Source organism: Episyrphus balteatus, chromosome 1, assembly GCF_945859705.1.
Source record: "Episyrphus balteatus chromosome 1, idEpiBalt1.1, whole genome shotgun sequence".
Taxonomy (NCBI): domain Eukaryota; kingdom Metazoa; phylum Arthropoda; class Insecta; order Diptera; family Syrphidae; genus Episyrphus; species Episyrphus balteatus.
In genome coordinates this window covers 129777212-129918537 of record NC_079134.1, presented here as the reverse complement: position 1 = coordinate 129918537, position 141326 = coordinate 129777212, and the positions used below count along the sequence as shown (strand labels likewise).

The window sequence follows — 141326 nt, the reverse complement described above, 5'->3', positions numbered from 1 at the left end:
GTCAATTTTCTAAAAAAATACTTAAAATTAAAAAAAATTATTAAAAAACAACGGCAACACTTACAGTTTTGATTGATACTTTTTTCAAAAGCTAGAATTATAAACTTAATATTAATTTTAAAATTAAAATAATCAATTCTTTTTGAAATACCCGATTTCAAAGTCAAAACTTGTAAAAAAAATGTTTAAAAAGCACATTGAGTACAATTTTCACAAAGACTGTGGACTTCAATACGACAAAGTAAACTGCCTTAATTGATTTCTTATCAAATCATGAAAATCATAATGTTCCGATGCCTTCTACTTTTTGAGAAAAATTGAAAAATAGACTAAATACTTTCTTTATCGGAATCACTCAGTTATTTCAAAAAGAATTGATTAAAATAACTTAATTTTAAAATTAATATTAAGATTATAATTCTAGCTTTTGAAAAAAGTATCAATCAAAACTGTAAGTGTTGCCGTTGTTTTTTAATAATTTTTTTTAATTTTAAGTATTTTTTTTAGAAAATTGCCCCTCCCTCCAAAACGGGGGGACATTGACCCTCCCTCCTATAGTAAACAATAATTGTATTTAACCCCTCTACAAAGTCTCATTATCAGTTCTTGGTGCTTAAGTAATCGTACTTTCCCCTCAAATGTTTCTGTTTTACTTAAGTAAAACTAAAAATGCGAAAAAAGATATATTAAAATGGCCATACTTCGTCAATTTCAATGAAAAAATTTAGTGAGTACAGCATTTTGAAGGAAATTTAATCTTCTTTTTTTCTTTGGAGCAATGTTTATGTCTATCTCAACCCAAAAAAAATGTACAACTAAAAAAGCAAAAAAACTCAAAAAATCGATTTTTTTGATATTTTTTTTATGATTGTTTCGACTATTTTTGTATGGAAATTTTTTTTTTCAATTTTTAAAAAACATTATTCCAATTTGAAATTTAATTCTCTACTAAAAGTTGTACAGACAATATATCAAAATTTTGCTTGGTTTACGAGGTATATTGAAAAAAACAAAAAGGGGGCTTTTGCACCCCTATCTTCAGTTTCCACCCTCTCATTTAATAGCACTCCGCGGTTTTATCTTCTTTTATAACCCATTGAACGATTCCTGCAATAAAAACCCGTGAACGTCTTAGTTCCTTATTACCCTCTTTTTTTCAACATAATCAATAGCCTAGTGGCCGAGTACCTAATATTGATAAAATTAAGAAACAAAACGAAAACATCAATTTTGGATTTCAAAAGGGGTTTTATTTTTTTGCAAACTCAATTTTTACTTGCGATATAGGTATTAAACATTCATATAATAAGAAGTTATGAAGAGAATGAAAAATAAAATGCACGACTGGGTCGCACGTACTTGCTTTTAGAATTCAAATTACTAAAATTTTTAAGACTTAGCCCTGATTTTTCAATCGTCAGTTAGACTATCAGAAGAATAAATATCAATATAAAAAAAAACTTTTATTCCTAGGAATGAGCTCTATCTGAGGTTTATCTGACTATTGAAAAATTGGCCCTTATAGAAATTTGGAAAAAAAACATAAATTTCATTCTAAAAATAAAATATTAAATCAAATTGAGCTCCAAAACAAGTATGCAGTTTAAAAAAATTTTCAAAATCAATAGAGACGCTTTTAAAAAAAACTAATTTTTTATAAATAAAGCCAGAATATGAAATGTTAATTCCGAAACGCGTTGCCATTTAATTTTAAATAAAGTTGTGTAGTAAATAAATGAAAAACGCAATTTCTAAATATTTGCCACAAATCTACTAGGTATGCTACAAATCTATACATTATTTCACTTATTCACTTTCTTTCAAAAAATGTCCACAAATTAAAAGTTGAATTGGGCTTTTTTTAAAAAGCTGTTAAGAAGCCCTTTAAGTTGTTAACATTCTTTACATTGTTCTTATTATTTTCAGGCAGTTAAGCTTTTGGAGAAAACTGTTGAAAAATGTGGAGCATCAAATTCAAAATTAGAGCACTAAAGAAGCATCAAGGTATAGCATAATGCATAAAGCTTCTGCACGCCTTTTGAAAATTTCGTTGTTTGGGTGCTACCTTGACGGACCTCGTTTTGAAAAGATCAATGCTTCAAACCCTATCATTCGTTCCTGCTACGAATATATCCCAAATTTTAAGACGTATGCCGTATGCACATTAAAACTGTAGGAATATTTGTTTGACTACCTGTACCACTTTTTTGTGTTGGAACAGTTTTCAATTGTTATTTTTTTTTATTGTCTTTACAAATGCATTTAATATTTAAATTATAATAATTATAATTTTATTAATATCAATGAATATTAATATTGCTCGAATATTAAAGCATATCTCAATTAATGGATACCAATTTTCTATTAGCACTCTGTTTAGAAAATTGTGTGGGTAGCAATGAGAGGTGCAGTATCTACTTAATTCGATGAATACTCGTAATATTAAGGAAGAGCGAGTAACGTTTTTTATGTGGCCAATGTCAGTCATGCGCTTGGATATCTTCGAAATAAAAAGAAGAGTGAAACATCCTCTTAATTTAGAATATTTCAAGAGTAGTATGGTAAGGTAGTGTTGTTTTCAGTTATAGAAAAGCATTACCTAAAGTGATTCTTTTTGTACATATTTAAGCCTGGTACGCTGCTCGCGCTAAATTTTAGCTCCCATACAAATTATCGAAAATTTTTAGCAGAGATAAAATGGATCCCATACAAGTTATCGATAACTTGTATGGGAATTTTAATTCAGCTAAAATTTAGCGCGAGCAGCGTACCAGGCTTTAGAAATTAAAGCCTGGTACGCTATTCGCTCTAAATTTTAGCCAAGATGAAATTCCCATACAAGTTATCGATAATTTGTGTGGCATCCATTTTAGCTCAGATAAAATTTTTCGATAATTTGTATGGGAGCTAAAATTTATCTCGAACAGCGTAGCAGGCTTAAAGCATGGTACGCTGTTCGCGCTAAATTTTAGCCGAGATAAAATTCCCATACAAGTTATCGATAATTTGTATGGGATCCATTTTAGCTCGGCCAAAAAATTTCGATAATTTGTATGGGAGCTAAAATTTAGCGCGAGCAGCGTACCAGGCTTCAAGCCTGGTACGCTGCTCGCGCTAAATTTTAGCTGAGATAAAATTCCCATACATCCATTTTAGCTCAGATAAAATTTTTCGATAATTTGTATGGGAGCTAAACTTTAGCGCGAGCTGCGTACCAGGCTTCAGCTAAAATTTTTCGATTATTTGTATGGGAGCTAAAATTTAGCGCGAGCAGCGTACCAGGCTTTAGGAACGACTAATGTTACATTTTGTTGATCTAGCCTAGTACGTTGTTCGCGCTAAATTTTAGCCGAGATAAAATTCCAATACAAGTTATCGATAATTTTTATGGAATAGATTTTAGATCGGCTATATTTTTTCGATAATTTATATGGGAGATAAAATTAAGAGCGAGCTGCGTACCAGGCTTGTGTCAAAACAAATTTTATGAATAAATAAACAAGAAATAATTAATTTGGCACTGAAATAATTCTTTCAAATTGAATTCTTAAGCCTGGTACGCTGTTCGCGCTAAATTTTAGCTCCCATACAAATAATCGAAAAATTTTATCTGAGCTAAAATGGATCCCATACAAATTATCGATAACTTGTATGGGAATTTTATCTCGGCTAAAATTTAGCGCGAGCAGCGTACCAGGCTTTAAGCTATACAAATTATCGAAAAATTTTAGCCGAGCTAAAATGAGTCCCATACAAATTATCGATAACTTGTATTTGAATTGTATCTTGGCTAAAATTTAGCGCGAGCTGCGTACCAGGCTTTAGCGAATTGAAAGAAAAATATGCATTAAATAATTTCAAATATGAAAACAAACAAAAAATTCTCTTCTCACATCATCCCCTCTCTTCTCCATTTATTTGTGTTTGAAGCCTGGTACGCTGTTCGCGCTAAATTTTAGCCGAGATAAAATTCCCATACAAGTTATCGATAATTTGTATGGAATCCATTTTAGTCAGATAAAATTTTTCGATAATTTCTATGGGCGCTAAAATTTAGCGCGGGCAGCGTACCAGGCTTTAACTATTGTTAACAATAGTTAACATCGGCGAATAAAAGAACGCACCACTTTTTAAAAATAAAAATTTACTTCAACATTAAAAACCTGAACGATCAAATCCCGCACATCACTATCAATATCGATATAGACCCGCCCCAAGTGACAGTTCTTCACCATATTTGCACATCTCTACTTCTTTCTTGTCAAAATCACCTGGACAGGCACACTCTGGCATTGGACAACTAAACTTGATGATGTTCGGAAAAAAGGTCACCCACGTAAAATTCGTGCATTTCTTTAAATATATACCATAAAAAATCAATTTTAAAAACAAATAAAATAAAATGTTATTTCAATCACAAAAATAACAAATTTCCCAAAAATAAAACAGTGCATTAACAACAAGTTCACAATGGTAAAGTAAATAGCAAAAGAAAACAATTGCATTTGAGTGCGAAAAAAAGTTACAAAAAAAAAAAGAAAAATGGAAAAACAAATAATACACCTACCTTTTTCTAGTTTCTTCAATATTCACTGTACATATACATAAATAAGTTGTTGTTAATAATGCAAGCAATAAACAAAATCAAATAAGAAAAAAAGAAAATAAATAAATACAAAAAATTATTAAAATAAAACAAAGAAGAAATAACAAACTAATAAAAAGCAGAAAACTGGCATCAAATGTCTGCTGCCAGTATAAAAACTAAAAATAAACCGAAATATTCGGTGTTGGCGAAACTACGGCCAATAACCAACAAATATAAATTTTCATCAACAACTGCAACAAACAATAAAGTAAGTAGAATTGTTATTTATTTACTTTTTTTACATCTTTTCATTAAAAACCTTTTTCCCATATGGTAGATATTAATATTTCATGCTTCAACACCTTTCTGTTATTTCTTTAATTCTAACTCCATAGGTGCATTTTATTTTTGTGCCGCAGACTAATAATTTAAGTAGTCCAATTTGACTGTCTGGTTTGTGGCATTGCTGTATCATTGCAAATTACTCTCGCGAATTAATGTCGAAACTTGTTTAGAAATGACCACCACACTATCAGCAGGGTGGTTGTAACGAAATCAGAGTGCACTGAGAAAGCTCACATAACTCGTTCAAATTGGTGTGTGAACATTTTATGGCATCCAAATTGTCGACAGGTGTAGATTGATGGGAGGGCTCATAAAGTATAATTTTCTGACGTAAGTTGTCTTTAAAAAAGGGTACTTTTGTTCTAATATAGATTTTAAAAATAAAATTTTAATTCTATAAACTTTCTTAAATGAGTTTTGTTTACATAGAATTTAGGTGAGATAAATAAACTTAACGCAAGCAGCTCAATACAACTGAATATCATCGTATTCGATGTAATATTTTATCTACTTACAGCTATGGACAGAGAAATAGCACACTATTGAGAAAAATCATGCGAATCGAATTTTAGATATTAGGAATGCTTTTTATAATTTTTTTTTCTTTTTTTTATATTGTCAAAATAAAGTGATGTAGACAAAAATATCTTAAAAGTACCGTTATTTTCTATATTTATTTGCAGTTGCAATATAATGATTTTTCTGTCTCTTTCGCTAGTGGACATAGAAATAGCACACATTTGTTTAACCGTAAAATTTTTATTCCGCGTTCAAAAGTTGTAGACGAAAATGCATTTATTTTATTGCTACTATTTAATTAACATGTATTTTTGAAAAAAATAGGCAAACAAAATTATTAAACTGCGAAAAAAGGGAGAATTACTTTCGATCTTCATAGTCAAGGGAAAAACCCTTCTCAATTAGCTTAAACTCTAAATATTTCGAATAAATGATGGATAAAGCCATTTATTTAGAAAGAGCAAATAGAAATTTAATCTCTGAAATTAAATTGTGTTAACTTCTTCCCCGCAAAACTCGAATACGAGTGGATAGAGCGATCACAAAGAAACGCAAATGTGGGCCTTTTAAGTCATCTCGCACGAAAAAAGTGTCAAGCTGACTTTTAAGAAGGATACTTAATGATGCTGAGTTGTATAGACAGGAAAGCAAGAAAAATTCAATGATTTAAAAAGACAAATGAAAGATCACCTAACATTAGCTAAAAAACATCTGAATAAAAACATGCAGTTTTGAATGAGAGCCTTTTGGAGTGTGAAATAAAGTTTTACCGCATTGGAACCGATGACAAAACATTTGTCCATCGCCCTTAATGTTAAAAGGACAGGCCAAAGTATTATCTCAAGCCGATGAAACTAGGAGGATAGGATTTGATGGTCTGGGGCGCATTTTCCTGGCATGGTAAGGACCCATTGGTTAGGTGGATGGCAGAATTGATAAATTCTTTTGTATTGATATTACATTAGAATACCAAAGAACCATATTTCTCGCCAGTTAATTAGATATTCATATATGACAATGGCCCAAACATGAATCAAAAATAGTACAAGATAGGTTTTCGGACGAAAAAATCGATGTTTGCACCTAGCCATCTCAAATTCACGATCTTAACCCCATACAAAATTTATAAATTGATGTCAAGGTTAAGCTTGGGGAAAGAAAATTCGAAAATTCAAACGAATCAAAGAAGCGTGGTACCGTACTCCACAAAGTGGATACCAGACGTTAGTTGAAAGTTTACCAAAGAGGTGCGAAAGAACTTTGAAAAACTGTGGTCTACTAACAAGTTACTAACTTAGTAGTTTTAAATTTATTGGAAATTGTAAGAAGTTTTGCTTAGAAATGATTATTTTTATGATTTTCGGAATGTGTGCTATTTCTTTGTCCACAAGAAAAAAGGGTGTTCTCTACAAAATTATAATTTTTAAAAATTGAATTGAAATGAAATAATTTATAATTACTAATTTTATGAATCCCCATAAGCTAATGCGTGCCCTGATATAGAAATTATAATATATAAGTAAAAGGTCCCAAACAAATCCAATTTTTGTAAGAAAAATCAAAAGTGTGCTATTTCTTTGTCCATAGCTGTAAGTACTTGGGCTTATGGTTGTCGTCATAATATTTTATTAGTAAATCCATTGATTTAGCTAGGGGTATTTATTTATAATCCCATATGGTAGTGCATTGCATACTATAGCGCATTGTTTTTAATAGTTCCTAAGGGGGTCGCAGCCGCAAGCAAAATATTGATACAAAAAAATAAATAATGCTAAATAAAAACAAAAGACAAATACATTTCTCAGTGCGTCAAATGTGTTTGCATTTGTTTTTTTAATAAATATGGAAATATTGGATTGATCTTGATACTTTATCGATTAAATCGTTTTCCAAGTTAAGTCTGTTTCTATTCATAGTTTTGATGTCCAAAATTGAAGAGAATTTGGCTTCACACAGATAAAAAGGCGTGAAGTGGCGAAGGGCACTAACATCAGCAAAGCTTCTTTTGCCAGCTCAAAATACTATCAATTCTTAGCATGCCACCTACAGCTAAATCTATAAGATTTATTTTCAGTTTTACAGATTTGAATTCCATCTTAGTTCTAATTTCACTTTCATAGTCCATTTCTTGAAAGTAACTCAATAGTTTCATCTCCAAATTTAATAAACTCTGTACTAAGATCAGATTTTGAATGTTTAAAAAAAACACCAATAATTTAGCTCGTAATTCCAAAACGTGTGTCAATATTTTACCCTTTGACAGCCAATTGCGTGGTAAAAAAGATTATTGTAGAGTGAACCAATTTCATCGCATACTATCCAAAACAGTGGACTTTGCAAGGCCTTGTCTTTTATAAGCTACAATTTTGTAGAACATAATTTTTGTCTAAAACATACCGTTTTTAGAATAAAAAATTCTGTGACCGTTGACTTATAATGGGACTAGCGGACAGAGGAAACTTCAGGACTTTTAACAAATTGTAAACCACCCTAACACCAAGCTGTATATCAAAAATCAGCCTGTTACAAATTTTTTCCTTGAAAAAAATCTATTTTTCCTGGGCTATATTGACTCATTTAAAAGTTAATTTTAGTTTTCTAATTTTTTTAATAATAAAATCGTTTCACTGAAAGTATCCGAATCTCTTTCTAGTCTCATCTTATGTTTTATCTGGAATTACATTCAACCACTTGCAAAAAAGTAACCATCTCTTTTGTAAATGTATGTGAAAGTCTGAGGTTTAGGCAATGCGACAGGTAGAACTGAAGATATGCGATTTTTTAACCAACTCTATCAGCTCTTTTTTTTAGAGAGTTTCGAATTCAAAACATATCCGCTTAACCAGTTTATATCTTGAGTATATAAAAACACATGTTCCTTAATCTCCTGAAATCCGTAAAACTTTTCAGAAATATTTTTATAAAATTTTATAGATTTTGGTTCAGTTAGCTCAAAAATCATATTGGTTTTTGTTTTAGCAGCTCTGGTTTTTGAAATATTTAATTTTTCATATTTGGGGAATGTTCGTACTAATTATTAAGTTTTCCTTATTTTGAGCGTTTATTAGAATTTTCCAGAAAAATTTATATAAAACTTAATGTATTTGGGGTCAATAAGCCTAAAAATCACATCTATTGTTTCTAGGAGCTCTATCTTTTTAAATATTTTAGTTTTTAAAAAATTTATATTTTTAAGGCCCAATTTATTCACTCTCCATTATTTTTAAAGGCTCCATTAAAAATTATAAAGCTGTCAAATCACATACAAATTTTAAAATTTCCCTTTTTTAATGGCGACTTTAAATTTAATGGAGTGTGAATAAATTGGACCTAAAAGTCACATCAATTTTGTTTTTGTTATTTTGTACCTTTGTTTACTTTTTATACTTTTTTTGCTTTTGTGTTTAGATGTAGTTCTAGCTTTATGATTATTTTAACTGTTTGGTTACATTTTCAAAAAAAAAAAAAACAACCTAACGCATTTGGGTTTACCAAGCGTTTTTAAAGTTTTGCTAAAAAATTCATTCCGAATCTAATGTATTTCCGTTCAGTAAGTAAAATAAAAATACAAACAAAATTTTTAAGAATAAAAAAATGTACGAACAAAAATTGTATGAATTTTGCATACAAGTTCCTAATGTTGTCTGGAAAATGTTTTGAGTGTTGGCCAGTATAATCACTTGTCCGTACACAAGTTGAAGACAGTCACTTGTTTGCCATGTATCGCCCTCTCATGTCAAAAGCATGAATGTGGAAATTTGAAAATGTGAGAATGATCTCAACAAATGGCCAAATTATTCCTCGGCCTTTAAGAGTTCGGGATGTTATCATGTAATTGATCAAAGTAATATTTGTTCAGTTATTATGGGATTATATAATATGTACTCTACACTGTACAGGTACACTCGATAACTGGTTCCCTAAAGAATGATGAACCTACTGTACAAGTATTATGACTGTCTTTTAAAAAGATAAGTAATTTACCTCACTGGCATATTTGTTCGGGTTTTTCCCGGCTAAAAATTCCAACAGGTATACTATGCACCACGAAAAAGGATTGTAAAAGAATGCAAACGGAAACAAAGAAATGCTAGTTTATCTACCTAGTAAAGAATACATACCTGCTGCTTATCACTTCGTCATGCAGTGATATCTTTCATCATGTCTACTCGATTTTTTTGGGTTGATTTATGTAAACAATAAGAGCCAAACTAAGCAAAGATTTTGTTCATAAACAAGATTTGTCCATCAACTGATAAAAGATATGAAAAAGTAAGCAACAACAAAATATAAGTACTTACAAATTTGAGAGTCTCTTATCTTGAATGTTTTGTTTGTTCAACAAATAAATAAAAATACTTTCACGTATGTAGTACCTTCAATCAAGATCACTTATGCGAATCAATTAAGGCTATCAATCAGCAAACAACAAGGGTCATAGTACTATAAGGGGCAGTCATATTAATTAGATTAATTTTATAAATAATGTTTCTTCTGAAATTCTTGTCAGATTTTGAATCATTCGTTACGCCGATAATTTTGTGAAAGAAAAAAGAAAGCACAGCAAAAATGTCAACAATATTAGATTAGTTTGAGTGAAATGTTAATTTTAATTACACAATATGTACTGTAGATAGTGTGATTGCAATTAGAATTAAGAAATGGAATGAGGAGATAGAATTTTCTACTGTTTCATATGCTCTATTTCTATAAGCTTTAACAGTTTTTTCATCTTTTCGAAATTTCATATTTTATGAAAATGTTTAGTTTGATAGAAGAGTGTGAGCGATTGAAATGCATCAGAAGCAAAATAAGGTCCCTAGCAGGATTTCGATTTCCAGAACTTCTTAGGAGCTATTTTTAGATGCCTCTAAATTGATACATATTTTTGTCTCTTTTATATACATATTACAATTTTTTAAATTGATTTGAGCTACAAAACGAGTACGCCAATTTATTTCTCCTAGGCTTCATTTTTAGGAAAAAAATGTCTGACATGTTATAAACTAAATTTAAAAAAAAATTATGTATGCATACAAAATAGTAAATACCTACTAGCAGTATGAAATTAATAAGCATAAACTTGGTTTGATATGCACAAAATGTGGATAAAAAAGTTCATACTTAACAATTTTTCAATTAAAGCATTTGCTATTTTTTATGCATATGACACAATGTCTCCACCAGCGTCATTTTTGAGTGCTACAGCCCTAAAAACAAAATTTAAATTTTAAAATAAGTATACTAGCCCGCTTTCGAAAATCTGATGTCCAATTCAAATAAAACTAATTTTTTTAATCACATTTTTTAACAAAAGCTTTTTCATACAAAAATTGAAATCAGTCTTTTAGTGAGAGTAAGAAATTAAAAAATAAATAGAACATTTTTCACAATTTTTCATGTATTAGCGAAATGAAATGGCTTACTAAAATAAAAGGGAAGGGTATAGCCCTGAGTCGGGCTCTGCTTCTACTAAATAAAATTCACGAATGGGTTGCACGTACTTGCTCTTGTTTAAAAGTAGCCTAGATTGTTGAAGTTTGTTGAAATGCATAATATAGTAGTTTTATTTTAATTAAAAAACCTCTTAATTTCTTGTATAACAAATTATTTTTAGAAGCCGTCCGAAAAAAATAGTTTTTCATAAATACAAATTTTCATCGACCCATTTTCAAAAAATTGATTGTTGTAAAAATACGATTTAAAAAAAATTGTTTTTCTTAATATCGTAGACCTTAAATTTGAATTTAATTTTTCAGAAAACGGCATTTAATTTTTTTTGTGCAAATTTTGGAGTTGCAGTTCAAATTTTTTTTAAAAAGTAGACTTTTTCTCTGAAAAAAAACTAATTTCACGTTTTATACATGCACTGTGGCAATAAAGGTCCTAGTTTTTAAATAAACTTACAATTGTGTTCCTAATGTTTGACGTTCTCGTAAGCGACGTAACCGATTAACATTTTAGTAGCTTTAATATCAATATCAAGAAAAATTTAAAAAAAAATATTTTTGTATATTTTTAAAAATTTCCAAATTTTGTTTTGAAAAATCAATTTTTACTTGCTCTATAGGGCAAGTATTGGTTTCGTGTAGAAAAAAAAAATCGAGGTTTTAATCAAAACCAACATTACGATAATGGAGAAGATCAAAAAAGTGGTTTTCGTCATGCCGTCCGTCGGTCTGTGCGTGTGTGCGTCTGTGCGTCTGTGCGTCTGTGCGTCTGTGCGTCTGTGCGTCCATCTGTACATCGAGCTAGGGCCTAAACGGGTGGATGGATTTGCTTGAAACTTGGTACAGATGATTTTTACGTAATTCCCTAGGTCCGTTTTTTTTATTTTTTTAATATCTCCATTTTAACGCATATCTCCCATATAACGTTTTCGAGGTATTGCAAATTTCTCGAAAACGGCTCTAACGATTTCGATCAAATTTGGTGTGCGGAATACTCTTATTGATTCTAACAAAACTGCGTTTTTAGTTTTTCTCAAAAAATGCAAAGAGCAGAAATATGGCGTTGCCGTTTTTCAAAAATTGACATATTTTTCAAGTTCATATATTTCATCAAAGCATAGGTCAATTTTATTCAAAATTTACAGACATCAATTGTAAAATGTAAAAACAAAAATAAAAAAAAAAAAATTTTTTAATTCGGATAACGGAAATATAGAGTTGCCCTTTTTTTGCGAAAAATTTACATATTTTTTGGTTTTCCCCGTAAACAACTCAATAATTTTTTTTTCAAAATTATAGAGACAGATATTGAATACTATTTTAAACTGTATCTATAGAACACTCAATTAAAAAAAGAAATACTTTCCTTCATAAAAAAAAAAAAAAAAACAGAAAAAAGATTTTTTTTTTACAAAAAAAAAATTAAACCAAAAGCCAACATTTTGAATGCTTAGCAAATATCTATGAAAATTAGGGTAGTCCTTATCCAGAACATGATGTTGGATAGCCGCGGATGGCAATATTGAGAAAAAATTTTTATTTAAAAATTAAAATAAAATAAAAATTAAAATAAAAATTTAGAGGATTTTTTTTTCACCATTTAAAATTAATTGATGTCCATCCACCTTGGAACTTCGTAAAAACACAATATAAGGACCACCTAAATGTAGCTACATATGATTAAAACTACAAAAAACTTTCTTTATTATATTATATATAATTTATTACATTAGAATACATTACATAGGTATATTTACTTAAGTTTCAATATTAAACATAACCTTTTAGGACTTCCTTCACAATTTCTGATTAAATACAAATACCTATACAAAACTAAATATCAAGTCTTTCCACGTTACCCAGGAGGTAGACCTTTCACGCGTTTTTTTTAATGAGGTTTCCCCAGTAGGCCTAGTCCTCTATTGCAATTAATTTAAGGAAAAACTGTAGGGAAGAACAAAACAAATTAATGCAATAACATTCCGGAAGTTGAATCAATAAAAAAGAAACATGTTTATGAACATGCTTACATATGAAAAACCTTAAACCTAAAATAAGAAGATACCTACAATTCAGCCACCACACATTATAAATTTAGTCTTATGGATATATGAAGTAAATTGGCTTATGATCTGAGAAGAAGCTTTCGTACACTCCACACGCTAGTGGATGTATGTTTGAAAATATGACATCAATTTGGGTATTGTTATCAGTAGTTGATGCATCGCTAGGTAGTGAGGATTTTAGATTCCATTCCCTTAAAAGTTCATGGAGAAAACTATTTGGCTTATTCCTTAAATTGATGTTAAAATCTCCCAACAAAACTATTTTTCCATCTAATTTGTGTCTTATATCGTTCATAAATTCTTGGAATTGTTCTTTTAAGTCTTCAAAAGAAGCTGAAGGAGATTTATAACCCGCAATAACTAAAACGTCACCTAATTCAAAAGAAAGCAAATCAATGTGAGTTTTTTTGGAGTCCAAAATGATTTGTATTGTAGCCGATTTGATGCTTTTTACGTCGATTGATAAGGTTTCTTTTGCGAAACACATTATTCCTCTGGGCTTACGCTTCTTATAATCTTGATCTGACCTATAAATCAGTTCAAATCCCGGTATATTTAAAGAATCTGAATAAAGTGTTTCAGTTTCCGAAAATATCAAAACATCACAATTCGAGTACCAGTGATCAGCTATTTATACACAATTTATATTCTTTTTTAAAGAACGTGCGTTTTGGTAAGCAACAACTATACCTGTTTTTTTATCAAAATTATTAAACGACAAATTCATCTTACAATCTGTTCTAAGCCGTTTTAATTCATCCAAAATTAAGTTTTCTTCGGCTGTAGCATTTGGTGGTGTGAAATTACCAATTATGAAAAGCCCTGCCAATGATGTTACTCGACTTAATGCAACGTACATCATAGACCTTCTGATTTTTTTCGATTTTCGCAGATCTATGCAAACTTTGTCGTATGTTTGGCCTTGGCTTTTGTGAATTGTGATTGCTTCTGCCGGAACTATCGGAAATTGCTTTCGTATAATCTGGTAAGTGTTGACGGTATTCACATTAATTGAATGAACTTTCCTTTCAATAGGAACTAAACTGCGGTCTATGTTGTTTGAAACTATGAATTTATTTAGGGACTGCCGGGCTTTCAATCCAACTTGAGGATTTGGTGGAAATAAAATCCAAATTCTATCTACTTCATTCGTATTGGGTTTCATTGAAATGTACTTAAGTTCACCACATGCTCCGTTAACCAAACCGTCTTCAACATCTATGTTTGTTGTAATCATATATTTGATGTTTTTCTTAAGACGTACTACATTTGAGAGACCTCCTAAATCGGATAACTTTTTTTTTTTAAGTGCTTCTAATGCTCGATTTTTGATTGCTTCTCCCACCTTTCCAAGCACAGAATCAATCGATGTTACACTTATTTCCTCACCGGGTGCTTGTGAGAGTTTTAAGCTGTTGTATTCATCAACGTCCTTGTTCGTTGAATACAATCGAATCACGTCTTCAGGTATAGAGGTGCAATCAACTTCGCGGCTCTTAACTAGCTGAATATCTTCACTAGTCATTGTACCCGTAGCAAGATGGTTCAGTGCGTTTATAAATTGGGTTTCATTTTGTTGACGCATGATTTTAGTTAGCTCAAAAATCTTGAAAAGTACCCATAAAGTGTTAGTTTCGGCAAATATATTTAAATCATTGGTTTGTGGTGCCTTAAATACAAAAGAATCAAAGACAGGAGGCAACTGATTTAAGTCTCCAACTAAGATAATGGAAATCCCTCCAAATGGTTCGTTTCTACCCATAACCTGTCGGAGTCTGGTATCTACCCTACTTAGAAGACGACTTCCAACCATTGAGATTTCATCAATAATAAGCAATTTAAGATTGATTAACTTTTGCCGTATCGTGTTCGCAATATCACTAGAAAGATTGGGCATGGTCCCTCCGTACTGAGAAACGGGGAGAGCGAAAGCTGTATGAAGTGTCACTCCATTAATCAAAAAAGCAGCTTTTCCTGAGGGAGCAGTTAGCAATACCTTTATGGAATCTCCAATTGCTCCTGGTCTACTATCAAAATATTTAGTAATTAGTTGGAATATGGAGTTGATAACCGTAGATTTACCGACTCCAGCAGAACCACTTAAGAATATATTAAGAGGCAAACAGTTTTTCGTTTTAAAACAATTATATACATGCATAACAAATTCTCGTTGGTCTTTGTTTAATTTGTTCAGCAGTAAAATCATACATTCTTGGGAAATTTTGGGTGGACTCACGAAACGATTAACTAAATTTTCCTTTTTATTTTCTACTCCGCCCTGCTCTAAAATATCTATCTGCTCTGGTTCAGGAAGAAAATCTGATGGAGTGCTTTCATGCCTTTCGTTGCCTTGCCTTATTTCTTCAAGTGCTTCGTCTAAAATATCGTCTTCTATTATGGAATATTTTAATCTATTCGCTTCAACTAGTGTCCTATTCCTAAAATAAGCTTCCTTAGAATCAATGTTTTCTATTTCCTCGGCCTCATTTCTCCAAGGCATAAATAAAAGTATCTGTTCGCGATAATAGTTGAGTGGATCCTGTGCCAATTTGTACCTTCTATACCGAATAATTTTAGAATTATGTCTTATATGGTAGTTATTTTCGTTTTCATTTTCTTCATCATTTTGCCTATGCGAATGTGACAAATTGGCAACAAAATCTGCTAGACATACTTCTTCGTATTTAACAGGCCTTTTAGAATACTTTTGAAAATCATTTTCAAGAAAGATGTCAGTGGAATCAGAGTTAAGGTTCTGAAGAAGCTTATTTGACTTAAGCATCATTATTCTATTTTCAATAGGACTTGTATTTATGAAAACATGTCCTCTACTACTTTTTGAAAGCGGCAAAGATAGCACGTGATATGCAGCTTCTTGTGCAGACATTAAGTTGCTGTTAAGAAACACATTCGCAATATTTCTCAATTTGTCCTTAATATTTTTATGGCCCTGATTAATTTCTGAAGCAGCATCTCTTAGAAGCTTGGATAAACCAGCATCCACTTTGCTAATATAATTTACAATGTAATTTGCTATCCCGTATTCTTCCAAGACAAACTGAACATCGATGTTTGACTCAAACAAATTTAGAACGTCTTTATTATAAGAATTTATTGCAACTTCTAAACTGTTGCGTTTTAAAAATACTTGGGAATTTTTTAACGAACTCCTGATGGCATTGATATATTGGGATTCTGTAATTTTTAGTGAGTTCAATATCTCTTCAAAAGGAACAAAAGATGGTTTGTCAAAGAAATGTTGCATTCGGGTCCTAATGTTTCCTAATGTAGCTGAAAGTTCTTCCTTTTCTTTGCCTACTGGAATTTCGGGAAGAGGCTCAAGAATTTGGGTCTTTGGCATAACTGGTATAGGAAAGTTAAACCTGCATTTGGTTTTATTTAACTTTCCCTTATTACAAGTATGCGAATGCTTATGGCGAAGGTAGGGTATATAGGGACTACTATGTTTATCTTCGCACGTGATAAACCTATCAATAAACGAGGTGCATCGCGACTTGGTTTCCTCATCGTTTAATTTATAAACGGGAGCATTTTTGAGCCATAAAAACATGTGCTCATGAGGTGAACCACGCATTTGGAATTCTACTCTCTGATAACTGTCAAGCACTTCAAATTCCTTGAATGGTCCATTTTTGCTTTTGATGTAATTCATAAATTTTGCAACTTTATGATCAAAATATCTAGCGCAGGTAACAGGGTCATTTCTAATTAGTTCAGTTTTCTCGCAGCTTTCCAGCGACATGGCTTCTTCAATACTCAATTTGTGGTTATTTAAAAGCTTGGAAAGTAGTTGAACTAATTCGGGCCAGTTTGATTCGGCAGCAGACAAAGTTAAAAATAGGGTAGGCTTCCCAAGTTGACGAATCATTGCCATCAACTGCATTTTTTTCAACTCCCAGTACGACGGAGATGATGGAATACGGTTGAGAACGCGATATCCAGCGTCGTGTTGAATGAGTGCATCCAAAAAATTTTTCTTTAAAACATTGTCTGCGGTGACTTGGTTGGAACGTTTGCTTTTCCTGAGGCAAATGTTAATATTTGACAAACAGGATTGCTCTAATTTCTTTTTTGCCATGTATAAAACTTTTGTCGGAACACACCCCCGCCTGTCATATCGCCTAGCGATCGATTTTGCCCTCTCTGAGTATGAAATTTTATTAGTTGTTTCTAAGGGATATCCACAATAAATTTTAGGAAAACATAGTTCCTCAAGGTTTGGGTATAAATGCCATGGTACTGGAGTCTTTCCTTGACCTGGTGCTATTACCTGTATGGAATCAGCTGCTTCTTTGTTACGATCTATAACTAGGACTTCATCTTGAATATCTTGCTGCAAAAGATGTTCTTCAAGATTACTATGCTTATTGTGTGGTTTAGTTTTTTCTTTAGGTAAGTCTTTGAATTCATCTAAATTTATCTCTTCTAGCATGCTATTATCCTGCGAAAATCTATCAACAGTGCTCTTTGGGTTTTGTGCATCATTGCAGTCTACAATGAATTCAACCAATTCATCATATTCTTCGTCATACTGCTTAAGATAATTTGTATCGATTTGGATTTTGTTTTTTTGATAAAGAGGTGTTGTGGTCAAGTATTTTAAAGCATCACACACGATTGCGGGCCGAATTGTCTCAAACATATAGTTTGAAGAATGGTCAAGGTGTCGTTTGAGTTTCAATTGAATAGTTTTCATATTGTCAAATCGTCGTGGGAGTACTTGCAGCATATCGTTCACTTCAACTGAAATGTTGACAACGCTACCTTTCATTCCAAGCTGTGGATTCAGGGCAAAGGGTTTTAAATCACGAATTTGCATGAAATTAATGAAGGGTGCAACCATTCTCTCTTCAAGAGGAGATAATATTTGGATTGACTTTGGAATGGGAACAAATTTAAGGCCATTTGCGGTTGCTAATTTAGGAACAAGACCTTTTTGGGTGTATCTGTAACAGGTTTTACAGACCCATGGTGAGGAATAACTTCTGATTTTATTTATACTTTGCACAAAAACTTTTCCAAAATATTTGTTCAAATACTTTGTTTGATATTTAACCACTGAATGTTCAAAAAATATCCCTTCGCAAAAACAACAAATATGTTCAGGGCACTTGCTTCTTTCTTTTATAAATAAAAGTTTAGCCTTAGAATCTGGATTGTTTTGCTTCTGCAAGTTGTTGTAGTATTGTTCCCGAAATTTGTACAGAGCGTTATCACGTTTTTCTTTTCTTTGTTTAGAATTAATTGCCTGTTCTTTTTGTTTTAACGCTGGAACACTACGTTTTAATTGTTTTTGTTCAGTGTCCTTTAGCCTCTTTAAGTCCAAAGTAGTTTTACAGGAACGACTTAATTTTTTCTTCATTGCGTCCTTGACGTTTTCCATTAAACGATTTTCTTTAATACTTCTTCTTGTTCGCATTCTCCCCAAAAGCCCGGCATTTTCCTTAGTTTTGTAAGATTCTTGAGTTCTAAGAACTCGCATTTTAACTAGGGCCTTTTTCTTTTCTACAGCTCTACTTTCGGTTATCATTCTTCTATTTTGCATTCTCGTCAATAGCTTCGCATTTTCTTCTATTTTGTACGATTTTTGAGTTCTAAGAACTCGCTTTTTATCAAGGTCCTTTTTCTTTTCTACAGCCCTACTTTCTGTGATCATTCTTCTCTTCTGCATTCTCGTCAATAACTTCGCATTTTCCTCTATTTTGTAGGATTCTTGAGTTCTAAGAACTCGCTTTTTAGCTAGGTCCCTATTCTTTTCTAAAGCTCTACTTTCTGTGATCATTCTTCTCTTCTGCATTCTCGTCAATAACCTCGCATTTTCCTCTATTTTGTAGGATTCTTGAGTTCTAAGAACTCGCTTTTTAGCTAGGTCCCTATTCTTTTCTAAAGCTCTATTTTCGGTCACCATTCTTCTCGTCTGCATTCTTGTCAATAGCCTTGCATTTTCCTTTGCTTTGAAGGATTCTTGAGTTCTTAGAACTCGTTTTTTAGCTAAATCCTTTTCCTTTTCTATTGTTTTTTTATCCGCAACATTTCTTAGCGCTCTCATCCTAGTAACTAGCTTCGCATTTTCTTTTTCTTTAAATTCGGGCTGTGATCTCAAGAATCTTTTCCTTTTACTATCATTTGTTCTTATTGTTTTCCTAACTACTTCATTTTTTATAATTCTAGATTCCATTTGTGTCTTTCGTTCTTTAGCCTTAAATGTGTTATTCAAGCGAAGAAGCCTTAGTCTTGTTTTGTTCTTTTCTCTTAAAGCCTTTTGTTTTGCTTTGGATGAGTTCACAATTTCTACGACTGAGGAAGAAGTTTGATATTCGGGATATAACTCAAACTGTATACGCAAAGGTGTTATACTGAATAAATGCTTTCCTGTTGATAACATACATGATTTAAACGCGGAAACTAAGTCCCTAATGCTTTTATATTTACAAAGAACTGCTACACCATTTGCAACTGAATTAAGATATTCATCTCTACTATGCGGATCGAACAAGCAAAATACATTTTCTGTCTTAAAAATTGCAACTGATAAGTTATTAACAGTCAAAACACCAAATATCTCTACCGAAAAAAATCGATTAAGCTCATTAAAGAAAAATTCTGACTCATCAATAAATCCTTGAAAAGGATCTAATTTATATTCTACATGAAAATTTGCGTTTTCTACTGAAAAATATTCAAGGACTTCATCTGCCGCCAAATAAAATGATGTTGGTGGTTCGTGACCAAATCTTTCCGAAAAACTGGAAACAGAATTAATATGAAGCGCATGCCCATGTTCCAGAATCTTATTAATTAAATCACAGTTCCAAAATCTAACGGGTTTAAGCTTCGACATGCACAATGCCATCACCGCATTACTTGTGCATTGTGTATTTTTAAAAATACCGTTAAAAATTTCACTATTTTGGCAAAAAGATCCCTTGATACAAACACTATCGTCATAATTTTTGACATTTTCCTTATCAAAGTCTTTTTTAAGTTGGGAAAAGTTAAAAACGGTCTTCTTTTTTCCCCTACCCTTACTTTCACACTGACCAAAATTATTTTCCATTTATATTTTTTTAAATACGGCTCTAAAAGAATAACAATTTTCAACAAAAAAAATTATCTAAAAATTCTTAGATATAGAAGAAGTTGTGGCATACTTCGTTTAGAGGTTAAAACCACTTACAGATACATATGTTTTTTATAACTTTAAAGACAGATTTTGTAATATTTTTATTAATAAATTTCTAATACATATTATAAAATAAAATTACAATTTTTTTTTTGTGAATTTTTCAACTTTAGTATTTTAAGCTATTACACTTTACCATAAGTGCAAGTTCGTGCGACAAAGTCTTGCAGTTTATTAAGTTTTATTACACCTTGCAACACTTTATTCCTACTTTGACTCGTGTAAAATTGGAATTATGTATCTTTATCAGCGTTATATTTGTTCACCTTTTCAGTATTACCGTAAAATTAACTAAACAAATTAAATAAATTTCCTTTTTCCTTTCAACAGCGGGAGCCACTTTTCTTCTTCATAATGCGTTTAAATTTAAAAGCGGCTCTTCTCTGTCTATGCATAGCAGTATTTGTGATAACACTCTCGTGGTATATGCGCTGTTCAGATTTTAGTCTACCACACGTCTTAGTCCGCCGATGGGATCGTGGTATCTATGATAGTAATTCCATATCATCTGCAGTGAGTGGGCAAAATCAAGACATTGACTGTCTTATCAATCAAGAATACACAATTCACTGTAAACGAGAAAATGAAGAAGTCTACGTTCCTTTCTCATTTCTACGAAGTTATTTTGAGGTTTCTGGAGCTTTAAGTACAGAAAATCAAGTAACACGATTTAATTGGACACATAGCAGTGCAAAAATCAACTACCCTAAGGGTAAATATGATTCAAGAGGATTATTTATGTACTTTGAGAATTATAACGTTGAGGTGAGTGGATGATTCTTTGAACACAAAAAAACCTTTTAAATTAATTTAATTTAAATAATTTAGGTACGAGAAAGAGTTAAGTGCATCAGTGCCATTGAAGGAGTTCCCATTAGTACACAATGGGAGAAGCGTGGTTATTTCTATCCAACACAAATAGCTCAGTTTGCTTTATCGCATTACAGTAAAAACCTTACAGAGCCGGAACCTCGCCGAAAGGTTAGTGATGGGAATATTACAATTTCTCTTAATTTTTAATTTAAAATTTAGATTCTCGAAGACGCTGATGCCAATCAAATGGAATGGATAACTCCCAAATCCAGCAACCTAACCCGAATTTGGCATCCAAAGTTCAATACCACGGTTGTTCAATTTGAAACTGCCATCGATTATGAAAGTGCAGTCAGTATTAATGTTGACTATGCCTTAGACTTAGTTCTGAGTCTGGATGTTTTGTTAGTCAGCAATAGCAGCAGTTTAATGGTTACACTGCAAAATCGAGAAACCAAGCACACATACAATTTGTATTATATCATAGCTGATTTGGTGGTGAGTGTTCAGGAAGAGAATATCTACTATGGACTGGGAAGTTCATCAGTACATCGCTGGCGACGTTTGACTCGTGATCTTCTTATCGATGTGCAAAAGGGTCTACTCAATCCCGACAAGAAGGCAAAAGTTCGTAGAAGTGAATTAAAAGTAGCTTCAATATCATTTCTGGGAATTGGATTCTTTGACAATATAACATTGTCGACTTATGATCATTTGGCTCATTTCTATGATGCAGCCGAATGGTTTGTAAATAATCAAGATAGAAAAACTGGTGGCTGGCCAAATCCGGTGAAAAGAAGTCTTCTGGGATTTCAGGAATTGAAGTCTGGATGGTTGTCTGCGATGGGACAGGGTCATGCGATATCGGTTCTATCTCGGGCTTATTGGCAATCAGGAGGTGATAGAAGGTATTTGAAAGCGGCAACTAATGGACTTAAACCTTATAAGGTGTTATCAAAGGATGGTGGTGTGCTGGCACAATTTATGGAACAATATTATTGGTATAGTTGATTAATATTTCAAAATTTGTATGGAAATGTTTACGTTGGTTTTATTTTTAAGGTATGAAGAATATCCAACGACTCCAGCATCTTTTGTACTAAATGGATTTATTTATTCCCTACTGGGATTGTACGATTTGAATTGTACTGCTCCAGCGGGTATTGCTAGAGAAGCTGGAAAACTTTTCAATCAGGGAATGCATTCGCTGAAAAAAATGCTTCTACTGTATGACACTGGATCTGGAACAATATATGATTTGAGGCATTTGAGTTTAGGTAAGTCAATAAAATCTATCATGTTAAATATTTTTAATCACCCATTAAAATGCAGTATGTATTGATATCCATGTGGTTAAAAGTATGATATGAGTGAAACATGTCAGCAAATACGTCTTTTTATTCATATGAACACCATATTCAAGGCTCATCTAGGATTGACATAACGTAAAATCATTTATTAATTGACAGTATTCTTTGGCCAAAAGATTGAAATAATCGGTTCCGCACGAGAACCTGGTCGTATTTTAACGATAGCTAGTGTTGATCTGCAGCCGAAATTCAACCGTTTAACCGTTTAAGAATTAGAAGCAACCTTAACGGTAAAATATATAGGGTGTCCTAAAAAATAGTTCAAACGAAATATGTTGATAGGACAACTTAAGGGCCCTCAGAAATTGGGATCTGGTTCATCCCAAATCCTTACGGTTTTTTCATAATTGATTTTTGATTTTTAAAAATTTTTCTTTTAAACATTGGTTAATAATTCCTTGCTGCCGGGTATAAAGAGTTAAGTCAAAAAAATCGATTTTTTGATTTTTATTGGGCTTCAGTCAGTTTTTTTCTCTCTTTCGTTTGGTCCTATTGCCATAGCTCTAGCGTATCTCCTTCCGTTAGAAATGATTCGGTGCAAAGGGTTTGAGTCAAAAATTTTAAAAATTGTGTGTTACTAAGGGCGTAAGTTCACTAAACTCCTTTGTTTTTGCATTAATTTTTAATTTTTTAATCAAAAAAATTGATCCTATGGCGTTAAGTCAAAAGGAAGACAGAAAACGAAAAGCCATTTCTCTACAGTATTATATTTTTTAAAAAAGAATTCTCACACTTGGTAATTAATCACATTGATTTTTCTTGACTTAACACCTTTTGACCAAGTTTATTTTTGAAGACTAAATGGCTCTAAAGTGTTAAGTCAACACACATTTTTTTTAAGAACGGTCATTTTCTGGTCAATAGCATATGGATATTAAAAAAGATCTTATAGATGATGTTTCTGCATCATTACTTTTTCAAAATAATAATATTCAGATTTACAAACAAAAATTGAAACTTCAATTTCATTTTCCTCAAAATAACCTTTTCTCGCTTAACACCTTTGAACCCGGCGACAAAGAATTAGGAACAACATTTTTTCAACTGTATGCCATTTCGCTGCAAATTAGTTTAACACTTCGAAGTTTTAATATAACTCAATTTCTTACTTTTATTTGAGAGCAATACCCCTGAACAAAAATTTTAGTTTGAAAATGGTAAGATTTTTTTGTCGTCACATGTATTTTTTAAATCAACATCACAACTCACAAGTGGATCAAATTGACGGAAGACAAAATTTGATCGTTCATCGTTTTATTATTTCATAGACGATCGTCTTGAAAACCAAATGGTACTTTAATCTGCCGTCGAAATAATTATTTATCTTTTTTGATAATTTTTTTTTTTTAACTCACGAAAAAAAAATTTTTTTTTTTTGTAAAATCGAATTTTTAATTCAAAATTGGTTCCAATAATTTTTTTTTAAATGAATCTTAAAAAAGAAACGCGATTGCGTATTTTTTTTAGCCAAATTTATTTTAGAAGAACGAATTTGATTTTTTTTTATTATTAAAACGTTTAAAAAATGTAAGCAATTTGAACTCTAGGAGCCGAAAGTTTGGTCGGCTTGGGCTCCTAGTATGCGCACGGGCAGCTGATTAAATTGTTGGTGTTAAGTTTGAAGGTTATTGTGTATCAAAACAAATTTTTTTTTTTGATCGGCCGATACCTAATCGTTGTGTGCGCCGCACTTTCATACTGATAGAAAATTTTATAGTGTGCCGGAGATCTTAGAGGGCCCACTCAAAAATTTTGTTTATCAAGACGTTTTTTAAATCTTGATCAAAATTTCCTTCAAATACTTACTTAATTTTACTTTTATTTTTCAGGTGTAGCACCAAATCTAGCCCGATGGGATTACCACGCAACACATGTGAATCAACTCCTTCTGCTTGCTACTATCGATTCAGATCCAATTATTTCTACAACAGCTGATCGATGGAAAAGTTATATGTTTGGCAAAAGGGCAAAACACAACTAAATAATTTATTAACAAAAAAAAAACAAAAAACATAGTTTAAGTGATTGATTCCTTTTTCTTTGAGGTAAATAATTTAATCAATTGCACGACTAGCAGATTAGTGATATTTATTCGGTATTGTTCAATTGAGTGTTGTTGCTATGTTTGTAATAATTCGTTCATTAGTTTAGTCTACGAATTAATTGCAAAAAAAAAAGTAAAAACTGATTCATAAAATACGCACGTAGTAGTTACAGATAGTATCAATAATGCGTATTACCTACTGATTTAAGGTTTCTTTATTTCTTAAAAAAAAAATTAAGTTTAAAATAACTTACGAGCTTATATATTTTGACATGGACGAAATGTATTACCTCTTTTACTTAAAAAAAAAATAAGCAAAAAAAAAAATAAGAAACGACTCTACTATTGGTGCTCGAGCTTCCTGTTTAGTATAACATAAGCTGTACAATTATTTTATTTATTAATTTTTTTTTAATTATTTGTTTTTTTTTTTTTTTTAATTTTATGTTTGTGTTTAAATTATACTAAAACTTTTGTTGTTTGTTTGTATATTATAAATATTAAACCTACAATTCCTATTTTTTTGTATAATAATAATTATAAGTCGTAATTACAGTATTGATTGCGGTCAATGGTTGTTTTTTTGTTTTTAATCAATAAGATTGTGTGTTCGATTTTTTTTTTTTTTTTGGTTTGTACAGGAAACAAATATTTTAAATGGCATTGAATTATAAAGATAGGTTTATAATAGTATACGTATAATGTTCCGTTGTGGTGGCAAAGGAATGGTTGTTTCCTTTTTGGCGAGTTTGTCCACCTTAAAGTTGTCGAAACTTTACAGACTTCCTTTAGAGATATTCGACTGTCTAGTACCGTGATTGATTGAGACAGAGGCAAGATATTTAATTGGCATCTGGCTGTTCCAAAAGAATATCCGTGTTGGATATCACGTTTTCTCTGAGCCAAAGTAGAACAAGTAACTCAAATCTACCTAACGCGATTTAATTGTCTTATAAAATTTTCATTCAGAAAATGATGTTGTCTGAAAATCAAGTCACTAATGCTTCCTGCATATGCACATTGTCTGTTCCGCCTTACAGTCGATGATTTCAAAAATTTGCGCTCTTAAACCTTTTTTTTGTTTTTTTTTTTATCTCTTTGAGTTGAAAAGTCATATTTTCTTACTTGTTTTTTATTTAAATATTTAAAAAGTTAAGCTAAAGTTACGCTTACATTTGAAAAGAATCTTCCATTGTTTTATTTTGTTAAAAACATTTCATTACGTTTGCACTTTAAAATATTGATCATTTTACGGCAACAAAAATAAAATAAATAACAAGTATAAGAGCAAGGATATCTTACTTACTTATTTAGGGTAACCAGCGCCGTAATGCGGCTACAATCCGCTGTGGATTTGGGCCTCAACCAACAACCTTCGCCAGCCAGCTCTATCCTTAGCTCCCTGCTTTCAGTTTCGCACGCCAAGTTGATTGAGGTCCCCTTCCACTTCGTTGCGCCACCTCAGATGAGGTCTATAAAGTAGCTATGATATAAAGAAGCTAGAATATTGGATAGTGATTTTTGTAAGATATTTGAGATTCCAACAAAACAAAAAAAAAATATTATTTTCGCTAAGAATTTTTCTTGTTTTCTTATTGCAAGTATCTAATTTCTTTTGTATAACCACAATTCTTTATTTTTTACTTAACTATGTCGACGCATAATAAAAAATATGTTTTTTTTTCTTATTTAATGTATAATTTATACGGTGCAGTTACTTTTTAAATAACAAAGTTATTTTTTATCGAATTAGTTGCGAAAATATCTATCTACGTATATAAATGTATGTTTACTTCGCTTCGTCCTGATTAGCTTTAAAAAACTTTATTCGATATTTATATTTTATTTAATTTAACTTTTGTAAATAATAATTATTTAAAACAAAAACAAAAAAAAAAAAACAATAATAATAAATTTAATACACTTGTGAGTAGAAAATATAACAAACAAAAATATAAATTGTATAATATTAGAGAGCTTACTAAAATAAGTCCCTTGATATAACTGTATAGAAAATAAAAAATATGATCACCTTTGTAAAATCCAAACTAACAAACAAAACGAAAACAAAAATTAAGAATGAAATTAATTTAAGCTACCCCAAATACAATAAGCATATAGATAATCCACTCAGAATATAAGATTTAGAATTTAAAAAAAAATATATTACATATATAAAATTATAGAATTAATGCATATCTATCTATTTATAATGTTACTAATTTATTAAAACAAAAACAAAAAAATGAAACACTAATTTAAAATATAATAATGAAAACATTCCATTTTAAATAAAAAATATTTATACAAAATAAATTTAAAGATAAAAAAAAAATAATAAAAACAAAATAATTTATTATAAGTAAAATCCCTATACTAGTAGTATTTCTTGCCTATTCTTTCTGTCCACAAAAACTATAATTATTTGTTTACAAATGCTGCTTATAGATTTTTTATTTTATTAGTATTATTCATTTTATACGTACCTACATATGAATCGCACATTTTTGCTTGAATTCCATATGAAGTAAATACCGAACTTAAAACAACAATTCAAGTCATGGTATTGGAAATGGTACTTTTTAGTTAAAAACTATTGAAGAAGAAGGAGTTCTTGTATTTCTTCGTATCAATTGGTCCAAAAGACATCAGCAGCCAGTTTTGTCATCACTAGATTTTTGCAGATGTTTTTTTTTTACTTCAATCTTGATGCTTCAAAGAAAAGGTATATTATTTTTCCTTTGGTTGTGATTTTTTTACTGCAACTTAAATTTTGTATTCTTATCACCATTTTCTGTCCATAATAATTTAAAACAGTTTAAGCGAAGAGGCTCATTTTCCACCCAGTGAATATTAAAAAAAAAAAAATAATTAACTGACAAAGTAACTGAATTTGGAAAGTATAAAAACGGAAATTTGAATCGCTATAGCTAAACGTTAACTGATGTTTGCTTGACCTGTAAAAAGCAAGTGTTCAAAGAAAAAAACTCTTAATGTAATTTTTTTTGCTTTGGTCCTTTGAACCAAGACCGTGTCGATGTTAGATTTCTTCTTTTTCTCTATTTGTTAGCACACAATCCCCTCTTATATTTTGGTTTTGGTTGAGATATATATATTTGGTAAAGTCCGAAAATTACCTTGTCACAATTAGTCCTTCAAACACTCTGAACCCCAACGGATAATTCTAACGCAATTTACAGGGCTGAGTTTCTCGCTAAAGACTTGGAAATATTTAAACAACTTCCAATACTTAAAAATATTAATTAACTTATTTTTTGTGTGAAGTTTATTTTTTTTTAATACATGCTCCACATACGCCACAGTGACCTTTTTTTTTTCTTCAATTTTCTAACTTTGCTCATATTGCTTGGATTTAATTTTTCTACTTTCCTTTTCCAATTAAAAAAAAAAACGTATTAAAAATAAACATACAAAAATTCTATAAATTGTTGGACCAACACAGAAGGGGAATGAATATTTCATGTAAAAAAAAATGCACACTTTTTAATATATTAAAATTAATAAAATAAAATCAATAATAATAATAATACTCCATATAAATACGTAAAAAAATAAATTAAAAAAATAAACAAATCAGTCAATTAAACTGTGTACTTCTTCGAAAATAATGAAAATTTTTTAAAATATAAATATAAAAAAAAATTTGCAAAAATTATATAAATAAAAAGAAAAAATAATAAATAATTCGTAATCTCCAAGACTGTCCGAAAGAAAAAAAAACAAATTATAATTAAAACGAAAAAATGAAAAAAAAAAAAAACAACTCTTGTACTTAAAAATCAAAAACAAAAAGAAATACATTTTAAATTAACCTGTTTTGTTAGACATTTTTTCAAACATAACCTGATGAAAATAATAAATTAATAAGAAAAAAAAACCTTGTGCATCTATTGAAGATATAAATTTAATAAAAACTATAATAAAACAACAATACAATAAAGTAATAAATTTACAAATAAATTATTTACGTATGTATTATAAATTTGTTTAATTTTTACTAGATCTTTAGGAAATGTATTGGTTTTGTGTCAAAACAATTTGTCAGGAAGAGTTTCAAAAAAGTTATTTTTTTTTTGTCAAGCCGTCCGTCGGTTTTTGCTACCATACGAATACATTTTGACAGATTAAACGATGCACAGACTTTCTTGCAATTTGGTACGGATGATTTGTATGGGATTCGGAAAGTTGTGTACTTGTTTATCCAATGGAACTGGAAGACGCCTTAAATAGTCCAGTAATTTTAGGTTTTATCTGCGGAAAAATTCCTACTGGGCTGAATTTTGGTATACAGCTTAATGACGGCTTTGTTATGAAGATGTGAAAAATCGACATTGATATCGTGTCCGCGTTAAGAGTTATAGGGGTCAAAAGGTCACAAAAACTGGTTTTTCACGATTTTCAGCAAAACGGTAAGTCTTATCAAAAAATATTCAATGCAAGAATTGTAGACCAGATTATTATATATAAAAAGTGTCATGACACTTTTTTTCCTAAGACCCACCGTTTCTTAGGTATAACGATTCAAAAAGTTGAAGTTTAGTTGTAATCGTCATAATCCTATTCCTGAAAAAAAAACTCCTAACTGAAAAGTTCCTGAAATTTCATTATTTTTTTAGCTTGAATTTCGTTCCTCAACTGTTAAGAATATGGGGAAACCAAAAAAAATGGAAATTTTCGCCATTTTTCCGATTGGGGCCCTTCTTCCGAAACCATTTCCCTGGGAATTTTTGTTTAGAATATGTCTGAAAATATACAGGGTGTGCAATAGAGAATGGACAACCCTAAAACGGCTTATAGCTACACTTATGATTGTTCTAAAAACAGATAGAAAAAAGTTCTATCGCAACCAGTTCATAAAATATGGACTTTTTTTCGTTCAGTGTATTTTAAATTTTATCATCTTATGTTTTCGTTCACTACAACCACGAATGAATGAATTTTATTTATTTCTTTTTTTTATAATTTTCTACAATGATTGGATGAGTACATAAACACTTTAAAAATTTCATAGCTATTGCACATTTTCGTAAAAAAAATTTTGAAATCTGTTTTTTGATGCAAAATGTAAAAAAAGTATTTTATGAAAAATTTTAAACACCTGTGGTATAAAATAAATCTATAGAAACCTAGGTGGCCAACTTTCTTAAAAATATTCTGGTATAAGGAGAATATTTTTAAGAAAGATGGCCACCTAGGTTTCTATAGATTTATTTTATACCACAGGTGTTTAAAATTTTTCATAAAATACTTTTTTTACATTTTGCATCAAAAAACAGATTTCAAAATTTCTTTTACGAAAATGTGCAATAGCTATGAAATTTTTAAAGTGTTTATGTACTCATCCAATTATTGTAGAAAATTATAAAAAAAAGAAATAAATAAAATTCATTCATTCGTGGTTGTAGTGAACGAAAACATAAGATGATAAAATTTAAAATACACTGAACGAAAAAAAGTTCATATTTTATGAACTGGTTGCGATAGAACTTTTTTCTATCTGTTTTTAGAACAATCATAAGTGTAGCTATAAGCCGTTTTAGGGTTGTCCATTCTCTATTGCACACCCTGTATATTTTCAGACATATTCTAAACAAAAATTCCCAGGGAAATGGTTTCGGAAGAAGGGCCCCAATCGGAAAAATGGCGAAAATTTCCATTTTTTTTGGTTTCCCCATATTCTTAACAGTTGAGGAACGAAATTCAAGCTAAAAAAATAATGAAATTTCAGGAACTTTTCAGTTAGGAGTTTTTTTTTCAGGAATAGGATAATGACGATTACAACTAAACTTCAACTTTTTGAATCGTTATACCTAAGAAACGGTGGGTCTTAGGAAAAAAAGTGTCATGACACTTTTTATATATAATAATCTGGTCTACAATTCTTGCATTGAATATTTTTTGATAAGACTTACCATTTTGCTGAAAATCGTGAAAAACCAGTTTTTGTGACCTTTTGACCCCTATAACTCTTAACGCGGACACGATATCAATGTCGATTTTTCACATCTTCATAACAAAGCCGTCATTAAGCTGTATACCAAAATTCGGCCCAGTAGGAATTTTTCCGCAGATTGGGCTTAAAAATGACTAAAATGACTGGGCTATAAAAGATACATTACACTGAACCAAATCCTTACGTAAATACAACGAAAAAATTCGTTGAGCCAACGAAAATTTAATTAATTTTCAGCCGATGAAAAATTTAATTGGCTCAACGAAATGGCTTTCCTACGTTAATGAAGAACTTCATCAATTAACGAAAACTTTCGTATTTTAATGCAATTTTTCATAAAAATTTTTGATCGAGAATTAATGAATTTTTACATCACTTTACGAATTTTTTTCATCAATTAACGTAAAATTTAATTAAAACTTTCGTAAGCTAACGAAGTTTTTCGTTAATTTTATGAATATTTTAATTAAATTACGAAAAAATATTCGTTAGCTAACGAAACTTTTCGTTGTATTCATTATTTTTTTAGTAGATTATTTTTACATTCTTTTCGTAGAATTACGAATTTTTTCGTTAACCTACGAATTTTTTCATTCATTTTTCTTTTTATAAATATTTAATTGGACCTGTTAAATCATTGATTTAATAGTCCAAACAAAAAATTGGCATTTATCCCGGTGGAACTCACTTGGACTCATCTCTCATCAGTTGACTGACTTATCGTGAGACACCTTGTCAATACGCAAATATTGTTTATACTCAGCCCAACTTACATAGATTTTTAAACAAAAACATAATGTGAACTATATCCAGCAAGATTCAATTTTTAATCGTTAAAACAGAAATGCACCCAAGGCTACGTTTTTTTTTGTAAGGCAACGATTTTTTTTCGTTAACTGATGTATTTTTTCATAAGCCGATGTAATATTTCATTAGTATATGAAGAATTTTCATAAGCTTATGAAGATTTTCGTTAGTTAATGTTGAATTTCATAAGTTAATGAATTTTTTCGTTACTTAATTAAAACTTTGATAAAGTAAAGAAAAAATTCTCATTTTTATTCTTTAAAATGAGTATGAAATTTTTCGTTAAGTGATGAATCTTTTCATTAAGTTGGATTTTTTGGCACTAGGTAGGGAGAAAAAGTGTATGAAACGTTTTCATTAATTGATGAAGGTTTTCATATTACGAAAAATTACATATTTTCGTTGAGCCAACGAAAGTTTCGTTGGGCCAACGAAAATGTAGTGTATGAAAGGATTTTCGTAATTTTACGAAATTTATTATTTTCAGTGTACTCTTTGTGCTAAATCAAAATGCGATGCTTACTTCGAAACATCAATTCCATATCCTAGATCATAATCATAAGTTCATTTCAATTCCACCTCGTGATACATACTCAGAAACTGTTGATCAAAATAATTAAAACATAAATGAATTTATTAATTACATAACTTTATTTACATCCACGATTATAATAAATTTATGTACAAAATAAAAATAATATAACATTTGGTTTCATTTTTTAATAAAAAGACTAACATAAAATAAATATCATTTAGAGTAGATTTCAAACCATTTAAATGGTTCCTTTAGCACACACAGCATATCTAATGTAAATTTTAGTTAAAAAAAAGTGCTCAGTTTTGTTTATTTTTACACAAGAAGGTATCTCAATTCTCTAAATTTGTATCTTGTCACGATCGCTTCGAAGAGAGGATATGGCTTTTGATCGATGGTGGACCAAATCGTCTTTGTGCTTCAGTTTGGAATGCACTTTCCATTTGATCGCATATCAAGTCGAAAAACAAATTGGCAATGTTACTGTGAATAATTGACTTAAACTCAAACAACACTTTAAAGTCCAACACACACGATTGTGGAATATCTTTGAGGCCAGGGCTGAATCGCCATTCATTGAGTAAATAGTTAAATAATCGTCCATCTTTACATACAGCTTGTACTAATTTCGGTTCTTCAAGTGTTACATTAGATGTATATTTTTCGTTGAGGGGTGGGAATCCAACAATTAAATCAGCTCGAAAGTTCTCCCCTCTTTGACTGTGCACATGGGATTTTTTCACATATGGCACGAATTGGTAATAGTTTTTAACATCGGCAACGACTTCGTACATCTCGGCCATGGAATATCTGAAAGAGAAGATATTTGTTAGATTGAAAATTAAATGAGTGTTGCTTCTAAAATCTTCGAATAAACAGCCTAAATAAAAATCTTAAAACATTAGCTAAAAGTAATCTCGCTATTTCAAAGTACGTTATATAAAAATGAAAGCAACGGAATATGCTTTTAACAAGGTACGCGTATAATCGAAAACACGATAGTGTTAAAAGAACTCACTGAATCCAATCCATCGTAGAATCTTTAAGACATTGCAAAGATGAGAGTTATATCAGACAATGGATAGTATTTATAGGTCCGTTCCACACTCAGTTTAAAACTGCCGAATTTAGTAATATTTGGTTATTTTTGGTCAGATTCTGTTTCCAACTTCAAAAATTGTGTAGAAGAGAGCGCTCACGAGAGAGTACAAAATTTCCCCACCCTGACAAATTTAGCCCAAAGTATTTCTTCCGGCAGAAATATGAGTTATGTCAAATGAAAAGTTGACGTATTTCAAACAAATAAATAAAAAAGAAAACAAATTAAAATTGTAGTGATTTTTAATTTAAATCGCGTTTACGTGTTTTTTGCATTTTAAAAGTGTTGATGTTTATCGAATTAAGCATAAAATATGAAATTGTGTTGTTTAATGGTGTTCAACTTGTTCCAGACTTTTTGGCAGTCTTTCGTAGTTTTATTTCCTAGTGAGAGAATTCTTTCCCAACTCTCATTAATTTTAAAGACTTCCTAATAAGTGCACAAAAAGTCTGGAACTTATATTTATGCTGAATTTTAATGTTAAAACTACGTGACAGTTAATGAAAAAATTGAGATAATCCTCTGCTATAACCTGCATTTCTAACTGCTCAATTTAAGTCGTAGTTGATGGATTCAAGTTTGAAACCTAAAAATTAAATGGGCTCGGTCTCGAATATTCTTCGTCTTTTTGATTTTTTTAAAACAAACCTAGGAATTTTATTGTAACTTTGTATGGATTAATATTTCCCATACCAAATAATTTTTTGAATTATGCTTGAAAATTTTGATTAAGCGATTTTTTGTTTTTAAAACGGCTCCATGGATTTTCAAAAATTTTTTTCTGAAAACTTCTCCTAACTTCGTTTAGAGATCAAACCCATGTTGTTGAAACTTTAAGCCAGCGAACGACAGTCATTCTTCGCTGATGATGATTCCGCAGCTGAGAACCGAAATACATTCGTATTGAATAAAAAGAATTTAAAATTAAAATAACGATTTTTTGTCTTTTTATTACGATTTTTGAGGTCAATAAGGTGAAAAACATTTAAATAGTAAATCCCGGCTAGTATTTGTAAATTAATTGTGAATTTAATGTAGCCCAATAAGATTGAGAACTCAAAATAAATTCGAAAACGTACCAACATTTTTTAAAAGGTTGCATCGGGCCAACGGGACCGAAAATCTCAATTTTTCTTCAAAACAACATCATTAATAAATTCAGAACTAGCTGTTCCGATGCACGATGTCCATGCTTAAACTGAGCAAACAAATGTTTTTTTTTTCTACTTTGCATTTTAAAAAAAGTTAAATTACTTTTTATAGCCACTATTCAACGGTTAGAACATTTTTTTTTTTTTAATGGTAATATATTAGATAGAAGAATTATTGTAAAATACCTATGACTGATCAAAAAACTGATGGAGTCCATGCATTTGTGACAACAATGTGAAAAAATTGGCACTTCGTTACAATAACTTTCTAGTAACTCTAGATATGATAAAAACTATTACCATTAAGTTCCTATGGATTTTTTTTATACAACAGGTGTTTAAAATTTTTCATAAAATATTTTTTTCTACATTTTGGCATCGAAAAACGAATTTCAATATTTTTTCAAAGAAATATTGCAACAGCTATGAACATTAAGGTGGAGCGATTTTATTTTTATTTTTTTCGAATTGGCATAGTAATAAAAAGTTGCGCTATTTATAAACGAACAAAACTTTAGCCTGGTACGCTGCTCGCGCTAAATTTTAGCCAAGATAAAATTCCCATACAAGTTATCGATAACTTGTATGGGATCCATTTTAGCTCGGCTAAAAATTTTCGATAATTTGTATGGAAGCTAAAATTTAGCGCGAGCAGCGTACCAGGCTTTTATACTTAAAATTTTTAAATAATTTCATTTTGAGGTGCCCCAAGCCCTCTGAATGCTTAAAAAGGGGACTTTTTGACCTTTAAATTAAATGGGGAAAAATAGAGTTCAACTTACTTTTTTTTTTAATTCATGTTTCACTGAGTGAGAAACTTAAAAAAAATAACTTGTTTTTCCTCATTTAATTTAAAGGTCAAAAGTCCCCTTTTTAAGCATTAAGAGGGCTTGGGGCACCTCAAAATGAAATTATTTAAACATTTTAAGTATACAGTTTTGTTCGTTTATAAATAGCGCAACTTTTTATTACTATGCCAATTCGAAAATAAAAAACAAAAATAAAATCACTCCACCCTAATGAACATTTTTAAATGTTCATGGTTTTAGTCAATCCAAACTCCTGCGAAACGGCTGGACCGATTTTTATGAAAATTTGTGTGCTTATCGGATAGGTCTGAGAATTGGCCAACATCTATTTTTCATACCTCTAAATTGTTAGGGTGGCCCAGCCAAATTTTTTTTTTTATATTTTTGGAATGATCTTTACGAATTCTTTTGTGTATGACGGTTAGGTCTGAGAATCGGCCAACTTAATTTCTATACCATAAAATGGTTAGGGTGGTCCAATTAAAAATTTTTTTTGTATATTTTTGGAACGATTTTAATGAAATTTTTTGGGTATATCAGGTAAGTCGAATTTAGAACCTCCACCTTTTTAGAAGTTGACATCAAATTTTAGTAGTGGAGGTTTAACCAAAATGAGAGTACATATGCAGTTTTATAGCCTTATGCGTTATAATTACAGCTACAAGTCACGGCTTTGTATTGTTTTCAAGAGGTTAAAAAAAAATAGTTTTCCAACTATGTAATCATATGAATAGCCTAAATTCATACTACATATTTGATATTCTAAGGGTCTCTCATTTTCTTTAAGACTGAAAACATCAATCTTGATACTGCGATCAATATAATTCAAAAAACACATTCTTTTATTTATAAAGACCTATAGGGTAAACTACCCAGTGACCGACACCCTTGCCAGTTACCGACACCTGGCACAGTTTTTCCGTTTTCTTAAGGTTTCGTTAGGGTGTAGCGTACGAAAACTATTTTTAACGCGTTTAGGCATGTATATTCCATCAGAAAACACTTTACTTCATGGTTGGTAGTGATTGGTTTTGTTGTAATAAAAGGGACAAGTTTCGAACCTCTGTGAAGTGCATTAAACTTGAGAAATTCTTAAGAAAGACGTAAGAACAAATCATTGTTTAAACAATATATCTGTATATGGTACAAAAATTAAAATTGAATATTTTGTTAGAGAATTGCTTTTTAGATCTATTTCAATTTAAGTTATTACAAAAATAATAACATTATTTAATTTTACGTGGGGTGTTCATAACTAGAATATAATGTTCAACGAAATTCAGTGACCGACACTGGTGTCCATAACTGGCGCAATTAGACACGTTTGATGATATTAGTTATGGACACCGTTCTTTTTCTGTAGAATAGCAGTATAAAAGATCTCGCCGAAAAGGCCCAATTTTTTTCAAACCACTTTTTGTTTGCTCCTAAGGTCTAGTTTACAGTTCACCGTGTAAAAAAACAAAAGATTCAAAGCATCGCGTAGCGCTTTTAAATAAGTTTATAAAGTGGGTTTCCTTTCGATTGTGTAAAATTACTTTTAAAAAGTGTGAAATTAATCTGAAAAAAATTCATTCCATTTATGCAAGGTGTGTGTATTGTTTGAAAATCATTTTCATGCACACGCTAAAAACTTAGCCCTTGTTTGCCTGTTTTTATTTCCCTTAAGTTCACACATGCTAGCTTTTAATTTACAAAGAAAACTTCCATCTTCAAGTTTGAGGTCAAATCTTCTTCGTGTTCCTAAATCTTTCTTTTTAATTTTAAGGCATGTAACGTTTTGTCTGGGTCCTTATTCTGGTTCTGTGAAAAAATGAAATGATAAAGTTTTTACCATCGGAGTTTTCATTCGACTTTTCATTTTATCATTCCATTTTTGCTTTTAAGCTAACTGTCCCTACATTTTTCTACTGATTAAATAGATACGGCAAAAGTCAAAACGTTAACGTATGATCGTAAAAATATAATTTTTGACGTATTCGATGGCAACTTTTAATTTTCTTGTTAAAAAAAAGGATGTATTTCCTTTTTCATCAAAAAAACAGAAGCAAAACAAAGATACGAAGATCTGCAAAGTGCATTAAATGTAGTTGAATGCTTATCTGCATTTACACTCTCAGTTTTATCGCCGGTGTACGATGTTCCTTTTTGAACTAACACCGTACAATGGGAGAATGTCAGTAGTAAAACCGTCTTGTTTTCGGTTCTAATTCAAAAATGGACATCTTACACACCGGCGATAAAACCAAGAGTGTAAATGCAGCTTAGATATGGGTGTCCATTACTAAAAAAATCGGGTGTCCACTACTGAAAAAATGGTGTCGGTAACTAAAAAACCGGTAAGGTATTACATTTTTAATTTTGATATTTTTAAGGAATTACTAAATTATTTATGCTTTCATTATACTTAAAAACCATTTCTTATAGTTAAATTGACCATTTAAATAATTAAAATTGAAGCAGTGTAGGGAAAGTTATGAATTTTCAAACACAAACTATCCCTTAAGGGTGTCGGTCACTGGGTACGTTACCCTATTTGATGTTGTGACCCATTTTTTTTTTTTTTTTCGAATGATTGCCAACTCCAAAATTGGAAGTAAATAGCAGAAAAAACGTAACGAAGTCCGCCGGGTCAGCTGTTATTGTAGAAAATTATAAAAAAAAATAAATTTGTAAAATTCATTCATTCGTGATTGTGGTGAACTAAAACGTAAGATGATGAAATTTAAAATACACTGAACAAAAAAAGCTAAAACTGGTTACGATAGAAATTTTTTCTATTTGGTTTTATTACAGTTATAAGTTTAGGCGGAATAACAGGTGATTTGTAGACACTGACTCCAACTTTTAAGAAATAACATGTTGATGGTCTTGAAATGCAATCATAGATTTACTTGGCCTCTTCTAAATATTAGGAGTTTTAAGAACTTGAATTGTTGTTTTGGTTTAAGCAGATTTACGTTTAAGAAGCCACAGTTTTTAGACCAAACTATTGCTTAGACTAGGTCAGATACATAATGAAACTACTTGTACTACTTAAGTTTAAGTATCAAAAAAAAAAAATACTTTCAAAACGAGTTCACAGAGGACGGACTTTTTCGGTATGTAAGTGTACTTTGATTTGTGCATTTTCAAGCTCCAAGACAACTTGTTAACAAGCTTTAGATGCATCTATCCGATCTGCTTCGTTATGAAAGAAAAATGTTTTTTTTTTTAAATTTAAGCAAAAACCTAGATAACAATGCCTTCATTACATGTCAATAAGAGATGGCCTTGAGCTTTTTAATGAGTCACTTTTATTTTATTATTCAGCATGTGTTACAACTTACCCCAATAGTTCTTTTTTAACATATTCCTTGTTTCTGTTTGTTAAATCACTGATAGTAAAGAATGATCTTTCCAAATTTCCTTGTGAGGTACTAGAAAAAAAAAAACAACCTTCATTCAATATACAAAGTTCAATATCAAGGAAATTCGAGTAAGTTATCATTTAGCCTTGCAAATCTAATTACAGATCAAATTTTCAATACACATGATGACATTGAATTTTTTTGAAAAATTCTCTGCAAATTTGTTTGTTTTGATAAACTGGGGTTATGTAAGTTGTTGTTTTGAAAGGCAGATTTTAAATGTTTTATTTAAATGACTTACGAAAATTCACATGCAGCCTTGTAGATACCTTTAACGGGTACTATACTACGTACTTTTCTAAACATTTTCAAAATGTTTTGTTATTAAAATAGTCGATTAAAAAAATAGTTTAAACTACGAATACTGACTCGAAACTGTTGGATACATCATTTTTGTATTTTTTTGCAAATTTGCTTTGGCACACTGACGTTTTGTGATGAAATTAAAAAAAAAAAATATGCAGCGGATTTTGTTGTTGTTATCGACGAATGGAATAGTTCAGAGCTGTTAACTTTTGCAGATCATCTAAATGAAAATAATGCCAGTTTTACATGAGTCAATTCTTACGGCGTAAAAGCATGTCCAGTTAAACTCAGATAAATTTTAGCTCGGCTAAATTTTTTCGATATTTTGTATGGGAGCAAAAATTTATCTCGATCTGCGTACCAGGCTTAAAAGGGTAAAAACTGGTTTAGTCCGGAGTGATATTAGGACTATGGAGTGAGTAATCCAGATTTTCTGCAGGTTTTTAGTCTCATTTATACCTTTTTTGCATGAGGACTTGCATGGACACTTCCCAACTAACACAACAGCTTCTATAAATTGAAATATCACAGGTAATACTTCTTATACAGCTTGAATTGAGCTTGCTTCAGAATTTAATTGCTTATAGAACTTTTTTAACAACTTTTAATAAGTTGTTTAAATACTGTTAAAGAAACTTAACCGAAGAAAGCGTTTTTTCGGATAAGCTTGTTTAATGAATTTATAGAAGCTTTACAGAAATTACCAAGTTTGTATTTGATTTTTGGCTTTGATAATGAATAATCTAGCTCGGACACTTTTTGATCATTAATGAATATACTAGTATGGCCGAGTGGGTTGAGTGGCGGACTGCCACCAAGTAGGTACGAAGTTCGATTCCTGGGTGTGGTAAAAAAAATTATATAGGTACTTTTAAAATTATTTATATGATAGATATACTAAAATCTAATGGAATGTTGTATATAATTTCAGATTAAAAAATAAAATTCATGATTTAAAATTAAAACCAATTAAAAAAGAAAATTCTTTTTTTGTTTTTGTACTTGTTTTTTTTAATTTCCATAAGACATGCATTAAAGAACTATACAAGCTCTTCCGAAGCTATCTGTCAAATCTCAAAGCTTTGGTAGAGCTTCGGTAAAGCTTCGTTTAAGTTTCTTATAGACCTTCTAAGTACATTCTTATAAAGGGTAAAACTTGTATAACGTTCTCCTTTTTCCATGCCCAACAACCTTACTAAAGTCTAAAAGAAGCTGAAATGTAGCTTTTGTAATACCTTAACCGAAGCTGAAATCTTAGTTGGGTTACGTAATTGACATGTTTAACTGCCATATTATTCACTAGTTTAAAAAATACATCTGGATGTAAAATTGTCAAATGTCAAAAATAAATGCAAATCCAAAACATTTAACCCAATTTTAATTATGAAAATAGTTAAAAAATAGTTCAAAATTAGGTTTTTTTTCTGTGTGATAGTGACTATCATGGATTTGGATTAATTTTTGACATTTCAATTACTTTACATCCAGATGTATTTTTTTAAACTAGTGAATAATATGAATAATATACTTGTAAATAATATGGCCGTAAGCGTTTGAGTTGTTTATTTTTGACAAATTTTTTTTCATATAGAAATATGGCACTCACACCTTTTAAAAATGAAAATCTTCTCTCATTTACGTTCGATCACTCCTGAAAAAAGGCAAAATTCGAAGTATATCTACTGTATACCCCTCAGTGGAGTAAATGAAACCCACATAAATTAAACCTGCTCTACAGTGCCCTTTTTCAAGATGATTCACCCAAGAAAATCACCAATGTAGAACCCTTATTAAATTATCGATAACATTCAAATTATCGACAGTAAAAATTGATTTTCTTAAAAACGTCAAAATGAAAAAAAATAATTAATAACAAAATTCAATCCATATCACATAACTCCTAGAAAAAGTTTTGGTTTTCTTTTTATAAATAAAAATTTTTATTAGTAAAATAATATGTAATAGCAAAATGATTCCCTACAAAAATATTATCTTTGCAATAGTCTTTTTATTTTGTATTGGTTATGGTACCTGTTCAAATGGTGATCGAACGCAATTCTTTCGAAATTGCCGACAAAACTGTGAACGAAACAATTGCACTGAAGGTATGATTGATTTTTGTTGAATTTTATTTATTTATGTTATTAATTTTGTTTTGTTTAGATGGAATTGGTATTCAAGAACAAGCAATTAAATTCTATCAACAAACTATTTTCGATGAAATGTTCCTTTGGATTTGTGTGGACGAATGTCAATATCATTGCATGTGGAAGACAGTTGATGCATTTTTAGATCGAGGATGGCAAGTTCCACAATTTTATGGAAAGGTTTGATGACATAAACGGAACTTATTTCAAATAATAAATAAACTTTATTTAGTGGCCATTTGTGAGATATTTGGGAATGCAGGAACCTGCTTCTGTTTTGTTCTCAATTATGAATCTAATTGCACATTTAAAAGGAATTAGAAGACTCCGAAGGGAAGTGCGAAAGGATAGTCCCTGCTATAAACTTTGGCACATTTTCACTTTGGTAAGACGATTGATTAAGGAAATGATGATGAGGAAATTATTCAATCTTTTACATTTAAATAGGTTTCTCTTAATGGATGGACATGGTCAACAATCTTTCATACAAGAGACTTTCCAATTACTGAACTTTTAGATTACACATTTGCTTATTCTATAGTTTTAGCAATGCTTTACTGCATGATTATTCGGTAAGTAGCAAAAAGAAGTATTGAAAAAGACTGCTTACTTGATTTTTTAAACTTAATTTAATTTTCAAAAATGAACGGTCGAATTTGAGACGAAAAAACAAAGCTGAATACGTATAAGTCTCATGAAAACATATATTCATAATCAGAGCAGATAACGTAATCAAGAAGTACCGAAGGTTTTGTTATTAACCATCCTTTCTCAGTCTATCGTAACCTAACGACAATTGTAGGGGAAATTAAAAAAGAAATCAAATTTAAATAAGAATCAAACCTCTCAGCAATGGCTCTAAGACTTTGAACAGCCAAATTCCCAGTTGTTCCTTCTATTCTATATTTTCTATTTGGAAAATTATGCTTCTAGTTTTTAAAATGTTTGTATACCTTTTGTATACCAGAATGATGTTTTTTTTACGATTCGTTGCTGTTTATGCCAAACAAATAATTTGGCTAAATAAGTGACGAATCCTTCAAAATTTTCGTTGCTTTTGAAACGTAATTAGAGGATTCGCCTATCGATACGGCTACACTTTCTGGTCCTGTAATAAAATATTCATAATGAAAAAGCAAAACAATTATTATAAAAAACAATTATATTCTGCCTTAGTAGACTAGTGCCAATCCGGTTTTCAGAGGGCAAAAGTTGAACAAATTATTAGCAGCATATGGGTGGTGGGAAAATTTAGGATAAATGGTATATGAAAGGGGAAAAATAAATTGCCCACAAAAAAATTAAGGGAGAGGGGGTGGGTGGGCGAAAAAGTGGTGTGGGTGTCAAAAATCATGGTTTTTTTACGATTTCTGTCAAAACTAGACGTCCTGTCGAAAAAAAAAAACAAATGCAAAAGTTGTAGGTAGTCTAAATGTCTACAACTTTTACTCAAACAATTTTTTTCTATAACCTCATAAATATTGGAAAAAATGCAAAAATACGATTTTTTGATTTTTTATTTTTATCTTTTACAAAAATGGTTGGATTTTAACAAAACTTGGTTAAAAACTACTTTGTTATGTTTTCTATCTATTAGAAATGTTTTTTGAGCAAAAAGTGAATATTTGGATTTTTGACGAATTTAATTTGAAAAAATAGCCTATTTTTCAATCAAAAACCAAATGCAAATTTTTGATTTTTAAAAAGTTTGGAATGAAATTATTAAAATTAAAACCTATTATTTAAGATTGTGTGGAAAAACTATAAACTTTTGTTTAGAAAATATTGAGAAAAATTTAAAAAAAAAACAAAAAAACGATTTTTAAGATCGATTTTTCCGTAAATGACAGTAATATTGGCGAGAAATAATTTTCCATAGTATCTAAACTATACTTTTCTAACGTCTTTTAACTTTCTAAATTCTAAATCTAGCATTAGAATAGCTCTAACGTGAAAAGTTTTTGAGATATTGAATTTTGGACGTCCAAAACACTATTTTTGTGATGTTTTGCATGGTAATATCTCAAAAACGTGATGTGATAGAATTTTTTTGACTTCGGGTTCGAGCTCAGCGCACAAAAAACCATTAGAAAAATATACTTTGATTTCTATAAAAAAAACTTTTTGACTAGTGAAATCGAACAGGGAAGAAAAAATCGATTGCCTTGTTCGAATTCACTAGTTAGTGGAGTAACTAAAGCTCAAAAATTGGCAATATTGGGGAACCCGGCCGAACAGCTTAGATTTTGATGATCTTTTTTTTCAAATGTCGGTAATTAAAAATACTTTAAAGTCTATAGATTAAAAATTGCCGGTGTTGCCGTTTTGATTTTTTAAATTTAATTGAAGATTTTTGTGAACAAAAACAAATTTTTTTCAAAATTTTTTCTTAAAATTCAAGAAAAAAAAATATATGGGAGTGAGGGACAATCTTCCATAGTTCAAGCGATAGATGCAATTTTCTTATTAATTGACTTCAAACACAAAAAAAAAATATTTGAACACAACGGCAACACCTACAATATTCAAATATACATTTTTTAAAAGCTAGAATCTTAGTCATATATGTAAAATTAAAATTAAGTTAATTGAATGAACGGCTTTTGAAAGAATGGTAATTGAACTCAGGTTTTTGAAAAAAAAAAAATTATTGAAAAAATTTTAACATGTCGTTTTTTAAACTTGGTCGTAATATAAAATGCATTTATTTTCAAATTTTTTTTGGCCGCATTTATTATGATTTCAAATTATAAAAGGAATTGTCAAAATGTATTACGGTTTATGAAAAAAATTAAAAAGTATTTCATTTTTGAAGAACTTTTTTTAATAAAAGTTTTGAAAAAAATGTAACTTATTTTTTTTTTTAAAGTTCAACATCTAAACATAAAATTATTTTTTATTCATTTAATAACCCTTACTGTTGAAAGTTAAATAGCAAAAATTTAAAGTTCCTATTTACCACAGTCTTTAAGAAAATTAATTATTTCAATGCAAAAATTCAGTTTTAATAAAAAAAAACCATTGAAATTGAAGTGATTTTTCATTTTTTTTTTCAAAAGTGTGATATATTTTACCTTTTTTGCTTCGAAATTCAACTGATAATATTTATGGCCAAAAATTTTTTTTTTAAATAAATTCATATTTTATTAGAAAAAGTTTGGAAAAAAGTCATTTTAAATTTTTCTAATAACATTTTTTTTTTAATTCTGAGTTTGAGGACCATTTTTTCAAAAAGTCTTGATTAAATTTAGTGGATTTAAATTTAAGAGATAAGAATGAGCTTCTGGCTTTTTAAAAATGTATTTTAAAATTTTGTAGGTGTTGCCGTTGTTTTCAAAATATTTTTTTTGTGTTTGAGGTCAGAATGTTAGAAAATTGCATTTATCGCTTAAACGATGGAAGATTGTCCCTTACTGCATTTTATATATTTTCCTTAAATTACCTAGAGAATCTTTTGCTATCATTTGTTTTATGAAATTTAAGCAAAAAAAAATGGTTTTGTTAAAAAAAAATTAATTTTAATTTTAAAAAACAATACGGCAACACCGGCAATTTTTAATCTATAGACTTTAAAGTATTTTTAATTACCTACGTTTGAAAAAAAAAATCGTCAAAATCAGAGCTGTTCGGCCAGGTTCCCTAATAATTTGCTTTAGTTACTCTACTAAGGTCCAATTTATTCACACTCCATTAAATTTAAAGCCGCCATTAAAAAAGGGAAATTTTAAAATTTGTATGCGATTTGACAGTTTTATAATTTTTAATGGAGCCTTTAAAAATAATGGAGAGTGAATAAATAAGGCCTAAGTAATTCTTTTTGAAATTTGATTAATTTCAATATTTTTTCTAAACTTTTTTTTTTTAAACTCCGATTTGAATGATGTTTAAGGTTTGAACATACCGGAAGATATGCGGTAGCTGCTCGGGTAGCGGAACGGGAACTTGTATGAAAAAAATCCACACCAGAATATTGATGTTCCAGTTTGGAATTTGTTTCATACAATACAATCAAAAGAACTGTATTTTTTAATAATATTCACAACATAAATATTGGTATCTTCGTTTATTTTTGTAGTGTTATAACAAAAACTGCTTTCACTTGAAGAAGACATTTTTACAATGAAATATTTTTTGAGACTGAGATAGTGAGATAAGGCAAACCTCTTGCATACCAAATTGAGCTTTGTCTTATTGCAAATGCTCTATCTCGCATCTTATCTGGTGCTCAATCTCATGAGACTGAGACAAAGCTTTCTGCATACCACCCAATGTCTCCCTTTGTTTAAGCTCTATTTTTATAAGGAATGCTTAGCAGAAATAGCTAGTTGCATTCCTCTTCTGAAATAATTCAACCGTAATACTCGCGCTTCTAGGAATGTTCATAACCTCATCAGTTTACTCTTGAGCCGAACTTCGAGCGTACAGAGATTCTTTGTTACCCGCCTCTGTTTTTCCCTGCCATTTTTACGTTCAGAACTTCAAAACCAATGTGCATCGGTTTTAAATCACTCTCTATTTTCCTGAAGCTTGCACTGTGCTTATCATATTAAGACTTAAGAGTACCCAATTCTATTAAATTAAGCTACAATTTGGCGGAGCTAAATTGTAGCATAATAAATAACTTATTTAATATGCCCTGAAAATGGTAGCGATCCCGAAACGTTGGGAACAAATCGATGTAACTTGTTTCTTTGCTTTCACCAGTGACCATTAAAGCCAAAGAAAGATCTAAATCCCATCCAACAAATATGTATGCAATATCGGGTTTGGTCAAACCATATATTATATGGATTTCTAAATTCTAACACAAGAATCTCAAGACAGTTTTTCAAATTTATGTAAGAAAGATAAACTCACTAAAATTCATCTTTCATCAATAGCGCATGTAGTTCTGTTGTTTCCATAACCTTGAACTGAAAACATCAATCTAGAAAATTCGATTGACAAAACTAAACTTCAGGTATAAGCCCTTGGACCATTACAAAGAGATTAGGGTCTTCTTAAATGAAAACTTATTCAATTTAATTATCACGCACAAAAAGTAGTAATAATTTTTAAGAGTTGACTATTGACTTTGACCCAACTGGAACTGTTCAATGCGATAGTTTATATTTGATAGTAAAGAAATACCAATTTTTCTACATAATTTATTGCTTATTGATTCAAATATGGACTATTGAGTTAGCCGATTCCACTAGTGGTTTCCTACTATTGCAGTCTTTATTAGAAATCTCGGATAATAAAATTCCTTCACTAGATCAAATTTATCCTCCTGAAATCTAGAGTTTGTAAGAAATAATGTAAAGAAATATCATTGGTAATACCGTGTGTCCGAGGAATTTATAACTGATATAAATCTATTAGATTGTTTTCATAGGTTCTCACAAGTCGAAAAAAAAAAATAAGTTCAAAGTCTGATACCCGTGTCGTTGGCGCACTGCAGGACTCAATTTTTTAAGAAACCAGCAAACAATGATTTTTTTTTAATCATTTTCCTGTTACTACCGGATTTCACTCTTAGAATAGCATCCTTCTACTTTTTTTGGCACTCGTTTCTCAAATTGCCCTTATTTTTACTTTGAAAATCCGGATGTTTTTCTGTTCTCTTAAGAATGAATACAACTTTTTAAGGAGGTTAAAAGTCCTTGTTTTGAGAATGCTCTGCCTATTCGCATGCGTACATAGACTACTTTGGAATCATTTGTGATTGCTGGATGCATAAGCGCACTATATTCAACAATTTCTTTTAATTTATTTTGTATAGCAATTTATCTCTGAAACATTCCTTTATTTAATATTTCTTTCAGAATGATCCATAATCGCTCGATAATAATCCGTGGAATTGTAACAGCACTCTTTTTGTCCTTCTATTTAAACTATTTTGCCTATCTTAGTGTTGGAAAATTTAGTTATTCCTTTAATATGGCTACAAATATAACAACAGGTAAGATCCAATTTTATAACAAAAACAAAAATATCTTTCTAACTTGTTTATCTTAGGTGCTCTGTGTGCATTAGGATGGTTAATATGGTGCTATTTTGTTCGTAAAAGACGACCATACTATCGAAAAATGGTTCGATTCCTTGTTCTGTTTGGTATATCAATGAGTTTGGAACTACTTGATTTTCCGCCAATCTTATGGGCTTTTGATGCACATTCCCTGTGGCATTTAGCTACTGTTCCACTAAGTGGATTGTTTTATAGGTAATTTTCATTTAATTAAAGACTTAAAGTTTGGAAATAAATTTAAAATAAATTTTTCAGTTTTATCATCGAGGACTGCCAGAATCTGCGCAAGGAAAAAATTCTAGAACAAGGAAAATACAACAAGCAAATATAAAAACGAAATACCAAAAAAATTTACAGTTCATTCCGACGCTAGTCGCGCATATACCACGCTCTTAGATTTAAGATATAAATTTTAATTTTTAATTTAAAGCCTATTTTTCTTAGAACATATTTTATTTATGTTTTCGCAAAGTTTTTATTTATTTTAATTAAAATAAAAAAAAATGTTTATTTACAAAAATCAACTTTTTTTCTTACATTTGTCCACATTGACTTATAGTTACGGGAAGTTTAGGTTTATTATTGGGTCCGGTTGGTACATTCTCAATCTTTCTCATTATCAACAGTCCGTCGAGAACACGTCCGAATACCACGTGTTTGCCATCCAAGAAATTACACTTGGCACAGGTAATGAAGAATTGGCAGCCGTTGGTGTCTTTGCCGCTGTTGGCCAGCGACAAAAGACCAGGCGAATCGTGTTTAAGAATGAAATTTTCATCGGCAAAGGTGCCATTGTAAATGCTCATTACTCCAGTTCCATCTCCCTAAAAGAATTCAATTATCAAAATCAATTAAGTAAAAGTTGTCTTTATCAATGTTACTTACATGAACAAAATCTCCACCTTGAATCATGAAATCTTTGATAACTCTGTGGAAACTGGCACCTTTGTAACCCATTGGCACTCCATCGGGTCGGTATTCTCCAGTGCATAATTGACGAAAGTTTTCTGCTGTTTTTGGCACAGTATCGGCAAATAATTCGAAAATCATTCGTCCAATTTCCTAAAAGAGATACAAGTTATTTTGTGGAAAATGGAAGATTGTGAGAATTAAATTCTTACTGTTGTTCCAACGGATATATCGAAAAAGACCACTGGATTATTGGGACTGCGAAGTTGCATTTGTATTTGATTCCAAGTCGGCATTATTAATAATTTTAGTTAAACGTTTTAATATAAAAAATAAATAAAATTTCGCGGGACTACAGCCGGAAAAATGTAATTTTTGTTTACGTTTATTTGACGTTTATGAGTTTTTATATCGATTAATTTCCGATAATAAATGTTGTTATCGATAATAATGATAGTTTTGTTCGATTTTACTTTTCTGAAGGCCCATTTAAGAATGGGTGCGTTCACGTACGCACAGATACCCTATCCGGATACCCTTGGATCGGTACGTGAACGCACCCAATGTCATTGCAGGTGAACAAATTACACCATCCTAGTTGTGATTTTACTTCGATTAATGAACGCGTAAAGGCTTGGCCACACTGGAGGGTATGCGGTAGCGGTGAGGGTACTTGTATGAAAAAAATTCCAAACTGACACATCAACGTTCAGGTGTGGAATTTTGTTAGTACAAATATCGTTACCGCTATAATGCATACCCTCCGGTGTGGCCAAGCCTTAAAGGCTTGGCCACACCGGAGGGTACGCGGTAGAGGTACAGGTAACGGTACGGGTATTTGTATGGAAAAAATTCCAAACTGACACATCAACGTTCGGGTGTGGAATTTTTTTAATACAAATATCGTTGCCGCTACCCGTACCGCTACCGCGTACCCTCCGGTGTGGCCAAGCCTTAAGGCTTGGCCACACCGGAGGGTATGCGGTAGCGGTACGGGTAGAGGTAACGGTACTTGTATGAAAAAAATTCCAAACTGACATATCAACGTTCAGATGTTGAATTTTTTTCATACAAATATCGTTACCTCTACCCGTACCGCTACCGCATACCCTCCAGTGTGGCCAAGCCTTTAAAGGCTTGGCCACACCGAAGGGTACATACGGTAGCGGTACGGGTAATTGTATGAAAAAAATTCCACATCTGAACGTTGATGTGTCAGTTTTGAATTTTTTTCATACAAGTACCCGTACCGCTACCGCATGTACCCTTCGGTGTGGCCAAGCCTTAAGGCTTGGCCACACCGGAGGGTATGCGGTAGCGGTACGGGTAGAGGTAACGATATTTGTATGAAAAAAATTCAACATCTGAACGTTGATATGTCAGTTTGGAATTTTTTTCATACAAATATCGTTACCGCTACCGCATACCCTCCGGTGTGGCCAAGCCTTTAAATGGCGAAGTAATTAGCCTTTGCAGGTATAAATTTAATCCTAGTACGCAGACCATGCTAAATTTGTGCTAACATTTTTTTCTCAATTTTTCTTCAGTAATTTTTCCACTACAAATAAAATATATATACCCAACAAACAATATCCCTTCTATAAAGCTTTACTGGAGCTACATTACCACCTCCTGTAAAGCTTTATAGAAGCAAATTTGTTAGTCGGGTATTATGTAGTTGGAAAGGAATGTGTGATTTTATACCCGGTCAAATTTTTGAGATAATTTTGTATGGGAACTAAAATTAAGCTCGACCTGTGTACTAGGCTTTTATGGTTAATATTTCCCATTTATTTTTTTAATTTCTTAACTTTCGACGGAAGTATTAAAAAACAAAGGGGCACTGCCAAATTAGAGACAAGGAAAAAGAACCACCATTTATAGGAGTATTCAATTTTGTATGGATTTGGCAATTAGTTTCCATTTTACCAGGTTTAAGCCATAACTACAATGACCTAAAAAGTGAAAAAGTGGGAAATTTACAAAAGTAAAATTTTTTTATTTCTTTCTAGCGCTAGGTATTTGTTTTGGGAAAACGCGTAATTGTATGAAAAAAATTCCACATCTGAACGTTGATGTGTCAGTTTGGAAAATATTTCATACAAGTACCCGTACCACACCGCATGTACCCTTCGGTGTGGCCAAGCCTTTAATTTTGTGGACAGAAAAACTGTCACAAATGATTTTGAAAATTTTCACTTTTTGACTTTTTGCAAAAAGTGGCCGTTGTTGTTATGCCTTTAAGCCTGGTACGCTGCTCGCACTAAATTTTAGCTCCCATACAAATTATCGATAAATTTTATCTGAGCTAAAATGGATCCCATACAAATTATCGATAACTTGTATGGGAATTTTATCTCGGCTAAAATTTAGCGCGAGCAGCGTACCAGGCTTTAACCTAGAGTTTACAGCGTTGCATGAATACCCTCATACATATAAAAGCATTTTATTCACGGGATGAAAATAAAAAAAAGAGAGAATTGTGTAATAGTAATCAAACAAATCTAAAGTCTTAAAAAATTCTGAAATAAACTTTTAAATTTATTTCATTGAACGCGACAAATGACATTTTTGCGGTACATGTGTTTTGTATTTGTTTACATTTCAGTTTGTTGTGAAAAATAAATAAAAGTGTTTCTTTTTACTTAAAATTGTAAGTAAATTTACAGGGTAAGTAATTAAACTATGACTCAAAATAACTACTTATATACAAAGTTCTTAAATATTCTTCTGCAACTGAATTAAGAGGGACCAGAAGGAGGTAGTAGTGTGCTTAGACAAACGATTGCACGTTATCCAAAACGGTTTTAAGGTTGACTTCTGATGGTTCTTCTGTGTTTAGACTCTCTAATGCCGTCTTTTAAATATCTTTCTAATTAGTAGTTAGGAGTTCTCATATACCTTAAAATCAGAACCCCACAATGTGAAGTGAAACGAAACATTGGCAACAATGTTATTCAAAAAACCATTGAAAGATACAACCTCTTAGAAACCTTTGGTAACACCAGGAAACAATGGCCGAATTACGACACGAGAAGATCCAATAGGATCCTACTTCTTAGTAAACCTTCCTTAAAATCCCTTATATGCGTTTTAACTAGACATAACCTACTTGGCTGCCACAAAAAGAAGTTGGGACTTAGTACCGTTGACCTATGTAGAGGCTGCAGAAACGAAGTCGAGCAGGAAAACACTGCTCACTTCCTCTGTCACAATCCAGCACTCTGCCGCCTAGGAAAAATTTGTTTTAATTACTTCTTTAATTAAATAAAAGAACTATCTATACTGCCAGGCAACAGCCTACTGATCTTTTGCAAGTCTTTCAAGTGACTCGACCTTTGTATATAGAATTTATTGGTACTATCATGAAATACCTACTTTGAAATTTGACAGATTTTTTAGTTAGTTTGTAGCTTACAATTTTGGGGTCGCTTTTTGTTCGTCCTCGCCATGAGAGTAATCTAGATTATATGTATATACATTAAAAAGAGCTTGACCAACCATAGAGTATTCATAGGTTTTCACTTTTTCAGGAAGTTGCAATACTTTCAGGTCGTGCCCCACTGAGGCTCTAAACGTTCTCTTGCACCTTTTACCCATAAACCTTCATATCAAACTCCAGGTCTCTTGTAGCGTATTAAGGCTAAAAGAAACCGGCTGTTGGAAGGCAAAACCTTTTGGTCATAGTGACACAACAAATTTAGTACCATCAGATATGTTTCTCACCCCTACCGACTATCGCACTCCTACCTTGAACACTGTAAAGAATTCCCGTCGAGAACAGACTGGGAAGATGGCATTGTGACGAGAGACTTCGACACTTGCATCTTCACTGATGGCTCAAAAATGGACTGTGGGGTCGGTGCGGGTGCCTATCATGAATCCCTTAATATCTCAAAATCCTTTCGACTTCCAAATTTTGCAAGCGTTTTTCAAGCAGAACTACTCGCAATTAAGCAAGCTCGCAAAGTACTAAGAATAAATTTAAATCAAACCCAGAATGTAGCTATACTAACAGATAGTCAGGCAGCTATAAAAGCAATCTCTTAAGTCATGACATCATCCAAACTGGTTCAGCAGTGCAGAGAGCAACTCTCAATACTGAGCGAAAGCCTCACAATCACTTTTGTCTGGATCCCAGGACATAGTGGTTTTGAGGGCAACGAAAAGGCAGATGAACTGGCCAGGCAAGGATCAGCCTTTCATGAGTCGCTAGCGGAAGCAGTTAACATTCCAATAGGAGTCATGAAGGGCAATATCTTCTCAAACTATTTAAAAAAAGCTAATAATAGGTGGCATAGTTTAGATAGCTGCGCCATATCTAGGAAAATATGGCCCACTTATAATAAATCCAAAACCAATGATTTAATCTCCAGACCCAGAAAAGATATTAGCAGAATCGTTGCGGTGTGCACAGGACATTGGCCGATAGGGGAACATGCAGCAAAGTTAGGTATACCACACAATACTTGCTGTCGCAGCTGTTTGGACCAGCAAGAAAAAGAAACGGTCTTCCATTTTCTATGCCAATGTCCGGCCCTCGCTTGAAATAGAGCAATTTCTCTGGGGAGTGAATTCTTTAATGACATAGATAACATCAGAATCAAAGATCAAAGACTTGATCTCGTTCCTCAACGCAACAAAGTGGATTTAGGACTTCCTAAACACTTGTCTTTCCTCTTAAAATCAATCTAAATTATATCTTCAAAAAAATCCATTTATCACTCATAGGTTCCATGAGTTTTGGTATCAAAACGGCGCATTCTGCGCTAATTGGGTCATCAAGCTCGTTTGCTTTGACCGCCATCTCACCTACCTACCCTGCAATACTTCAGGGTACCAACAAGGATCTACATTGATCTTAGTGTGACGGTAACTAAATCAATTGTCAGCCAATATAACCTAACCTAACCTTGGAGTCCTGGGGCTCTGTTCTGTAATCACTGGCGATATACGTTTTATAAAATCCATTTTCTTCGATAAATAAAGCAAAACTTTGCTTTGTTTTGGAGACTTTTCTGTTTAATTTTTTTTTTTTTTTAATTCATAACTCCAAGAATAGAGCCGATTTGGTTAGCTAAAAAAGCTTATATCTCTGAGTTATTCAGGCTTAGGGGAAATGACAAAGCATCAGTCCTTATATTCAGAATGTGAATTTGTGTTGATTTAGTCTACTCACATTAATTGGGAACAGGTGCGGATCTAGAAATTTGGTTTGGGGGGGGTCACAGAATTAAAAAAACTTACTTCCAAAATAATCAAAAAAAATGGTCAAGTGCTCAAAATATATGCAAAATTTAAGCTAACATACAAAATTCTATCCAAATTCTTAGATTAAATGTATTCTCGAGAGGATTTTGTTTTGGAGCTTAAATTAAACTAAATTTTTTACAATACATTATTTAGAAAACAAATTTTCAGCTGTCTAACATTTACCCTGCTCTGGGAGCCGGTTAAACTTTTATCTCCAGAGTATAAATTGTTTGCAGAAGGATTAATGTATTTTTTTTAATTTATAATCAAAAACTGAAAATAAAGAAAGAAAATTGGGAAAGTAATGTCGACTTTTCACGAGTCGATTTTAGCCGCACGATAGCTTACAATAAAATCAGGATTTTGTTTTGTTAGTGTTAATAGGAGAACAGATCGTGAAGGGCTTAGCAGTATTTATAGTCAGTTTGTTAGAAAGAATTTCTAAGTTGAATTTTAAAGTCAACTTAAATTCTTAAAGTTAAATTCGATAAGAAATTTTTTTTGAATTTCTTAACAAATAAAAATATTTTTATATTTTGAAATTTCAATGATTATAAACGTCTTTTTCAAGACATTTTTTATTGAATTTTAAAATATTTAAACAACAGCGAAAACAAACTATAAGAAATCAAGCTAAAACTATAACGGCCAATTTCTTCACATGAGTACTAAGCGAGCTTAGTACCAGGTCTAGCTAGACCAGGTCCTAGCACTGGTACTCGGTCCTAACGAAAAGTTAGTACCTGAGCATTTCTTCACATTTATAGGACCTGATCTAAATTCACAATGCGGTCCTAAGAAATAATTCGTATAAAACTGGTCTAACTGTCATATTGACAATATTTTGATGTTTGAAATATTTTATTTTGGTATTTCAGCAAATTAAACAAAGCAAAATAGATAAAAAAAAACGTTCAAATAATTAAATCACCATTTAGAAAATATAAAAAATTATAATGGAGCTTCAGAAGACCCAACAAGAAAAGATTTTTAAAGATATATCAAGAAGTGTCACAATCAAAAATGAAATGTCATGATTCTACCGGAAGAAGAATCATAATTATTAAAAAATAAAAGAGATAGTTTGCGTAATATGTTTGTTCCTCATATTTCAATAAAAATAACAGTTCTTAAAAGCGCAGTCCCTTTTTTTGTGTGATTATGTCTCATAGAAGTCATCAGTGCGAGTCGCTTTATTTACCATGATTTGTAGATATTAGCGACTAAATTTTAATTTTTTAAAGTATACCCTTTTCGCGCGGGATATTGAATTAATTGGCGGGGCAAAATATACTGACGGGACAGATAAATGCGACGTACCGATTGACAACATTTTTCACCATCAAAAATTAAATTCATTTTCTTAAAAAAAAAAAAATACAAAAATTTAATGCACAAATTTGATAAAAAAATGCCAAAATAAGAATAAATATCAATAAAATAAAAAAATATCTACATATTTTAAAAGACATCAAATCTCAAAACATAAATATATTTTTAAATAAATGCAAGAAATCCAACCAAATCAAGTATTATCCTTGCTAGACTGTCGATTTTTAGGTTCTAACTTTTAGGACGTCCTAAGCAAAAATCGGTACCAATTTGACAGTACTAGGGCTTAGAGCTTGTGTGAAGAAATCATTTGGTACCGATTTGAGTACTAACGATTGGTATAATAACCAGGTCCTAGCTGATTTTGAGGAGCTAGCTAGTACCGAGTCCTAACTAGTACTGGGTCCTAAATTGACAGTTCTAGGGCTTAGTACTTGAGTGAAGAAATGAGTTGATACCGATTTGAGTACTAACTTTAGGACTAGGACCGGTACTAGCGCTAGGACTCTGTGAAGAAATCGGCCGTAAGAAAGCCATTAGGATAAAGATAAGTATAAAATTTAAATATATAAGCAATTTTTTAGAACATTGTTTCTTAGAGCCCTGGGGAAGGTTGTAAGCACAATCGAAACGTCGACAGAAAAGAAAAAGTAAAATCAAAATACGACGTGTAGCCAACGAAGAAGATAACATTCAAATTTATTTTTCTATATTTAATTTTTAATTAATACAATCAAAGCTTTTTTTTTTAATTTGTTGAAATTGTTGAGGTTGTCAAATTTAGAAGTTAATAACCATTCTACACTGTGTGAATCTTGAACCTAGTTAAAATAAACAGAAACCACTTTGATTTAACTGTTTTTCGGAATGATTTTTCGTTGAAGGCCATCATTTTCAATTGTATTTTTTTTTTTTTTTTCAAAATTGAATCAACGTTGACCATACTACATTTTACATTGCGATTGCAGTTGAACGTTTTTATCAAAATCGCAGGGACCGGTTTGGAGAAAATTACCTATATTTTTACAAAATTCTTACGTGGAAGGTACCTTAATTTATGGTTCAACTGTACTTAAAGTAGGAAAATAATTCAGAAATGTTTCTCTTCACTTAAAAAAAAACTTTGAAGTTTCGATTATATCGATGTTTCCAAGAGCGATGTTTTCAGCATCATCATTTTTTTGCGGAAACATCAAACCATAAATAAAAAAAATGTACAAATTAAAAAATACATACATAGGTATGTTTAGGATGAAATAAATTTCCTCCACACAGGTTTGTTACAAAAGCGTATATCTTCTTAAAAAAAAATATCAAATTAAGTTATTGCGATTATGTAGTTATGATAGAGCGTTCGTGGATCGAGATACATGTAATCATGTACCTAATAGTTAGTATATAAATTATATGGTTTTTCAGGTTTTAAAAGTTTTCATTAAAAAAATGTGTAAGAAAACAAAAATTTTTTTTCATGGCCTCATTATATTTACAACTAAAAACGACTTCTTGCTAATATGCCCATTAATCATTTCCTAAAGCATAGTCATAACAATAAAGAAACCCTTCTTATGGTTTAAAAGCTCGTTTCCACCTTTTTGCCTTATCATTTTCTGTTTTTCATCTGAGGTTTTGTGGGGGGTCAAGGATGATGATAAAAAGGTAATCTTATGGAGTAAAAACGAGATTAAATAAATAAAATAGACGACTCGCGACCCGCACGTATTTGCTCATTAGCTATGTTTGTTATCATTTTGTAGCAAACTGTTTCACAACTGTCCAATTTGTTAAAATTAAATATAGGAAGTTAAATATAGGAAGAATCTCTCAGAAATTTAACAAACGCGCTGTATCCATTTTTAACATTTTGCTGACTCGTTTGATTTGAACATTAAAAAATGTTTTCTTTTAAGAACAAAAAAAAAAAAACAGATTAATTTTCTTCATTTAATGAAGCATAGTCAAGTAAGGATTTAATCTCGAAATTAATGCTTATTGATTAAAATAATTTTTTTAAATATCTATATTTCGACATTCTTTAACTAACCTGAATCCAAAATCAAAACATACGAACAACATTGGTATGGTTATGCCCGTTTTTACCATACATATAATCAGTATCCCAGTTAAATTATCGTCGAAAATCTATTCTATGCGGTAGTACATTGAATAAATTTACTTTATTAGAATGCAAAATATATATATTTAAACATGTTTTTTTTTTTCATTCTAAATGCTGTTCATGAAAGCTTGTGCCATACGACGATATAATTTCAATGGCTTTCGATAGAACTGCTGATTGTTATCAATCCTCGATATGAAGCTGAACCGGTAACCGCCAACCTATTTATTTTAATAAAAAGCTGATTCAATTGCATCTAAGACTAAGATTCAACATTATTGTGTTCAATTTGTTGATTTCTGTGACCTTTAAGACATTAATTGTGTCTAGCATTTTTATAACATCAACAAATCAATTGAATATCTTGCATGAAGTTTGAATTTTCTATTAAGAGTCAATTGGCACAACAACTCACCCGAATAAAAAACTTATGAACTGTTTTTCCAGGAACACACGCAAAAATGAATTTAGTTTCAATTGAGTTTAAGCTCTTGGTCTTTATTTTCTATACATTTCTTATCATTATTTACACATTCAAATAAATCTACAAAACTAAATAATATACAAAAAAAAAATTCAATGTCAAGGATGCATGCACGCTTAAATGAATTATTATAACAAATAAATAAATAAATTCATATATAAAATATACTGATATGAAGGAACATCATTATATTGTGGTATAATACGAGTAGATTGTTTTTTTTTGTTTTTAGTAATGATTATTATGATAAATTAAAATTATTAAAATTAATTGTACATTAAATTAAATACTATAAGATATGCAGTATAATTCGTATGGATCAATTACTAGCTTCGTCAGTGTCCACATCGGCAATCTCCTTTAGTTTACTCGAATTCTCCATAGCCTTGATGAAGCTTTGTGTTATCGCTGCTGAGTCAACCACCAGAATTGGTGTGCAACCGTCTTTGAGATGATCTCCTTGGCTTTCGTAGATTTCTCGCGATATGCTGCGTGTGAATGAGAATCGCAGTGATTTGTTTCGTGTGAGTTTGTTCTTTGGCAACTGGACAGGCTCTTTCAATGGTAATTCCAATTTGGCATCTCGCAGAACATCACTAGCAAAGGCTTTTATTTGGTTCCATGCATCGACTTAAAAAAGAAGTGAAGGTTAAAAACTGAAGAGAATTTTGATAAAGATGTGCTTCTTACCTATATGCTGTTCAGTAGCGTGTTCATATGTTACGCAGAATCTAATGACGTATTTTCCATTGACCATGGACGGAATCATATGCATTTTGCCCGAATGATTGATTTGAGCCAAAAGTTCTTGGTTGATGTTATCAGCAGCTCTGTTAAAAACATAAATAAATTAGTAAAATATTATAATGGGGTATAAATTTGAATATTACCGTAATCTGAAGCACACCAATCCCAGATACACATCATTTCGAACTTCGAATCGTTCATCCTTCTTCACCAGAATTTCAAATTTCTTTGCCAAAGTCTTGTGATTACTTATATAAGCCTGGAGTCCTGAGATACCATATGACCTGAACACAAACCACAATTTAAGAGCTCTAAAACGTCGACTTAATGGAATTCCATAGTGTCTATAGTCAATAGCCTTATCATGTTCATGTTGTAGGTAAAGGGGATTGACATTAAGAGCTGTCTTTAGAGTCATAACATCCTTAACCCACATTGCTGAAGTATCAAAATTAACTAACAGTAGTTTATTTGGATTTGTATTAAAAGAATCAGCATATTCCAGTCCCTTTGAAAAAATTCTCATTTCAGGAAGAATAAATGAATTTCCTGCATAAGCTCCATCCACATGAAACCAAATACTTGGTACTTCACTGCAAACTTTGCCAATTTCTGTGAGATTATCAAAAGCACATGCACCAGTTGTACCAACAGTGGCCACAACAAAGAATGGCTTCAATCCTGCATTTAAATCATTTTGTATGGCTTGATGGAGAAGATCAACTCTCAATCGTCCATGGGCATCAGCATCGATGAGTCTTAGTTTAACTAAAGCCATTTTGGCTGCTTTTTCAATTGAGGAATGTGCCTCTTTGCTAGCGTAGGCAATTAATTGTGGCAGAAATACGCTCTCATGACATTCACTATCACTGCCTTTGAGACTTTGGATAGCACGAGCACGGGCAGCAATCATACAAACGAGTGTACATTCGGATGCGGATCCTTGTAAGGCACCACCACCTTTACTACCGGGGGAATCGGTTATGAAGGCTTTAGGAAGATTTAGGGCCTTAGCATACCAATCGAGGACGATTGTTTCTAATTCTGTTGATGCTGGACAAGATGCCTAAAAACAACAACAAAATTACAAAATTTTAAATATTGTTTTGAGCTATAATCTTAAATTATACAATGTAATTGTTTTGTTTCTTCATTTTTAATTTTATATTAGTCGAAATATTTAGCTGGATTTATGAATGGTAATACTGTGTCGTTATTTGGAATTAAATTGAATCGTTTTCATTAAAACTTTATGCAAAGTGCAAATAAAATAATGAAAATAATACTGGGAACATAGTTTAGTTTATTTGTTTATTTGGCATACGAGAGCCATTTAAGTATGAGTATGTTATCGGGTACTTTACTAGAATGAGACATTTTTGGAGCTTTGGAGCAACGAAACGCTGTGGTGACCGATTTAGGTCCAGATTTCACAAGAGCAAAACAGATTCAAACTTAGAAAGATAATTTAGCTTTTCGAAAGCATTCATACTTTTTAAATTAAGTTTATTAAAACGTTTTTATACAAAATTTTCGTATGTATTAAATCGATTAAAAGGTTAACAAGAAATTCAGAAATCAAGAAAACGATTCTATGACAGGTACCGTTTATAACGGTTCAAAAAATAATTTTTATTTCCAAAAAAGTAAGGGCCGTTTTTGAGATACGAGCCGACCGTTTATTTTGATCCTAAAAAATCAGACTGACAGAATTGAGAGACCCACTTTTTTCGCATTCTCCATTCTCGTAATGTCAAAAACAGTAGTTTTGAAATTTGAAAATGTGAAAATACACATAATAATTTGTTAAAAATAGACGAAGCAATACAATTGTTGGTTTTTATTTGAATTCTTTTAAGAACTTACCCATGAAAAGCCAATCGATCCCAGAGCACTGCTCAACATATCACCCAAAACTGAAGGATATGAATTTCCAGCTGGGAAGTATGCAAAAAATTTTGGATGATTCCAGTGAACAACGCCAGGCATAACTTTGTCTTCAACATCTTGCAGCACGTTTTCAAAATTTTCACCATTTATTGGCGCCTCATCTAAAATTAAAAAAAATAAGTTTTTATTTTGATTTTCGTTTTGTTTTTGTTTTTTAAAATAATTCTTGTACCTATTTAAATTTTCTTAAAATAGAAAACAATTGCAAATATTTTCAACTACCTAATTGCTTCTATTTTTTTTTTTAATTTTGTTTAAATAAGAGTGCTGAAATTTAAAAATTCGAAATAATATTTAACTTTGAAGGATTTCAATGTGATGAAACATCTTTCTATTATAAAGTCACGAGAGTACAAGTCAGATGTTTTTTTTTTTTGCTTCTCATTGTTGTTAATAAGCAAAGTGTTACTTTGGAATATGATGAACATGCAAATGGAAAATTAAAATTAATTATCAACTTGTAGTTATTTATTTGAAACTATTAATAAGTGCGAATACAATTGTGAAATAAATTACTGAATGAAAATACAAAGTAGGTATATGAAAGAATTGTTTTAACAAGAAAAACACGTGTTTTTTTTGGTTGAAAGTGATGTTAAATTAATGGTTGTAATATTTAATCAATAAAAATTTAATAGTTGTAAGCTGTATTTAGTTATTAACATAAAATGAAGATGGAAGATGTTTCATTACTTATGCAGATGAAAAAATGCAACTTTTCAACAGCTTTTTTTTTTTTAAATATTTTGTAAACGATATGTAAACGATTATCATAAAATTATAACAAGAATTCATAAATTTATTATGATTTTTTGTATGCAAATATGTACATATGTATTTTGAGTTATTTTTAAATTAGTTTGTAATATGTGGAGCTAAAAATAATGTGCATTGCATCCCAGGTTTTTTTTTATTAGTATTCACGTACATAAAAGCAAATACTCGATGACGCGATGCTAGACTGCATAAAATTGTTAAAATGCAGATTATTTACTAAAAAGTATCGTAAAATGTAAACCTAATAAAATTAGTTTTAGAATTGACAATAAAATCAAATCGACAAGCAATGATGGCAATTTTATCGTTTTTATACATAGGTAGGTACATTAGGGTGTCCGTTATTTCCCAAAGTGATGTTTTCGGGGGAGACACCTCCTAAATCGACAGTTTAGGACTCAAATAAGGGGAATTTAGCAAAAAAAATTTTTGGAGGTCATTAACCCGTGCCTCTAAGGTCATACTTAATTTTTAACTTTTACTTAAATTTTTTTTCTCTCGAGGTAAAGCATATATTTTTAAATTTTTTTGATGATTGTGGTAGGAAAATGGGTCCTTTAAAAGATCACATTCAAAATTTCCCGTTCTAAAATTTTTGAAATTATTAGCTGTTTTTGTAGTTTTTGCTTAAACGTTTTATTTTTTCTTTCTCAAAGTACACAGCCTATAACAAAATTTGTTATGCATTGAAAAATATGTGCATAAGTCAACAATTTTTAATCTTTAACGATTTTTTAAGTTTTTATTTGAATTTTTTTTGCCGTTTTGATACGTTTAAATTGATTTGTCTCGAAGTACAAAAGATTTGTTTGCAATCTTTTAATTGGGTTTTGTTTAGCAATTATTTACCTAAGAAATAACATCAAAAAGATTGCAAACAAAAAATATTTTATATTTTATATTATTTGTTTTTATTTTATTTTGCTAAATTCCCCTTATTTCGGAGGTGTCTCCCCCGAAAACATCACTTTGGGAAATAACGGACACCCAAAGGTACATGTTGTTTTGATATTAACTCTTATGAAAAGTTAAAATTTTCTACATCATGCACAAATATGCATCACTAGGTTCAACTATATTTTACGAAAAATGATTGGAAAACCTGTAAGAGTGCAACATAAAACTTTTAAAAAGAAAATTTCGTACAGATTTTGTACTCCTTATGATTTCATATGCTCAGATTTTCTCATCCACAAAAAATCTAATATTCTATTAGGACAAGTAGGTACACGTGCCTACCATATTCGGCAACATGTTGAATTTTCGGATAAATTTCAAAACAAATATTCATAGACAGACACGTCTCCTTTTGTTAGAAAATAAAAACAAAAAGAAAACATCCTACTCATCTACTTAAAGCTACGAACTAATAAAATTAATCACAAGATTAACCCACTAATATATTTGAGCGTCCAGTAATTAAGAAAACAAATTTACGTCAAAAAAACAACAGTTTTATTTTTATTAAATTAAAATTAAAAACCATAATTAATCATAAAAATTGGTTCATTGCAAACAAAAAACAACAAAAAATCGAAAAAAAACTCAAAGTTTATTTTTGTTGTATTAAATCAGTTTTTTATCCACTCCATCCATCCCACTCACAACAAGAAAAAAAAATAGTTTTTTTTTTTTTGTTTTGTTGCCACACGATATTGTTTATTAGTTATTTTTTAACTTATAAATTAAGAAAAGTTAAATTTATAAAAAAAAGAATGTACACTTGTTCAATTTTAGAAAACATGTCATAAAAATGTTTGACAAATAAGCTGAGTGAGTGGGTGTGTCTTTTTTAACTTTTGACTATTTTAAAAAAATATTGAGTCAGTTTTACTTTCGGTATTACTTTTTAACTATTTTCTAATGACTTTTCAGTAAATTTATTTCAAAAACGAATTTTTGAATTTTGATTTTTGTCCAGGTAATTGCGAATTAACTATTATACAATATCGATGTTTATAATATCGTCAGGTGTAAAAATTTCCAAAAATTGTTCTAAGGTCAATCTTATTATTCAAATTTTATTTCTAAACAAAAAATCTACATCGAATGATTTGTTAGTATTAAAACTATCTAAACACCACACCACAAAAATAAAATAAAAACAAACGTGAATGGTGAAGAAGATTTTGTTGGTTTAAGCAAAATCAGTGTGAAAAATTTATAGGTAATTTTATAGACTTACTACATTAATGTTTTGATTTATGGATTGGAAGTGAATAAATTTAAAATAATCGACAATGTTTGTATTTTTTTAGAGATACAAGATAGAGAGATGATAGATATTTTGGAAAATTAAGTCTTTTAAACATGAATGAGGAAAACTATTTTCAAAAATAAAATTGATATTATAGAAATGATAGCTGGCGCATAATGATTGATGTGAAAATACTCTTCAAAAGGCATTTTATTTATATAAGAAATACTATGAACATTGTAGAAAAATAATTAAATGTATATATTTACAATAACATACGATTAATTGATTGAATACTTATAAGATTGGGTGGTTCTAGTTTAGTAGAAAAAAATATTTTCATACGTTCACAACCATTTCCGATTCATTTTTAAGACTTTTTCTTGAAAGAGCCCTGCCAGCTTGAATTTTCAACAGAAAGTTGTAGGTAACTCAGATGGGAATATCCATTTCTTTAGAATAAGTGAAAGAGGAGCCATCAATGAATCTGTCTAGTCAGCCAAGGTAAAATAATCAAATGAAGCTGTTGCGTTGCATTGATTTAATTAATGTATTGGATAATATTTGATGATTTTTTTTCTTCTAAAAGTGAATATTAATTCATTCTGATTAAATTTTTGATATTTAAACTAATTGTTAAAATTAATTTGTTTGTATTCTTGTTCGTATTAAATTTATTATTTAAGATTTTCATGACTTTGTGCAAAGTTATGTAAATTTGCATTCTTCAAAAAAAAATCCGGTTTTAGGTATATTCTTTAAAAAGTTTATTTTTAAAGGTATTTATATGAAAACTTGCATCATGTTTTGTTGCCAGTTGGATTATAGACATATTTAAGAATAAATCACAATTATTGCAAGAAATTTGATATCAGTGGCGATCGCCGATTTTAAAGTACCTATACCTACTGCAGCTAATGAGGGTATTAACTTCTAACATTTAACCTTGAGCTTAGCTTAAATACTGATGGCCAAGTTTGTATCCGAACTGGGCATAGAAACGACAAAAGTTAAATATATCTCAAGTGAAAGTTTATCAAAAGTAGTATGCCATTTCATAATATATGGCGACAAGAATCAAAATCAACGGAGAACAGATATATGTATATTAAGGTGGGTCGTTTTTGGGTTTTTTTTTTTTCGAATTTCAAATCGTAACAGCGAGGAAAAGTTGTGAATGTTGAAGACTAAGAAGGGGTTACAAAATAATCAAAATCGGTTAATATCTTTAATCCGCGCATCGGCTCTAAAGCTTGAAAAAATATTTAAAAAAATGGTATTTTTCTAAAAAAAATTTAAACACCCTAACATCATTTTTTTTTAATAAAATAGGTTTGGACAACCTTTATATTAGCTAAATATTTAGTAGAAAAAAAAAATTGTTCAAATTGGGTAAGGACTTCCGGTCGCACATGCGTTTTGAAATTTGTCGAAATATGGCAAAATTCCTATTTTTACGAATTTTTTTTAATGGTTTAGAGTTTAGACTATTTGGTAAATTATTATTTTTACCAAATTTGAAAAAAAAAAATGAAGTTGACACAATCAGTGAATGCTATGAACTCGTTAAAGATTCGAAAATCTGTTGGTCAAGAGGGATTTGACTATGTATCATTCTCCTCGTCGCACAGTGGTGCTTTATGGCGTCAAAAATCATTTACACGGTCATTTCTTGACGAAAAGTCATTTAATTTGGGACACTGAAGCATATTAGTATGAGAAATACGAAAAATCTTCAAACTTTTATTTTTTCAATATGGTGGTTCCAAAATGGCGGACAGAATAAGCGTTTATATAGAATTTTCTTTTACAAAACTGAATATAAGCTAGAAATTTAGCTAAATTGATGTTAAAAAGATGTTCGCTCTTGGATTTGTTTAGAATTGTTCATATTCAATGAAAAACAAAATTAAAAAAATTTAAAACAAAGACCAAAACGTAGCAAAGTAGTAAAAAACACTTTTATACCCTTTTTATGCTATTTCTTGGATTTTTTGATTAAATTAGCACATTTTTTACATCTTTCATTTTTGAAAAAAAAAAAAAAATTTCAAAAGCTGTTTCGTAACGAATGGTTTTAGAAATTATAATAAACTATATAGTTCACTTTAGTCAAGTAGTGAATTTACTTCACATTTTTTCCATGGAATTACAAAAAATTTTAATGAGTTGAGATTTGTTTCTATTTTCTGAAAATTGACTTTCTTTGGTTTTGAACAAAAAAGTACTAAAGTGAACAAACTGCATAGGTCAGACCCAAATGAACTTAATTGCCCAAATCTATATCTTATGCATTGTAAAATAAAAATTCTATTTTTGTGCAAGCATTCTGGACAACTGAAGTACATTTTCGGAAGCCTGGTCATAAATAATAAATACAAGATTTCCAGTGAATCGAAATATCTATTCAAACAAAGGGATTTAAGTCAACTTTGATTTGTTCATACAACAAATTTCAGCAGATTTCCCTCATAACTTCTTGTGTTATTATGAGTTTTAACGTATCCATCACATCTTTTATTCTGGTATAAAATAAATGAAATCCGCCACTGAGTAGGTTAGAAATTCTATTTGTTTATCACTTGTCTTTTTATGTTAAATATCTATAAAAAAAAAAAGTTTGTTGACATTAAAAAATTGACTATTATTGTATTTACATGACAAATTGATGATCAATGTTCAACTTAACACATTAAGCAAGTAATATGTATAGGAAGATAACCCATTAAAAAAAAACTACCTTTAACTAGTGTGAATATATTTTCTGTTCAACGTGAATCTTTTCATTTTACCTAATGCTAAAAATTATTATTTAATCTTGAGCCGTTTGAAATTTCATTCGTACTTTAAAATTCAAATGAATGTATTTTTTTATCTTTAATTTTTAAAATCGATCAAGAAATTTCGGTTGTTTTTGAAAAAACTCTATTCGATTTGTAACTTCACCAAGAAAATAGAAAAAAAAGTATTTAGCCGAAATTGGAAAGACATGTAAACAGATAGAGTCCAAACAGAAAAAGCGCATAATTTCCAAGATTATTTCTTGATAAAAAATGAACTTTTCGAATACAGTTTAGTTTTTGAATTATAGACATTCAAAGTACATACATATTCAAAAGTGACAAGTGTAATAAATGGAGTTCTAATGTAATTATGTAAAATATTTCTGAAATACACAAATCGTGCCTGCAAAAGTCAGGGTTGCCATGTGTAAAGAACTAAGCTATTGTTTTTATTCTTATCGAGTTTCAATATAAATTATGCTCGAAAATGTGGCAATGTTATTGGATGAAAATTAGCATGGGGTTGTGTAAAAAAAAAATCAACACTTCATAGGGTTGCCAGTATTTTAAATATTTTTATTCTGCCCCATAATTTGAAAAAGAACAGCACCTTTATTAACACGCAATACCACATTTGTAACAAAATTTAAAAATACTCTTCTCGGGACTTTGTTGTACATAATAAAGTCTGAATTTAGGAACAAAAAAAACGATTTTTTGGAGAAAAAAGGTATTTTAAATTTTTTAGTGTTACACACTGTTAATTAGTAAAAAATTGGTATACTAAGACCCAAAAATAATTGAATGTATCTTTATGAACGCACAACAAAAAATTAAGGAAATTCTTTTGTAAGAGCCTTCCACTTTAACTTTTCCTTCAATATTAGGTATGCTTGAACTGTTTTAATACAATGTTTTCGTGTAGGTAAGTCGCACTTTCGATTTCTTGTTTTTTTTTTTTCTGTAGAGATTTGATGTATTAAATTGAAAAATAAATTGAAGATTATAGTAAACAGCTGCCTTAAGTGTTTTGAAGTGCAAGGTATTTATTTTTATGTGGGTGTTTGTTTTTAAAATATTGTTTTTTTTTTTTTCAGCTTACCAGGAATTAAACGTTTCAGGTATCCAGGGTCTAAAGTAGGCGCGACATCACGTTTTTCGATATTATCTGAATAATCGCAGATATAATCAATCATAAGTTTTCCGTATTTTCTAAAATCTTCGGTATTCATTTTAGTTTTTTTTTACAATTTTTTTTAAATATTTGTAACGATAAATGCACTTATCACAATTTCACAAAATATTAGTACCTATTTGTATTAAATGTATTTATACTTAACAATATTTGAATGAAAAGTCTTCAAAATAATCTTTAATTTTTTTAATATATTATTATTTTATATCTTTCGCTTTTTGGTAGCGAAATATGTTAACTCGATTTATCCAACTCAAATGAAAATATTTTCCAGTTGCGTTCGTTTAAATATCGAAAAGTATCTTTTGGAAAGATTTAACCAAGATGTGATCTCTTTGAAATAAAAGCTTTTAATAATCACTCTCTCTCTCTTTTAATGACTCTGTTCTGTCTATTGCATTTAGTTTGATGGATTGAAAGCTTTTTTCGAGCAGTATCTTGCTGATGCTCAGCAGACTTTGGAGAAAAAAAAGTATCTTTTACTAAAAGTTAAATGCAAAAAAAAGGCCCATTCCACCCGGCATTTCTGTGAATGAAATTATTTATTAATTCTTGAAAATTTACATCTTTGACATATTGTTGTAGGCTTGATAGATCTACTTAAAATTATAGTCACACTTTGTAGTTGGGTAGTTTACCCAACTTACACGCGTATTTTTCATCGAATCTATTCAATTTTATTATTATTCGTGTGTACTCATCAATCAGAAATACAAAAATAGGATCACACACAATAATTTTATCTTTAACTGGAGAAATATGTATTATATTTTTGGAATAAGTTGATGTTTTGTTAGGATAAATTGGTTTAAATGTAAACTTTTTAAAACTTGTGGTTTATTGGCTTGTTGTATATGCGAAAAATTGCGTAGGGGTGAGTATTTACCTGTTTGCTTTTATTTATTGCTTTAAAATAAACAAAAAAAACTTATATATTGTTGTTGGTGTTAAATTATAATTATTCTTAAAATGAATTGAATCCTTTCGATGAAATTCTCTTTGGTAAAGAAAATAATCATTGTCAATAATTAAGTCTAAACAAAAATGCTTCTTACAATAATATGTAGTTAAAGTTTGTTTAAAATACCTACTTGATAATTATTGTACTACGTATAATGGATGATGATTCATATTTGGATACTAATAAAAATAACGTAGATATCTATTTTTGTATTTTTGAAAATACAAAAAAATGTTAAATTTTATTATAGTTGGTGTAATGAAATGTTAAGAAATTTTGTTTATTTAAATTTGAACAAAAAGTTATTGTTTTGAAAATAGAAAAATATCTTTTATTAAGTTCAATGAATGTAAAAAATTTATTTAAGTTATTTTATCATTTAATGATGTTTTTCTTATAATAAAGAAATTTTAAATTGTTGCTTGGAAATCAAAACAACTTATCTGTAATATTTCGAAAAAAAAACAATATCTTTTAAAAGATAGCTCTTTCGAAAAAAGCGGCTTATCAAATACCATGAATATAGGGCGATCTATTTCAGTTTTATAGAATTAAAAAAAAATTCCATAATTCTTTACACAAATATGATAAAAGAACCATATAAACAACAGTATCATCAAACGGAAACCAAGATTAAACTTGAGAGAAATGGATTAGGAAGTGGATACCTTTATTTTATCTTTAGTTTAAATCAAATAAATCTAGGAGATTCCGAGAGTTTTAACTTTTAATAGCGTGATTTGAGAAACGAAAACCATTGACTTCGAATAAATGATCACCTTACTAGTTGATGCACACTTGAACTTGCTTTGCGGCATTCTAACTAAGACACATGCCATTACTTTTGTGGCATGCTTATTTTTAAATTTATAGCAAGTTTAGGAAAATAATGTTAAAAACAAAGTTATTTTCTCAATTTCATGTTTCTTCTATTTTCAGCCAGATAATTTTTCTGCACTTTTCATATGACATTTAACGTTATTTTTAAAAAACTGAAGCAAATTCATAATTTGACATTATTTTTGTCCGATGTATAAATTTTCTTTTTAAAAATGTTTTTCACTGATCCTTTTGGTTAATCGTCTGGACGATCTGTGTCTTCAACGCTCGAACCTTTTTAAAAATTTTATATCATCGTTTATTCTCTAAACTAAATTTAATGGACCTTTTTTGCTAATTTAATCAGACTCTTTGATTTTTGTATATTTCCATTGAAAATATAAAAAATAATTTTTATTACAAATAAAAATGTTTTCCATTAAAAAAAAAATTTATTGCGAATAAAAAATTTTCTGCATTGAATGAAAAATGTGTGCATTAAATTTTTTTTTTAATATTACCTAGTTAAATTTGTGACCATTTTGACTATTTGGCCTTAAATTTAATATTATACATAGATAAAATTGCTAATGTATGGTGAAATAGCCAAAATTATAAGAAATTCGACGAATTTTGATTTTTTTTTTGATGCAGAAAATTTTATATTTGCAATAAAATTTTTCTTTAATGCAAAATATCTAAGTATTTTTATTTGCAATAAATATTTTATTTTCAAATGACATATTTTTCAGTTACAATAACATTTTTTACTATGCAAAATTTTTTGAAAATATTTTTCAGTTGCAATGAAATTTTTTTGTAATGCAATTTTTTTTCAGTTGCAATAAATATTTTAATGCAAATGTTTTTCAGTTGCAATAAATATTTTTTTTTTATTTCAAATTTTTTTCAATTGTAATTTTTACAACTCTGCTTGGGAGTCATATTATAAAATTTTGTGATGAGCAAATAAGTGAATAGAAAAATAAAACCACGACAGATTCTTATAGGAAATTTAACTCTCTACAAAAAAGGTCTCCTAGTAATTTTCCCTAAATTGAGTTCTGAAGAAGTTATTCACGATTTAAATCGAGAAAAAAATTAAAAAATCAATTGGCAGCAAATTAATTGCTTTAACCGTTAAGAAGATATTCGTATCAAAACCAATGCCCACTGATTTCAATAGTTATCTTATGACAAGTATGCATTGCGATTTGAATATGATTATCTTTTAAACGGTTAAAGCAATTAATTTGCTGCCAAGGAACTTTTTATAGAACGTTTAAGTCCCTACAAGAAAACATCTTGCTAATTTGAAAATATTGAATTTTCAGTGAATTAGAAAATTTTGAAGTTGAAAATTGATTTTTTAATTTTTTTCTCGATTTAAATCGTGAATAACTTCTTCAGAACTCAATTTAGGGAAAATTACTAGGAGACCTTTTTTGTAGAGAATTAAATTTCCTATAAGAATCTGTCGTGGTTTTATTTTTCTATTCACTTATTTGCTCATCACAAAATTCCAAAGTGAAACAGTCAAATTGAAAAAAAACACTTCGATTTAAAAAGCTTAATTACTCGAATACGGCTCGTCTGACGAAAATTTTCATTCAGATCTTTTTTGTAGGAAATTTAATTTTATATAAGAAAAAATTAACAGAAATTTTTTTTACTTTGATCGTCTAGCAGTTCTGTTGTAACACATCATATCATGTACATATAAAATTAAAAAACACCGATGATAGACCTCTTAAAATTATTTTTAACGGCTCAAATTTTCACCAAATTTTTTTTTCATCATCCTGAACAAGATTTTTGAAGTAACTTTCAAAAAAAAAAAATATTTTATTTTTTTGGCCCAGTCTAGTATATTATGTGTAAAAGAAAAGATACCTATGTAATTACTAACAGTTTATGGTCTGTCATTATTTTGTGAGACTTATGGTGTCCTCTAAAATGAATAATAAAAAGAGAATAACCTATTTTTAGGACTTTTTCAGAAGTTGTTCATGTCTCGAAACATTTCCTCGTCTCGAAAAAATTTCCCCATCAATCATTTTCCGCTAATATTTTTTTTTTTCTTATTGTCACAAAAAAATTTGCACTGTTCAATTAATGGTCACCAGTATTAAGACTAAGATCAAAATTGTTTGTATTGTGTGTAGGAATACAAGTACAATAAAACCCATTCTTAAACGCTTTCTTCATACACGCTAAATTAATTTATAAGCTGATGATGAGTTATTGATTAAAATTATTCTTTTTATTCTTATTTTTATCTTTACTATCGAAATATATTAATAAATGAAGGAAAAAGGCAGGAATATCGTGTAAATTGAGTCTTTTGGCACTGATGTAAAAGATATAAATCTTCATGTTTCCCATATTCAGATTTTTTTTTGCAATAAATCAATAAATTGAAATATTGAATTAATCAGATGACACATCTCGGTCAATTTAACAAAAAAACAAAAAAATGTTGTTGAGACTTAAGTCCAATTTATTTGATCATACAAGAATTTTAAAGAATCGAAATTACTATGCACATGTCTTGGCATCATGAGGTGTATTTTTTTTTGTATTAAGAAAATCAGATCCTCGTGAGCAACTTAATCATAACTAAAAAGAGCTGTCTAGAAATTTATTTAATGAATATGAACGGAAAAATCTTATAAAGAAAGCAACTATCAAAGATTATTAGGAATGCAACCTCATTGCATACTAAGAAAACCATTTTGCAATTATTACAATCCGGTGGAGTTTTTTTTTTATATCCTAGGTATGGATATTATTTAATAAGTATCGATATTGGTATATTAGACAAAATATCGATAAACCTAATGGCACGTTCATATGAAATTTGATCATACAAGATCAATACTCTCATGGAATCTTTTTTCTTGATTCATGAACTTTGTGTTATAATTAAATACTCTTAGGCAAGTAGCCCACCACAAACTATAATACTATTTTATGGATTCCGCACTGTTGCAATCATATATAGAACTCATAAGCCCACTCATGTGACTAATGTTGTAGAATCACAATAGGTAGTATTTAAAGTTTTCCACGTAGGGAATCACCTTTTCTTTTATTCCGCAACTTTGTATAACACTTGTAGTGATATAGCATCATTAATTTTCCATTGAGAAAGGTTTATTACTATTATTACTACGAAAATGATTATGATAATTATTTACAATTAATATGAAAGCAATTAGATTGAATATTATTTCTGAAACACACCTTCGTGTACTAAATTGTTGCAAATGATCATGGAAATTCCCGTACTTATGTTGTTTCTCAGTAGATTCTTCTAGTAATAATATTAAATTATTTAAAAAAATAGTTTGGCAAAACTATAATTTCATGTTATTTTGTATTTATTTTTTCCTTGGTCCAATGGGTCAATGTATGTATAATGTTTTGGTGAATCACTTCTTCTGTGAAACCCACATCCAAAAAAATTTTCTATATCAGTCATTAAACCTTAATAGTTAGGAAAGTTGTTATCTTTTGACTACTAAACATGTTAATCGTACAACTCTTATATGTATCAGATTTTTTACTTGCGATATAGGTACTATAGGCGTAAAAAAAAAAAGTTGAGATAACATTTTTCCATGACATTACAATGGTATGCCAAAAAAGTGGGTCCCGGAAGTCCGTCTGTCTGTCAGTCAGTCTGTCTGTAAACGAAGCTACAGCCTAAACGGATAGACCGATTGATGTCAAACTTGGTATGTAGTGTTATTTGGCTACTCTCTAGAGGGGTTTTTGGAATTAATATTTTTGGACCAAAAGTAACGGTACTTGTCATATACCGATTTTAGTAAAATTCAAATATCTCGAAAACGGCTCCAACGATTTTGTTTGAAAAATTCAAATGTTAGTTTTAAGCCAAGGTCTATCTTCTAATGAAAATTTTTTTTTTGAAAATCATTATTAACGGTACCTGCCATAGAACCGTTTTTTATTTCAAATCCGATTATCTCCGAAACTGCTAATTCGATTTCAACGAAACTTTTTGTAAAGAAGCATTTATATAATTTAAATATAAACCAAAAATAAAATGTTCAAAAAAATTATTTTTGGATTTTTAAAAAAATTTTGAAATTTTTTTTTGAAAAATCAAATTTTCGAAAACGGGACATTGAATTTTTTTGAAATTTTGTTTTTAGATGCTGATGAGTGATTTCTACAAAATGGCGTACCAATTTTATTTTAAAACTTTTTTTCCAAAAAATTATTTATAAAAAAATAGTTTTTTAAAAAACGGCTCTAACGATTTTAAAATTTTTTTTTCTAAAAATGCATCTTAATATATCAATCAATATTGCATACTTGTTTTGGAGGGCAATTTGATTTCAGATTTTATTTTATTTTTTTAAAAAGCGAATTTTATTTTTTATTTCTATATAAAAAGTCTTAAAAATTTAAGCAACTTTAACCCTAAGAGCAAGTTCGTGCGACCCAGTCGTGCATTTTATTTTTATAAAAGCAAAGTAATAGATGAACTTGACCACAAATCTTATATGGATATTCACCGCAAAATCACCATATTTGGGCTTTTAAATGATATTTAATGCAATTTAATACTATCTAATACAAATCTAGATAGAAATGAAATGAATGATGATACTGTAAAACGAAGAAAAAGACTAATGATTTTTTTTTTTCTTAAGTCGAAGGAGTAAGTTCTGGTAATTTGAAATAATATACCATCGTCACAAATTGTCGATTAGATTGATTCAATATTTTCCGAATTATATTCCAAAAAGAAACATGTATATTAGGGTGTGTCACTTTTGTATGGCCGAAAAAAAGTACCCTACTTTTGCAATGTAATAGTGGTCAAAAGTTTTATTAGGGTCTAAGGTTTAATAATATGTAAAAAAATAATTATAATATTCGTTCGTCTTTGGCTCGCTCAAATCGGTGGAAGTTGTTAGGAAAAAAACGATTTTATGTTAAAAAATGATTTTTTTTCTTCGCATATTATTTCGCAGCTTCTTTACTAAGTGTTCAATTCAAACAAATATAAGCTTAAAAATTTTTTCTTATAAAGATATATATTTAATATATGTGTTTTTATATTCAAACGGCGCAGTTAAAAAAAAACATATAATTAAAAAATCTCTAAAAATTCAAATTTCTTCGATTTCTTCCTATATTTTTTGACCGAGCTAAATTTATTAATTTAAATGAAAATTGTAAACGCAGGATTTATTTTTGATAAGTAATGCAACTTTTAAAAGCTATTACATTTGAAAATTCCATACTTTAGCATTTTGACACACCGTAATGTATATGTATACCACAATACCCAACACGAAACCAATACTTGCCTTATAGTTTATAGAGCAAGTAAAAACTAAAATGATTAAAAACGTTAATCATTTATTTTAACTGTGAGGCATATCAATCAAAAGCAAATTTTCGACATTTGTTTTTTTCTAAGGGTTCCGAAATCTTTTAACTCAAATTTCGACCCAATAAATTTATAATTTTGAAAGTTTGGTAACCAAAAGACAACTTGTGTCACTATTATTTTAGTTTGTAAAATAAAGAGGAAATATGGGGTCACTGTGGTGTATGTGTAACATTACAAAATAAAAAAACATTTCAATTACTTTTGAAGTGACCTACCACTACCAGGAGTTGTAGGTATGAATGAGTACATCATATTATGGCACTTGAAATTTTTCATAGACCCTCAAAATTTTAAATTATCGTAATAAAACCGTTTTTCAATGATTTCAAACTTCAGCAATTTTTACTAAGTCATTCTTTGGTCAAGTTGAGATGTTTTACAGTTTTTAATAGAGGAGTATTTTCGAAGTGCTTAATCCGAATCTGAAGTCAGTTTCGCCCAAACACCCTTAAAATTATGAGTAAATTGTTAAAAACCATAAAAATAGCATTAAATTGGGGATTTAATCAACATTTTGAGGGTGTTTTGGCAAAACTGACTGCAGATTCGGATTTAGCACTTCCAAATTACTCCTCTATTAAAAACTGTAAAAACATCTCAAATTGACCAAAGAATAACTAAGTGAAAAATTGTTGAAGTTTGAACTACATAAAGATGGGTGGTAGGTCCAAGTGAAAAGAACGGGCACTTTTTTTTGTGGGCCTTGGTTATCAGGGGCAAGAAAAAATTAACACTGTTTAAAAATTCATATCTGAGCAACCAAAAAAGATATCAAAATTTTTCAAATATAGCTACAAAGAATAAAATTTTTTTCAAAAAATTAAGACCTTTAAAAATTTTCTACCATTAGTATCAAAAGAGAAATTAGTTTTTCATTTCTTCGATTGCCCCAATAAGTTAAAATTTCTTCCTCGAGTAAACAAATTACATTCTAACCGATTTTCATAAATAAAAACTAATTCAATTCAGCATAAACAGAAAAACGATAGATCAAGACTTTCTCGGTTATGGTTCAATGGATTTGAATATGTTAATGTTTTTTAAAAAGATTTTTTTTTGTGTAGGCCTAAAAATATTTTAAACTTTTTTTTAAAACCCAAAAATAAAAGATTCGACTTCGAACACAAACCATCAATGAATTTGGTTTAAACGCACAATATCTCATATCTCTGGCCTTTTTTTTCAAAAGTTGATTAAGAATTTTTTGATTTTGATCATCACAATTAACCAAAACTTGCAAATATCTGTTTTCAAAGATTTTACAATTTCGCCAGACAATGAAAAAAGTGAAAAAAAAAATTTCAACCTCACCGGATTTTTATTTATAATTTTTCTTACCAAGAAAAAAATAAATAAATCTAATCATATCCGAAAATACACCTTTCACGTTACCTATATACATTTTGTGTTCGATTTTTACACTAAACAGTGTTTCTTGATTTATTGACTTCGTTTGGATACGTCATGCAACCACGTTATCTGATGTAAACAATTAAACACCGCATCGGCTATTTCATTAGAAGATTTTTCTTATTTTTTCAAAAATTAAGATCAAATATTTTGAGAATGCATCAGCAGATGCGCAAGCGATGATGATGGTGATAGTTGAAATACCTGCATTATAAAAAAATGGTTAATATAATTTCTCAGATATCAATTTTGACAAGAAACTTTTTTTCATTCATTAATTTCGTTGAAAAAAATGTATGAAAAATTAAATTCCGTTTATAGAGTACCAGAGTAGGTAAAACGGAAGCATTCATAAATTTTTGAGGCTTTTTGAAAAAGAATTTTGAAAGTTGATTTGAAGTGCAATATTTTCAATTGCACTTAAAAAAAAAAATATTGTAAGGGAGGAACTAGTAAAGGAAAAATGTAATATACAACTGAATCATCGTTTTTTCTTCCTTAAACCTTTGGAATGTCCAATTATGTATATAGTTTATAGAAAGACTCTTGCATCATAAGAAACTTTTACCGGATCTATTAGCATTGAACTTTGCTTCGTGATGGAATTCCTGACTCTTTCTATAAACTTAAGGAATCAATCTAAATAAAAACCCAAACTGACCTCAAAAATGACGTACATAATATATCAACCACAAAACAAATATATTGGAAATAAATCAAATACACCGTCAACTATTTTACTTCAAACTTCTATAAATGAACCATAAAACGAGTTTGACATATCAATTATGTATAAGCTTGTTACAATTTTCATTAGTCATAGTTTATTGTATCTGAGTTTAATTATGACAACCATACAGCACGAGATTATTGTACTTTCCTAGACAGAAATAAATATTATGAATTCAGTGATATTATCAACCTTGATCGAGGGCAGAAAGTCCAATTCCCATAGAGGAAGAACGATGCTTTTCGATCTATTACATCACAATTTACTAAATTTATTCCATGACTACAAAATCCCCTTTAAACTTATTACACGGCTCTTATATTAACACCTTGATTTCACACCTCTTTTGAGCTAGAAACAAGAAGTAGATATTATTATTATTATTTATATTTGCACGTCATAGTTATTGAAGAAAAAAACATTGTATTTGCCTCCGTATAGTTTTTGACGTCATAGCCACGAGGGGCAATGTCTGTTTTAGTTTCTAAGCTCTCTGCGATTCCGCCTCCGCTATCGTCGGAAGTAATTATTCAGAAAAAAAAAAAAAATATTTCAAATCCTGGTGAACACCACAAAAAAGATTGAAATCTATTCTTGTCAGAGAAATTTACATAAAATCATTATAGTTTGGGAGGTAAAGTTGTTGTGTTTTGATAAAAATTTGAATGAAGTTGATGTCGGCCATTCCAAAGTAACGGAGAAGACATATTGATCTTGTTTTCAGTTTATCTCGTTGAAGAAGCAATCTTTTTTCTTGAAACCTAGTAGGTCTTAAGGGCTCATGATAAAATTGATGTTCTAGAAGTTTCACGAAAAACTAATTAAACGTTGCCAAATTATTTACAGATAAAGCTGTAACGGAGAAGAAGACGCGTACAAATCTTCTCCGTTACTGTCTTTGGATCCTGTACCAGAGGGGTTTTTATAATATTTTTTTTTTACCAAAAATAACGGTACATGTCATATACCAATTTACCAAAATACAAATTTTGGAAAAGTTTTATTTTCTCAAAAACGGCTCCTGCTTTTAAAAAAAAAAAGAACATATTTGGTTTTAAATAAGGTCTATCTTTTTATGAAAAAAGTTTTTTTTTTCAAAATCCTTATTAACGGTACCTCCCGTAGAACCGTTTTTTTTTTTTTAATTTCAAATTATCTTCTAAATTAATAGTTCAATTTTATCGATTTTTTATGTAAAAACATTTATATGACCTAAATATAAATCAAAAACAAAACTTTGAAAAAAAAAAAAAAAATAATTTTTGGATTTTTTAAAAAATGTTTAAATTTTTATTTTTTTGGAAAAATCAAATTTTCGAAAACTTGACGTTGAATTTTGAATTTTATTGATATTTTGGTTAGATTGGTGTTGGTTAAAAGTTTCCTTCAAAATGGCATACCAAATTTTTTTTTAATTTTTTTTTTTCAAAAAATTATTTATAAAAAATTACTTTTTTTAAAAAACGGCTCTAACCTCTACAGATTTTGATCAAGGGGCACGGTAGTGCCCAGCCAAGTTATCTAGCAACTTTGGCACTACACCCTTATTTACAGGAAACAACTCAGGCCATTTTCGACCCCCCTCTAACTTCCACACCAAAGATGTCAGAAGTTTCAAACTCGCTACATTTGTTGAACTCGCCGAACCCAAATTCCTCACAAAATTTCAGCTTCTTACGATGAGTAGTTTCTGAGATATAGGACTTCAAAAATCGCGAAAACCGTAACTGACTCATTGACTCACTGACTCACTGACAGATCATCAAAATTATGGAGAACTTCCCGCTATCGTAGAAACTTGAAATTTTACATGGTGATAAGACTTGTGGTGTATACAAAGGAAAAATCGAAAAATTGAGATTTTCAATTCAGGGGGCGTGGTAACCGCCCATTTTCGCCGAATTTTCATCAATTATTATAGAGCACTTCTGACTATCGTAGAATTTTGAAATTTGGTAGAGTGGTAGAGCTAATAAGTTATATAAAGAAAAAAATTTAAAATTTGAGAATTTTGGATAGGGGGCGTGGCAACCGCCCATTTCTGCTGAATTTTCATCAAATATTATAGAGCACTTCTGGTTATCGTAGAATCTTGAAATTTGATAGAATAGTAGATCTGGTAGTTTATAAAAAGGAAAAAATTTTAAATCTCAGAATTTTAGCCAGGGGGCGTGGCAACCGCCTATTTCCGCTCAATTTTCATCAAGTATTATAGATCACTTCTAACTATCGTAGAATCATGAAATTTGGTAGAATGTTAGACCTGGTAGTTTATACAAAAGAAAAAATTTTAAATTTGAGAATTATAGACAAGGGGCGTGGTAACCGCCCATTTTCTCTGAATTTTCTTCAATTATAGAGATTTTAAGTTCTATAGCAAAACCTTGCAAAAAGTAGTGAAATCACAACAAAAACATTACTGTTAAAAAAAGAGCCAAGTTCTCCTATGTTGAAATTATGCTGGCACAAAAAGTACTGAAATGTAAAAGTGTACCAAGTTCTAAAGCTTGGCTTTAAATTTTTATAAATAGAATTTTGATTTTTTTCTTGGCAAATTTTCAAATAGCTTTAAAAGTCGGTAATTTAAAGAAAAATTGTTAAGAGAACAATCAAAATTCTATTTATAAAAATTTAAAGCCAAGCTTTAGAACTTGGTACACTTTTACATTTCAGTACTTTTTGTGCCAGCATAATTTCAACATAGGAGAACTTGGCTCTTTTTTTAACAGTAATGTTTTTGTTGTGATTTTTTTTTTTCGAAAAATGCATCTTTATTAAAGAAATTAAACTGCATACTATTTTTGGAGCTCAATTTCATTGAAAGAGTTGTTTTTTACATTTGAAGAACGAATTTAAAGTTCTTTTTAATACCTACATTTACCAAATTTGTACATAAAAAGTTGTTAGTTCTAAGAGCAAGTTCGTGCGACCCAGTCGTGCATTTTATTTTTTTTATTTTCTGAAACGCTGCGTCCATTTGTGGCACCCACCTTCCACTCTTTAAATGTTAAAGCAGTCTCATCATAAAGAATAGAATTTGTGGTACCAGTCGAAAGCTTATTATATAATGTAATATTATCATTTTAACCTTTATTTGGGTATCCTTGAGTGCAGTAAGCGTGCAGCCTTAGCACAGTTTACCTTCCCGCTTTTGCACAGTTGATAACGAGGATGCAGAGTATTGGCTAAAACAGGCACCATCTCTTATTTTAACTCTCTCTAAAGTTTCGTGTCAATGGAAAATTTTGAGGTTTTCAAAACCAAGGTTACGATCGATGACGAGAAATCCAAAAAAATGCGAGTCATCCGCATTTATTCGAACAAGACCTCCATTTTTTTGGATTTCTAATCACGTAACGTTGTACGTTGGTTTTGAAAACCTCAAAACTTTTCATTGACACAAAACTTTAGAGAAAATAAAAATAAGAGATGTTGGCTATTATAAGGTAATTTTCTCCATTTCGCTTCGTTCTCGAGTTATAACGGTTTTTATATTTTTCGATGTGTTTTTTTTTTTCTGAAAAAGCTGTAGTTTTGGCAATCTTAAACTATTAAAAAATAAAACAATTTATTCGAACAAGAACTTATAACTTTTTAAACTTGTCTTTTCCACTTCATATAATGGTTTTCCCGGAATTTTTTTCGAAGAAGATTTTAATAATTAGTTTTATTTCATACTTTTATTTTTCTTTGACATCATTTTATTAAGAAAAATGCGTTATTGAGTACGTAACTGTTTTCTCTCATGATTAAATAAGAATAATGTAAAGTTTTAAACAAAAATTAAGTAAAAAAAAAACCAAAAATTAAGTAAAGATATAACAAAAAAATGTTTAATGAAATTCAACTGACGATTAATGTGACAACTTTTGTTATAAATTAATTCACAAAATTGCGCTATGATTTATAACTTGACCCTCTCAGACTTTTGGATTTAAATTTCTGAGATAGTGTCTTAAATTTTGAAAGCGATGAGTCATGCTGATCAAAATGAATGATCTATTAAATGCCTGCAACTCAATCAAGCGTTAAACAAATTTTCATAAAATTTTGTAATATTTACGTAGGGGTATATACCTACTACCACCTATTTGATTTCATTTATGATTTGTATCCGTAACAATAGAAACAAGTTTGGAATTTCATCAATGAACACACTTTTTTGGTAGAATGTCGTGTGTTTTATTAATTTGGCGCCAAAATGGTGTGAATTAAATTTAAATTTGGAAATAAATAAAATACTAACAAATTTATTTGTATTTCTTTGAAAAATAGGAAGGGGTAAGGTGTGGATGTGCAGAAAATAGTTTAACATTGATTCATGAATTATTCGGCGTGTGTGTTTAATGACTCGATAAATATTTTTTGTATATTTTGTGGCAATCTAAAAAAAATTAAAGAGGTCAATAATGTTTTGAATGTGACTGAATTGGTCCTACCATTTAGGAAAATATCCGTCTTAAGTAAAAACATTTTAAATTTTTGTTCATAATTAAGTTTTTATTTATATTTACTAACTGTACATTATATTGTTTCTTGTTTTTTTTTTTTTTTTTTTTTTTAGGGAACACCTCAGAGATTTGAAATATTGGTAAGTGAATTTGTCTTAAGCATTTTTTTTAATTCAAAATTAAGTATCTTAAATAAATTATTTTAATACATTTTGGCAAATTTTCTAAAATCTTAGTTTTGATTTGAAATTGATAACTTCTTTTAGTTGAAAGATATAATTTAGTTATGATTATTTCGTGTTGGTGAAATTTCCTTCTTTCGGCTCATAATTGGTGATTTTTTAGGCGATGTCTTAACCAAAGTTTGTAGAGCAACTTCATTTTCTGGTGAAGGTGATGATCCACCACCACTTCCAGAATTTCTGCGTGATGTTGATGGGCGGACATTAGTATCTAAATGACGAAATCTAAAAAAAAAATAAAATAAAACTATTAACTTCCATAAAAAATAGAATTTCAAATTGAAAAATTACCTCAAACCAATTTTTGAACCATCTTCTGAATTGTTATTAAATAGAAAAGCTAATGGCCAACTAATCCAAGTGCCATGACGTTGATCAGATGGTATTTGAATTATAGGTGTTCCATCAACAACTGGTGACATCATATCCAATGACAATTTAGGACTTCCAGTTTTATTTATAGCTGGATTATAGATTTTCGGGTCACTGACCATGCGAACGAAGAATGAACGTTTTTGAGCCAAAGATTTGTTTTTCTTTTTATTGATAATTTCAGATATTTCATCGTGTTGTTCTTTCTCCAGAAGTTCAGTTGCAAAGTCAACAATAACATCCCAAGCATAATCGATATCTTCGTCGGTAGCATTTTGAGCAACTGCACAAAATCGAATAATGTATTTTTCATTAACGCAAGCCGGTACCATGTGCAATTTTCCTGATTCGTTAATAATACTTAAGAGTTTCTCATTTAGTTTATCAGATCCAACTAATCGAAAACAAACTAATCCAAGCTGAAATTTAAGACAAAAGATACTCATTTTAAGCATTTATTTTCATAAATTACACTGCTTAACAAAATTAAACTTTTTTTTTGTTGCCGAAACAAAAATATACTTTTCTGAAAGTTTTCGGTGTGTTGAACTCGAATCCGAAGTCAAAAAAAATTAATCAGCTCCCGTTTTTGAAATATTACCGTTAGAAAATGCAGTACTTCGGACCTTATTCTTTTATACAAGGGAAATTGTTTGAGCATATTTATAGTAACGGTTTTCACAAGAACTATTTTCCACTTTTTTAAATCTGTTTAAATATTTCCGATATCTTTTTTACTATCCTGAGTTGTTTGGCATATTTTAAAAATTTTATAACGTCATTATCTCCTTTATGATATATGAAGCCAAACCCACTAACTTCATTTTAAGATATCTCGGGCACTACAAACGATATTGAAAAGATTTAAACAGGTATCGAAAGACGGAAATTAGTTCTTATAGAAACCGTTACTTAATATGCTCTAACAATTTTCCTTATACAAAATAATAAGGCCCGAAGAACTCAAAAAAACGTTTTTTTGCATCTCAAAAACGGGAGCTGATTAGTTGTTTCTGACTTCGAAACCTCCAGAAAAGTATATTTTTGTTTCGGCGACAAAACCCTTGTAACAGTGTTATAATTTAATTCTCTTTCATTAACGTATCATTATTTATTTGTAAAAACATCCAGAATTTAAATAACTTTAAAAGAATTGTTTTTATGAAAAATGTATGTATGTATCAACAAAAAAGTTGCCTACAGTGCAATAGTCAAAAACTACCTTTTACTTTACAAAATAATTAAGATTATATTTTTGAATTGAAATTTGTTGACTTTTAACAGAAATCGTAAAAAACCACGATTTTTTAACATCCATCCCACTTTTTTGCCCACCCACCCCCTTTCCCTCAATTTGTTTGTGCGCAATTTTTTCCCCCCTTTCATATATCATTTATCCTAATTCCAACAATTCCAAACTGAATTGGAACGTCTATTATTCGTTTGTTTTCAAAAAAAAATATTTTTCAAAGAAAAAATTTGAAAGTTTATTTAATATCCATTTTTTTTTTTTTTTCAAATTTCAAGGATTAAGCTTATTGTAATTATAAAATTGAATAAATTAGTCGAAAACCAAAATGTTGGTTTTTCGCACTTGTGATTTTTACCTTTACTTGGATTTTAGTTTTTGTCAAATATCTCGGTTTGTCTTCGTTCTTTAAAAATATGTGTAAAACAATAAAGGTACACTGAGAAAAATAACCAATATCAATTTAACATTTTTTAAATATCAGCAAAAAATGCTGGAAAAATGTGCTTTATAATGATTAAAATATCAAAACAATATTTTTATTCTAAGGATGATATTTAAATAGCAAATATTTGATTTTTTTTATATTTTATTATTTACTTATTATATCAATTTTTCATCTGTTTTTCATTCCAAATTATTGAAAAATATTAAATAAAAAAAAACCTCTTAATTTTTGCTAATTTAAAGGCCCTTTGTAAATTTTCGAGTAAAATATATGAATTACTGAGAAAATTTGATCGGCAATAAGATTTTACATATAATTTTGAAGAAGATAATAAAACAATTATATCACGTATAATAGAGAAAATAATTCAGCATTCTTATATTTATAAAGAATATATATTCACTTTCAGTAATGTTTTGTTTCATTTTAAAGAAAAATAATGGACGGGAAATATGGTTGGTTTTTTATTTATATTTTTTTTTCTTCATATATTTTCTGTCTTTAACATATTTACCCTTAGACCTTATATTGGGAAGGTACTGTCCTTTAAAAAAAATAACTTTTCGTTTTTATCTAGCCTTTGACCACTTGTGACTTTTTATTTTTCAACTTGTAACTTGTAACAGGCTGGTTTTTGGTATACAGCTTGGTGTAAGGGTGTTTTACAATCTGTGAAAGTCCTGAAGTTTCCTCTGTCCGCTAGTCTCATTATAAGGGGTCAAAGGTCACAACATTTTTTATTTAAAAAATTATATTGTACAAAACTGTAGCTGAGTTTTTTTTTCAAAAAAATTATATAAAGTTTTTTTGTATCACGCACCGTTTAGAAGTTATATCACTTTAAACTTGCGTATCTGTGTGTTGATATTTTTATATTAGTTATTTTAATTAGATTACATGGGATAGTTTGAAATGTTGTAATGTCTAAACAGTTTTTTTTGTAAAATAACCTCAGCTAAAATTTTGTAGAATATAAGTTTTGTCTAAAACCTACCGGATTGTAAACCACCCTAACACCAAGCTGTATATACCAAAAATCATCCTGCTACAATTTTTTTCCATTCTTTGACAATTTTTCCTCTATTCTTACTGGATTAATATTTATTTGTTGAATAACATCATAAAAGTAGTGTAGCTATAACCACATAAAATTATACTTTACAACGCAATTGTCAAACTTATATTACTTCTTCACAAAAAAAGGAACAGCTAAAAAACGTCCTTGAAAATTATAATATGAATCCATCCCACCAATATATTTCGTTTAGCTATGGGTATCTTAAAGATACTCTCACTCAACAGAATATGAAAAATCTTCAAGTAGATAATCTGTCTTTAATATTCTTTCGCACGTAACGCCGACATTTAATTTTTTTCAAGTCTCATCGAGTCAAGTTTAACGAATTAATTTTGTTTTTTATCCCTGCTTCCCATTTCAAGAATCCTAATTTAAAAATTATGTCCTTTTGAAGTATTAATGAACCCTCATCGTGACACAACTGAAAAGTATTATTTGTTTGAAGATGTAAGATAAAAAAAAAAAATATTTTAAGCATATAAATAGGAATATTCAAATTTCAGACAAATATTTAAGTCTCATATTCAATATATCGCTAAATACACAAAGTCCATTTTTATAAGTTGATCTTTAAAATACGATGATGAACACATTTTCACACCTAATCAGAAGATAAAATTGACTATGAACCTGAGCATCGAAGTGAGACGCGTAATTTATCACTTGGTCATTCATTATCATTAGCAATGTAGATTTTGTTTGTCAGCAAATTGATGTATTCCTTATAAATTAGTATAACAAAGAATGTTAAGTTTTTTTTTTTTTTTTTTTTTTCGATGTGGTAAAAATACGTACATACTTGGCATTAAATTATGAATTAAAACTTGCAGTGAGTGTGATAAGTTAGATCCAAGAAAATCATTTAATTGAAATTAACAATCAGTTAAATTAAATAAATTGCTTATTTGGGTCTACCTTTAATTTGTAAATTCTTCGTTTAGCGTGGAATAAGCATTTAATGTTTTCAAAATATTTATGAGACAAAATTTTGTCGATCACTAAATTTTTAATTTACAAACTAGGGTTGTAAAAAATCATTTTATTATTAATGCATTTGCTCTCCATTACAAATTTGTAAAAAAACATTTCTTGCAAATAAAAAAAATCCATTGAAAAAAAAAATATTTATTGCAACTAAAAACATTTTGCATTAAAAAAAAAAAGTTTTATTGCAAATGAAAAAAAAATTGCATTGAAAATAAAATTTTTATCCCAAATAAAATATTTTTGCATTGAAAAAAAAAAAAATTATTTGCAAATAAAAAATTTTCTGCATTGAAAAAAAAAATGAAGTGCAAAGTGTGTGCATTACATTAAGTTCAATGTTATAGTTGAAATAGCTTATACAGGGTGTCCCAAAAGTTAACGTCGAAACGAAAACGGTAGGTAGGGTAGGTGGTGACAGTTATCAGAAAAATGATAAAAAAAATCGCAGCCATATATTTTGGGAGTTATGGGCATTTGAAAAAAAGCCGTGACTACAAATCTTAATTTTTCTCATTTTTTTCTTTTGTTACGGAACCTTGAATAACCCTGCTATCAAATGCATTCAAAAATTTTAACTCAGCTGTATCAGTTTTAAAGAAAATATTACTTTTTTACCCAATTTAGTACTAAAACATTTTACATGACTCTAATTCAATGAGCCGTAGTGTAAAAAAAATGCACTACAATGTTTCGGCAAGTTGCCTTAAAAGTTAGTGTGTGCAATTCTCTTTTCAAAATGGTATAACATTGTTGGGAATATTCCATAAATAACCGAGATAAAATTTTTTTTCTTAAGAAATCCCACTTTTTTTTAGGTAATTTTTCCATATTATTTAAGTTTTTGTATTCTGAAAGGTTCTGAAACTCGACGAATAATAAAAAAAATATTTAATGCACACATTTTGCATTGATTTTTTTTCAATGCAAAAAAATTTTTTTTTCAATGCAAAATATTTTCCATTTGCAATAAATTTTTTTTATTGCAAAATGCAATGCAAATTTTTTTTTATTTGCAATAAATATTTTTTTTAATTTCAAATGCATTTTTTTTAATTGATATTTGTACAACCCTGTAACAAACTACAACCTAATGTATGTATAATTACTTATAAAACAAATTCTTGATAAGTGAATTCTTGATGTGATGTCTGTGCAAATGGTACCGGCGGCGGCGGCGCCGGCGTATTTGCAAGTGTTTTTCTATAAAAGACAGTTGGTATGATAACCAAAAACCAAACAAATTTATTTGAATATCCAAGTAGAAAGGGTGTTTTTTTCGACAAAAATTTAAAAAGTAAGGCTTAGTATTTTTTTCGAAATTTTATTTTGCATTATTTAAGCTTAAAAAAAAAATCGTGATCTAAAGAATAAAAAAATGTTTTTATATTGTAATCAGCTCTGAAATAAAATGCCCTTAAAGCATAAACATAATTTCATTTCTGCAAAATAAATATTAAGTTAAAAAATCCAACTTTTTATTTGTGTCAAAAAGAACCATATCACCTTTCTAAAAAATTGAATATCACCGATCTTGGATATTATTTGCATGATGTTTCAGTATACTAATTCCATGTTTTATACCTAAATAATTTCATATACCTATGATATGACAAATGAAACCACTCTATGATATTTTTTTTTTTTTTTCAAAATTTACAAAAATTAGATGGTTTCTATTTGTGGCCGATTAAAAAAGCAATGTAGGCAACAAATTTGATGTGCAGCTAAAGATTCTAAAAGTTTCATGTTTTAAATCTGAATCCATCAAGGCACTGACCATAAAGATACGAAAAGTTGAAAAATATATCAACTGACTTTTGAACTCCACCTTTTTTTGGTAACTTTCCCGTCTTGTATCTTTTTAAAAAGAAACTGCTGACGGTCAATTTCTTGATAGAAAAAGGTGAAAATTTTAAAAAAAATTCAATTGCAAATAATTCAACAACCCGAAAATTTATAAACTTTTGGTTTTCAGTTATGAATAGAGTCTAAAATGTCCTTTCTTTTGATGTCTCATTCGATGGATTTGGAGAAAAATTTTGAAAATTCCGAATTTTTAGAAAAGGGGTACCCCTTGGATAATTTTCGAAAATTTAAAAAAAAAAATATTTTTTTAACTGAATGTATAGGCCTGTTCACTGTGATCTCATATCTATTAACCAAACCAAGTTTCGGGACTTTGATCCGAAAATATCTGCTTCCGAATGAAAAAAAAAAATACTTCGGTTGCAAATAATTCAACAACCCGAACTCCTACAAACTTTTGGTTTTCAGTTATGAATAGAGTCTAAAATGTCCTTTCTTTTGATGTCTCATTCGATGGATTTGGAGAAAAATTTCACAAATTCCAAATTATTCGAATAATGAAGGTTTAGGAAAAATTACTTAAATTATTTGCTACCCATTAACATAACTACATTCCCTTAGTATGGTTTAGAAAAGCCGCAATTTCTTACCATTAACCGTTTTCTTTAAAGGCTTTTGTGCTGACTAATTATACTTCTGATTTATTTATTGTTTCTTAACTTTTGTAAATATGCCAGAGAAATTTAAAATTCAATGACTAATGCACTCAAAAATTTTGGCCACAAAAAAACTTAAATCCGTGTTCTTTAAAATCAATAAATAATTTTTTTTAAATCACATAATACAAAGTTGTATTCACGTGTTATTGCCCACGAGTCATAATTCTACTGAAATTTACACAAAAAGCCGGTATCTATTGCCACAGACAACATTCTTTCAGTTAACCTGACCCCAAATACTTTTCTTCATTCATATACAATTCTTGATTTAATTATATCAAAACAAACACTCTTGTCCATCACACACAAAAGAAATCCCCTTGAAGCATCACTTCATAAGCTTTTCTCTCAGTTTAAAAGAATCTACAAAAATACGTACCTTGACTTGATTACAAATCTCGAACCGATCGTCTTTGAGTACATGTTGTTCAAACCTTTTGGCCAAATTAATATGATGTCGGATGTACTTTTGAAGCCCGGAAATTCCATAATTCCTCAAAACAAACCTGCAGCACAAGTTTATCGAAATATTTCGAAATCACAAATTTAATACAAAATAATAAAAAAAAAAAAAAAAACACCTAAAAACAACAATTTATTTATTGACATACCAAAGCTTGAGTGAACGAAATCGACGACTTAGTGGAACTCCCCAATGACGATAATCGATGGCAGCATCCGAATAGCCGTGTTGTAAGTAAAGGGGATCCACAACCAGAGCTGATGTCAGACGAATGCGATCACGCACCCACAACAGCGAGCAATCGAAGTTCGTCAACATCCATTTGTTGGGGTTTGTGTTGAATGAATCAGCATATTCGATGCCCTACAAACACCAATTCAATTAAAAATTAGATAAATATGCAAATAATTGTGCTAATCGATTGTGAGATACATGAGTAAGCAATATTATTCGGACTATATTCGATATGGACAGTCCGAAAAAATAAGCTGACTAATCAGAAGACGAAAACATATTTAGCCAGACAATCCAAGTTAGGTTAAGTTTTTTGAAAACACATTTCTGATCATGATTGGTTAAAGCTTTCAGAATTTCACACTGTCCGAATAATTATCGCCATGACTGTATAGAACTATAAATAGTCATTCATTAACAGTTTTGATCATTGAGAAGCTGTTCGCTGTCTTAGCTACCCCACACGGAAATGTAAATTTACAAAAAAATAAAAAAAATCTCGAGAGCTACGCTACGCCATGCCGAGCCACCCACCCGCATTTTTTTGTTTTTGTATTTTTGTAAATAAATAAAAACCCATTAAAATAAGTACACACACTTACCTTTAAGAGCGGCTTCAGTTCGGGGCAAATGAACGAATTACCTGCATAGGCAGCATCAACATGCAGCCATACAGCTGGAAATCTTTGAATTTCTTTTCCAATTTCATCGAGGTTATCGAATGAACATGAACCAGTAGTACCTAAAGTTGTTGACACAAAGAATGGTACTAAGCCTTGAAGTTCATCTTCTTCCATGGCCTATAAACAACGCAATCAAAAATCAAAACAAAATTGTAAGCATTTGTTAGTATGAAATGAGTGTAAACAAATAATAATTATTAAGTAAGGTATACTCATTGATATTTATTAGTCTTGAAAATCTATAGTTTAAGTACTTTGTCTTCTGAATATAAGCAGGTACTACTGTTTAGGAAATATTATGTGTTTGTTAAAATATGTAATCTGTTTGTTATTAATATTGTTTATAGTCCGGTCAAATTAGACTAAAATAAGGGGGTGAGGTTACATAAATTCCCAGCAAGCTGAAAGTTGGTAGGATTGTTGGAAACACCATCATAAATAAAATCTAAAAAGTCCTCATCAATCCGAGACCTGGAAAAAAATTTACTTGGGGTCAAAGGTCACAAAAACTGGTTTTTCACGATTTTCAGCAAAACGGTGAGTCTTATCAAAAAATTTTCAATGCGAGAAATATTCGGACCTATTCTAAACAAAAATTCCCAGGGAAGTGGTTTCGGGAGAAGGGCCCCAATCGGAAAAATGGTGGAAATTTCCATTTTTTTTTTTTGCTTTCCCCATCTTCTGAATCAATGAAGAACGAAATTCAAGCTTAAAAAAATAATGAAATTTCAAGAACTTTTCAGTTGGGAGTTTTTTTCAGAATAGGCCTGATTATGACGAATACAACTCAAATTCAACTTTTTGAATCGTTATACGTAAGAAACGGTGGGTATTAGAAAAAAGTTTCATGACACTTTTTATATATATAATAATCTGGTCTACAATTCTCGCATTGAAAATTTTTTGATAAGACTTACCGTTTTGCTGAAAATCGTGAAAAACCAGTATCAGCAAATGGTCTCAGTCGCCAGTGCTGTTAAGTGTCTGTACTTTGTAGGTACATTTATGTGCGTTGTACTGTGAAAAAATTTATAATGATAGTATTGAGGGCATTTTTATAGCATTAAGAGCCATTTGCTGAATCGAAACTTAAATAATTTAGGTATGTTGAAGTTGAACATAAACTCTTTTTCCCTACTTTTTCCTCTCTGTCACATAAAGATTTATGTAGAACTTAAATGCTTAAGTTTCGATTTAGCAAACGGGTCTAAATAATACTTAAATCAAGACTATGCGATTGTTACAGACAGTGAAAGAAATGTAAAAATACATACCTACATTATTTAAGTAAAATTAAGTAAACAATTATATAAAGCATTTTAAAACATGATTTTTTAAATAATTGATTTCAAAGCCAACATTTTTAAGAAGAGAAAAAAAAATATTGAAATTTTTTTTTTTCATGACTGTGAAATACAAACTTAACTGCCTTTATTGATTCCTTATCAAAATCTGAAAACCTATAAGATTTGTTTTTGATTACTTTGCCACTTATTCCATATATTTTTTAAGCTCAGGCCCCAAAAAGGACCATTGGTCGAAAAAAAGACTATAGATTTGGCATTTCAAAAACGACCAAAACTTGAATTTGATAAAAGGCATTAAACCGTTGTGTTTGCCAAAACTTTGGTTGGATTTGAAAATAATTTTTCAATTTCTCCAAATGTTAACTCTCCTTTTGGATCATCTGTCCCGCTTCTCGCGACTTAACTTTGTTGCTCCGCTTAAGGTATGTACATAAGGTTGGACCACTTAACGTTTTAATAGCAATACAAGACTGTTGTAACTCAAAATTTGTTTTGCTTGAGGTGACATCATATTTTACACAATAACTTTAAATTTATACATCTAATTTATGTATCTAATTTATATATCTATAATTGCTGAATTGTTAATGGCATTATTGAAGTTATACTTCTTATGGGAGGGTGGGTATGAAAATTTACTTTTTGACAAGAATGTCAAAGGGATTATGACGCGATCACCCTGGGTAGCAGGGCTGTCGTTTAACCTTTAGAGTAGGCAGTACTTTAGTATTTAAAAATGCAGTACGCCGCAGTACGGCAAACATAAAGCACACAACACGTTGCAAGTTACATGTTTCATGTGGCAAGTTGCATGTGGCAAGTTTTATGTGGCAAGTTGCATGTGGCAAGTTGCATGTGGCAAGCTGCATGCGGCAAGTTGCGTGTGGCAAGTTGCATGTGGTAATTTCCATGTGGCAAGTTGCCAGGGTTGCAAAAAGCTCACATTTCAGCTCAGCTCACAGCTCAGCTCAAATTTGAGCTAGGAACCATAGCTTAGCTCATTTGAGCTGAGCTGAAAGTGAGCGCCCCAACTTCCAACGCCTATATCTCGGATTTTTGAAGAAAAAGAAAAAAAAATGTTTTTGATGTCAAAAGGTAGCGGGGACTCTAACCTACATTTGGGTACAACTCTCATGCCTGAAGGTCCACGCGTTCTCAAACCGGGAGAATTTAAAAGTAAAAAAAAAAATAGACACGATTCTGAAATAAAAGGCATGATGTGGCGGTTTAACATGGAAGGCGATTTTTTAAAAATCTGATAATGTGCAAAGCGTAGGCCCCTGACACAAGCTATCATTTCCCAAAAATTTCTCTCAAGCAGTTTAGCTTCCAGGAGCGTTCAAAGATTCGGGGATTTTTCGAAAAAAAATTTTACCCCAACTTTCAAACGCGATTTTCTCGGAATTTTTAAAAAAGTTGAAAAACCGGATTGTACCGGAATTTTTTTATATGATAAAAAATGAAATATTTTACGAAAAAAATAGAAATATATTTACTATTTACTATTAAAAAAACCAAGAGAAAAGATCACGAAAAATTATCTGTTTTATTTATAAAAATATCCATGTGTTAAAATAATTCCGTTAATAACTAGAACCAAACATCTTAAGCTATGGTGTTTTATAAAAGTTTAAAATATCTTCATATTTCATTATACTTTCCAAATAAAAATCAATGTATCCTCTCACCTATCACAGCTCAGCTCACTTTACCTTAGCTCACCCAACAGCTTAGCTCAGCTCACCCAACAGCTCAGCTCAACCATCAGCTCAGCTCACTTTCAGCTCAGCTCAAATGAGCTGAGCTATGGTACATAGCTCAAAAGTGAGCTAGCTCAAAATTTGAGCTGAGCTGTGAGCTGAGCTCAGCTCACTTTTGAGCTTTGTAGCAACCCTGCAATTTGCATATTGCTACTACTAGTGCTGAAGCACACACAATTCTCATAAAATTACCATATCGCACATTTTATGCGCAATTCGTTTACTTTCGTTAAGCATATACCGTACGTCCTGAACCGCACAACATGAGTAAATTTCACAGAATAAATTGAAAACTACATGGACGCAAGGAGGATAAAAGAATTAATTTATTGTTCACTTGATAAATATGTAAAAAAGCGAAGTGTGGATTAATTAATTTAATAATAGAAATTAAAAATATCAAATGAAATTCATTTACATATACTGAATGAGAAGTATAACTTCAGTCGCGTGTACATGTGTACACACACTCTTTTTTTTTATAAAGGAACTTGATAAAAAAAATTATTTTTTTATAATTTGAAACATTTTTTCGCATGATTTTTTTTTTAGTTACAACAGTCTTGTAATACTAGTGTGATATACAAAATGATTTTGAAGTCGAACGACTATCTGCTTCTACATTATCTTCAAATGTCAACATTTTACGGCAAAAAAAGATTTATGTACAAATTTACATAACGTCGCCGTAAAGAAAAATTGTTCTAAGTCACAAAAAGCAAATTTTACAGGGGACGATTTTTAAGTTTCAAATTGCTTTAAAGCGACAATTTTCTGCTCATTTGCCATTCAAGTTATGTTTTTTATAAAGTTTGTTCTTTTCTCTTGAATAAAATATACAAGTTTACCTCATAATAAGGTGCATACTATTTTTAAAAACTAAGAACCCAAAATTGGACATAGTACAATTCCTATGCAAGTACGTTTTTTCCTTAAATAAAAAGTGGACTTAGAACAAAATATGAAGGGACTTAGAACAATCAAGAATACTCGGGTTCATTTTCTAAAGGCTACTTCCCTGTGTTTATTGTTCTATGTCCCATTAAATTACATTATCTGCGGAATGAAATTTTTTTTTGACAAAAACGGTTTTCAAATTCGGAAAGAGCATCCTCAAATTAGTAAAACTGCATCATTAACTCATTTTCGGTAAAAATTGGATTAAGAACAATTTTGCTTTATGCCGACGATAAGTCCAAATTTTTTTTTCATAAATCCAATCAAATAAGACAATGCTCACTAGTGAGTCTGAAGAAGTGGTTTGTCTGTTTACCAAGTAAAATCAATAATCATATCATATTTTTTACAAACGATTTTGCTTTATAGCTGTTTCGGATTTTGAAAGGATTCCATTTCTTTTCTCTGAATGTTTTTCTCTCATTTTTGAATTTAATACAATTATATTTATTTGAAAAAAAAAAAAAACTTCCAACCTCAGCAGGGAATTGAACCTGGAATAGTTTTGCTTCCGAGCATTATTTATTTTTAAAACTCTGAGCCACAGCTGGCATAATGAGGGTGGTTGTTTAAATTTTGCATTCTGCTTATTCTCAATTTTTTTTGTTTTTGTCGTAGAAGAAATGACTTTCAATTCAAAAGGGAAATCATTTTCTTTTAAATGTAAATACCGTGTTTCATGTAGAATTAAAACTAAAACATTTTGTTCTGACTTTTTCAGATAAAAAATGTATAATTCATGTCATTTGAAACCAAAACCATTACGAATCGAATTGAAAAAAAAAATATAAACCGTTGAAAATCGTTATTTAAAAAAACATGATTTTTTATACTTGATTTATCCTTGTTTTTTTTTTTATACAAACATATGGTTTTTAGCAGTACTGCTTAAGTTGTACTGCGTGCCGTGGAGCTACTTTTCTGACAAGGCGCGTACAAAAATTCAATGTAGAGACGCCATTTTGTAATTTTCGTTTATAAACTTTTTTCTAATTTCACTTGAATACATGCCTAATAACAAACTCAAGAAGTTTTTTACTTCTTCTTCTCCATTATCGACGGTAGTCATGATCTCGGATGGGGTCACAACTCTCCCACTTTACTGCTTCACACTACGGCTCCGCATGTGGGGTTCGCCGTCAAGAAGTTTTTTACTACTAAAATTTTATTTAAAAAAAGTTATCCTAACTGAAAATATAATCAAATTTGTGTGCATTAACAACCAATAGTTTTTAAGTACGGCCTTGGCTAAAAGTATTAGGCACCCCAAACAAATTTTTTTTTGAATACTGGAAGTAACTGAAGCAAATTGTAAAAAACTTCAAGTATTCACAGTTAAAACGCTTCAGTATAATGCTGCGTTATGGTCTCATTCACCTGAAAACAAGAACTTGCAGTAATTTCCTTCGAGATATAGTGAGAGTGCGTTGAGAAAAAACTACTTGTATTCAAATCCTTCTACCTGCTTCTGCAACAATATATTCCAAAGAAATTTGGTGCTGAAGAAGAAGCATGATTTCCTTAATACATGGGAGGAAAAATTAAGACTTGGGGTTTCATTCTTCCCGACTTATTTAAAAAATTAGTGATAAAAAATAGTAAAATCGGCCCAAAGCCACATTCAATCAATATACTCCAGTCAAAAAAGTTCCAAATGCCCAACGAAAAACATGAGACAAATCCTCTTATAACAAGAAACAATGAAAACAACCCCTCTCACTGAGAACTATTGTTCGACTTATAAACAAGCGAAATTTTTTTAAATTTTCTTAAGGAATGATGCTTTCTTAAAATTATAATAACTCGGCTCGTGTGGGTCGTAGAGAGCTAATTTATTTTTTTAGCCAATACTTGCACCGTTTACAAAATAATAAGGCAAGAGTTTGCTAAACAAAAAAACGTCTTTGACTTAATGTTACTTATTTTTTATTTGTTTCAACAAAAATAATGTGCATCAAATCGATAGAAAATGTTGTAACGAACAATTAATAGCTTTATTGTTTGTCGTAGGACACTCTGAAGCCGAGTTAATCCCAAAAAACGATATTTTTGGGTGTTTTCGCACCGGTTTTGCATGTGTTCATTTATAAATTGCTCGGCCATCTTTGGTGATAAAGAGCTGATTTTTTCTGTTAAATGCAGGACATAAATAGAGCTACAAAATAGATTAGAAAAATGTCAATCATGACATAAGCTTTTTTCGAAATAATGACAAAAATGTGTTTTTTAACAACAAGAATTTCACTTTAAATGGCTGCCATTTTGTATTTACTCACTCAAATACAATGAAATTACATACAACGATAGTAAATTATAAGGAAGCGAATGTATGTTTATTTTTTGGTCTACGACAATCTGGAGCAAAGATATTAGCTTAGAAGTAAAATATACCAAAAAATGCATTTTTGTGAATAACTCCGCTAAAAAGAATGATCAGGTGGTGAGAAATTGGGTTTAAGCCTTTTAAATATACCCCTATCGATCCATGAAATAAAAACTGACAGTGCCTCTCTGCGCAAGGTCAAATGACGCTTTGACTGGAGTAATATGAGAACCAATGGATAAATTGTTAAAGTTGTATATATTTAAGACACCCACGTGCATTACGACTAATTTCAGCCAAAAAGCATTTTTTTGTGGTGCCTAATACTTTTGGCCATGGCTGTATATATAAAAAAGATTCCTTCTAGATATTCTCTCCTCTTTAATTCCGAAGTATGATAAATTGTTCTTAAAAGTTTCTCACGCACAAAATCAATAGAAAATTTCATTTTTCCACTGTTCTTTTGCATATATAATTTTAAAAATCACCGTATTTTTTGAGTATCTGAATCATTTGAAACATTTGATTTCAATTTACCTGTGCAACAATATTCCCTCGCAAACTTGAATTCTCATCAGGTTCTAAAATCCTCAGCTTCACAAAGCATATCATTGCAGCTTTTTCAACACAGCTATGAGCCTCCTTCGAACAATATGCCATCAATTTGGACAACAAATGACCTTCCTCAACAAAGGGATGCTGTGCCTTGAGTCGTTTAAGAGCTTGAGCACGAGCAGCAAGCATTGTCACTAATACACACTCAGATGCGGAAGTCTGATAAAAAATTTAAATAAAGGAAAGAAAACAATAAAAATCAAAACATTGTTCAAGATTTTCAATTGATTTTTTGTTGTAAGTACATTTATTATTCTTTCTGGAAAAACGTTTTTATTTTTCCAAAATATAAACAATGACTCTATGTTTTCAAAAAAAAAAACAAACACCACAGGAATTATTTCGTATTCTCTAAAAATAGAATCACGAAATCTATTTTTAATTTATACCTGAATAACACCACCTCCTTTGCTGCCCTCCTTCAGTGCCAAGAAATGATCAGGCAATCCAATTGCCTTGCCTCAAAATTAAAAAAAAAAAAATTAAAATAAACAATAACAAGTTCATTAATCAAGTCTTGTATTTATGGCAAGTTAATAAAATTATTGGTTAAATTGTAAATTAGATCATTTTTGATTTTTGCAAATTATTACCTAACCAATCTAGAACTATCGTCTCTAATTCTGTACATGCTGGACTAGCTGCCCAAGAGAATCCAATGCAACCGATGCCATCGCCCAACATATCACCCAAAATGGAGGGGAATGAATTGCCAGCTGGAAAATATGCATGGAATCTTGGATGCTGCCAATGTGTTACACCAGGCATAATTTTGTCTTCTACATCGGACATGATTTTCTCCCAAGGTTCAGGTTCTTGAGGTGCTTCATCTTTTGTTAAATTTTGAAAAAGAGTTATGAACTTTTCGGTTCGTTTTTCCTTTTTTTGTGCATACCTGGCAAAAGATGACGAAGGTACCCTGGCTCAACAGATGGAGTCACACGCCTATCATTCAATGTCTCCAAATACTTGCAGATGTACTCTACCATTTCTCCACCGCGTTGCCTAAATTCGTCACAATCCATTCTGCAAGGATTTAAAACAAAAAGAGGATAAACTATTTGGAGTTTTCACTGTGAAAAATATTTTGTGATACGATAACAGACGAGAAGAAAAAGATGCATTGTTCATTAATTTTGGCATTTAAGGTAGTAGCTCTAGCTTTTTATTGAACAAAATTAGGGAAAATTTAGAATTTGTTATTTTTAAGGAATTTCATAAGTGGTGTAAAAAATTTAAATCCGTTTTAATATAATTAATAAAACAGGAACGGGTCGTTATTCTGTATTCCAAAATTCTGTATGTGAAGAAAAAATTCTGTATGAACATAATTCTGTATTCCATTATTCTGCTTTTCTATTATTCTGTATTTCAAAATTCTGTAAATCCAAAATTCTGTTTTTCAAAATTCTGCAAATGCAATATTCTGCTTTTAAAAATTCTGTAATTCTAAATCTCTACATTAAAACATGTCCCTCAAGTAAGCAGAGCAAGTACCCCAAAATTATATCAAGTGCTCCCCTACTTTTGAAATAACTTAATGTTCTGCTAACTCGATTTAAAGTTAGCAGAGCAATTACCAGAAAATGCCTCAAACTGTTAGTAAAAAATTCGGGTTTGGTATAATATTTAGGTGATAAACAAAAATTCAAAAAAAAAATTTATTTACAAAATTAATTTTTTTTCTGTGATTTTCGAAAAAAAAAATTTTTTTTTAAATTATCTTGAATAATTAAGTGCTTAACTAATTTGAGTTAAGTACCCAATTTTTGAAAAAAAATTCCGAGATTTTCCTTAAAAAAAAATATTTTCATTTTCCATACAAATTCATGTTCTACTAACTTGAATTTGTTTTTTTTTTTTTTTTTTTTTTTTTCAAAAAATTCCACTTTTTCGAAAAAATTGGACATAAATAATTGAATATTCGACTAATTTGAATTAAGTGCTCCACTTTCCGATGAATTTTCCGAGATTTTCATGTTCTGCTGGCTTTTTCGTGTTCTGCTGGCTTGAATTTCATTTTTCTCAAAAAATTCAATTTTTTTCGACAAAATTCGAATGGAGTCATTAAGTGCATGACTAATTTGAGTTAAGTACCCTATTTTCTGAAAAATTTTCCGAGATTTTTCATTAAAAAAAATATTTTCATTTTCCATGTTTTTTTTTTTTAATTTGAAGAAAGACTTCGTTATTAAACATAAAACCATTGACACACAATTTATCCTTTCCTTTATTAGGTTTTAATGATTTAATATTTTCCATTTTTCTGAATTAATTTTATATCACGATTAACTCATAACACTTAACTTAAGCTGTCGAAAGCAAACTGCTTCAAGGTTCTGCACACAAAATATAAAAAATCTGTAATCCAAAATTCTGTAAATGATAACAGAAAAATTGTTTTGATAATGAAAAAAGTGCGCACTTTTTTTATTATCAAAACAATTTTTCTTTTATCATTTACAGAATTTTGGAGTACAGAATTTTGAAATCCAGAATTTTGAAATCCAGAATTTTGTGTTTACAGAATTTTAGAATACAGAATTATGAATTTACAGAATTTTAAAATACAGAATTTTGAATTTACAGAATTTTAAAATACAGAATTTTAAAATACAGAATTTTGGAATCCGAATTTTGGCCCATACAGAATTTCGACCCCAACTCTAATAAAACATCGTTGTAAATGATCATTTAAACAAAACCAAGTAATTCAATATAAGTTCAAGTGACCTCAACTCCAAAAAACAGGTACGACAGTGGGCTCATCAGTTAGATCTGTCGTACCCTTACTAAGACGCCTTATTTTGGTCGATGTTTACTGATGAGCCCACTGTCGTACCTGGGCGAAACGCTTCATAAATTTTTGGAGTTGAGGTCACTTGAACTTATATTGAATTATATTCAATCACTCCACTTAAAATAAAAATAATTTTAATAATTTTTTATTATTTTTGTTATTTTTTTCTTCGTTACAAAACCAAGTATGCCATTTGATTTCTTGTATGAAAAAGAATTTTTAGAAAAGAAATTCGAAAATCGTTGGAGTCGGTTTTTAAAAACTTTGTGTTTTTTCGTTTTTTTCGTCTCTTGTTTTTATTTTACACTTTTTTTTACTAAATTTAGGTTCATGCAATGCGTATTTGATTATAAATAATTTTGTGGACTTGGGCATTGCACGGCGCAAACTGTAGACGCTTTTTAGCTGTTAATTCTTACCCCTGTTACATTTAGCCCCACTCTCCCCTACCCTATTTTCTGAAAAATTTTCCGAGATTTTTCATTAAAAAAAATATTTTCATTTTCCATGTTTTTTTTTTTTAATTTGATCTTTCTTCGTTATTAAACATAAAACCATTGACACACAACAATTTATCCTTTCCTTTATTAGGTTTTAATGATTTAATATTTTCCATTTTTCTGAATTAATTTTATATCACGATTAACTCATAACACTTAACTTAAACTGTCGAAAGCAAACTGCTTCAAGGTTCTGCACACAAAATATAAAAAATCTGTAATCCAAAATTCTGTAAATGATAACAGAAAAATTGTTTTTGATAATGAAAAAAGTGCGCACTTTTTTCATTATCAAAACAATTTTTCTTTTATCATTTACAGAATTTTGGAGTACAGAATTTTGGAATACAGAATTTTGAAATCTAGAATTTTGTGTTTACAGAATTTTAGAATACAGAATTATGAATTTATAGAATTTTAAAATACAGAATTTTGAATATACAGAATTTTAAAATACAGAATTTTGGAATACAGAATTTTGGAATCCGAATTTTGGCCCATACAGAATTTCGACCCCAACCCTAATAAAACATCGTTGTAAATGATCATTTAAACAAAACCAAGTAATTCAATATAAGTTCAAGTGACCTCAACTCCAAAAATTTATAAAGCGTTTCGCCCAGGTACGACAGTGGGCTCATCAGTTAGATCTGTCGTACCCTTACTAAGACGCCTTATTTTGGTCGATGTTTACTGATGAGCCCACTGTCGTACCTGGGCGAAACGCTTTATAAATTTTTAGAGTTGAGGTCACTTGAACTTATATTGAATTATATTCAATCACTCCACTTAAAATAAAAATAATTTTAATAATTTTTTATTATTTTTGTTATTTTTTTCTTCGTTACAAAACCAAGTATGCCATTTGATTTCTTGTTTTAAAAAAGAATTTTTAGAAAAGAAATTCGAAAATCGTTGGAGTCGGTTTTTAAAAACTTTGTGTTTTTTCGTTTTTTTCGTCTCTTATTTTTATTTTACACTTTTTTTTACTAAATTTAGGTTCATGCAATGCGTATTTGATTATAAATAATTTTGTGGACTTGGGCATTGCACGGCGCAAACTGTAGACGCCATACTTTAAAGAGCTGTAGAGCCGCCATTTTGTTTTTTGTTTTACTTCAAAAAATTGTATTAGTACTTCATTATGTCAATAATGTCATATAGATACTTTTGCAAAGGACCCCTCACATTTTGTATGGGAAGTGTCGATATGGGCAGAGAGTAAAAAAATGGACAGTTTTTAAGATAACGGGTTTTTTCTATGACTATCTCAAACCTTTTATAAGGGATAGTAACTCTCTATATTGTGTTTTGCGTCATTTTTTAGTGGAATCCATAGGTTTTTAGGGTCACTGAATCCAAATCCGAAGTCCATTTTGCCTCATCAGGTAAGGTTTTCAAAATAACCTCAAAAAATGTCACAGTCTCAAAAAAAATTTTTCTTTGATCTGGGAGTGCGACTATGTTTGATACATGTTTTTTGGGTCGCTGAAACCAGATTTGAAGTCTATTTTATCCTATCACTCCGAGTTTTTGAGATAACCTAAAAAAAGTAACGAAAACCTTTTTTGAAGTTATCTCGAAAACCTGACGTGATAGGACAAAATAGACTTCGAATCTGGTTTTAGCGACCCAAAAAACATATATTTAATATAGTCGCACTCCCAGATTAAAGAAAAAAATTTTTTGAGACTGTGACATTTTTTGAGGTTATCTTGAAAACCTTACCTGAATAGGCAAATTGGACTTCGGATTTGGATTCAGCGACCCTAAAAACCTATGAATTCCACTAAAAAATGACGCAAAACACAATATATAGAATTACTATCCCTTTTAAAAAGTTTGAGATAGTCATCGAAAAAAATCCGTTATCTTAAAAACTGTCCATTTTTTTACTTTCTGCCCATATCGACTTTTGATCAAGAGCTTCAAGAGAACAACATACTAAAATTTCAGACAATTTCACCGAGGGCCACTTCCCATACAAAATGTGCGGGGTCCTTTCAATAAATGCTTGCAATTTTCAAAAAAAAATTATTGAAAAAGCTGTCTTTCAGAGGGATTTCCCCCCTTAATATTATTCAACACATAAAAACGAGATTTCGATGAAATTCATTGACCCGTTTTCAAAAAATTGATTTTTCAAAAAAAAAAATTTACCTAAATATATTTTAAAAAATTCAAAAATCTGTTTTTTGAAATAACGTTTATTTTAACGTTTCTGTACAAAAGTTTTGGATGAAATTTTTTTTTTGTCGTTTACGACAGATTTATAAATTTAAAAAAAAAAAACGTTTTATGGCAGGAACCGTTAATAACGATACAAACAAATTGTTTTTTAATTCAAAAGGTGATTCTTATGTGTACACACAAAAATTTTAATCAAAATCGTTAGAGTCGTTTTTGAAAAAATCCACTTTTCTATTTTCGTTATATAACAGGTACCGTCCTCTAGAGAATCACCCAAAACTGTTTACTACAAAGTTTGAAGAAAATCGCTTCTGTAGTTTAGGCTGTAAGTCGAGGTACATAACATACAGGCAGACAGAATTGCGGACCCACTTTTTTGGTATTCTCCATCATCGTAATGTCATGTCTGATTGGGGTTGGGTTGGGGTCAAAATTCTGCCGGGGTCAAAATTCTGCTTTCGAAATTCTGCTTTACAAAATTCTACTTTCAAAATTCTGTTTTTCAAAATTCTGCAAAAAATTCTGTAAAATCATCTTCTTGAAAAATTATCTGCTTATTTGATTACTTTCCTAAATAATTTGTCATTCTTTGAATGCATATTAATTTTATTGTTTTATAAATGAATACATTTGAAAATATTAAGAAAAGGTTTTTAATACTAAACATTTCCGAAAATAATTTAAAATTTTTTAATTTGTCAAATAAAGATGAATATTCAAAAATTTTAATAAGAAAAGGAATATCTTGTATCAAACAACATCGGTTCCAATAAGTTATAGATTTTATTTGAAAGAAAGTCAGTTTATGCATTTTAAAAAATATTTGCGACACTTAAACAAAAAAATTTAGGAAAGTACCAATGTTGAATTACATTGATGAGGTGTATTTTTCTTTAGTCAGGGCATATGCTATAAAGAAAAAAAAAAACAGAATTGGCAGAATTTTTTTGTTCAAGTATAATGCTGGCAGAATTTTAAAAAAGCAGAATTTTGAAAAGCAGAATAGAAAAAAAGCAGAATTTTGAAAAACAGAATTTTCGTTAAAAAAGCAGAATTTTGAAGCCAGAATTTTGACCCTATTAAGTCTGATTGTTATCTCGAGTTAATTTTTTTTTTCAGAATCCTCGACTTGCCCGAGCTATATTACCTATGTATATCGCAAGTAATGCACCTATTGTTTTTTTGTAGTAGTGCTTTGAGCTGATGTATCTGCTGAACTTTATGTCCTTTAATGAGAAGAGGTCCTGTCTCTTGGAGCTTTTGTATTCCAAGTAACAATGCTATTGTGTTGTAAAACTTGTTCTTTCTTCAACTATTTTATTCTCTAAATTAAAAGTAAATCGGAAGGATTTTAAATTTCAGAAAAATTATTTATTAAATGAAACCCATAGTGCAACAGGTGTCTAGAATATAGGTTGACAACTAGAGGGTAAAAGGCACGTGGGTTTAAAATTCTTATACAATCTAATTCATTGTCTGATGAAGTTGATTTGAATTGAAAAAGGTAGTAGTATGTAATACAAATGAATATCATCCTGATGGTCACAAAAGGATTATAATTGGACAAATGCTCCATTGATATGTTTAAAGGAATCAATAGTTTTTTTTTTCGGCAAAATGGAGCAACATTTAGGTAGGTGGAATGTAGAAGATATTGAAGCATCTTCTATAACCGGTGGAAAAGAAGAAATTTGCAATGAAGGATGAGTCAAATACGTTTGAAACAGTTTATATAATCATACCGTAATCGGACAAGCAAAGTATGAGATTGGTGTTAATGTTAAAGTACATTTTGCTGTGAATCTCTCACATTTTGGAGCACAGATATTAAAAGGCGACAAGATATTCTAAAGTGCTTCTTCTATTCTTCTTTAAGAGGGATTTAAGTTTATTTTAAGTTAATAAAAAGTGAAAGTGCGCGATCAACAACATTTCAACATTTTTTGCTCTGTAGTTACTGATTAGGAATGTTCTGCTGATACAAGCCGGCAGATTTACGTGCTTGTTATCACTATAATAATTTTAATATAAATCAGTTACTTTTCAATTTTCGTATGTTTTGGTTATTTTTCGTGCAAAATCTGCTGCCGGTTTTTAGACTTTTCGTTTATTGTTTTCTAAAAGAACTGAACATTTTTTTGAAGCTTCACAATCCATAAATATCCGAATTTAAAAAAAAAATTCATAGCCGACGGCAATTCGAAAAATCAATTAAGAGGAAAATATGCTGAATTTACGAAAGTTAATATTTTTGATTCTTGAAGAGATTTTTCCAAAAATGCATATTGTTATGACTCTTTGCTAAAAGGATAATTAATAGATTTTTCGAATTGCCGTCGGCTTTTAATGCATTTTTTTCAATTCGGATACTAATATGGATTGTGAAGCTTCAAAAAGAATTTTTCAGCTCTTTTGTGGGTTTTGTTGTGAACCCACATACTAACAGATGAGTCAAAACTCGTTTTCAGGACATCAAGACCAACAGAAAATTAACTTCTTTTTTTTCATCCAGACAAGAAATCTTTTTTACTGGTCTAATACATGTTTAAAAATATTGGCCCTTAGTAATTGACTCGAATTTAGAGAAACCTCGATTTAAAACCAAGTTTGAACATTGAACTCTTTACTCGTCCTAACATAAATTCAAAATTTAGGAAAATATTATAAAATCATCTTCACAGCTCTCTCAGAAATGAGAATTTTTAATTTATTTCAGAAATTTAAAATAGGTTCTTTCTAAAATGTTAATACAAATTGAACTGACACAAAAATTACAAAATATTATGAAATAAGCGACTCCCAGAGAATAGGCCATAGGAAATTACGACAATTTTGTTTTTTTTTTTTTTTTTTTGAAAAAAAAAACCCAAAATATTTCTTTTGGTGAAAATTAGAAAAAAACACCAGAAAATAATGTGGGAAAAAAGCAGAAATATTGGAAAAAGAGTCGGAAAATAAAATGGAAATTAGGCCACAAAATTATACACTTTGGCTTCCATATTTCATTTTGGAAAAAGTGCTTAAAAAATTATAAATTCTGGTTTATTTTCCACATTTCATTTTGGAAAAAAGACCAAAAAAGTTTTTAATATAAAAAAAAAAGACTGAAAAATAAAAATGCAACCAATAAGGGTTTCTCCTGGGGTAACATAATTTAATGTTACAGTTTTTGTTACAAAACATAATTCAATGTTAATTTTTGTATGACAACAAATGGTTTCTGGCTTTTTTCAAATTTTATTTCTGTTTTTTTTTTTTCATTTTTGAAATGGAAAAAGCACCAGAATTTTTTTGGGGAAAAATGCCAGAAATTCTGGAAACATTTCGGGAAAAGTTTTGCACTTTTTGGATTTCATCTGGCTTAATTTCCGTGAGGCGAAACAAGAAAACAAATAGTAATTTTTGTTCTTTCATCTTCTTCATTTGAATAAAAATTCATAGAAAACAAAAGATTATCATCAAGTTCAGCTTTGTTATAGGTCGTTTCAAATCTAAAGTCCCATGGAAAATTGAGCAAAAATAAAAAAAAACTCATTCGCTTACTGGAAGGAAGCATTTATGAGACAGCTGAACTTTTTCTAAAATTACGATAAAATAATGAAGAACAGTTCTTGATATCCCTATTTTAATTAACTGATCCGTCTGTGAGATTCACTGGGTAAGCCTCAGAAAGCGGATGCAAGTCTCCCGGGCTTGCATCACTCCATATCCGCGTGCAATACAAAAAAACATACAATTATTTAATTATTTATCATCTGAAGGCAGTTGGGATAACTTTGCCGAAGACATTGTTATAGGACTAGGTGAAGATGGACCAGAAATGTCCAGTTTATATGAAAGCAATTCATAAATTAAAATTCTATTCCCATCTTTTCATTTGTATAATTGGGCAGTAAATATTTTATTTTTATTTTTCAATTATTTTGAAGTCGTCACCATAGAAATCATTAATAAACAAATTCAGATTTTTCGTTTGTTTATTTTTTTCTCTAGCATTTCTTTCATTCAAACAAGCATGATTTGTTGTTATTTTTGAGTTGATTTGTCGCAATGAGCCAATAAAATTGAGTTTTTAGTTTATTTGCTCTCAATTTTATTGGAAGGGAGAAAATAAACTCAGAGTCAGGACTTTTGATTTGAAACGACCTATAATATATATTAATTCCAAAAAATACATTTGGAAAAAAAAATATATTTCAAATAAAAGTCAAATTTCTTACAATTTAGTCTATTTGACACTAGCTTCAATATTATAGTTGAAATAGCTTATTTAAAGCTAAATAGTCAAAATTTTAAGATTTTCGACGAATATAAATTAAAAAAATAAATTAATGGACAAATTTTGCTTTAAATTTTTTTTTTTCAATGCAGTAATTTTTTGTTTGCAATAATATTTTTTTTAATGCAACATATTTTTAATTGAAAATGTTCGGTTTACATTGAAAATTTTTATTTAAGGAATTTTTTTTTAAATTGCAAAAAATATTTTGCTTTAGTTTGTAATGGAAATGCATTTAAAAAAAAATTATTTTTTCAAGTTTTCCTTTTTTATGATGAAATAATTTGGAAAACGCAATTTTCTAATTCTTATTATAATAAATACACCAAATTTCCATAGTAAAATTATGGTTTTGCTTAAAAAAAAAAAAAAAAAAACGAGTTTAACCGGTGTTTTTCATCATCTTTATCTTTATTGAAAGTTTTATTTCTTATTTTTAAAAAGTCCTTAATTTTTTAACTGCATAAATGAGCCAAATTTGTATTATTTATTCCAACAGTTGTAGTACTTTTCAACTGTCTTAAGAAGATATTGTTTAGTCATTTTAACTTTAACTATTTTTCTCACTTATAACAAATATAACACAAATTATTTAAATTAACATGAATTTGCATTCAAAGTAAGATTTTTTTTTTAACTTATGTATTATCTTTATCACTTTTATTTTTAAGAAAAGTTTTTATTTGACCAGTTTTTATTTTTTTAAACAAATTTTTAGTTTTGTCACCTTTTTTTCAGATGTAAAAGTTTTTTTCTCGATAGTTTTTTAAATCTTATTTTCAGTGTTATTTTGTTTAAACAATTTTAAAAAACTGATTTTAATGCTTCATATGTATATGTAAGGTTTTTGTTCAAAATCTTAACTTTTCCACTTAATTTTTTTATTTGTTAACACTTAATTGGAAATATAAAACTTCTTTTTATTATTTCCATATAATAATGCCTTTTATACACTTTTGATCCGTTATTCATTAACTTACTTTTCAAATAAACCGTTTTTTTACTGCCGAATAAGAAAGGAGTATTCACAACCGTATCCGACCAGGACCGAACACCAAATGATCATCTTTCGAATCTATAGCTTTACTTAAATCCTCCGAATGAAATATAAGGAACAATTAAGTTTTTCATAACCCCGGTTTACTTCTATCTGTATATTCCATTTATATATACTTTTTCACCCTTAAACTATGCTATGACATTCCAAGATGCCACAGCTAGGATATCCTATCCATCCTCTTTCAATTATTCGCGCAAGTTCATATTTGATTTCATCAACTTAATTTCTTGCGTTTTGATGTGCACATAAATGTTTAGCACGTTTGTCTATAGTATGGTAGATGTTAAGAGTATGGTGTATAGGAACTTGGAGAGGTTTTATACACATAAATGTAGTATATAATGAAGAGGTAGATTCTGAGCAAAAAAAAGGAAGCTTTAAAGAATTTTACAAAAATATAGATGATGAGTTTTATCAATTGTTGTAGATAGATAACCGGAAGATTGTTGTTGTTGTGAATTCTTTATCAGCTTTTTTTTTTGTGTTGCGAATCCACAAATCATAGCCGAACTTTATTTTTCGACTCTGAACTTTCATTATAATTGGTTTATGGCATCAAATAAAGTTATATGAACCCTTTTCTTCTGAAGTTGATAGCGGAATTCTTTCTATAGGGTACGTATTAATCTTGTAAATATGGTTGTAATACATTTTACAATACTCTTGTACATGTAAATATGTGTCCTCGAAAAAAAGTGTTTGAACATAAAATGTAGGAATGTTTCTCAAAGAGCTTTTTTTACCAACCCTTATTGACTATTGCGTGAACTTAAATTGATCGCAAGCAATAGTGTTTATCAAACATTTTGAAAGCTCTTTCTTTTCCAAAACAATAAAAACGGCACGTACAGAATAACGAAAGTGCTAGGGTACACTGTGGCGTATGCGTACTATTTTTTTAATTTTAATTTTTATTACATTAAACACATTCTAACTCGAAATTTTGATTCCGATGAATGATAACACAATTTAAAGGGGTTTAGGTTACTTATATAACTACAATAGCAGCCATTATTAATCATTTTCATTGGTTTGCCAAAATTCTTAGAGAAAGTATTTTCTGATAAAATCAGTCATACAAGTAGATACTATCAAACCTTGACGATATGTCAATTGTTGCCAGTATCTCATCAGTTGCAAAAGACTGAAAAATCAAGTTTATTAAACATATTTATTTATAACTGTTTCTTCAACGATCTTAGGTTTTAGGAGTGCTGATCACGAATCTAAAAGTGTTTAGGAAATCTTTCATGGCAGTCAAATTACAAAAATACGAAATTTTGTTCTTGTTATTGACTAACCTATTACTATTTGATAAAAAGTTTTTTCTTTACAAAACAGAATCTCTTTAATTTTTTTAAAACACATTTTTTTTAGAATCTCGTGGCGGAAACAAATTGTCCTATTTAACACGAATTTAACACTTTTGCTTTTAAGAATGCAATTGAATAAAAGACCAGTCAGACTTAATAAATTTAATATCAATATATTGTAAAAGATTACTGTGGAAAAAACATTAAAAGTTTACACTTTTCAATTGTATATCCTTTTTGAAAAAAAAACTGCTGAATCTTGTCAAAAACGTTTGTTTCAAAAATTCAATTCGACGTAAGTATACCTAAAACATATACAGGGTGTCCCAAAAGTAATGCATCAAACGAAATATGCTGATAGGCCTACTTAAGGGCTCTCAGAATTTGGTAACTTGTTTATCCCAAATCCTTACGGTTTTCGATTAAATGCAATCCTTGTGAAATTTCGAAAAATCTATACTTTGCAACAGTATTTTGCTTCCTGTGGCCATTATTGATTTTTGTTTTCTAAAATTCTTTTACAAAAACATTGCGAAATAATTAGGAACAATTATTTAATCAAAATATTTTTTATTCGCTGCAAATTAACTAACAGTTTCAAGTTTTATAAAAAAACAATTTCTAATTTTTATTTGATAGCAACACCGCAAAATTTATTATTTATGGTTTATTATTTTAAAAAGTTGCCCTGTTATTGTAGTTTTCAAAAATGTATAAAAGTTTTTAAAGTTGCTGTTAGATCGCAAAATATTACAATTTGAATTCAACAAAACAGGGTTTTTCAGAACAAAAAACAACCACCAAAAATAAACACATTTTCTAGAACTGTTATTTATTTAATATCGAAGAAAAAATAACAAAAATTATAAAAAAAATACTACAATTATTTTTATTTTAAGTGGAGCGATTGAATATAATTCAATTTTTAAGTTCAAGTGACCTCAACTCCAAATTTATAAAGCGTTTCGCCCAGGTACGACAGTTAGATCTGTCGTACCCTTACTATTGCATAAAAATTATTTTTTTTTTTGCACTGTGCTTAAAATTCAAAGGCCTCTTCAAATAAAATTGTCGGTGGTAATTGTGCTTTTTTATTTTTTTCCATAGAAAGCAAATATTTCAAATAGTTGTCAAGTGAATTTCAAGTTTGGGGTAGAAATAAGCTTTTAAGTGGTAATCGTCCATTTTTACCCAGGCAGAAAATTTAAGCAAAAATAATTCTTTCCTTTAAGGAATTTTACTTGAAATTTCTGTATTGAATTGAATTCGAATCATTTAAATTTTGAACACATTTTTTCTCAGTCAAATGTTAGCAGATTTTCTTATGTCGTTTTCGATTGGTTTCACTCAAGGATTCACTCATTCTGAGATCCATTAAAACACTTTGAATCGATTCCACTCAAATCTGAAATTTTATATCCGTATTGGTGAATAATCAAATAAAATTATATACCTAAAATTAAAATTACTCAAAATGGATGTCAAGTCAAAGGAAAAGTCAACATTTTTGAAACTTTTAAGTTTTTTTTAATCTAGGTTTTTTACCCAAACCATTTGTCTGCACTTTGTTGGAAATGTTTCAATATCTTTTTTCAAACAATTTAACAGATAAAAATTGATTGAAAACTGACGAATTTTTTTTTTCGTCCAGATTTTGGAGATATACTTAATGAAAAAAAAAAAATATATGCTCTTTAATTATGTGCAACTAGCCGTTAAACATCGTTTATCTTTCAGGTGCAACTTTCGACAGCAAAAATAAATTAACTAAACATGTAAAGGTAACACCTGAATTAAAATTGAAAATAAAATGTTGCTTCTCTATAGATCTAACCTTAAACCCGTCAAACAACCGAGTTTTAAATTTTTTAAGTGAGAAATACATTGCAAAAGTTTTAAATTTATAAGTTTTGAATTTTCATGAAGTTTATTATTATTACATTTACATAAATTATAATTTATTATTATTATGTATTATTTACTGTTTTTGTTATTTACTATTTCTATGCTTAATTTTAGTTGCATAATCTTGAAACCAACACTTAATATGTATAAAGCTTCCTTCCAAGTTAAGTTAGAACGTAAACAATAAACTATTCTAAGGAATTTAGATGAACTTTGTCTTTGCAAAATCGTGTCAGCTTCTCCAAAGCGAGGGTGGTAACTGGTGAATGAGTTGAGTATATTGCTTGTGTCTAGAACTATTATGTAAGAGAATTGAACTTGTTGAATTCCTTATTTTGTATGTTGGTCCTTCCCAGGCAGTAAATGGTTATCATTGTCTTGTGTTGTATATCCTGCTCTATTTAATCCTGCTCTAACGATGATGCAAATTCTTACCTATAAATTTGCATCAAGAACTTAGCCGATAAACTCAGGTATGTACTTGTTGATCAATCCGTTCGGTTATATTAGTGACGTATTGTTTTTATTCCTTTTTTTTAAGTAGAAAATCTACTTATTTGAGGTCAGGATATTTCATTTGTTTACGTATCGATTGAAGTGGTGATTACGCTAACAACAAAAACAATTAAGGACATTTTTAAAAAATTTGATTTGAAGAAAGAAAATTCTGCACTCTTTAAAGATTTTTAAGTTATCTGTTTTTAAAAATGTCTTTAATAAATTTATCTTTATTATTTTCTTTTCTATTGCAATTTTGAATTATAATTATTTTACCTAGACCATTTACTCGTTTAAACATATTTATAATATATAAGTTAAAGGAACAAGTTTATTCCAACCCACTTGTTTATTTTCTTCCATTTCTATTATTTCATTTTCTAATTCAACGCACCCGCTAATAAATAATTGTGCCTCAGAAATATAAAGAGTCATCTGTTGATGTCAGGATGTTGTTCGGTTGCATTTTTCCATTCGATTTTCAATTGAAATCAATCTCAAGTGAGTTGCTAGCAATAATAGCTGCTGTATGTATAATGTACGAATATATACCAAGATTTTTTTTTCTAGTGTTCTTCCTCCAGAACCATTTTGCTCCTTGAAATTTTAATTGAGTCCTGATTGTCAATATCATATTCAATGTAGGAAGGGTGATTCTCAATGATTGTTTTTTAATTTATTTTCACGCCGTTTAAATTGTTACCTTAACTTTTGCCTTAGGGCATAATTTAATTATATTATTATTTCTTAGAATCTGGAAAAAATAAAATTGCATAGTTGTTGGGTGGTAGGTGTTCTTGGTTTTATCCATCAAGCAGTTTAAAGGTGTGAACAATGTTTCGTTTCTGTGAACTATGACCTATTTAATTGAAATTGACAGTAGGTACTTTTTTTTTAAGTGAATAAAGGTACCTAGTTGATTTGAAACAAACTATGGTTGGATTATGGATTTTTGTTTTTTTTTTTTTTTTTCAAATTCTTTGTTTTACCCAACGGATAAAATCCCTGATAAGCAAAAATTATTATAAGTGCTTAAAAAAAGTCACTGGTCTTTGTTAATGTTTTATATTATTTCATGACTAGCGAGTGTTAAGAAAATTTTTGATTGATTTGAATTGTAATTTGTTGCAACAAAAGTTTGATTCTAAATAAAATTTATGTTAGTAGACAATCATTATGGAACATTTTATATGATTTCTTGTTATTTCAAATGAAATTTTGAACGAAAAATACTTTATCTGAAGTATTATAGAGAAACACATAAAAACTTTCTTAGCAGGTTTTCATCAACATATAAATTCCAGTTTTAAAAATAAACAACTATAAAAATAATTTAAACCAAAATATACACTCACTTTAAGTTAATTCGGGAACAAAAAAAAAACTAAAAAATTTTAAATCGTATCTTAAAAAAAAATTCAAAAACATAAAATTTGTTTTTATATCTTGAAAAAATCGTCCATTTTTCAACAAAAAAAAAAAAGTTAGTACATATATGTACACTAGGGTGTCCGTTATTTCCCAAAGTGATGTTTTCGGGGGAGACACCCCCCAGATCGAAAGTTTAGGGCCTAAATAAGGGGAAATTAGCAAAAAAAATTTTTTGGAGGTCATTAACCCGTGCCTCTAAGGTCATACTTTCCCCATACAAATTTGTATGGGAAATTTTTAACTCATACATAAAATTTTTTTTTCTCTCGAGTTAATAAATCATCTATTTTTAAAAGGGAGCGGTACGATTGATCGCAAACTCAAATCTCTTACAACAAAATCTCGCATTTTTGAAAAAATCACGCAAAGCAAAATTTCGCATTTTTAACATCTCACATAACAAAATCTCGCATTATCAAAATCCTGCATATTAAAATCTCGCATTTTAGAAAAAATCTCGCAAGTTCATTTAATTCTTGCTATATCAAAATCTCGCATAAGAAGAATTAGTGTAGAGCGTAAAGTATCTTCAATTTAAATGGCTTTTTTGGCAGCAAAATGTATAAGCAACAGATTAAATGAAAAGAGAAGGTCGAATACGACAAGTTCACATGCATTAAGTCCTTTTGACTCCAACATTCAACAGTTGACCCTGAACACTTTAAAAAACTGGCATAGGCGCCTGACAGATAACAAACCTTTTCTTTTTCTATTTATCTCTTCAAAACAAAACGAAAAAAAAACAGAAGAAGGATGTTCTGGGCTTTCCTAAGCTAGCAACATCATGTAGGTTTATAATCTCAAATTGAAATAAAATTTTTATTAATTCGCGCGCGCGAATTAATAAATATTTTATTTCAATGCGAGATTATAAATTTCGAGATTTTAGTTTGCGAGATTTTAATGTTGCGAGATTTTGGTAAACGAGATTTTGAAATTGCGAGATTTCGATAAAAAAGATTTCATTTTAAGATGCGAGGTTTTAAGAACAAGATTTTAAAATGCGGTCAATCGTACCCAACCCTTTTAAAAATGTTTGTTGATTCTGGTTGGAAAATAGTTCCTTTAAAAGATTACATTCAAAATTTCCCGTTAAAAAATTTTTTTTATATTTTATTTCGGTTTTTAAAATTATTAGCTGTTTTTGTAGTTTTTGCTTTCACCTATCACTACGGTGACCATATTTCTGGAAGCGAAACCCGGGACAGATAAAAAATTCGTTGGATCGTTTTGAAAATATTGATTTTTCAAAAAAACTAAATTTTTTTAAATGAGTTTTCATAATTTTTTTTATTTTGATATCAAGATTTCCTAAACTATTTTATGGGAGCGTTTTTGTTGAAATCATTTAAGTCGTTTACGAAGTCAGAAATCAAGAAAATGGTTTTATAATAATGTCTGTTAATAACTTCTAAAAAAATATATTTTTTTAATCAAAATCGGGAGAGCTGTTTTTTAACATTTTAATTTTATTTTAAATGATTTTAAAATTTTATGATCTTTAACACAACTTTTAACATGTTCTTTATTCGAAAACATTTTACCTAGTGTAGCAACTGACAAACAGAAGCTGGAACTTAATAACTGACGAACATTAAAAAAAAAAATAAAGCATACTCTAGATGCGAAACGAAAATTCTCATACAAAACCAGCACAAAATTTTGCTTTTCGTTGCACAGTACACAGCTTACGTAACAAAATTCTTACCTGTGCTAGAATATATGGAGATTTTTCAATCGTTTGTCACTCCCATTTATTTGTCGACAATTTTTCTTGCAGCGAAAGTTTTTTGACTTTGGAGACCTAGAACAATTTTCGTTTTGCTTCAGCTGCGTACTATGCTTAATGCTTTATCCGAAAAATTAGAAAAATTTTAATTTCCAGCCACTGTTTTCTTGTTTTTACAAAGTATTTAAAATAGTGAATACAAAAATCAGAGAATGTCCAAATACGGGACAATCACGGGACAAATAACAAAATACGGGACGCTTATACGTCCCGGGTTTCTTAAATAAAAACCAGGGACAAGCTGTAGAAATACGGGACAGTCCCGGGTAAACCGGGACGGATGGTCACCGTACCTATCACATAATTTTAAATGCAGTTTTATTGGTTTTTAATTCTTTTCAAATATTGCATTCAAAAATTTGTGTATAAATCAAAAATTTTAATTTTTTTAAATTTTTTTTGAAATTTTTGCCGTTGCTAAATTCCCTGTATTTAGGCCCTAAACTTTCGATCTGGGGGGTGTCACCCCCGAAAACATCATTTTGGGAAATAACGGACATTAATGTACACATGTATGCCATTAAAAAAAAAAATAGTTGATAGACACATAAAAACAAACGTTCAAAGTAAAATAGTCGGAAAAAGTTGTCTTCTTCGAGCTCAATGCGAGGGGTACTTTTGCTAACAAAGTTTTTGATGAAAGAATGGCATTTCCAAAACCAGACTTTTTTAAGTCAATCCGCTATTTAACCCTTTGCTTCCTAGTGGTTTCAACATGAAACTACCTACTAATTACTTTGTTAGTGTTTTTTTACTAAAAAATGGACTTCTCCTTTTGTACTCTCAGCTCAAAACATTCCTTATACAATGTTATTACTAGTACAATCATTATTTTTTCATTTTAGTGTGTAATTAGAAAATATCAAAACTTTTTTCAAAATATTTGTATTTTTTTTCCGGGAGCAAAGGGTTAAAGTGAATTCCTCAAAATGCGTCTATTTTTTTTTTATTTTTTGTCCATTTGTGGTAAATTTTAAATAGTATAATTATATTTTTGTGTTTTCATATTTAGTAATTTATAGTTTCCCGCTATAAATTCAGTTCTCCACAGATTTTTTAACAGACACACCGAAATTATGACTTGCAACAGAAGATGCACTAATTTCAATGTTTAGTTCCGCCGTTTTGCTCACTTTTTTACAAATCGGAGCCTTAACAAGTCTGTCAGTTTTATGCGTGCTTGAAACACGTAAAATGCATTACCTTACCTTCCCAACATTGAAAAAGAGGTGCAGCTTCGAAAGTCCACAGGCCAAAAGTCCATAGTGGACTATTGGCTTACTTGTGTGGGTCATAGATCCATAAATCAATTATGGACTTACAACCCACCCAAGTAGGTCAAAAGTTCACACAAAATTCCTGTGGACTTTTGGCCCATCGATTAAAAATTTATAACCATTAAGGAAAGCAAAAATTTATTATGCGGCTGAGTTCTCATATTCTAATTTTTTTTTAGCAATATCTCTCCAAAACATTTATAAAAAAAAGTGATCAAATATCTTTTAAATTCGAGTGAATTTTAGAAAATTACTTTAATAAGTATTCAAAACTGGAACAATCGTCAATTTTCGAAAGTTTCTTCATTAAATGTGCAATTGGTGTCATGAAATTAGTCCAAGTGAAATAAGGCCAACTATCAAAAATTTGTTTTCAAAAAATTTCTTCTTTAAACAAATTTTTTTTTTAATCCAAAAATTAAAAGTGAATAAACAAAAGATCGTATTTCCATCTAAACAAATTATACAGAAATCGCAAAAAACTGTGTCAAAATATATCCGATTTGAATGAAATTCAGCTTTTGCAGGCTAATTTTTTTATAAGAAATAAGGTGTTTTAGCAGTTTCCATTGAAGACAAATTGTGTAATTTGGACTAAGTCTTAAAAACCCGATTTTATAAAAAAAGTGGAAAACATGAAAAGTGGAAATACATTCTCAAATGTGTTTTATTTCTAATACAGACTTACAAACAGACAGACAGGATTGCGAGACCCATTTTTGTGGAATTTCCTATCATCGTTATGTCCAGGGCCTGATCTAGCTTTCTTGCCGCTCTGGGAAAAAGTATTATTTGTCGCACTTTAAAATCACACCTTGAAAGGCATACAAAAATTATCGCAACCGAATGTATGTATGTATTGTTGGTATAATATTCAAATAATATTAGTCTCTTAAATACCTATAAATTAACAGTATGCTTTTTTAAAAAAATTGTCTGAACCTACTTAATGCATTAAAAAAAAACTATTTTATTATTCATACATGGAGAAAAATGACATGCTACAAACAAATGGAATCTGCATTTAACTGAGCTGATTTCTTCATTATTTTTTCCACCGCACCGTTTTCAATAGGCTGACAATCTTCTTTTTAAATTAAGGTGAACATCCTTTAAATTTTGATTTCAATACGAATGCACATAAAATTTTTAGGAAATCACTTCATTCTTACCAGCACACCTTATTTTTTAATAAAAAAATTCGTATTAACAAAAAAAATGGAGTTCACTTTGACTTTAACAGAGTTTAAATTATAACTTTTAAAGAAAAAAACAAAAATAATTTTCTTAGAACGCAAAAAACGCAGTTATTAAAAAAAAACAACACTATAATTCTGTCTTAAAAAATAAAAAAATTCAGGTTATACTCCAGTCAAAGCGTCGGAAAAAAGGGCCTCACCTTGCGATGAGAGGCACTGTCTGTTTTTATTTCATGGATCGATGGGGGTATATTTAAAAGACTTAAACCCAATTTCTCACCACCTGATCATTCTTTTTAGCGGAGTTATTCACAAAAATGCATTTTTTGGGATATTTTACTTCTAAGCTAATATCTTTGCTCCAGATTATCGCAGACCAAAAAATAAACATACATTCTCTTCCTTATAATATTTTCTATCGTTGTATGTAATTTCATTGTATTTGAGTGAGTAAATATAAAATGGCAGCCATTTAAAGTCAAATTCTTGTTGTTAAAAAACACATTTTTGTCATTATTTCGAAAAAAGCTTATATTATGATTGACATTTTTCTAACCTATTTTGTAGCCCTGTTCATGTCCTGCATTTTACAGAAAAAATCAGCTCTTTATCACCAAAGATGGCCGAGCTATTGATAAATGAACGCATGCAAAACCGGTGCGAAAACACCCAAAAATATCGTTTTTTGGGAATAACTCGACTTCAGAATGTCCTACGGCAAAAAATAAAGCAATGAATTGTTCTTTACAACATTTTCTATCAATTTAGTGCACAATCTTTTTGTTGAAACAAATAAAAAATAAGTAATATTAAGTCAAAGTCGTTTTTTTGTTTAGCAAACTCTTGCCTTATTATTTTGCAAACGGTGCGAGTATTGGCTAAGAAAATAAAATATTATTGTAGTCCTTTAAATTATCTACAATTTAAAAAAAAAATTAGCTCTCTACGACCCACACGAGCCGAGAAATTAATTTTTTAAAAAAGGTTCAAATGACCAACGAAAAAACATAAGACAAATTCTCTTATAACAAGAAACAATGAAAACAACCCTCTCACTGAGAACTAGTATTCGAATCATAAACAAGGGAAATTTTTTTGAATTTTCGTACGGATTAATGCTTTCTTAAAATTATAATAACTCGGCTCCCGTGGGTCGTAGAAAGCTAAATTTTTTTTTTAAATGTAGATAATTTAAAGGACTACAATAATATTTTATTTTCTTAGCCAATATTCGCACCGTTTGCAAAATAATAAGGCAAGAGTTTGCTGAACAAAAAAACGACTTTGACTTAATATTACTTATTTTTTATTTGTTTCAACAAAAAGATTGTGCACTAAATTGATAGAAAATGTTGTAACGAACAATTCATTGCTTTATTTTTTGCCGTAGGACATTCTGAAGTCGAGTTATTCCCAAAAAACGATATTTTTGGATGTTTTCGCACCGGTTTTGCATGCGTTCATTTATCAATAGCTCGGCCATCTTTGGTGATAAAGAGCTGATTTTTTCTGTAAAATGCAGGACATGAACAGGGCTACAAAATAGGTTAGAAAAATGTCAATCATAATATAAGCTTTTTTCGAAATAATGACAAAAATGTGTTTTTTAACAACAAGAATTTGACTTTAAATGGCTGCCATTTTATATTTACTCACTCAAATACAATGAAATTACATACAACGATAGAAAATATTATAAGGAAGAGAATGTATGTTTATTTTTTGGTCTACGATAATCTGGAGCAAAGATATTAGCTTAGAAGTAAAATATCCCAAAAAATGCATTTTTGTGAATAACTCCGCTAAAAAGAATGATCAGGTGGTGAGAAATGGGGTTTAAGCCTTTTAAATATACCCCCATCGATCCATGAAATAAAAACAGACAGTGCCTCTCATCGCAAGGTCAAATGACGCTTTGACTGGAGTATTAATTGTTTTTTATTAAAAAAACAAATAATACAGTCAAATAAGGTGAAAAAAGGTGTAAACCTCGGAATGAATGCTAATAGACATTTTTTTGCTCAATATCTTCGTTTTGGCATTCTATAACATACCTCAAAGGTCTAGACAAATCTCATGACCGCAAGTCGCGATTTTCAAGATCAAAGCGCGAAATGAAGATTTTCAAAATTAACAATAATAGACGATAGTATTATATACACATATGATACATGACATCGAGGTATTTTTTAATGCTGATGCCAAAATATCTAAAATCAAGACAATCTGTCGTCTCTGAAAAAAAGTTATAACTGTTTTTCATCTATCAACCCATATTATTATAACAGTTTCAAACTTACAACCGAAACACCCTTAAAAGTTATGGTAGAGAGACCAAATTTTGCATGAAGGTTTTCATATCCATTACAATGCACAACAAAATTAAAGTTTTTGTATGGTGAATAAACCAAACAATACTTTTCCAAAGGTTTTTGATGTGCTGAGCTCGAATCCGAATTCAGAAATATTCTATCAGCTCCCGTTTTTAAAATATTACCTTTAGAAAATACAAAAACACCTGATTCTGAAGTTATGCTGCATTGTGAGGGAATTTTTTCAACACTCTTTTTGAAGGTTTGTATAAAGAATTGCTTTTCTTCTTTAAAAATCTGTTTAAATCTTTGCGATATCTTTTTTATAATCCGAGATATTGTAATTTGAAGTTACTGCAGTTTGAAATAACGTTATTGATAAAATAAGCCAAAACACACGTACTTAAACTTAAGATATCTCGGATAATAAAACAGATATCGGAAAGATTTAAACAGATTTTCAAAGAAGGAAAACAGTTCTTATAGAAACCGTTAAAAACTGTTTTGAAATAAGGTACCTCACATCATAGCATAACCTCAAAAACAGCCAAAACACGCTTTTTTCGCAAATTATTACGGCAATATTTCAAGAATCAAGATTGATAGAATATTTCTGACTTCATATTCGAGTTAAGCATACCAAAAACTATTGGAAAAGTATACTTTGGTTTATTCATAATAAAAATAGTCAAATTTTGTTGACCAGAGCTATCAGCCAAAAAAAGTGTTTTTGCATTTTCTAATGGCAATATTTCAAAAACTAGAGCTGATAGAACATTTTCTGAAACCGGATTCGAGTTCAGCACACCAAAAACCCTCGGAAAAGTATTGTATAGTTTATTCATCCAAAACCTTGTTGTGCAGTGTTATCATTAAGAATCAAAACAATGCAATGAAAAAAACATTCATATCTATAAAAAATTGGTATTTTTTGAGAAAAGTGGAAATTTTGGTACAATCTTGAAATTAGTGCTCATACTTTATTTTTGACTTGACTTTATTTTTGTCATTAGATTCAGCATTAAAAAATACCTTGAAAACATGTGTCATATGATGATATTCGACAAACATTTTTTTTTCAGTATATTTTTTACCTTCACCCCCTCCCTCTTGTCCGCGAAAAAACACCCTTCCACCCAACTTTTTTGTATAGACTTTTTATGTACTTGGTTTTTATCCCAAAAGCAAACTTTTTGCCAAGTTTTATGAGTGTAACAATTTTTTTTTTTTTTTTTTTTTTCTTGATTTTGTGTACTATTTTACCTGTACTATAATTTTGAGGCCTAATTTTGTTTAATACAAACCACAGATGTAAAGATTTAATAATCAAGTCTTGTAGGCATCACAGGTTTTAACTAGAACGAATCATAACAAACCTTAACTATTCCTTATTATCAATTTGCAAGACCGTTCAAACCCACGCAAACGTATAAATGTAAGGCCTGAAAAGTTCTTCATTCAAATTCCTATATCTAAACTGAAATTATGAAACTCTCATAAAAAAAAAAACAATAAAAAATAAAACCAACTAGAAAACATCACTAACGTCATCATCATCGACATCAATAGGAATGAAACTTGAATCCTACACACTTCGAAATTCCTAACAAAAATACTTCCTTTCGATCCCTTCCCTCATTTGTATACATATAAAAATAGGAATTCCTTATCGAATGAACTTTTACTCGAATGTCGGATCTATGAGAGTGTATCATCCCTTTCTATGTAGAATTCATGTCACGTTTTTGCGAATTAATGAACTTTAAATGACTTGATAAACAAAAAAAAATTCCATAAAACTAAAAAGAAAGAAACTAATAAATCAATGGGTAATACATTTTATAATACAACTCCATCTTTTTTTTTCTTGTTTCTTTACAGTTTTTGTTTTTTTTGAAAAACCAGCTTAAAAATGATGCACTATCGAAAAGGCGAGAATGTCGAAGAAGAGATATCAAAGGAGAATTTACCATTTGATAACCTCCCTAAGGATTTTCTATGGATGCATGTAAGTTGTATCTATTTTTTTTTTAAGATATTAGCATCTCTTTAAGATAAAATTTATTACCCAGGTTAAAGGCGGCACCAAAGTCTCAAATGTAATCGATTATGCTAAAAAGTCCCTCGACAAAGCCGAACATCGTACGTTGGTGTGGTCGGGATATGGAGGTGGCATTGTCAAGACGATATCATGTGCGGAAATCCTTAAACGTAGTTATCCACTTCATCAAATTACTCGGTTGACTTATAAGAAGTTAGTGAAATTTAACATGTAATTGTCTTAACAGAATAATCATGTTGTGCTTTTTAAATTTTTTTTATAGAATTGAAGAACATTGGGAGCCACAAATGGAGGGTTTAGAACAAATTGTTGCCAATCGACAAATACCTTGTATTCATATTCTGCTCACACTTGATGAGGTCGATGATAACACCACTGGGTATGTTACTTATTTAATATTTAGCGTCATGTTTGTGTATCTTATAAATTTCTCTGTTAAATATTTCTTTTAGCCTTCAAAAGAGTGGAACCAAAACATGTTTTTGGGTAGAACGTCCTGCAAACAATTCAAGATCATCTAATCAACCAAGTGGATCTGGCCGAAATAGAAATGACCAAGGAAGACAAAGATATGGAAATCAAAATAAGAATTCGAAAAATCAGAATAAACCAAATCAAAATAAGCCACCCCACCAACATCAACAACGAAAACCTAAACCTCAAAATGCTGAACCAATGGAGTCGTAGGGCTTGAAGATTTTAGAATAAGTCTGTAAGGAATACAAAAGATTTTATGTAAAGTGTAGTTTTTTGGTTAAAAAAAAAAGTAATACAACTTCAATTTTTTTTATGTGAAAATTATTAAATATACATAATATGAAAAGAGTGCTTTTACATTTAATTATTTTTGGAAGCCTTCGGTCTTTGTATATTTTTCACACAATAGCAATAAATTTGGAAAAAAAATGTACGTGCGTACATGGACATTACATTTGTATTGCAATTAAATAAAAGTACGTATACGCCACAGTGAACAAAAAATCATCAATTATTCTTGCCTTATGGCTTGACCACACCGAAAAGGCATGCGGTCGCGGTATGGGTAATTATATGAAAAAGTTCCAAACTCGAATGTCAACGCTTAGGTGTGGAATTTTTTCTGGTACTTTGATCCGAAAATATCTGCTATCGATTGGAATTAACTCAGCAACCAGATCCCAAAGTAACATTTAGTTTTCATTAATTAATAGAGCTTAAAGAGACCTTAAAAAAAAAAATTATTTGTAATTCTTCGACCTAAATTAATAGTTTATTATGAACTCTTGTTTTGGATCAAAAAATCTTGATAAATCGGGAAACGTTTAGTGGTCTTGTGCTCCGATTTCTTAACTGCATCAATTTTGGTATTAAAATTCACTAAAAATCGGTCGGATATAAATTTCTGAAAATTTAAAAACAAAAAATTTTACTTGCTAAACAAAAAGAAATTATTAAAATTACGAAAAAAAAACAGTGTTATTTTGATTACATACATAAATGTTTATTATCATTGTTCATTTAATAATTTGCCTTAAATTATTGAGTGTATAATAGATTTTTTTGTTTTATTATTTTTTTATTATTTCAATATTCATCTCATGTTTATGTAACCATTATATATATTCTTTCAGAGGATCCATACAGTTTATTTTGTTGTTGTTGTTTTATTTTATTTTTTTTATTTGTATTGTTTAATTTCCAATGGAGCCCTTAATTAATAATTTCTGTGTAATTTAAACAAGAAAATACATAGAACCCTAACACAATTCGAATACAACTTTTGTTTTTTTTTTCTACAAAACTACACAAGCAAGTAAAAATTATAAATTGAAAATGAAAAACAAACAACTAGGCGAACTACATAAAATTTTACTTTCAATATAAAGCTACAAATCATGAAAAGTAAAATATTTTTGTTTATTTTATTTAAATTAACAACAGATTGTCACCATTAACCGAGTTAAGAGGGCTCCACAATCAACACCAATCAGCTTTTTTATTCCTTCATTTAAATAATCGTTTGCAAATATTTTATTTATTAGTAGAATTTTTAATATAACGATACAAAAAATGATGTTATTATTTTTTTTTTTTTAATATCCAGTTTTGTTTTATATATTTTATATACAAAATGCATAAATGTTTATATTAAAATTCCTATAAATGGATTGAATTATATTAAAATTTCAAAAAAAAAAAAAATCATTGCTTTTATTTGGAAAAATTTTTATTTATTTTCTTATTTTGGTTATATTTTTCAGTTGAATGGTGTGTAATCGTTTGAAATATGAATTTATTGATAAAATTTATTAATCAATTCAAGAAATAATAGTTAATAAATAACTCAATTGATGAAAGCCTTGAAAGTGAATAGTATTTTTTGCACTGTCATGTTAAGCTCAGCATCTTTTTTTATAAATTAAAACTTCTATCAACTTGTTTATGAAATATCACAATTTCAGTGGTATGGATTGATAAATTTAACCAAATACAGTAGATTTTCATACAAATTAATAAAAAAATTAATAAAATTTCAGTTATCTTCAATATCTTCCTCGTGGTGAATCACAATAGGGTTGATTTATTTGCCACTTGTGATGTGAATAGCAAGAGAAATTATCCATATCAGTTTATTGATGAATGATGATTCCAAGTAAGACCGATCGAAAAGCAAAGAATCAGGAATGGCTACAATTTTATATTATCAACTTTAGAAAAAATTACATAAGTCCAGTCAAATTAGCAAAAATAGCTAAATTAATTAGGTAAAAGGTGAAAATTGGTGGAGACCTAAATTGAAGCATACTATTGAACATAGTAAAAGTCCTGACCACTACATCTAGGGCCGGATCGCATATTGGCAAAAAGAGGCGCCAATCCAGTTTTTGTTTTTATCATTATATCTCTTTTATTTGCGATCCGATCGCAATAAATTAAGCTAACATTTCATATGACTTTGGCCCTTAATGCGAATGTCGGTTGTCTATCGATATACGACTTTTGTCGATTATCGAAAATGACTTTTGGTATTGTGAATCTCTATCGATAGACGACTTTTGTCGAAAATCGATCATCGAAAATGGTCGATCTTTCTCGTTTACAATTTTGCTATCGACTCAAATCAAGTTCATAGTTCATAATAGCATATATTTTTGTCGAAAGAGGTACACAATACCAAAACAGATATTTATCGATTCCATCGACTTTTATCGCATCGAAAGTTGAACGACATCGACACTCGCAATAAGGGCTTTTGTATTTTTTTGAAGAAAATTCTTAGGAAGCTTCATGAACGAAAAAAATTCCTACCATTTTCTGTGAAGAATAAAGAAAACCCATATTAGTATCATCATTCAATGGAAAACGTTAAGAAATTTCGAACGTTACTGATATTACGAAATACTAAAATAAAATACGTTAGAAGATAGGTCAAATGACTGATATCATATATTTTTCCCAGATCTTTGTTCGAATTTTTTTCATAACTGAACATTTTCTTATCTTCTTTTTCCTTTATCGGCGCTATTGTATACTCGAAGTCGAGGGGTTCATAACTCTACCACGTTTCTGCTTCACACTAATGATCCGACTGTGGGGAGAAAAAATGCCAAGCCAAACTTTAGCAGGATCTGCGCAAAAGCTTATGACTTCACTTCTGACTTTGCAAATTGTCGATATTATTAAGAGACTATGTTTAAGGAGCTCCTGCAGCTTTACTAGATAAACATTGTGTGCTCTGTCAAGTATTTATCTGTTTTCGCATGCCCGGTTGCGTCGTTATCTTTCGGGGATGAAATCGAAATGTAGCTTCAGCGCGCAAACTTAACAAAGAAGTCCTAGACCCTTAAATGGCATTTATTTAATTCTTTTAAGAACTTTTTTTTATGATTTTAACAATAAAAACTTTTATTTTGTGTGGGTAATTTGTTTCTTGAAGAATTTCCCTAACGGTTGGAATTATTAAGCTGTGTTCAATATGATCAACTGTTTCGCATTTGAATTTTCGGCTAGTATTAGTATGTCTCTGAGTAAAATAAAAGTTTTCTTCTGTTCAGTTAGAATAAAAAGGAAAGCTTTTTCCCAATCTCCAAGTATGATCGAGCATCTTTGTTGTTTTAGTGACTCTCGGCCATTTATAGTGAATGCGTTTACACTCCGGCTTTCGACTTCTTCGATTCCCATTAACCAAGGGTATTGTAAAGGTCGATCCAAAAAATATTGATTTTTTATGCAACTGATATGTTTTGGATTTAGAATCAGAGTTGCTGCAAAAGATAGTTCGACTGCATTTAAAATTATTGTTTTGGTAGCGCTTACTGTTGGAGTTTTCAATTTTTTTAATGAAACACTTTCTTCCGTCCCTTTTTTTTGTATTGAAGAAGCTGTTCTCTATTGAGGAAAAATTGTACTACATTGCGAAATGAGTGAACTTAAACTTTGCAAAATAAAATAAGAAAGTATGTATGTACTGAAACGCCCATCATCTACTAAACTCCTGTGACTCAGAAAAGACAACTTATAAATATAACTTCAAAACAATAGCTAATAAGCAATATCGTACATTTTTAGTCAAATCTGAGTCAATGAACAATCCACAACGTTTTGCATTGGTAACAAACAAAACAAAACTAAAAAACAAAAAACAAAAGAAATGCATAATGTATGAAAATTGAAAAGATTTTGTATGTGTGTTTGTGTGCAAACTAACTACTAATTATTAATAAAAATAATTAATTTGTATAATAATCAGAATAATAATAATACAATACAATGGGTTAATGGTGTACATAAGTAATAATAAAATGAGTTGTTAAAATATTTGTTTCTTTAAGCTTCATTTCATCTAAGAAAACATCGTCCTCCTTTTTTTCCATTGAAGTTCATAAAGATGTCTCACGAAAGTTCCTTTTTCATTTGTTTTTAATTTTTTTTAAGTTTAAAATTTGTATATTTTGTCATTAATTTATTTTATGTTGTTTTTTTTTTCCTTTTATCAACATTAAAATTTTTACTTAATTTTGGCTAAATAAATTGCAAAAATTTTCAACAACAGATGTGTTTATGTTGTTTTGTGAAACAAATTAAAACATTGATGTTTTTTTGTTTTCATGAAAACCAATAGCAGGGGATCGGAACTTATTTTTTGTAATTTTAATTTTTTTTTTTTTTTTTTTTGTATTTATTTGATGTTTTTTGTTTTTTTTTTTAATTTTTGTTGTGGTGTTTATTTAAATCAATTATTAAAAAAATGTTTAAGCTTCACTTTCACCAGGCGTTGAATTTTCTTCCTCATTAATTGGGACGATTAGATTCTCTTTTGACATGAGATTGTATTTGGTAACGAAATGCGTAAAACGGTGGCATAAAAATGTCTCAGCCTCGAATTCATCGAATATCCTTCGATGATGGAAATATGCATGCGAAAAAATCCTATACACTCGACGACAAACCGAACTTAATTTAGTAACTGATGATTCTTTTATCGAGACCCTGTGTTTTCAGGAAAGCAAAAGAAAAGTGAAAAGAAAAATCTATTAGTATCGATTGGAACTTTTTAAATGATTTTACTTACCGGCTAGGGAAATATTTATTGCTATTTAATAAACAAGCAGCACCGTCTAATGTGTGACGTGTATAATCAATGGCAGGACATTCTTTTGGTGTTTTATGTGCAGCACATAGAAATATCCATTGTTCGGTTGCTGTCATCTGTGTACATGATGTCGGAAAGCAATTGGTCTGAAGACGCACAGCCAAACCATTCAATTCCATGCAGAATTGCCTATGGAGTAAAAATAAAAATTATCATTTTTTTTTGCTTATTCATGTTTGTTCATTGTCAAAGAACCTAGATAATTAATTTTTCAATGAATTTTTTAATGCATTGGGATGTAATTGGATAAAAAAAAAAAAGTGAGAAGCAGGCTCTCGGAGGCCTCATGGAGGTTAAAAGGAATTTAAAAAAAATACAAAATACAAAATGGATATCATGATGGTGTTTTTGTGCTGTCATTTTTACTAGCCCTGAAAACCTTTCAATGCAATCAATAGAAATCAAGATAGAAGCTATTTATGCGACTTTTATTTGGAGACTTTTTTGTTTAATTTTTTGCTTGTTTGTTTGAATTCAAAACACTACCAAAATAGAGCCGATATGGTTAGTTAAAAAAGCTTATATCTAGAGTTTTATTTATCGTATAGCTGAGATTAAGATTTTCAGACTAAGGGAAAATGACAGAGAACAAGGAGATTGTCGTACGATCAAGGATTGTTAATCCTGCTGTCATACAAAAAGTTTTCATTTCAGCTCCAGTTAATAAGCTGTATATTGTCAAAACTGTACCGTATAAGAATGCTGGACAACCGCGGTGATGTACTTTCTTTCACCTTAGGGGGCATTTTTCTTCACGAAAGATATCAATGTTTTCTGGCCAATTCTTCCATCATATCGCGAATCCAACGATGGCTGGTTTAACAGCGCGTGTAAATGGTCATTTAACGCATTCGCTAGTCTAGTGACTGTAGTCCAAATTTAACTAGCTTTTGGAATGCGAAATTGCACTAAAAATCTAGTCAAACCTAAACTATTATATTTCTCTGATGTAAACATATTATGAAATATAACAATCAATTGTGTCGTGAGAGCTTTAAATTTACTTTTGTTTTCATATATTTCTCCTTCATCTTCAATTTCGTAATTTTTACTATCAATTCCCACCCACCCCATATCATTTTTAAATTTTCTTACACGAAAAACTAACTTTTATTTGATCGAACAACTGCTGATCGTGAAAATGTCAACTAACTTTGAAATTGAAATTTTTACACTACGTCGTCGTAAGGGGGAAATTCAAAACTTTTTTTTTAGTTCTATCCAACCAATCAGAATGACTATTAAGTCACTAGCTAAGTGAATGCGCCCATTGGTATTGCGTCCTATTGACGCAAATTGGACACTAAATCCTGTTCCTGCGTTTGCAGGTCTTTCGTTTATGGGGATTTCGTTTAGTAAAAAAATCAATTTATTTTTTGTCTGTCAAAAAATAGATTTTGACAAATTTGACCACAAATTTTGGCATTGCTATTCGTATCCGCAGTTGGAGTTTACAAGAATTACAACAACAACACGCAGCTGTCAATAAGAATAGAAAGTAAATCAAGTTGCGTATAGAATTTAAAAAAAGTAAACTAGTTTCTTTACTTCTTAATGCGTGTATATACATTTTTGTTGACTGTTGATATTTGGGAATCCTACTGTGGATAGCCTTGCTAATATCATTCTAAAAACACTGAATCTGTTATTAGAGGTTCAACAATTTTGATTTGTCAAAGATTTCTACCGATTCGCAAATCATAATAGGGCCCTTATATACTCGCTTTTTAGAACAGAATTAAGCTTCTTTGAGCTACCAAAATGGTTTTAAAAACATGAAATTTTAAGGGATTTTATTACTCAAAATATTCTAAATATATTTCAATACCTTCAAGTTGTTGCCTTTATTACTTGCTTCATTGTCTTAAAAATAGAATTAAAAATTTTCAATGATAACTGCTTTTTAAGTATAGTGTGGTATATGGACTTTCTTTTCTTATCTCTTATCGGACAATTTTTTCTAAGTAGTTTGCATGTTTCCTTAATTCACAGCAAAATTTTGAAACCGGATTTATGAAATATACCACACCATCGGGTCGAATTACCGCACACGATTACGATCATACGTTAACGTTTTATTTATTGCTCTCTCTATGTAATTAGTAGAAGAAGATAGGGACACATAGCAACCATAGGTTAACGAACATATGTCGTAATTCGACACCTGATTTTTCTATTCGATTCGATTTACATATTTTTTTTTTATTTATTTATTTTTTTTTTCGCGTCAAAACCTACCTAACCACATTCGGTTTAAAAATGAAATGCACGACTGGGTCGCACGAACTTGCTCGTAGAACTAACAACTATTTACATACAAATTTGGAAAATGTACATACAAATAAACTTAAAATTCGTTATTTTAATATAAAAAAACAACTCTTTAAATGAAATTGAGCTCAAAAAAAGTATGCAGTTTAATTTCTTTTATAAAGATGCATTATTAGAAAAAAAATTTTCAAAATCGTTAGAGCCGTTTTTTAAAAAAGAATTTTTTATAAATAATTTTTTGAAAAAAAAAATTTTAATTAATTTGGTAGATATGTCATTTTGTAGAAACTTTGAATCAACACGTAAAACCAATATTAAAAAAAATTCAATGTTACGTTTTCGAAAGTTTGATTAAAAAAAAAATCAATTTTTTTTATATCCAAAAAATTGTTTTTTTTTTTTCAAAATTTTGTTTTTGATTTATATTAAAATTATTTAAATGCTTTTGTATAAAAAAAAAAATCGTTAAAATTGAACTAGTAATTTGGAAGATAATTTGATATTTAAAAAACGGTTCGATTTGAGGTACCGTTAATAACGATTTTTGAAGAAAACTGTTTGCATTATTTAAAAATTTGTACTTGATTTTTTTAAACTTTTCCAAAATTTGTATATATGACAGGTACCGTTAAAAAAATTAATTCCAAAAACCCCTCTGTACAGAATCCAAAAACTGCTACATAGGTACCAAGTTTGAAGTAGATCGGCTCATCCGTTTAGGCTGTGGCTTCTTATAAAGATCGACAGACATCCTGACAGACTGACGGACCATCGAAACCCACTTTTTCGCATTCTCTATCATCGTACTATCATTGAAAATTGTTATCTCAACTTTTTTTTTAATTTTTTTTTTACGAATGCATAACTTGTATAAATACATAATAGTACTTATATCGCAAGTAAAAAGAGATTTTTACAAACTTTTTGCTGATACATAATACATTTTTTTCAGACTTTAAAGAAAGTTTTCTCTCACGATCTTTGGACAACAGAGCGATATCTTATCGTCCCTAAATTCTGAGAGGGTAAATCGGGGTGAAGAATATCTGAATTAGATGGATCCTACAGTGATTTATGTTAACAGTCAGTTGTAATCATCTCTTTTTCAAAACAATTTCGATGCTAAACTTTTTCCTATCGAACCTATCATCTACCTACATGTAAGACTTAGTATGGAATTTTACATTAGGCTTCCTGACAGCAAAAATAAAAATACATGTTCATACTTTTCCTCTGATTCGATCTAAAATAAATTGCACGACTGGGGTCGCACGTACTTGCTCTTATGGTAAAAGTTACTCTAATGTTAAAGTTTTTCATTGAACAAAATAAGGGAAAATTTAAAATTTGATATTTTCACGGAATTTCGTTAGTGGTAAAAAAATATAATATCTGTTTCTATAAATAATTAAATGCCGTTTTAAATGATCTTTTACAAAAAAACTAAGTATGCCATTTTATTTCTAGTATAAAAAGGAATGTTTAGAAAAAAAATTTCGAAAAACGTTAGAGCCGTTTTTTAAAAAAATAATTTTTTATATATAAACACTTTCTAACATTTTTCAAAAAAAAAAGTTGATATGCAATTTTGAATAAATAATTAATTTACACATAAAAACAAAATTTCAAAATTTTTCACCAACTCGTTTCCAAAAAATTGATTTTTCAGAAAAAAATTTTTAAATATTTTTTAAAAATCCATAAATGTGTTTTTTGAAAAATTAAATTTTTTTTTTAAATAATGATTGTTTAAAAGTTTCTATATTAAAAATTTGCTCGAAATCTGTTTGGTCGTTTTTGAGAAATTCATAAATCCAAAAAACCGTTCTATGGCAGGTACCGTTAATAACGGTACAAAAAATATTTTTTTTATTATCAAAGGAGGCTCCTATCTGTAACAGTAAGCAGAAAAATTTTAATCAAAATCGTTAGAGCCGTTTTTGAAATAAATCAACTTTTCTGTTTCCGTTATATGACAGGTACCATTAGTTTTGGTCCTAAAAAAAAAAACTTCAATTTCTCCTCTAGGGAATCACCCAAAACTGTTAACTACCAAGTTTGAAGAAAATCGCTTCAGTAGTTTAGGCTGTAGCTCGAGGTTCTTACAGACAGACAGACAGACAGAATTGCCGGACCCACTTTTTTGGCATTCTCCATCATCGTATTGTCATGTAAAATTGTTATCTCGAGTTCGATTTTTTTTACGAATCCTAAACTTGCCCTATAGTACCTACCTATATCGCAAGTAAAAATATTGGGGAAGTAGGGGCAAGACCGCCTATGGGGGCAAGACGGTTTTTGTACTATGTTGTATGAAAAAATATTAAATTGGCAGGAGTTTTATTATAAAATAAATGACTTCTGGTAAGATTGATTATGTCTGTAAGTATGAGCAAGTTTAGTTGAAATCCTGAAAAGTTATATTAAATTTTGTGGTTTTTCATCAAATCGTCATGTTTTGTGTGAAAAGAAATTTGTACTTTTTTAAATGAAATATTTAAAAGTCTTAACTTTTTCTTTTTTTTTGTAATAAAAGTTGGGAACCGATGAAAATATAGCATACGTTTGTGATTATTGCAAAAAGATTCCAAACTTTAAGATAGAAACGGTTTTATTATCAACAGAAGTTGATAGGGCGGTCTTGCCCCCATGTGGGGGCAAGACGTTTTTTGTTAGATGTTTTTTTCAAAACGTATTATCTTTTGTTCAGTATTTAAAATTTTTTTTTAATGATGAGATTTCCTACAAAAAACATTAAAGATAATGAATAAACACTTTATTTTAATTAAAAGATGTTTTTTATTGGTTTTTAAGACTGTTAAACACTAAAGGGGCGGTCTTGCCCCCACTTCCCCTATATATAGTCTATTTCCAATGAAGCATTATTTAATATTCAAGTAACAATGGATTATACTATATCGCCCACATATCCTTAATTGAATCGTTTATTTGCAAAAAATGATAAGTCCATGATTTTTAATTTTTCAGGAGAAGAAAAAAACGTTCTATTTTCTTTTTATATGCGTAGCAAAATTTATAAAAAATATATTCTGTAGAACTCTTGCCTAGCTACAAAATACCGTTTGGTTTTTAATTTTTGGAGCGATAGTTCAAAAGATAAAAAATAAAAACGCTTTTGGACTTATCATACTTTGAAAATAAACGGATGTGAAATTAGTTTTAAAATCGATATACAATTTTGCTTTTAGCCCCAGTCTATCAAACAATTGTATTAGAGATTAAAATACAATGTCTGGACTATTTATTTAACTTTAAAGTAGCTTTAAACTTAAGATTTTCAATCATTAGTCGAATATAGCATTTAGACAAAAAGAAGCTGTTGTTTATTTTCAAAAGATGATAAGTCTGGGACTTATTCTGTTTTTGATACTAAAAAAATATTTCGCGTAGCTGTAAAATCGGATATAGATGGAGTAGATGCTTCATATTTTGAAGACAGACGTGGTTATCCCTGGAGTACTAATTTAGTCAAAAAAACGAATTTTCATAAAAGGTGGACTTATCATGTTTTGAAAATAAATGATTCAATTATAAAAAGTTATAAGAATAGCAAAATGGACTACAAGGTGAGTGACAAGCGACATTTTAATTTAGTCCCTTCACATTGCTTATTCATGTGTAAGTAAATTTTGAATTCAATATGAGTCGATTATAACCTTCGCTGTTTTTTTCACCCTAATTCTTTCTAACAAAAGAACTTAAATGGTTTCCATTGTCATATATTTTTAAGAAGGTACACAAATATAAAAGTTAAACAAAAATGAGAACAATTTCCTAATTTAAAATTCTCAAGGACTGAAAAAATTAATAAAAAATTAGTTCGATACATACCGCAAATGTTCATATTTCCAGACACCTTCGTCCTGTGCCTCGGGCATTGTTAGAATCAAATCAACATTCGATGGATCTCTCTTGATCAGCTGCTGAATGTATTGCTGCACAGCGAGTGTGCTATCCATTTCATCGAGAGGTTCATCAGGCCAGCGGCAAAAGTCCTTGAAAACGAAGGAAAAAAAAAACAAATTTTAAAATAAAAAAAAAAGATACTTTTGTGATCAATCAGGGAGAAAACATGCGAAGCTGAATGAATACTTTTTTCCACTCATATGGTCAATCAAAAACAAGAGGAATCTCGCTAGATTACAACAACAAAACAAAATTTTAAGGAAAATGGGGGAAAATTTTATTTTTTTTTTATTTCATTTCTCAAGGGTTGACACAACATCTCCTTTTTACCTAGGTGATGGTGGTATATTACTGATTCTCCCACCACCACCCTCCACCACTTTAATAAAAAGTAGCTACACAAATCGAAGACGACGAAAACCAAGCCCCAAAAAAAAAAACTATTACATTGACGCTGGTTTTGCACTTTCACAAATCGATTATCAAAAAAACAATTTGTTTCATTTGAAATTTATAATATACGAATGATAATAGTATTGTGGGAATATAAGAAATATACCTTCGCTTTAGTTCCGGGTCTATTTCTTCGTAAAATAGTCGAGCCGTCGGCCATCTTCATGGTTAATATAAGAAAATCGCTTTGATTTCGTTTTCGATTCGGTTTGGCCAAAAAAAAAAAATTTTTCGTTTAGATGAGGGAAAATTTTATTTGACAATTCGTAGTGAATGTTTTTTTTTACACCTCTCTTTCTAACTTGTATTTTTGATCTATCTTTCTTGCTCTTTGTGTTTTTTTTTGCAGAGAAGAAAACAAAATAGCCAACATGAAGAAAAGAAAAATTTATAGTAAAATGCTATAATTTTATGTTACTATTTGTGACAGGTAGATGGCATTAAAAAATATTTTTGTTAAATAAGGTAAAGGCTTGGCCACACTGGAGGGCATTGACTTAAGTGCCTGGCTACACAGTGTTGTGCCCAATCACGTTCCGATTCACATTTTCTAGGAACAAATGTCAAAAAGAGGAAAATCCTCACCCCTCTTGCCTACAACTTGACTGGATAGGCGATTGAAAAATCACCGTGTAGCCCGGCACTAATATATATGGACTGCTAGAAGCATATTCAGGTTGGTTCCACTTGTTTCTTCGCGATACTAGCGCCCTAAAAAAAAGCGGAGAATAAGTGCAACATTTTTGACCAAGTGCGAAAGGAACAAATATAGAAAAACAGAGAAAGCACTACCTTTTAACGACAGATGTCATTCACTAAAAGTTTCCTCTTTTCGCCGTCTAAGGTTATACCGCTAGTAGAGCTAGAAAGATGTGGAATCATTTTTTTTTTTCAATTTTTGTATGGAAAAGTCAAACGACTAGCAGTCCATATATAGTAGGTCAAGCTGGAGGGTATGCGGTAGCGGTACGGGTAGCGGTGAGGGTACTTGTATGAAAAAAATTCCAAACTGACACATCAACGTTCAGGTGTGGAATTTTTTTAGTACAAATATCGTTACCGCTATACCGCATACCCTCCGGTGTGGCCAAGCCTTAAAGGCTTGGCCACACCGGAGGGTACGCGGTAGCGGTACGGGTAGCGGCAACGATATTTGTATTAAAAAAATTCCACACCCGAACGTTGATGTGTCAGTTTGGAATTTTTTCCATACAAATACCCGTACCGTTACCTGTACCTCTACCGCGTACCCTCCGGTGTGGCCAAGCCTTAATGCCGACTTTTCACGAGTAGATTTTAGCCGCACAATATGTCGGTCCACAGTACACATAAAAAGGTAATATATTCCGAACTGACATTGGTCGCCAAATTGTCAAAACATGATAATTTGGCAACCAATGTCAGCTACCGAATTCTTAATTGCTTCAAATTACCGACGAAAAACGCACAAAAACCGAAAAACCACGCACACCACTAATTTTTCAAAAATTATCGACCATTTTCCGCGAAGAAACACGAAGAAATTGTTTTTATTTCAATTTAAGGCTTGGCCACACCGGAGGGTACGCGGTAGCGGTACGGGAAGCGGCAACGATATTTGTATTAAAAAAATTCCACACCCGAACGTTGATGTGTCAGTTTGGAATTTTTTTCATACAAGTACCCTCACCGCTACCTGTACCGCTACCGCATACCCTCCGGTGTGGCCAAGCCTTTATAATTTTTTCAAATCACATTTTATAAATTAAAACAAAAACGAATTTCCTGTTTACTGCGATTGAAATATAAAAATTAAAGGCCGACCTGACAGATTGGTGCCCATTTTTGACAAACAAATTTTGACAACGTTCGGAATATATAACCTTATTATGTGTACTGTGATGTCGGTCGACTAGGATTAGGATTTTTCTATGGGGAATGTCACTTTAGTCACCTGCGACTTACGTTCACACGAGTTGAAAAGCTTCGCGGCACGACAAAAATCGACTCGTGAAAAGTCCCCACAAATTTGAATAAACTGCAAAAATGATATCCTAAATTTTTTTTAATTTTTATTTTGAAGTACGCCAAAATTTAAGAAAATGTTAGAAAGTTTGGAGAAGGCTTCACACATTTTTGTATTGGGGGTTAGGGGCTATAACATTTGTGTTGTCAAAGTAAAGACTCTTCCAAACGAAAGACGATGGATGGCAAAAAACGCTATCACTGCGTTCCATTATTAAAAAAGCCGATTAGCGTTTTTTTTTTTTGGTATGGGGACTACCATAGAAGATGTGCAGATAAAATTTAACACCGGAACGCTAAATTTTTGCAACTACAAAAACGTGTTGATTTGGTACGGCCTTAAGGCTTGGCCACACCGGAGGGTATGCGGTATAGCGGTAACGATATTTGTACTAAAAAAATTCCACACCTGAACGTTGATGTGTCAGTTTGGAATTTTTTTCATACAAGTACCCTCACCGCTACCCGTACCGCTACCGCATACCCTCCAATGTGGCCAAGCCTTTAAAAGAGCTCCCAAACCAACGAAAAATAATCTACACACTTGAACGTCAACGGTCCGGTTTAGAATGTATTTCATACAAAAAAAAAGCTGTTGGCAGCGTTTTTTGTTGTGAATCGTTGTAGCCTTAAGTCTTTTAGCATCTCCCATGCCAACGTAAAAAAAAAACGCTGCCTTCAACACGTTTTTATAGCAAAAACGCCATAAAACCTTGTCCAAAAGTGAGCTTGAGGTAAATCCACGAATATGGCCCTAAAAGATAATTTTGCCTAACTAGGATGGCAATAGCTGTTTTTATTAGCCGTTTTTTTATTATCCCACTTGATCCATATAGATCATTAATTAACACGTATTACAACCCCGACAAACAATTTTGGTTCTATAAAGTTTTACAGATGCAATTGTTACTTCTGTAAAGCATTATAGAAGCAAAATTATTAGTAGGGACAACTACATGAGATCTTGCTTTTCATCAGGATCACGATTCGTGATCTCATGTAGTTGTTGTAATACGTGTTAATTAATGATCTAAATAGATCAAGTGGGATAATAAAAAACGCGTATTACAGCAAAGTAAAAATAATAAAAGTACAAATCCAAAAATTCAAGAAAAAACATCAGAAAATAAGTTTTAAAGTATAAACAAAACAAAACAAATTTATACTATGTTTCCACCTACGCTAGATCCGAGATTTAGCTAAGTAGATTTAGAATAAATCTCGAGATTTATTTTAAATCTACTTCGCTAAAAATTAGATTTGGGTTCAGCTACCCTAAATCTAAGGTTTTCACCTACTTTCAATCCGAGATTTAGAATAAAACTCGAGATTTGTGCTAAATCTACTTAGCTAAATCTCGGATTTAGCGTAGGTGGAAACGTAGTATTAATTTCCTTCAAGATTTCGTTAACGAAATTTTGTATGGAAGATTTCATTTCGCTTCAGTGCTGCGTACTAGGCTTAATATACACGGAGAAAAATGAATCTAGTATTTTAAACTCCATATGACTAGTAAGGAAATTAAAGTAAAAAGCCCTAGATTTGAAGTAAAATTTACCTTACGTATTGAACATTTCTCGGCTCCGTAAGGTAATTTATATAAGACAATTATGGTGAACAAAATAAAGAAGTATGTACCTTACGAGTAGCAATATTTTCTTTACGTAGAGTAAAATAAACCTTCATGCAAAAAACTGTATGACTCTTTTCACTTTAAGATTCTAGTAAAACATATTGTAACGATGAATTACCGAACTACTTTTAAGATAATAGTCTGAACACACTACCTGCTACAGTAAAGGTAGAAATGTGAACGGACCTTTAGTAATTAAGAAACTACCCTCTGAACGCATCCAAAGAAATTCCCTCGACTGCTGAATATCCCAAAATATCCCACTGGACTGGAAGTATGAAGCGCCCCCTCTTGGAAAGGAAGCTTCGAGAAGCAAAGACGAGAACCTTCGAAGACATTCTCGAATTCCGAATTTCAGGTATAAAAGGGCAGCGTGGACACCGACCGGATACAGTTTAATCTTGAATGTGAAAGAGTACAGTACAAAGTGAAATAAAGTGTTGGAAATTGTTAGTAGTAAATAAAGTGATTGAAAAGTGTGTTTGTTTGAGCGAATAATAAAAGTAAATTGATTTGAAATAAAGTGTGTTCTTATTTGAACGGAAAGATAAGTGGAAGTTAAAATAAACGAAATAAGTTTTATTGTGAACCCGGAATAAAACATTACATTGGTGTCAGAAAAGTGGAATAAAACTTATTTATTTGTGCGAATCAGATAATTTCGCGAATAAAATAAAAAGTGCGCGTGTGTTTTAACAATAAACAAAGTGTAAAACATTTTGAAATAAGTAAAAGTGCTCGCGTTTTGAAAAGTTAAAATGGGTAAGACATTGAATCAGTTAAGTTTGACTGAGCTGAAGGCGGAATTAACTAAACGAGGTCTTCCTACTGCTGGATCGAAAAATGACCTCATTATTCGCCTGCAGGATTATTTAACCCAGAAAAACGAAGATTTGGATACATTTCAATTCGAAGTTGAAATGGTAGAAGAACGAGTAAGTACTAGTTCCGATATGTCATCCATGATGGCTGTTCTCCTTGCAAAATTTGAAGAACAGAAAGATCAAATGGAACAGCAACGTAAAGAACAAAAGGATGAACAGAAAAATCTTCTTGAACAAATTGAGACACAACGCAATGAACAAAGAGAACAAATGGAACAACAACGAACAGAGCAAAAGAGTGAACAACAGAATCTTCTCGAAAAAATTGAGAAACAACGTACCGAGCAAAAGAGTGAACAACAGAATCTTCTCGAAAAAATTGAGAAACATCTAGAAGAACATCGCGATGAGCAAAAGAATCTTCTAGAAGAACAGAAAAATCTTTTAGAGGGAAAGCTTGGTGATTTCGAGAAGAAGTTCACTGCTCTTGACGAGCGTGTTGAAGAAAACAAAGAAAAGCTGTTGGCAATGGACACAAAGTTCGAAGAGAAATTCCAAGACATTACTAAAGAGTTGGACAAGGTTCGAAAAATTAAGGCCCGAGAAAGTTCTGGTGAGTATTCAAAGAAGAAGGAAATGCATCCACCAACCTTTGATGGACAAAGTTCTTGGTCGATCTACAAGAAACAGTTTGAGGCAGCTGCCACAACAAATGGCTGGGATGACGAAGACAAATGTATAGCGCTGACTCTTGCTCTTAGAGGTCCTGCTGCTGAGTTGTTACAAACTTTACCACCAGAAAAGAATGGTAACTTTAACGCTCTTGTCCAGGTCATTGAAAAACGCTTTGGAGATGGCCATATGCAGGAAGTCTTCCGCGTCCAACTCAATACAAGAGTCCAGAAAAGAGGAGAAACTCTGCAACAACTCCAAGCAGATATTGAAAGGTTAGCTCATCTGGCATATCCGACAGCAGGAGACGACATTATCAATCAGTTTGCGACAGAAGCCTTTGTACGTGCTGTATCTGATATAAATCTTCAGCGAGCAATTCGAACAGCTGGAAAACGTTCCCTTCCTGAAGCATTAGCGTTTGCACTCACTATGGAAGCAGCAGAACAGGCTTCTCAAGGCGTTCATCGGGTAAGAGAAGTTACAGTGGAGGAATGCTCTTGTCAAAAACTCGCATTCCAAAGAAACCAGCGAGACGGAGCTGCTCGATGCTGGAACTGTAACAAGACAGGACATCTCCAGCGGCAGTGCAGATTGCCACCAAGAAGAAATGCTTGCCAGCACTGTGGAAACAGGAATATTGCCCAACAACAGGTAAGCGATACAACCAACACTCATCCTCAACTTGATTCCCATTCGGGAAACGAGTAAGAACCAACTTCGAGGGGCAGAAGCTGGTTTCTGGTATCGATGGCCCCAGAACCACAATTCAAGTCTCACAAACTAAACGAGACAACAAAAGTCTGACAGTAGAGGCAACCATAAACAATAACCAACACGTGGCTACAATTGACACCGGTGCCACCGCCTCTATTGTACGAAGAGACTTGGTAAAGATGACGTGGCTACATAACATCAACAGCTATCGTCTGAAGACCGCCACAGGAGAAGCAGCAAGAGTGTACGGAGAAGTTCGTCTTGAGATCCGTATAGCAGAACTAAAGTTTTTACATGTGTTTTTGGTGGCAGATATATGTGACGAGTGCATCATTGGAATCGACTTTATGAAGGAGCATGGAATCATTTTGGATATCGGTAATCAAGTCCTGAAATACAGAAATGTAGAGATTCCAATGGTCTATGGCAGCGAAAACTCAACAACAATTAGAACTGTCATCAAAGAAGACATGTGCCTGCCTCCTTCTTCAGAAGTTTTTGTGTGGACGAAGTTAAAGGGGAACTGTGGAAACCATCGATACCTCATGGTCGAACCAGAAGTTGAGCAGAGTTCCGAAAACATCATCATCGGGAAGACTCTTGTGGCACCAAAGAACAACATGGTACCTGTACGGATACTTAACATCAAACCGTACCCAATCAAGCTTAAGAAAGGAGAAGTTGTTGGGCAATGTGAATCTGTGTCCGCAATAACTAAGATCAACGAGATGGACACACAGATGACTATGAACTCTGAGAAACTAAAGACTCAAATTCTCAAATCAGACAACTTGAGTCAACATCAGCTTAATGTTGCTGGAAGGCTTCTTCATGAATATGCTGATATCTTCTCTTCACCCAGCGGGCAATACGGCCGAACACAACTGGTGCAGCATCGAATCGATACAGGAGACGCTAGGCCGATTCGTCAACCAGCAAGACGTCTCCCCTTGGCCAAACAAAGTGAAGTTGAAGAAATGATATCGACAATGAAGAAAGACGGGCTGATCGAAAATTCCAAAAGCCCTTGGGCATCACCGGTAGTTCTCGTCAAAAAGAAGGATGGAAGCACTCGATTTTGTGTCGACTACCGCAGGCTGAATGATGTGACGAAGAAAGACAGCTACCCACTGCCAAGAATCAGCGATACTCTAGATGCAATGGAAGGAGCACAATGGTTTTCGACTTTGGATTTGAAGAGTGGCTACTGGCAGGTAGAAATCCATCCAGAAGATCGAGAAAAGACGGCTTTCTCCACAGGAAATGGTCTGTGGCAGTTCAATGTCATGCCGTTTGGGCTATGTAATGCCCCAGCTACTTTTGAGCGCTTAATGGAGTGCGTTTTAAATGGATTAACCTGGAAATCTTGCCTAGTCTATTTGGATGATGTCATCGTTTACGGGAAAACATTTGATGACCATTGTGAAAACCTAAAGGCTGTATTCCAGAGGCTACGAGAAGCACATCTTAAGTTAAATCCAAAGAAATGTGCACTTTTCAAGACCGAGGTTAAATATTTGGGGCATATCATCTCATCCCAAGGAGTAATGACTGATCCAGAAAAAGTTGACACTGTGAAGAATTGGCCAACCCCTCAGGACAAGCATCAACTTCGGAGTTTCCTCGGTCTGACAACGTACTATCGACGGTTCGTGAAGGATTTTGCGAGAATCGCCAAAAGCTTGCACCAGCTTACGGAGAAGGGTAAACCCTTTAAATGGTCAGGTGAGTGTGAGAAAAGCTTTCAGGAACTGAAGCTACGGTTATGTGAAGCTCCTGTGTTGGCCTATCCGACTCCAGGCAAACAATTCATCATTGACGCAGATGCAAGTAATGTTGGAGTTGGTGCTGTTTTATCGCAAGTTCATGACGGAGAAGAAAAGGTCGTTGCCTATTTCAGCAAGGTACTCTTGAAACAAGAAAGAAACTATTGCGTGACCAGAAGGGAACTTCTAGCTCTGGTATTGGCAACAAAGCACTTCCATAAGTACATCTATGGACAGAAGTTCCTTCTTCGCACAGATCATGGTGCACTAAATTGGCTTTTGAACTTCAAAAATCCAGAGGGTCAAGTAGCAAGATGGATCGAGATACTCCAGACGTATCAATGTCAGATTCAACATCGAAGAGGAAAGCTACATTCAAATGCAGACGCATTATCTCGGCGCCCGTGCAAGCAAGACTGCAAGCATTGCACACGGCTAGAGGAAAAGGAAGTTGTCGCTGTAAGAAGAACGAGAGCTGATCCCATTTGCGGCTGGAGTAATGAAGAACTCAGGATGGCCCAACAGGAAGATTCGGACATCGAACCCATCCTTGCATGGAAGGAACATGAAGAGAAACCAGAATGGGCCGACATCTCCGACCGAAGCCCCAATCTCAAAGCATATTGGGCACAATGGGACTCACTTCATGTGCAAGAAGGGTTACTCAGGCGTAAGTGGGAATCCGCAGATGGTAAATCTTATGTAATGCAACTAATCGTACCTCAGTCAAAGGTTAATGATGTTCTCCGAGAGATGCACGAGGGAACTTCTGGAGGCCATTTAGGCATCAACAAGACGCTGGAAAAGGTACGACAGCAATTCTACTGGTTACGTATGAGAGAAGACGTTGAAAAGTGGTGCCGAAAATGTGATACTTGTGCCGCTAGCAAAGGACCAGCAAGAAAAATCCAGAGCAAGATGCAGCAGTACAATGTGGGCGCACCTTTTGAGAGAATTGCAATAGACGTAGCAGGCCCTTTTCCCGAAACCAACAACGGAAACCGGTACATCCTTGTAGTGATGGACTACTTCAGCAAGTGGCCTGAGGCATTTGCCATCCCAAACCAGGAAACCAAAACAGTTGTGGATAAGATTGTCTTTCATTGGGTGAGCAGGTTTGGAGTACCCATGGAACTTCATTCCGACCAAGGAAGAAACTTCGAATCTAAGATCTTTCAAGAAGTTTGCTCACTCCTTGGCATCAAGAAGACGCGAAAAACACCGCTTCATCCACAATCTGATGGGATGGTTGAGCGATTTAACAGGACATTTAAAGAACACCTGTCAAAAGTAGTCAACGATAATCAACGAGACTGGGATCGACATATTCCATTATTCTTGATGGCTTATAGGAGTGCAACACATAGTTCT

At 30.5% G+C, this 141326-nt stretch overlaps 8 protein-coding genes across 9 annotated transcripts; 3 read left to right on the top strand and 5 right to left on the bottom strand.

The window, feature by feature from the left end:
* The first annotated feature begins 4260 nt into the window (after positions 1-4260).
* Positions 4261-24380, top strand: LOC129918496 (D-glucuronyl C5-epimerase B). Its single transcript, XM_055999088.1, has 6 exons — positions 4261-4856; positions 20503-20937; positions 21001-21153; positions 21205-21986; positions 22048-22262; positions 24185-24380. The coding sequence occupies exons 1-6, from the start codon at positions 4743-4745 to the stop codon at positions 24334-24336; spliced, it is 1851 nt and encodes a 616-aa protein (XP_055855063.1). The 5' UTR covers positions 4261-4742; the 3' UTR covers positions 24337-24380.
* Positions 24381-31812: 7432 nt separating this feature from the next.
* LOC129906272 (coenzyme Q-binding protein COQ10, mitochondrial) lies at positions 31813-38621 on the bottom strand. The gene is made up of 3 exons (XM_055981951.1): positions 38426-38621; positions 38104-38193; positions 31813-32525 (listed from the first exon to the last, which is right to left on the bottom strand). Exons 1-3 carry the CDS (start codon positions 38488-38490, stop codon positions 32072-32074), a joined length of 609 nt encoding a protein of 202 aa, XP_055837926.1. The 5' UTR covers positions 38491-38621; the 3' UTR covers positions 31813-32071.
* Positions 38622-40351: 1730 nt separating this feature from the next.
* LOC129921402 (post-GPI attachment to proteins factor 3) lies at positions 40352-47037 on the top strand. Its single transcript, XM_056003210.1, has 7 exons — positions 40352-40595; positions 40654-40817; positions 40870-41022; positions 41085-41209; positions 46445-46581; positions 46638-46842; positions 46903-47037. The coding sequence occupies exons 1-7, from the start codon at positions 40460-40462 to the stop codon at positions 46976-46978; spliced, it is 996 nt and encodes a 331-aa protein (XP_055859185.1). The 5' UTR covers positions 40352-40459; the 3' UTR covers positions 46979-47037.
* A 55-nt stretch (positions 47038-47092) lies between these two features.
* LOC129921480 (peptidyl-prolyl cis-trans isomerase H) lies at positions 47093-47945 on the bottom strand. Its single transcript, XM_056003320.1, has 3 exons — positions 47769-47945; positions 47533-47709; positions 47093-47471 (listed from the first exon to the last, which is right to left on the bottom strand). Exons 1-3 carry the CDS (start codon positions 47850-47852, stop codon positions 47181-47183), a joined length of 552 nt encoding a protein of 183 aa, XP_055859295.1. The 5' UTR covers positions 47853-47945; the 3' UTR covers positions 47093-47180.
* Positions 47946-56726: 8781 nt separating this feature from the next.
* LOC129917125 (aromatic-L-amino-acid decarboxylase) lies at positions 56727-66450 on the bottom strand. 2 transcript variants are annotated; one of them, XM_055997492.1, is made up of 5 exons: positions 66301-66450; positions 59358-59542; positions 57635-58557; positions 57435-57574; positions 56727-57374 (listed from the first exon to the last, which is right to left on the bottom strand). In XM_055997492.1, the coding sequence occupies exons 1-5, from the start codon at positions 66428-66430 to the stop codon at positions 57064-57066; spliced, it is 1689 nt and encodes a 562-aa protein (XP_055853467.1). In that variant the 5' UTR covers positions 66431-66450; the 3' UTR covers positions 56727-57063. The 2 variants fall into 2 exon arrangements, with proteins under 2 accessions (XP_055853467.1, XP_055853475.1); XM_055997500.1 differs by lacking the exon at positions 66301-66450 and adding an exon at positions 59614-59696.
* Positions 66451-80366: 13916 nt separating this feature from the next.
* Positions 80367-106274, bottom strand: LOC129917121 (tyrosine decarboxylase). The gene is made up of 10 exons (XM_055997478.1): positions 106191-106274; positions 96337-96467; positions 96035-96271; positions 95831-95901; positions 95364-95600; positions 88399-88596; positions 87711-87925; positions 87479-87605; positions 80732-81231; positions 80367-80665 (listed from the first exon to the last, which is right to left on the bottom strand). Exons 2-10 carry the CDS (start codon positions 96464-96466, stop codon positions 80479-80481), a joined length of 1902 nt encoding a protein of 633 aa, XP_055853453.1. The 5' UTR covers position 96467; positions 106191-106274; the 3' UTR covers positions 80367-80478.
* Positions 106275-119880: 13606 nt separating this feature from the next.
* LOC129917112 (ribonuclease P protein subunit p25-like protein) lies at positions 119881-120818 on the top strand. The gene is made up of 4 exons (XM_055997465.1): positions 119881-120002; positions 120067-120248; positions 120319-120435; positions 120509-120818. Exons 1-4 carry the CDS (start codon positions 119907-119909, stop codon positions 120741-120743), a joined length of 630 nt encoding a protein of 209 aa, XP_055853440.1. The 5' UTR covers positions 119881-119906; the 3' UTR covers positions 120744-120818.
* A 3931-nt stretch (positions 120819-124749) lies between these two features.
* Positions 124750-132639, bottom strand: LOC129906126 (MOB kinase activator-like 4). The gene is made up of 4 exons (XM_055981770.1): positions 132446-132639; positions 131812-131975; positions 125608-125817; positions 124750-125525 (listed from the first exon to the last, which is right to left on the bottom strand). The coding sequence occupies exons 1-4, from the start codon at positions 132503-132505 to the stop codon at positions 125288-125290; spliced, it is 672 nt and encodes a 223-aa protein (XP_055837745.1). The 5' UTR covers positions 132506-132639; the 3' UTR covers positions 124750-125287.
* Positions 132640-141326: the final 8687 nt, after the last annotated feature.

Excerpts from the sequence above, each read along its gene's own strand:
- LOC129906272 (XM_055981951.1), bottom strand. The coding sequence starts at position 38,490 with ATGTTTAGAAAAGTACGTAGTATAGTACCCGTTAAAGGTATCTACAAG. Across the intron at positions 38,194-38,425 it reads AAGGCTGCATGTGAATTTTC|TACCTCACAAGGAAATTTGG; the intron begins GTAAGTCATTTA and ends TTTTTTTTCTAG. Across the intron at positions 32,526-38,103 it reads GTTAAAAAAGAACTATTGGG|ATATTCCATGGCCGAGATGT; the intron begins GTAAGTTGTAAC and ends CTTCTCTTTCAG.
- LOC129906126 (XM_055981770.1), bottom strand. The coding sequence starts at position 132,505 with ATGAAGATGGCCGACGGCTCGACTATTTTACGAAGAAATAGACCCGGA. Across the intron at positions 131,976-132,445 it reads GACCCGGAACTAAAGCGAAG|GACTTTTGCCGCTGGCCTGA; the intron begins GTATATTTCTTA and ends TTCGTTTTCAAG. Across the intron at positions 125,818-131,811 it reads TGGAAATATGAACATTTGCG|GCAATTCTGCATGGAATTGA; the intron begins GTATGTATCGAA and ends TTTACTCCATAG.
- LOC129917112 (XM_055997465.1), top strand. The coding sequence starts at position 119,907 with ATGATGCACTATCGAAAAGGCGAGAATGTCGAAGAAGAGATATCAAAG. Across the intron at positions 120,003-120,066 it reads AGGATTTTCTATGGATGCAT|GTTAAAGGCGGCACCAAAGT; the intron begins GTAAGTTGTATC and ends TTTATTACCCAG. Across the intron at positions 120,249-120,318 it reads ACTCGGTTGACTTATAAGAA|AATTGAAGAACATTGGGAGC; the intron begins GTTAGTGAAATT and ends TTTTTTTTATAG.
- LOC129921480 (XM_056003320.1), bottom strand. The coding sequence starts at position 47,852 with ATGCCGACTTGGAATCAAATACAAATGCAACTTCGCAGTCCCAATAAT. Across the intron at positions 47,710-47,768 it reads ATATATCCGTTGGAACAACA|GAAATTGGACGAATGATTTT; the intron begins GTAAGAATTTAA and ends TATCTCTTTTAG. Across the intron at positions 47,472-47,532 it reads AAGGTGGAGATTTTGTTCAT|GGAGATGGAACTGGAGTAAT; the intron begins GTAAGTAACATT and ends GAATTCTTTTAG.
- LOC129921402 (XM_056003210.1), top strand. The coding sequence starts at position 40,460 with ATGATTCCCTACAAAAATATTATCTTTGCAATAGTCTTTTTATTTTGT. Across the intron at positions 41,210-46,444 it reads CTTTACTGCATGATTATTCG|AATGATCCATAATCGCTCGA; the intron begins GTAAGTAGCAAA and ends TATTTCTTTCAG. Across the intron at positions 46,582-46,637 it reads GGCTACAAATATAACAACAG|GTGCTCTGTGTGCATTAGGA; the intron begins GTAAGATCCAAT and ends TGTTTATCTTAG.
- LOC129917121 (XM_055997478.1), bottom strand. The coding sequence starts at position 96,466 with ATGGATTGTGACGAATTTAGGCAACGCGGTGGAGAAATGGTAGAGTAC. Across the intron at positions 95,601-95,830 it reads AAGGAGGTGGTGTTATTCAG|ACTTCCGCATCTGAGTGTGT; the intron begins GTATAAATTAAA and ends ATTTTTTATCAG. Across the intron at positions 88,597-95,363 it reads GAGGGAATATTGTTGCACAG|GCCATGGAAGAAGATGAACT; the intron begins GTAAATTGAAAT and ends CGTTGTTTATAG.
- LOC129917125 (XM_055997492.1), bottom strand. The coding sequence starts at position 66,430 with ATGAATACCGAAGATTTTAGAAAATACGGAAAACTTATGATTGATTAT. Across the intron at positions 59,543-66,300 it reads CCTGAAACGTTTAATTCCTG|ATGAGGCGCCAATAAATGGT; the intron begins GTAAGCTGAAAA and ends TTTTAATTTTAG. Across the intron at positions 57,375-57,434 it reads CGCTACTGAACAGCATATAG|TCGATGCATGGAACCAAATA; the intron begins GTAAGAAGCACA and ends TTCTTTTTTAAG.
- LOC129918496 (XM_055999088.1), top strand. The coding sequence starts at position 4,743 with ATGTCTGCTGCCAGTATAAAAACTAAAAATAAACCGAAATATTCGGTG. Across the intron at positions 21,987-22,047 it reads TTTATGGAACAATATTATTG|GTATGAAGAATATCCAACGA; the intron begins GTATAGTTGATT and ends TTTATTTTTAAG. Across the intron at positions 22,263-24,184 it reads TTTGAGGCATTTGAGTTTAG|GTGTAGCACCAAATCTAGCC; the intron begins GTAAGTCAATAA and ends TTTATTTTTCAG.